We start from the raw sequence: 114,606 nt of genomic DNA on the forward strand, positions 1-114,606 counted from the left end.
TCAGGAAGGAAGGAAGAGAAAATCAAAACAATTCAGGAAGTGGTTTATCACAACTGATTTTTAGTCAGAACTTGTCATTTTCCCACAGTTTTAACTTGAGCTACAGACCAGTATGTTAATGTTAACTCTTGTTTTGAGATTTAACTTAATTACCAAAATGAGACATTATAAATCCCCGCTTATCACAAAGATGCTGAATCTTTTTCATCTAAGATCTTTAAGTGATATGTAAGTCCCAGTCATGTTTCATTATGTACAATCCTATCATTCTTATACATTCTAGTATATATGTGTTGCTATATTCTGTTATGCATCATAAATGTTTTATTGCATTATTGAAACTCGGGGCCATCATTGCAGTTAGGGAAGAGAAAGCTATCAAGGACATACAGATAGGAAAGGAAGAAGTCAAGCTATCACTATTTGCAGACGATATGATGCTATACTTAGAAAACCCTAAAGACTCTACAGAAAAGCTCCTAGAAACAATAGGTCAGTTTAGTTCCCAAAAGGAGAGAAAGAACAAAAGGAAATGCCCTGCCACAGGGGTGGGGTGGAATGGGAGGGAGGGTGAGGGTGTGGGAGGAATGCTGGGAGCACTGGAGGTAGAGAATGGGGACTGGTGGAGGGATGGGTATTCAATCATTTTATAACTGAAAACAAAACACAAAAATTTGTAAGTCTACAACTCTACCTCATGGTGTTTCACTAATAAAAATTAAAGAAAAAAAAAGAAACAATAGGTCAGTTTAGTAAAGTGGCAGACTACAAAATCAACACCCAAAAGTCCATGGCTTTCTTATATACAAATAATGAAAGAGAAGAAATAGACATTTAAAAAAATCTGTTCACAATAGTACCTCAGAAAATCAAATACCTTGGAATCAGTTCACCAAAGAGGTGAAGGACCTATACAAGGAAAATTACAAAACACTACTTCAAGAAATGAAAGAGGACACTAGGAAATGGAGACACATCCCCTGCTCATGGATAGGGAGGATTAACATTATCAAAATGTCAATACTGCCCAAAGTACTATACAAATTCATTTCGGTCCTTAACAGGATATCCATGATATTTTTCAAAGAAATAGACAAAACACTCCTGAAATTCATATGGAACAATAAAACCCCCACGAAAAGCTAAAGCAATCCTTGGGAAAAAGAAGATGGACTGCATCACCCTCATCATCACCCAACTTCAAACTGTCCTACAATTAGGACAGTAGTAATTAAACAGCATGGTATTGGACTGGAAACAGATCTGCAGACCAATGGAACAGAGTTGAATATTCTGTCACAGACCCCCGAATTTATGACCACTTAATCTTTGACAAAGGAGCAAGAAATGTGAAGGTGAAGAAGGAAAGCCTCTTCAACAAGTGGTGCTGGGAAAACTGGATAGCTACCTGCAAAAAAATGAACTCTGACCTCTGTCTAATGCCAGGCACAAAAGTCAGATCAAAGTGGATTAAAGACCTCAATATCAGACATGAATCCACAAGGCACATAGAGGAAAATGTAGGCAGAACTCTCCACGACATTGAAGCTAAAGCATCTTTAAGGATGAAACAGCACTGACCGTGCAAGTGGAAGATAACATAAACAAATGAGACAATATCAAACTAAGAAGCTTCTGCACTTCAAAAGAAACAGTGACCAAAATACAGAAATAACCCACAGAATGGGAAAGAATATTTACCCAATACCCATCTGATAAGGGATTAATATCCAAGATATACAAGACACTAGTAGAATTGTACAAGAAAAAAACCTCCAACCCCATCAAAAAATGGGGAGAAGAAATAAACAGAAGTTTCCTCAAAAAAGAAATACAAATGGCCAAAAGGCACATGAAAAAATGCTCCACATTGCTAGCCATCAGGAAGATGCAAATCAAAACAACAATGAGATATCATCTCACACCACAGAGACTGGCACACATTCAAAAGAACAAAAGCAACCAGTACTGGAGTGGATGTGGGGGAAAAGGAATGCTCTTTCACTGTTGGTGGGAATTCCCACTAGTTCAGCCTTTCTGGAAAGGCAATATAGACAGTCCTTCAAAAACTAGAAATGGAGTTTCCATATGATCCTGCAAAATATTCGATATGCCCCATGCCACATTCGATATGCCAAAACCAGTAAATGCAATAGGTCTCATTCTCCTAACCCTGAAAGAACCACCAATACGGCAGCATTAAGAAGGATGAGGATGGAGAGGCTGATAAAATCTCGAGGCCGAACTAGGCTGTCAAAACGAAGAAGGACAAAAATGACTGTCTGTACTTTCAATGCAAGTATGCTGGCATCAGATGCATCCATTGAGAGCCTGATGGTACATGCACGAAAAATCAACTAAAACATCATTGGTCTGACCGAGATGGGAAGGCATCAATCACATCACGCTGTTTTCAATACTGGAGAAGTATTGAAACATGCGACAAAAGAGGTGTCGGTGGTGTCAGTGTCCTTGTCAACACAAACTTGGCCATGAGCATTGATTCATTCGAATGCCTAACAACCCAAATCGGACAATTACACTTGAATAATGTGGCTCACTGCTGGCAGTTTCTATCTTTGTTATCTACGCACCAACATCCAATTATGATGAAGGAGAAATTGAAAAGTTCTACATGAAGCTGGAGAAGTACTATAAAGAAGACCACACCTTCTACAAGATCATTGTCGGTGATTTTAATGCCAAAATAGGACCAAGAAGATCAGCCGAAGAACGCCATATCAGGAACCATGGCGTAGAATAGAAAGAACAGGGTGAGAAACTGTCTGAGTTCATCATGTCGACCAAGACCATCCATGGTAACTCACAGTTCCAGAAAGCCGAATCTAAATGTTGGACATGGGAGTCTCCCAGTGGACGGTTCCACAACAAAATTGACCACATCGTATTCAACCAACAGTTTTGCCTTATCCATGTCACTGTTGTCCCAAAATTCCAAAATTGCGAATGGGATAGACCACCATCTCCTTCGTGCAAAATTCTACACCATGGAAAGGGGAGAAAGGGCTGCAAAGTTTAAGAAGAGAACTCCCAGAACAACGACCAACTGCAAGCTCTTTGGCACTATTGAAGCAACATGGGAAGATGCCGTCGTTTGACAACATTGTCAAGGAATATGATTGACTAGTTCAGCACCTCCCTGATTGTGCGAGGAATGCTGAGAGAGATAACCACAAAAAGATGCCTGTCTTAGAAAACTCTTGAGCTCATTAGCCAACATGGCTTGGCGCAAGCCTCAGGCAACTGCAATCGAATGTCCTAGCTCAAAAAGCAGTGTAGAGAAGTGATAAAGGAAGACCTCAAAGAGAGAAGAGCATCAATGCTGGAAGATGTGGCAGAAGCCGGGAAAAGCATTCACAACGACCGCCTATCCTTTGCCAACTACAAGACCAAGATGACTGCCCTCCAACTTCCTGATGGATCTATCACATCTTCCAGAAGGGCAATGGAGAATATTATCCATGACTTCTACTCAAATCTCTCAGGACATCCACCTGTCCACATACCAAATTCCGCAGGATGCATATGTTGTTCCCAATGTTCTCCCTTCTGAAATCTGACACACCATTTCATTGGTTCAAGATGCCACTCTGTCAAACATTCATTGATTTAAAGAAGGCCTTTGATTCTGTTAAGACTGAAGTGGTCATCAAAGCCCCAGCCAAACAGGGCATTCAAACTCAGTACATCAGGATCCTCTGTGAGCTGTATTACAGATTCACTACCAGGATCTCACCATTGTACAAGGAAGTGATCATCCATGTCAGGAGGGGGTTTCACGCCTCCAGCGCCATCTTACAGCACACAGCAGCGAAGAAAAAAACCAACTGGAGGGCTCCACAACTCCCGGAGAATTCTCCAGGCCCTGTCCAGAGCTGATATCACCGAGAAGACCCAGATGGGGTAGGTGTTGTCTCCCCGCCTTCTCCAGATGGAATCCCGGTGATCATGAGCTCCTACAAGCATGGCTCTTGCATGCGGATATCAGGACTATTTTCTGAACCGAAATTTCCTGATATGCAAAGTGATCAATAGAAAGTAAATGATCTAGCATTTGTCCCTGGAAAAAAGGCTTGAATTGTGATGGGAAAATCTGAGCAAAATATAATGATCAACCAAAATGCATCTTGACTATGTATTTAACTATGGTGCTATGCCACCCTGTGAGGGGAAGGGTGTCCCTCCGCCTGTCCCCCTTTGTGGCAGCGGCATGGTGGCCTGCATATTATAGAGCCTAATGAACAGCCAGGTATGAGATTGCATTGATGAGGCACGTGGGGCTTCATGGGATGGGGGGTGGAATTGGTCCTTCTCCCCGCCATGACAATGCTCTGGGTTGCCACCCTCAAACGCCTCCTCCGGTTTCTGACCAACCATGAATCCGGAGGCACACATACCAATCTTGGAACCCAGGGGCTTCTGGCAGTAATCCCTCTACATTTACTACTAAAATATCAGAAATCCAAATTCGCGTGGCCGCTATTGTGGCCACACGACATCATATGCTCTTCATAATCAGCAATAGAAAACAAATCATCTAATGATGTCTTTGTGGCAGGTCTGAATGTTGGGGGGAAATTCCAAATAACAATGTTGAGTCTTTTGTCGTAATATTGAATGTGATCAGTGGAGAGAGAGAGAGAGAGAGAGAGAGAGAGAGAGAGAGAGTAAAGTGGAAATCTGCCACACAGGCAGAGGGTGGGTGTGAGTGAGGGTACACTGGGGTTCTTGGTTGTGGAAAATGTGCACTGGTGAAAGGACGGGTGTTTGATCATTGTACGACCGACTCAGACTTGAACTGAAAGGCTTTGTGACTGTTCTCATGGTGATTCAATAAATAAACAAAAAAAGAGAGAGAGGGGTTTGGTAGGGTGATACCATTTCACCAAAACTCTTCAGTGCCACCCTCAAGAACATCATGTGATGACTGGAATGGGAAGGAATGAGAGTGAAGATAGATGGTTGGCAACTACACCACCACCACTTCGCTAATGACATCATTCTAATAACACCAAACATTAGCCAAGTGGCACAAACGCTGGCCGACTTCAACCGTGAGTGTGGACAGGTTGGACTACAGCTGAATATTTATGAGAAAGACAATGTTTATAAGAAACATTCTCGTTCCTGTTGTTCCATTCACTCTTAACCTAACGAACAGCTCCGAATGCAACAGTCATGTGTACCTAGGTCAAGAAGTCAACATGACGAATGACCTGGCACGTGAGTTGCTCAGGAGGAAGAGAGCGGCTTGAAACGCCTTTAAGAGCATTGAAGAAATAACTAAGAGGATGAAAAACCTCCGGCTCCAAGCACATCTCTTTGAACCCACTGTTCTTCCTGCTTTAAGATACGCCTCAGAGACCTGGGCCCTATGAAAACAGGATGAGAATGCTATTTGGGTCTCCCAAAGAGGAATCGAAAGACTATGCTTGGAGTATCATGCTTCACTCAAGTGAGAGAAAGAATCCAGAGTTCTGACCTCCATCGACAATCAAGAACAGATTCGCTGTCTCATTTGCCAAGGCATCGAAATCAGATGGGCTGGATACGTAATGAGATTTGGAGATGACCACTGGATAGAGCCATTACCGACTGTATTCCACAGGTTGTCAAAAGATCGTGTGGCCGCCCACCTATGAGATGGTCAGACTTCTTCATTCAGACCCTGAATGATAGGTTTGAGGCTCTTTGTATTCCTAGAATGAGCAGATGCCATTGGGCTACACTTAGCACGCGACAGGGACAAATGGAGATGTTACTGGCGCCCGCTCAGCAAATTGATGAGTAAACGGGATGTCAAGTGATCAAGTGATGACCCCGCAATACCACTTCTGGGAATATATCCCGAGGATGAAAAAAAGCACAGTAGAAATGACATCTGTAGCACAGTAGAAATGACATCTGTACCTCTATGTTCATTGCAGCACTGCTCACAATAGCCAAAATCTGAAAACAACCCAAGTGCCCTAGAACAGATGACTGGTTCAAGAAACTTTGGTACAACTACACAATGGAATACTATGCAGATGTCAGGAGAGATAAAGTCATGAACTTTGCTTATAAATGGATACATAAATGGAGAGTATCATGCTAAGTGAAATGAGTCAGAAAGAGAGGGACAGTCATAGAAGGAGTGCACTCATTTGTGGAGTATAAAACAACATAACATGAGGCTAACACCTAAGAATAGTAGATATACGGGACAGATAGATTGCTCCACAGCTGGAAGCCTGCCTCATGAGCAAAGGGGAGAAGGCAGCTGGAACAGAGAAGGGATCACTAAGAAAAAGATGACTGGAGGAATTGGTCAGGATGGGAGATGTGTGCAGAAAGTAGATAAAGGAACAAACACGATAACCTCTCAGGGTCTGTATTGCAAACAATAATGCCCAAAAGTAGAGAGAGAGTATGGGGAATGGTGTCTGCCATGGAAGCAGGAAGAGGGTGGGAAAGGGGGTTATACCGGGGATATTGGTGGTGGAGAACGTGCACTGGTGGAGGGATGAGTGTTTTTTGATCATTGTATGATTGTAATCCAAACATGAAATCTTGTAACTATCTCACAGTAATTCAATAAAATTTTAAAAAAAGAAAGAAAAGAAACTTGGGGGCCATTTAGAAAATTTGTAGCCGGAATAAAGAGTGAATCAAAGACACTTGGCTAAATCACCATCTTAAATCTCATGTGGAACTCTTTCCTCTTTTCTGTTTCCTCAATATATACAATGACCCTATTTTTATTTCTGCTTTTTCTGGTCTATTTTTTCTTATATAATTAAAACAAATATTCCTCCATATTTTATAAACTATATGTATATTTTATGAGAGAGGAAATTCATAGTTACAAAATGTATTAACTTATCTTTAAAAAAAATAAAATCTAGCATATTCTTCCTTTCAAATCACAACTAGTTATATCCACAAACTTTTTTTCTTTAGGTATCATTATGAACCTATAAAAACTTGTAAAATTTCATTTATTTTAATTAACTATTATTATGATTGCTCATGTCACAACTAGCCAAATAAAAAGTCCCTTCAATTTACTCATATGTACTGTCTAAATGTTTTCTTATTTGCTGATGACAGCAATATATTTCTGCTTGAATATTAATTTTTCCTCCAACACAAAATCAACTAAACTCCAAAGAGCTTGATATTTTTCTTTATTCCTTTAAAAACTTTTAACGACTCCCCCCTTGAACTAGTCACAAATTTTTTTCATTATCTGGCCTCTGACCATTTTTGTCTCTTCAGTTTCTGCCACTCTCCCCACAAGCCACAATATCCTCTCACACCCAGATTTTTTTGTAAATTCCATACGCAAAAAGAGAAGCAACTGACCATAATTTCCTTCTTTCAGTACAGTAAACAACAAAAACAGAAATAAGTGTGTTCTTAGTATCGCTGGCCCCTGGCAATACCACACCTGGAGGATAGCTGATCTTCTAGAAATAATTTTTAATTAAAGGGAGAGTATATTTGTATGTTAAAGCAGATGGTAGAAATTAATTTATGAGGTGCATTGCAACAGTGGTTCAAAGAAAGAAAATGTTAATTACCCACATCAAAACAAAATTACAGAGGCATAAATTATTAGAGATAGCTGCAATGCAATGTGGAACTCTGCTCAGGAAAAGACACTGAAAGAGATGAGCTGTGGGAGAAAATGAAATCAGACAGTCTTCAGGCTAAAAACTATGGGGTCTTCTTAAAATGAGGATGTACAGTCCCCTCTAAACCCCGCCCCTGATTTCAGAATCCCTGACGGCCACATCCACGGCCCACAACCACCGCCATGTCCATTTATCAGCCCAGTTCTATAGACCTTAAAGCTCTGGACCAGAGCTGGACCAGTCACACTGACTCCTCCATATTCCACAATACTGAAATTCTGGTAGGAGCACACCAAATTAGATGGGAAAGTAACATAGAAGACAGCTAAACCCAGTAAATAAAAGCAATAGCACAGAAGGCTCAGCTACCAACAAACAGCTTAGTAACTCAAGAAGAGGAACTAACAACCCAGTAGTGAGATATAACAATTTTCACAAGTTTTTTTTTTTTTTAGCAAAGGTATTTTTGATCATTTCATTAGCCATTTAGTTGTAACAATTTGCTTGAGCAGGCCCAGTAACGTCTCCATTTTAAGACTTGTTACTATGTTTGGCATATTGAATATGTCATGGGTAGCTTGCCAGGCTTTGCCATGCAGGCGAGATACTCTCGGTAGCTTGCCGGGCTTTCCGAGAGGAGCGGAGGAATTGAACCCGGCTCGGATGGGCTGGCTGTGCGCAAGGCAAAATAAAGTTGATATTCTGTGCCTGCTAGGGGGACAGGCTTTGGGGGTGGTTGGGAAATGGGGACAATGGTGGAGGGAAGATCACTCACCAGTGGGACTGGTGTTGGAAGCAACTGTATTATGAACAATTTTGTAAACCACAGTGTCCACATAAAGTATTATTTTAAAAGTAAAGTCAGTTTGAAAAGAAAGAAAGAAAGAAAGAAAGAAAGAAAGAAAGAAAGAAAGGAAAGGAGGGAGGGAGGGAGGGAAGGAGGGAGGGAGGGAGGGAGGGAGGGAGGGAGGAGAAGAAAGAAAGAAAGAAAGAAAGAAAGAAAGAAAGAAAGAAAGAAAGAAAGAAAGAAAGAAAGAGAGAAAGGAGTCCAAAACATTGCAAAACCTAAATCATCAATAATATCTCTTTGCACACATTTTCTTACACCATCATGAGATTTTCTTGGAAGGACCTTCCCAAAGAAAGTTCATATGGGAATATGTAAGTTCATATTTGTCATCTTCTATAAGCTTGCAGACCCCTGCTGGGCAAGTGATGGACGAAGAAATTGTTCAAGGGAGATGAACAAAATCATAAAGTATCATAACAAAATACTATCATCTTGAAGAACTATTCCTCCTACAACAATAAGTGAAGCATCAACATTTTCAAATATATGTTAAAATATTATATTTTGGGGGCCAAAGCAATAAGTACAGTGGGTAGGGTGTTTGCCTTGCACGTAGCCAACCCGGGTTCCGTCCCCAGCATCCCATATGGTCCCCTGCCAGGAGTAATTCCTGAGTTCAGAACCAGGAGTAACCTCCAGCATCACCAGTGCGAACCAAAAAGTCAAAATAATACCGATGATGATGATGATGTTCTCTGTGGGAATGCAGAAAAAAACAGGCTGAGAAGCTGCAGCTTTGGCTTTAGATTTGTCTTTGGATTTAAGACTTATTTCTAAACCACAAATCACATATTAAAAATTATTACAATGCCATAAAATAATGATAGGCACAGTCAATTTTTAAATTTTTCAAGAGAGGCTCACTAACGCTAACAGGTGAGCAGCAGAGAAAAGACAGTCTCCCTTTGTAATGATGGAGCGAACTTGTGAAACTAGAACCCTCCCTCCCATCCCTTAGAGGAGGAGAGGACGCCGTCTAGTGTGAGGAGTCCACAAGGAAATACCTGTGGATTCCACCCTGATCGCGGCAAACCTGTAGAGTGACCCTGGTCCTACAAAGCACTGGGAGAGACCCCCCTAATACTACATCGGCAAGTGCAAAGGGTCTTCCGCTTCCATGCATCCTTCTCCCAAAGGCAAGACCCTCAGAGGAAGAAGCCTGGGCAGAAGGAAAAGCGGAACTTGGATAATTGTGGGGAGCCCCTTGAGCATCTGCTTCAGGCCCCACCCAGCGAAGGCAAGATCCTGCCCGCTCCAGCTGGCAGCAGCAAAGGGTCCCCACGAGATGGAGGACGAGGAGTAAATCCTTCAAGTCCAGAGTTCTTCTCTCTAACATGGAAGTGGGGAACTGGTGAAGGGTTGGTGTTGGAACACTGTATGCCTGAAACCCAATCATGAGTAACTTTGTAATTCATGATGATCATGGTCCCTTGTCACTTGTCACTTGTCATCTCGTTGCGCATCGATCTGCTCCAGTGGGTGCCATTAATTCATATAATTCAAGTGTAATTCATGGTAAATTATTTTTAAAAGGAGAGGGGGATGGTGGCAAAAGATTGGACAGAAATTTTATTAAGGAATATACTCTAATGGTATATTAAAAAATGAAAATCATTAGTCTCTAGGAAAATGTAAATTCAAAATTAGTCAGGTAATGCACACACGCATACACACACACACACACACACACACACTCACACACACACACACACACACACACACACACCAAAAATGGCTCAAGTTTACAGACTGGCAAATTTAAGTACTGGAATGGTGTGGAGCAACTGGTTACTCCTCATGCTTGCTTCTTGGAAAGCAAGATGATAAAATCACACTGAAAGTCAACCTAGAAGCTAATTATAAAATTTAAATGCACTGTCACAGGACTCAGCAACTCAACTCAAAAGTAAATGTTTAATAAAAAGAAACTAAAATACATGTGGAGACTTGCATAGAAAGGCTCATAGCAGATTTATTCATAATGATTAAAAACTGGGCCCGCCCAAGCAAATTGATGAAAAACGGGAGGACCGTGCTACTGTGCCGATTAAAAACTGGAGATATACCAACTAGCCATAGATGAATGAATGAATTGGGATGTATCAGTCCCACAGGATACGAATATGTTACAACAGGAAAGATGAGCTCAGAGGAAGAGCACTGTAGGGCTCTTGCCTCGAACGAGGCCAATCAGGTTCGATCCACGGCTTCCCATATGGTTCTCCACGACCCACCAGGACTCATCCCCGAGCACAGAACCAGGAATAAGCCCTGAAAGAAAAGAAGAGGGCGGAAATAACAATGAATACATGAAAAAAAACACAGGTGACTTTCACAATCATACTGATCAAAAGCAGCATATAAGTAATAGAAGAAATCCTCTACTACACAAAGCTATGGTGGCAGAAAGCATCACAGTTGTCTGGAGCCAGGTTAGTGAGAGGAGCAGAAAGAAACGTCAGGGACTGCTGGGGACGTCCTAGATTTCGATATGATGGTGCTTTTAATAGGTGACTACGTTTGTGAAAAACGCTTACAACCTTAAGAATTAAGTGGGATACATTTTTTTGCATCCAAAGTATAACTCTATAAGGTTGGGCTTTTTTCTTTTTGTTGTTTGGGTTTGGAAGATATAAAGATTTGAGGCTATAGGCCCTGGATATACTCAGAGCTTACTCCTGGCTCTTAGCTGAGGGATCACTCCTGATGGTGGTCAGGAGACCATATGTGGATGTGGTGATTGAACTGCGGTTCACAGTGTGAACCTTTACTCCACCCCTCTCTCTTTCCTTCTCCCTCTCTTCCTCTTCATCTCCCTCTCTCCCTCTCCCTCTCCCTCTCCCTTTCCCTTTCCCTCTCTCTCTTCCTCCCCTTTTCCCTCTCCCTCTCCCTCTCTCTGTCTCTCTGTCTCTGTCTGTCTCTCTCTGTTTATTCTCTCTCTCTTTCTCTCTCTCAAGAAAAAAAACCTAAATGAGGGGTTGAAAAAATAGTACAGTGGGTAGGGCGCTTGTCTTGCATGCAGCAGATCTAGGTTCCCTGGCATCCCATATGGTCCCCTGAGCTCACCATGAGTGTTCCTGAGCTCAGAGCCAAGTGTAATCCCTGAGCATAGCCAGGTGTGACCCCAGAATAAAACAAAATAAACAAACAACAAAAAAAATAAATAAAACACCTGAATTGTAGTCCAACATTAATGGACATTAAAGAGACCTCACCTAACCACATGCTCCTGAACATGGTGGGAAAATACCTATAAATGACATGATTGATACAGTTGATAACATTTGACTATGGACTAAAAATGAGATTACTGTACCAATTTGGTCCTAGTTCTTTTAATTTCTATCATTGTGCTATGGCTATGCAAGACAAAGTCTTGTTACAATTAGAAAAAAAAACTGAACATAATGGTCCAAATTATTGGAAGGTATCACCAAAGGAAGAGGGATATGATAAAGCACAAATAGAACAAAACACAAATATATGGTAGTTTTGGGAACAGGTTATACAAGAGAGTTTCCCTATTATTGTGTTTCAACTATTCAGCAAATTTGTTATTATAGCAAAACAGATTTTCACCCGGCAGTGCTCAGGGACTATTTCCAGCTCTGTACTCAGGGATCGTGAACCAGGGAGAATGGGACTGAGATTACCTATATGCAAGGCAAGCACCTTAATCCCTGCAACATCTTTCCAGCACTGAAAACATTTTGTTTTAAAGATGTCAGCTTCAGATGGGAAGAACGGATAACTCTGTTTAGTTCTTAATTTTACTAATTGAATTGAAATGATTTCTCCTATTAACCAGGAAAAGATCCAGGTATTTGATCAGAATTCTCAGTATTTCTGTGGATGGTTCCAGGAAAGATAAAGAATCATTCTTCTGGGGATGCAGTGATAGCACAGTGGGTAGGGCATTTGCCTTGCACATGGCTGACCCAGGTTCAATTCCCAGCATCCCATATGGTCCCCCGAGCACCGCCTGGAGTAATTCCTGAGTGCAGAGCCAGAAGTAACCCCTGAGCAACACTGGGTGTGACCCAAAAAGAAAAGAAAAGAATAATTCTTCCTGTTCATTCAAAAGTGGGATGAACTGCTCTGCAAAGTGAAAATCTCTTATTACTCCCAAGATCATAGAAAACATTTGTTCTTCTTAAATTCTGATCTAGAAAACATTTTCTTCCTCTTGGGACTCTTCACTGTTTCCACAATGGACAAGGTCCTGCAGTGAAAAACATTTATTTGCAAGTGACTAAAAATTATTACAGAAAACGAACAAAGATGAAATTCCATTTTCACCTGTCCTTAACTACCAATGCGGATGAAACGTAATTCTCTTCTCACAGACACAATTGTAGGAACTAAAGCAGTCCATAGTTTCTAGTCTTGTTGCAGTTACACAGGCACATTTTCCTCCCGAAGGCAGTGATGTCTTGCCATCTGAATCACTGTAGAAGACAAACATGGTCAAATGTTTAATTCTGGGTCTTGCAATAATATACATGATAACATTTTAAATATGTTGCCTAAACTTCTGGAACATGGAAATAGTAATCATAACCTCATTCCCAAAATATTTTTCTTTCACTCATCTCTTGAAACAGAATCAGGGCTTCTTAACCACACCAATGATCTTCCATATCATTTCACACTGAGAGTTTTGGGCCAGAAAGCAAAATTACTTTGCAACATTGTTGCAAGTTCATAATATAGAAAAACTTCTAATATTATTCTGTATAATAAAAGAGATATTGAAAAAGGAGAACTGAATGTCTGAGAAAGACACCAGGCTGTTGTGCATATTCTTGAGAAAAGAAAAGTAGGACTGGATTAATTTTTTTAATTACTTTTTTTTACCTGCTGTACCCTGTAGCTAATAAGTTACTAAGACATGGTTTCTGTTGAAATTTTTCTAATAGAATAGCTCTATTTCAGCAAAGTAGTAGTTTTGACCCAATCTTCCCATTGAAAACAACTTAAAGTGCTAAATTAAAAAAAGAAAATTTAGGTGCTGGAGCAATAGCACAGTGGGTAGGGCGTTTGCCTTGCACATGGCCAACCCGGGTTTCAATTCCCAGCATGCTAGATGATCCGCTGAGCACCGCCAGGAGTAATTTCTGACTGCAGAGCCAGAAGTAACCCCTGTGCATTGCCAGGTGTGACCCCAAAAAGAAAAAATAAATAAAATAAAATTTAAATATTCTTATAAGCTTATGACTATAAAGAAGTTGATATATATGTTTAGGCCAAAGATTAAGTAAAGATGGGGAAATAAATAAAGGGAAATTAAAGCAGTAAAGTTAGTTTTTTCCTAGATGGGTGCAACAGGATTAAACAGTAAATTCCACCCAAAATGGAGAGTCCACATAGATCATAAGCATAAACCACCCCTTGAAGTCTTGAACCTTGGATCTAAGCAGAAAGAAAGAAAGAAAGAAAGAAAGAAAGAAAGAAAGAAAGAAAGAAAGAAAGAAGGGAGGGAGGGAGGGAGGGAGGGAGGGAGGGAGGGAGGGAAGAAAGAAAGAAAGAAAGAAAGAAAGAAAGAAAGAAAGAAAGAAAGAAAGAAAGAAAGAAAGAAAGAAAGAACAGCCTCTACTAAGAATTCAAAAACACAAAGGCATCCTTTGCTTAATCTTGCATTTTCTGTGTTGTTTAAGAATATTCAAATCTGCTACAGGAAAAGGGGTTAAAAAAATGAAATTAAGCAGTTTGTGAGTCACTGGCTGCTGTCAGGGAGCTAAAATGTGTTAAATATGGATCCATCAATTAGTAACCAATGACAATGACATGACAATGACTTGTGTTGGATGAAAGTACACTAAGCAGAGCATGTGTGTGCTGGATAGGAAAGGAAGAAAGAACCAAGCAAATACTAAGCATCATATATGAGAGGTGATTGATGGAGGGAGATACTAAATATCCTTGAGGTCTACGCAGTGGTGATAATCATTCAACAGAAGAATCACAAATAAGAGCCATAGCTGTTTGTCAGTTTAATTGGAAAAGTGAAGTTTACCTACTCCACATTTCCCAACAGAGAAAATGGGTGTACTGGGCACTGGAACTATCTGTCTGTTGGGCCCCTTACTCGGTGGATACTAAGAACCACACCATCATCAGAGATGACGGGTTATGAGGCAGATGTAACCAAATAACCCAGGACGCAGGTGCTCCCTTTACAACTTGCCCCGTACGAAATTATGACAACATATTCTGTCCCATCCAAGAGGGATAAGTTATCCCATTAATTTCCCCTGGCATCATGCTACATATTTTAATTTTATCTTATAACCATTCAATTTGATCATCTTAATTTTCTTTCTTTTCATGACCTCTGAGCTAGTTTGTGTAGGGGTGCACGAGACATGTCAGGGTAATTTCCTGCATGACATCTTATGTAGCTTAGGTGACCAGAACTTCACTGCCTGCAGACACAAACTTTCAATAAATATGGTCCTATTCACAGTGCCCTGTGGCATCCAACTAAAGTAAATTCTTTCCTAAAGGAAGCACCTGAATCTCAGTCCTTGAATAATTTCCACAACAGCTCAGAGAGAAAAAGAAAAAGAGTTTACACAATGCTACAAATAAAATGACTTCATGAACAAAACTCATCAGAAATCACACTTAAGCCCACAAATATTCAAAGATTAGAAAATTATCATATATAAAATATATTTTAAGATATTTCAAAAAATAAAAGACATCTTGAAAACAGAACTATCAAGAACATTTAAAAGTGTAAAATAGAATTCCTAGAAATAAAAATACAACACTTACATTTTTGTAGTCATTAAACAGTGTAACAGCAGATTAAGATTAAATGTGCAGGGGCTGGACCAATAGCACAGCAGTTAGGGCATTTGCCCTGAACATGGCCAACCCGGGTTTGATTCCCAGCATCCCATATGGTCCCCTGAGCATCGCCAGGGGTGGTTCCTGAGTGCAGAGCCAGGAATAGCCCCTGTGCATTGCCAGGTGTAACCCCCCCCCAAAAAAAAGATTAAATGTGGATCCATGAATCTATAAAAATATAATACTTTGGGGCTGTATTTTATACAGAGAGAGTACTGCTGGCAAGGTGATCGCCTTGCATGTGGCTGACCTGTGTTGGATCCCTGAGCCCTGCCAGGATTGAACCCTGAGTGCAGGGCCAAGAGTAAGCCCTACGTTCTGCTGGGTGTGGCCAAAAACCATAATAAAAATATACAAAAAAGAAAAAAACTTCCCTTCAAAACATAAAGACTATCATGAAAGTATGCCTGTGTGTACACTTAGATCTATATTTATAAATAATATATACTGATTTTATAAAGAAGTGTCAAATGACTTTTCAAACATTCAGAATACTCATTTGGAGAAGGAATCACTAAAACTAGGTCAGAATAGCCCAATCATTTTCCTATCACTTCTGTTCATGACTGTTTGACACATACTTCTGAACAAGTGCTTAACATTATAAGTTTATTACTAATAACTATATACTTAACTTCCTTCTTGACTATTACGCGTTTTTTGCTTTTCACTAAAATTATAATTTTTATTGTAATCAATCAAATGTATTGAAGGGATTAAAACAAACATTAATAGTAATATGAATAACAGGTATCATGCTCCCTAAGTATGAATAACATGATTAGATTTCTATTAGAAACATAAATATCATTATCATGTTTTATTCAGATTAGAAAGTATTGTACTTTCTAAATATGAATAAAACACTTTTTTATTCATTGCTCTTATTCTTTTTTAATATTTTAATTAAATCACCATGAAATACACAGTTAAAAAGCTGTTTGTGATCAGGTTTCAGTCATACAATGGTCCAACACCTATCCCTCCACCAGTGTACATTTCCTAACACAAATGTCCCCAATATCCTTCCTACCACCAACCCCCACACACACAAACACACGTACACACACACAAGCCTGCCTCTATGGCAAGCACTTTTCTTGAGAGATTATCATGTTTGGTTCATTGCGATTTCTCTTACCAATACTTTTCTTGAAAATTATTCAAGCTATGACTGCTCTCACTTGTGGAATATAAAATAACATAATATGAACTGACACCCAAGGATAGTAGAGACAAGGGCCAGAAATATTGTTCCATAGTTGAAAGCCTGCTTCGTGAGCTGAGGGAGAAGGTAGCTGAAATAGAGAATGGATCATTAAGTCAATGATGGTTGGAAGGGTCATTCAGGATGGGAGATATGTGCTGAAAGTAGATAAAGGACCAAATGTGATAGCCTCTCAGTATCTATATTGCAAACCATAATATCTAAAAGTAGAGAGAAAGAGGGAAATTGTCTGCCATAGTGGCAGGGGAGGGTTGGGGCGACGGTGGGAGATGGTTGGGGGTATACTGGGGACATTGGTGATGGAAGGTGTGAACTGGTGGAAGGGTAAGTGTTCAATCATTGCATGACTAAAACTCAAACATGAAAGCTTTATAACTGTTTTCACAGTGATTCAATTTAAAAAAAATAGAAAATGATTCAAATTGCGAAAAAAAATTCTTTTTAGCTACAATCCTTCCACCACCAATACCAATGTTAAGAGGTTCACTGAAGTCCAGAGACTTACATTCCAGAATAATCAGTGTTGTCAAACCACTTCCATTTATTTTTCCTATCATCATATGTTAATCCAATCCAGTAGTACTCTGTAAATACCTGGGCTTGAATAAACCTCTGTAAAAGAAACAAAATGTATGACTGAAATACTATATAATAAATGAAAGAGAGGTAAGGGGCCAGCAGTCTCTACGGCTCTCTGCACCACCCTTTATCCCTCCTCTACAAAATCCTCTCTCCCTAAACTCCTGCATCTTTAATCCTAAAGCAATTTCCTCTTACATTTTGTGCATTAAAAATTGCTACAGTCTCATAGATGATCTAAAACAGAATGATTTTAAAGCCCAAATACCTAAAGACAGATTGGTAAAATAAATTGATACTATGAAAGCATTCCAAACCAAGCACAGAAAAATATTTTAAAAATGTAGAAATATGATCATTCCATATTATTTGTGATTGTAGTCATGTATTGGTAGTATTGCTAAGTTCTATTTCTGTCTCTATGTTAAAGATTCTGGCAAGTGAGGTACACAAGAAAATACATTCTCTAATGATAAGCGGGAGAGACGGACAACACCAGATTGAAGTTAATTCATTTAAAAAACTCAATTTCAATTATTTTAAATTTAATTTATGGAAGATTTATGGGGGGTTGGGGTTTGGGGGGGTTGTTTTTGTTTTTGTTTTATTTTTGATTGTTTATTTTTGGGACCACACCTAGTGGCACTCTGGACTTGACTCACGGCTCTGCACTCAGGGATCACTCCTGGTGGGACTACAGGAACCTTATGTGTTGTTGAGAGATTAAACCTGTGTTAGCCTCATGCAAGTAAGCACCCTAACCTCGTACTCTCCCAAGTCCATTTATTTATGGTTTTACTCACAATTATAGATGTTTTATTTTTATGAGAAAAAATATTTTATGTAGGAGTATTGTTATTTACTGTGTTTGGCATATCGAATACGTCACGGGGAGCTTGCCAGGCTCTCCGAGAGGGGCGGAGGAATCGAACTCGGGTCGGCCATGTTGGTCGCTTGTAAGGCGAACACCGTACCGCTATGCTATCGCTCCAGCGGGTAGGGCGTCTGCCTTGCACGCAGCCAACATGGCCGACCCGAGTTCGATTCCTCCGCCCCTCTCGGAGAGCCTGGCAAGCTACCGAGAGTATTCGATATGCCAGACACAGTAACAACAAAGTCTCCAATGGAGACGTTACTGGGCCCGCTCGAGCAAATCGACGATCAACGGGAGGGCCTTTACTTTACTTTTACTTATTGTTATTTATTCAGCCATTGATTAGGCTGACTGAATTGGGCATGAACTCCACCTTACTTTTTTTTCCTTTTTTATAATTTTATTTATTGAATGACTGTGAGAGCATTTACAAAGCTTTCGGGTTTAAGTCTCGGTCATACAATGAAACATCCGTACCTTCACCAGTGCCCATTTTCCACCACCAAAAAACCCAGTATACCCCCATCCCACACTCTCCCCCCTCAGAAAATCTTTTGAAACAAATTTTTTAGAATAGCAGGTGTTTATGGGAACTGTGCATTGAGACCAGTCTTAAAAGTTCAGTAGTTTAAAGGAATAAAGATAAAATTAGTTAATGCTGTGATTTAAAAGTTATAATAGTTACATAGAATGCTTGCATCCCATAGAGCCCCCATGAGTACCACCAAGAGTAGTTCCTGAGTATCGAGCCAGGAGACTGCACTATTCTCTTCCGGGAGCTGGGTTTTATAGTCTCTGAGTCTTGGCCGTTGATGGGATTACACGGCACCAGGGGGCCAGTTGGTGGGTATGACCCCTGCCTACTGGAATTTGGAGGATCTGCGTGGATGAATTATATTTTCCCTGAGGATCACTTGGTGTGACCGCAAAACCAAAAAACAATTGAAAAGAAAAAGAAAAACTTTAAAGGTAATTTGGGGCCCCAGAGAGATAGTACAGCAGGGAGGGCATTTGTCTTGCATGTGGCTGACTGGGGTTTGATCCCCAGCATCCCATATGGTCCCCTGATCAATGCCAGAAGTGATTCCTGAGTGCAGAACCAGGATTAATCCCTCAGTATTGCTGGATGTGACCCCCAAAAGCCAAAAAGGAGGTGATTTTTCCATATTGTTGTGACTATTCAGAACTTTTTAAATACATATATTTTGAAAAATAAAATAGAATGTTTATATTTTATTTATAATATTGATGAAAATGAATAACATCTTCAGAGGCAATAAAAATCATTATAAAGCTAATATGTAAAGTACATCACTTGTGTGGTCATAGTTACAATAACCATTTAGCAGATGACAAAAACAGACCCTGAAAGGTCAGTAATTTACCCACGAGCACTCAGCCACTTTGTGGCAGAGTTGGACTTGATTCCAGACAAGTAAATCCTGAATTCCTCACAGTGACTCCTAGATATGTAGACACTGGAATTTTATTTGCCTCCTTACCGGATAGGTAAGAACTAGAAATGCCAGTTCTGGGCTGCAATTTACCAGAAACTTAATTAATTGCTTCATCAAAAGAAAGGGAAATTTTCCTGTGACTGCTTCTCCTCCTTAGATGCATGACTGCAAGACCCAAACTGTATCTCCAAGGTTTCCATTTTGGAAATAATCATTATCATGATGGGCTGGAGCGATAGCATAGCGGTACGGTGTTCGCCTTACAAGCGACCAACATGGCTGACCCGAGTTCGATTCCTCCGCCCCTCTCGGAGAGCCTGGCAAGCTCCCCGTGACGTATTCGATATGCCAAACACAGTAACAACAAAAGTCTCCAGTGGAGACGTAACTGGGCCCGCTCGAGCAAATCGATGATCAACGGGAGGGCCTTTACCTTTACCTTTACCATTATCATGATAGATTATGTATTTTTTTATGCTTATTAAGTAGTAAGATCGTGTGCCTATACGCAGACCAGGGAGACTTTGGGAGACTCAGAACTATACAAATTTTGATTGCTCAACAGCCATCATATAAAGGATCACTGATGATCTGTCTCTCTACTACCCCCTGCTCCCATTCCCAATATCTCAGGTCCAAGGGAGAGAACACAGGATAGAAGGGGATAAAGTGAAAGTAAAAGCAAGTGATACCAGTTCGTCTTCACCAGCTATCTTCAAAGGAAATGAATTATATTTTCTACAAATCTCTTCACATCTTCTCCACTTTTCACGTTCTTTGCTGAAATAATAGCACTTCTCACCACAACAAGACCAGAATTCATTTCTGGGTTTGTCTAAAATATATAAAATAAACCATTCTTATCATCTTATATTGTATGAAACAAAGTAATACATTTATTATCCTCCAAAACAAAATAAAATAATAATAGTTATCTATAATGACAGTAGGAAGTCCATCAAGATTCTGGGATGCCAAAGTATTTATACGCTAATACTGACTGTAGTATCTATTTTATAAAAGTGAAAATATAGAAACAACCCAAGTGTGCATCAACAAATGACTGGATTTTTAAAATGTGCCAGATACATATTAAAAAAATTATCTAGTCTTAATACTTCCAGCTCCCGAAACCACACGGCCGCATTCGCGGTCTTGCAACATCTTATTATCTCATTCCTACTTTGGACAAACTGGCAGGCTACCGAATGTAACCTGCCCACACGGCAGAGTCTGGCAAACTCCCTGTGGCGTACCCAACATGCCAAATACCAGTAACAATGATGGGTCTCATTCTCCTAACCCTGAAAGAGCCTTGAATTTGGCACTTTTTAAAAAATCTCAGGGCTAGGATGAAGGAGACATTACTGGGGCCTGCTCAAGGCAACCGACGAACAATAGGATGGTCGTGATGATGATCGAATATTTCCAGGTTTAATAAGTTAAATACCAGAAATCCAAAATCGCTTGGCCGCTATCGCGGCCGTGCGACATCATTTGGTTCTTGTAACCAGCTGTAGAAAACAAATTATTTCACAATGCCTTTTCAGCAGGTCTGATTTGGGGGTGTAAACTCTAAATAATAATGGTGCATCTTATGTCGAAACAATGAATCTAATCAAAGTAGATAGAGTGTTAACTAGAATTCATCTGCCTCACAAGCATTGGGAGGGTTGGGAGGGGGTATGTTGGGATTCTTGGTGGTGAAAAATGGTTGCTGGTGAAGGGAAATGTGTTTGATGATTACATGACCGAGACTTAAACCTGAAAGCTTTGTAACTTTTCCCACAGTGATTCAATAAAAAAAAATTTATCTAGTCTTACAAAGAAAAAAAATCTTGCCATATGCAAAAGTCAGTGAATTTTGAGCTTACAAAGCTAAGGGAAATGTTAGTCACAGGAGAATTTAAAAATACATGATCCCATTTCTAAGGAAAACAATGTTTTTAGTAAGGAAACTTAGAGAAACAGAAGGCAGAACAGCAGCTGCCAAAGAGTTGGTGCTAGTGGTGATTGTCCAATTTTACTTGTGCAAAATTAATGAGTCTGGTGCTGGGCAACCTGCACAAAGAATTGATCTCACATGGTGCTCTTAACACACACACACACACACACACACACACACACACACACACACAAACATACACACGCGCGTGCGTGCAGTGGAAGATAGATAGAGATAGAGAGAGAGAGAGAGAGAGAGAGAGAGAGAGAGAGAGAGAGAAGGAAGACAAACACTGCATGATTTCACTAATACATGATATATAGAGGAAACAAACAGATTCACTACATTAGACAAGACAAACTCTATAGACTATAAAACTGATTAGCTGTTACAAGAAGGAATGAAGGAGAGGATAATAGGTAAATCAGGAAAGAGGAGGAAAAGGAATGAAGTACAGAATTTTGGACTTTCAGTGGGAAATTTAATGTAGTATACACAAGTATTGATTTGTAATGACAGTCACCTGAAGTATATGCTACAATGCAACATTATTTCAATAAAAAGTAAAAAATAAGGGGACCAGGCAAACAGTACAGTGAATAGGGCATTTGCCTTGCATGCAGTTGACCCAGATTCAATCCCCAACATTCCAGATGGTCCCCTAGCTCACCAGGAGCAATCCCTTAGTGCAGAGCCAAGATTAAACTCTGAGCACTGCCAGGTATGGCCCCAACCTAAAAAAGTTAAAACTAAGAAATGAAGAAACTTTAGGAGTTGGTAAATATGTCTACTACCCTAATTATGGATAACATTAAGAATATATACATATGTCAAAAGAGTTTTTTATATTAATATCTCAATGGTGGTATTTTTCAATATAATAAAATAAAAAATTTTAAATGATTCTAAAATACCTCTCAAATGAATACTGCTCTTCAGAAATGTTTCTCTTCCTAACATATTTTTATAAATACCAAGTTGTTAAAATATTATTCATTCTTAGTAATAAAGATAGTAAAGATCTACTTCCTTACCTTACTGATATTACACATGAAAAATCCTTCTGGAAAAACTAATATGTAAATAAGCCTAAATAAGTCAACAATAATACTAAATAAGGCAATATTTAGTAATTGTTAATCATCCAGGTCAATTGATTCCATTTTTATACATGACAAGATAGTTTACTGCACGAGATTTAGTATTCTTATACCTTAGATTTTGTTTTGTTTTGGGGCCACACCTGAAAGTGTTCACTCCAGGCTCTGAGCTCAAGGATCATTCCTAGTGGTGCTCAAGGGACCATATGGAGTACTAGGGATTGAACCCAGGTCAGCCATGAGCAAGGCAAGCATCCCCACCCCGTTATAGTACCTCCCCAGACTACATCTTAGATATTTTTAATGGTGTCCCCTCAAGGAGTCAGAGAAACATCAACACTGTGGCAAATCTTGCACAAACATTGGAGGTAATATATATTGTTCACACAGATCTCAAATATCTGAAAGTCTAAATGGAAATACACGCAATTATCTTTGAATACAGCAACCAATGAAAGCTTGTTTCCATTTTAGCCTCCATATATTTTTACTCAGAGTTTCCATATTTTGTGTCAGAACAAAGTGGAAGTTTCTAATTTTCCCACAGCACCAAAATGGCCCAGACTTTCAAGAGACCTGGCACATTCTTTCACCTTCTGGAGGTAAAGTAAGGCAAGAACTGCCAACGGGAAATCATGGCTCCTGGACTCTCACCTCTGCTTGAAACAAGCAAACCCAAATATCCTCATTACATTTAAGAGACACATACATACTCAGAGTTGTCTAGAAGAGATAGACCGCTAGGACATCTCATAATCCTGTCTATGAGGCTTCAAAGCTTTTGCAGAAGGAACAAATAATCAAACATCATGTAATCATTCATTCATTCAAGATTTTCTCCATACCTTTATTTTGTGAAGTCATTGAAATATTCTTTCTCTGACATATATTTTTTTCATGAATATAATTATATTTGCCTGAGTTCAGTTCTTTTTTCTGCTGCAGGGTTTCATTTTTGAGAAGATCATATTCTAAAGTCTTATTTGTCAAAAGCTGCTCCTTCACATAGCTGTCATTTTTTATCATGTCGCACTTGATACTAAGGCTTTGGAGAATTTCCTCCAGTTGATGTCTTTCTTGAACATGCTGAAAAACTACAATCAATTGTATGGGTATAATAGTTTAAAATGTTTATTGCAACACTATCCACCATTTGCTCGAGCGGGCCCAGTAATGTCTCCATTGGAGACTTTGTTGTTACTGTGTTTGGCACATCGAATATGTCACGGGGAGCTTGCCAGGCCCTGCCGTGCGGGCGAGATACTCTGGGTAGCTTGCCGGGCTCTCCGAGAGGGGCAGAGGAATCGAACTCGGGTCGGCCATGTTGGCTGCGTGCAAGGCAAACGCCCTACCGCTGTGCTATCGCTCCAGCCCATAGCCAAAATCTGGAAACAACCTGAGTGCCCAAGAACACACGAGTAGATAAAGAAACTATGGCATATCTACACAATGGAATACCATGCAGCTGTTAGGAAAAATAAAGTCATGAAATTTGTCTATAAATGGATGGATGTGGAGAGGATCTTGCTGAGTGAAATGGGTCAAAAAGGAGAGGGACAGGTATAGAATGACTGCATTCATTTGTGGTATACAAATATACATATATATACATATATACATATATATATAGTCTGGCATATCGACTATATATATATATGTATATATATGTATATATATGTATATTTGCCAGACACAGTAACAACAAAGTCTCCAATGGAGACGTTACTGGGCCCGCTCGAGCAAATCGACGATCAACGGGAGGGCTCGAGCAATATATATATAGTAGAAGACTAAGAACCATGGCCAGAGAAAACAGGGGCTAGGAGTACTGGTCAGTGGTTGAAACTAACCACAAATGTGTGGGGGGCTGAGGGTAGATATTATAGAGAAGAGACTGGTATGACAATAATAGCTGAGAATGATCATGCTGGACAAGAGCTGAGTGTTAAAAGTAGGAAAATGGATATTCTTTAACTGAAAGAATAACCTTTCGGTATCAATACTGCAAACTATAATGCCCAAAAGGAGAGAGAGAGCAAAGAGAGAAAGATGGAGAAATAGAGAAGAAAAGTACTGATGAGAGGGGACCTGGGGACACTGGTGCTGGGAAATGTACACTGGTGGAGGGATGGGTGTTGGAACACTGTTTGACTAAAATCTAATCATGAACAGCTTTGTAAGGGTCTATCTCATGGCGATTCATAAAAAAAGCAAAAAAAAAAAAAAAAACAAAACCCTAAGCTTATATGTTGACGATCAAGACAAGTAAAAGTATAACCAAGACTACCAACACATATCATTACTTTAATCAGCAATTTGACATTTAGAAAGTAACACTTCAGTAAACAGAGAAGTGGAAACCAAATGTCTCACTATTGTCAACTTGAGTGTAAGACAGGCAAAATAGATATCAGAATAAAGCCATGATGGTAGCATTTTATCATTCCATTTAGTGGTTATTTATAACAGTTGTAGCACAAATAGGTACCATAGTAAAAGTCAATTATACAACATATTTTTCGAAGTTCAAATATGCACTGAGGAACAAGAAGAACTAGCACGATTGTTATAAGAGCAGATGGAATAGTGATACAAAAAAAATAGAAGGAAATCCAAGTATATTATTTTGTACAAGTGACTTTAATTTAGTGATTCTCTAAAGATGTTCAAGGAATTTAAATAAAATCTAAAGGCCAATGGGGCCAGAGGGATAGTACAGCAGGCAGGGCCTTTACTTGCACACAGCTGACTTGGGTTCAATTCCCAGCACCCAATATGGTTCCCTGCATCTGTCAGAAATGATCCCTGAGCCTTGACTATAGAGCCAAGAGTGAGTCCTGAGCATCTCGGAGTAAGCCTCTCAAAAGAAAGAAAGAGTGGGAGGAAGGAAGGAAGGAAGGAAGGAAGGGAGGGAGGGAGGGAGGGAGGGAGGGAGGGAGGGAGGAAGGAAGGAAGGAAGGAAGGAAGGAAGGAAGGAAGGAAGGAAGGAAGGAAGGAAGGAAGGAAGGAAAGAAGGAAGGAGAAGGGAGGAAGGAAGGAAGTAAGGAAGGGAGGAAGGAAGGAAGGAAGGAAGGAAGGAAGGAAGGAAGGAAGGAAGGAGGAAAGGAAGGAAGGAAGAAGGAAAGGAAAGGAAAGGAAAGGAAAGGAAAGGAAAGGAAAGGAAAGGAAAGGAAAGGAAAGGAAAGGAAAGGAAAGGAAAGGAAATAAAGGCTGAATTTGGGCCAGAGCGACAGTAACATGGGTAGGGAGTTTGCCTGACACATGAGCAGCCCTCGTTAGATCCCTGGCACCCAGTATGGTCCCTGGAGCATCACCAGAAGTGATCCTTGAGCACAAAGCCAGGAGTAAGCCCTGTGCACTGCAAGGTGTGACCACAAATCAAAAATAAATAAAAATGAAAAGTAAAGGCTGAATGTAAGGTCACCTAACATTTATGTATAGAATCACTTGTATCTACTAAATCATTTCTCATTCTGTACTTATGAAAAAAATGAAGCACCGGTCATAATTTCACTTGAACAGCTGTATTTCAAAGAAGGTTCACCTATGATTCACAATGGCTTTAATCTATAAGGTAGAATATTCCTAAGTCGTGTATCATAAGGAATGTGTTGCATGTTACTCACCCTTTAGCCCCAAGACTATGACTGTCACCAACAGAAGCAAACAGAGGATCCCGAGAGACGCTGCAAGGAGGTGCCAGGGCAAAGAAAACCCTTTAAATAAAGAAAGAAGAAAATAAGAGAGTCTAAAAGAGCCTAGTTTTACTCTGGGACACCATTTGGGATGCATGTGTATATGTGTGTGTGTGTGTGTGTGTGTGTGTGTGTGTGTGTGTGCATGTTTGAGGTCATAATTTCATTTGAATAGCTGTATTTCAAACAAGGTTAATCTAATATTCACAGTAACTCTAATTTATAAGGCAGAATATTACTAAGTCCTGTATCAAAAGGAATGTGATACATGTTACTCACCCTTTAGCCTCAAGTGTGTGTGTGTGTGTGTGTGTGTGTGTGTGTGTGTGTGGTTTGGGGACCACATCTAGCAGTGCTTCAGGAGTTACTCCTGGTTCTATGCTCAGGAATCACTCCTGCTAGACTCAGGAGACTATATGGGGTGCTGGGGCTAGAACCGGGGTTGTTCACATGGAAGGCAAGAATCCCACCCACTGTACTCTGGCTCCCTGCAATACTATTCAAGTCAAAGGACCAAGCTCTTCTAAAATTAACCCTAAACTATATCACCCAAATTGATTCAAATTTGTGATCTAGCCATTGTCGAGTGATTTTGGTTTGGCCTTGGGGGCCACATCCCACAGTACTCAGGGACTATTCCCAGTTCAGTCGCTCCTGACAATGACCAAGGGACAATATGTAGTGCCAAGGATCCAGCCCAGGTCTCCTGCAAACAGAGCATTCAGCTAGCTCTCTGATCCTGTAACTACAGTTTTAGCTGACAAATCCTACACACAAAAACAGTGTGGCCAGGATTTTAAAAGTTTATCTCTTTCAAAAACACAGAAGGTAGGGCTGGAGAGATAGCACAGCGGGTAGGACGTTTGCCTTGCATGTGGCCGACCCGGGTTTGATTCCCAGCATCCCACATGGTCCCCTGAGCACTGCCAGGAGTAACTCCTGAATGCAGAGCCAGGAGTAGCCCCTGTGCATCACCGGGTGTGACCCAAAAAAAAAACAAAAAAAAAAAACAAAAAAAAAACAAAAAAAAAAACACAGAAGCAATAAGTAAAATAGGCATTTAGGACAATCCTTACAGAAGTGTGCACCCTTATCTGTGACCACAACTAATAATAAAAAAGAAGGAAAAAGCAGTCGGTATTCACAAGAATACCAGCCACTACCATGCTGAGACCACTCTCCGCACACATGAAGGTACCGGTAGAGGAACAAAGGCATGCAGGTCCCGGGACTGAGATCTCCAGCCTACTCGGATAGGGGCTGAGCATCCTCCACCCAGATCCTCTGAATTCCAGTAGGCGGGGGGTCATACCCACAATTGGCCCCCTGGCGCCATGTAATCCCATCAACGGCCAAGACTCAGAGACTATAAAACCCAGCTCCTGGACATCTTATTATCTCATTCCTACTTTAGACAAACTGGCAGGCTACTGAATGTAACCTGCCCACACGGCAGAGTCTGGCAAACTCCCCATGGCGTACCCAATATGCCAAATACCAGTAACAATGATGGGTCTCATTCTTCTAACTCTGAAAGAGTCTTGAATATGGCACTTTTTAAAAAAATCTCAGAGCTAGGATGAAGGATACGTTACTGGGGCCTGTTCGAAGCAATCGACGAATAACAGGATGGTCGTGATCGTGATCGTGTTTCACAAGAAATTGACAAACATTCAAACGCTGCAAAAGTGCTCATGGTTGGGGCCAGAAAAACAGTACAGTGGCTAAGGCACTTGTCCTACACTCGGCCAAGCTGGATTCCACCCTCAGCATCCCTTGCCAGGAGAGATTCCTGAGTACAGAGCCTTAAACATTGCAAACCAAAAACCAAAACAAACCAAAATTGCTCATGGTCTTACCTTAGAGCTGTTTCCAGAAATCAACTTTTTTCTGTCCATTCTCTTTCTCTCCAAACAATGCTATAGTAAATACTGTGCCTTTTGAGGGCATCTGTATCTCTAATTATAACTAAATTAAAATAGCAAAACTTTCTCTTGAGTTAAAGTTTGTGGCAATATTTAAAGGTAAAGAAACAGAAAAAGTAGAATGCCTCTATTAATTTAAACATTTTTATAACTTCATTGCCAATTAAAGCTTATAAAAATTTAAGACTTGTATACCAGAGCAATAGTACAGCCAATAAGGCATTTTCCTTGCACACAGACCACTCGGCCAACTTGGGTTCAATCCCTGGCTCCCTGAAGCAGAACAAGGAGTAAACCCTGAGTTGGTTCAAACAAAAAAAAAAATCCTCAAAGATAATTTATACAAAAAATTAAGACCCAAAAAGTTAAAAAAGGTTTATAAAAATTCAATCTTTTTTCTGAATTTAAAAAAAAATGTGTTTTTGTTTTGGCTCAAGGAAGCATTCGGTGCCAAAGATCAAACATGGGCCTCCTACATGCAAAACATGTGTTCAGCCCCTTGAGCGCTCTCTCTGCCCCTAAGAATGCTGTTCTTAACACAGTTTCTCATTTCTGAAGACATTCTTTAATAAATACAAAACTTTGAGACTTGACTCAGTCCTTTACGTAATAGTCTCACAAATCCCTCTTGGTGAAATGTAAAAGGAAACTATTATCTTTTCAAATTTAAAAGAAATCATTATGGGTCAGCGAGGGTGCCTTGCATATATATAGCTGATCCGGTCTCTAACCTTGGTACCACACATATTCCCTGAGCTCAGTCAGGAACAATGTCTGAGCACAGAGCCGGGTATGGCCCTAAAGACAAAATAAAACAAAACAAATATATATATATATATATGTGTGTGTGTGTGTGTGTGTGTGTGTGTGTATACAATACATGCATACATGCATACATATATAATTTATTAACTTCCCCATTCTCACAAACTTAAGGCTTGTTCTATTATTCTACTCCATTGTAGTTTCATATTAATAACTGAGAAACTAAAGTACAAATAGAACTTATTTTTCCAAATGTCAAAACTGACCATCCACATGAGACAGGCAAATCTAGATACTTAAAGTATATACCTTTTCTCTCTCTCCTTGTGTGTTCTGTGGTTTGCAAGAGAGGCATTGAGTGGCAATCATGTTTGGTCTATAGTCTACTTTCAGCATGCTTCTCCCATCCTGGGAGGATCCTCCCAACAACCTTTATTTGGTGCTCCCTTCTCTATCTGAGCTTCCTTTTCCCCTAGTATGTGTGGCTGGCCTCCAAGTCATGGAGCAAAATTCCTGGTACTAATCTCGGCCACTCCTGGGTGTTAGTCTCCCGTTTTGTTACTTTATGTTCCTCAGATGAATGCAATCTTTCTGTGTCTATCCTGCTCTTTCTGACTCATTTCGCTGCCACAGAGGCAGAGTTGGATGGGGGTGGAGGGGGGGGGGGGATACTGGGACCCGTGGTGGTGGAAAATGGGCACTGCTGGAGGGATGGGTACTTGATCATTGTATAACTGAAACCCAAGCACAAAAATTTGTAAGTCTAAAAAAAAAAAGTCATGTGACTTATATTGCTAATATATTGTTTAAAATTTTTGCATAAATGTGAAGTATATTATTGTGATTCCATTGCAAAATAAATAAATAAATAAAGTATATACCTTTATTATCAGTGTTCTTAGACCTTTGAACACTATCAGCCTTCGGCCTATTCTGTGACTCTGAAGGAGACTGAAGAAATCTCAGGGTTGAGTAAATCACTTCCTGTTCACTCATTTCTAGAGTAAGATGAGAAGTATATTTTGCATTAAAACCTTACCACAAGGCAATTTCAAAACAAGCTTAAGTATCATTCTGTAGAAACATACCAGCACTGGGCAATGTGACTGTGTGTGCCTGTGGCGATGTATTTATTAACACCTTTAAGTATCTGAAACATGTAGAAGAGAACAATTTGCATCAGAAATAGAAAATCTTTCAATATTTATCTAAATTATTAATGCTCAAAATTATGCCTGCCGTTTCGGTCCGCCCTTCACGCCCTACCGAGGCCACCAGTTGCCCCCCACTAGCGGCTCTCCAGCACGGCCACGATTCCAGAGCACAGAAACCAATTTCTTAACTATCTGACTTTCAGTAGAAATACTTCCAGGGTCAATAAGTAAAATAGCAGAAATCCAAAACCAACATTTAATTCTTGAACCCAGCTGTAGAAAGCAAATCACGTCACAATGCTTTTTCAGCATGTCTGATTTGGGGGGGCGGGGGGTAAACTCTAAGTAATAGTGGTGAATCTTTTATTGAAACAATGAATCTAATCAAAGCAGATAGAGTGTTAACTAGAATTCATCTGCCCCACAGGGACTGGGAGGGGTGGGGGGTGGGGTTTTATTGGGGTTCTTCATGGTAAAAAATAAGTATTGGTAAAGGGAAATGTGTTTGATATTTGCATGACTGAGACCTAAACCTGAAAGCTTTGTAACCTTTCCCACGGTGAATCAATCAATAAATTAATTAATTAATTAAAAATAAATAAATAAATAAAATACAGGAGAAAAAATTATGCCTGCTATGATTATTTAAAAAATAGGAGAAGGATATTTTTAAAATCTATCAATTGAAGGAGCTGGATTCCATTCATGAAACAGGTTAGCTCAAATACAGATATGAAAACCTGGCAAAATTGGGACCATTCTAAATAACTGAGACTTATTTAAAACAATACATTTTAAAAAAAAAGAAAAAAAACTAAAATTCTGGGACTGGAGCCATAGTACAGTTGGTAGAGCATTTGCCTTACACATGGTTGACCCGGGTTCGATTCCCAGCATCCCATATAGTCCCCTGAGCACCGCCAGGAGCAATTCCTAAGTGCATGAGCTAGGAGTAATTCCTGTGCATCACTGGGTGTGTCCATAAAAAGCAAAAAAAAAAAAAAACCCCTAAAATTCTAAGCTTTTGAAATTCTAAAAGTAAAAGTATACAACAGCTTAGCTTTTTAAAATTCTACCTGTTAACATCTACATATATTTTTTTTTCTTTTTGGGTCACACCCAACAATGCACAAGGGTTACTTCTGGCTCTGCACTCAGGAATTACTCCTGGCGGTGCTCAGGGGACCATGTGGGAAGCTGGGAATCGAACCTGGGTAGGCTGTGTGCAAGGCAAACGCCTTACCTGCTGTGCTATCACTCCAGCTCCTACAAATATTTTTTAATTCTTGTTTTATACACATACAACATATTCTACATACCATATGCAGGACTATTTGAGGATTCACATTACATAATGGTAGCATTCCAGATCCATTGTATTGTATAAGATATGCTGAATAAAAATCTCTTATATTGGAAACAAAACACAGTTATGTTAATTTTAAATAATCCCATATGTATTATAATTTAAAAGCAGCTTAATCCATTATGTCAGAAGTCTATACAAAAATTTTCACGTACTATAATTTTTTGAAATTTGCCCATGTGAAAACATAGTTTCTAAGTGATTCAACATATCACATCAGAGAATGAAAATATAAAAAAATAAATAAATATTAAAAGATATCTGGCTTCTTTTCTTTGCCAATGTATAAAATTGGCATCCCAGAAATGAAAAGATGGAAAATAAATCGCAAATATAAGTATGCTTTTTCCCATTTTTTTAATTTTATAAAGTGTTCTCAATTCATTCACATTCTCTGTAATGTCTTAAGAAAAATTAGTCTTTCCTATCAAAGTATCTAAGATAAAATAATATGCAAATATTAGGCCTAAATAAGAAGCCATTGTTTTCCCAATCTCTCTTCTCTTTCTTGCTGAAACAATGCAAAAATCATAGCACATTAAAAAAAACTGAATAAAAGAATTGATAAAAGAATTCTGACTAGTTTTAACATGCTTCAAAGTGAATGTGGTTCTAATACAATCAACAGAGAATGCTTTTCTCTCAATGACACATTCATGCCATCATTTGTAATAAAAATCCACATTTATAAAATTGTTTCTTTATAAGTAGGACTAATAGGCCACTCAGGATACAAAGAGTTGAAGAAACAAGTGCAAATGTTACCTAGGTCTGCGCCATCCACTGATGAAAATGAAGAAAGATGATCCAAAAATAAGGGAGAAGAAGGGGCTTTTCGCGAGCCTCTGGGGGTTCTAATATAGGAAGTGGAAGAAGTCTAAGATGTCCTCTGGTGTTGCCACACAAATGTTCTGCCCTTCCTCTGCTAACCAAAGTGAAAAAAGGAAATTGTATGGTAAAAGCTTACGTTAATGTAAAGATAGGGCGATGGATCGTGAGCCGTCTTCCTGCATGTCATCTAACCAATCATTTGCTATGCTGCGAAACAGATGTAAAGAGAATTTTGAGAACTGAAAAAAAACGCAACTGTGGACAGTAACAAAACCTTTTTTTAAAAATGAATCACAGTGAGATATAGAATTACAAAGTTATTTCTGAATGGGTTTCAGTCAATGTTCCAACACCTGCCCCTGCACCAGTGCACATTTCCCACCACCAATCACCAATGTCCCTAGTATCCCTCCCACCCACCACAGCCTCCTTTGTCTCTCTGTGTCTCTCTGTGTCTCTCTGTGTCTCTATCTCCATCTCAGCTCTCTCTCTCTCTCTCTCTCTCTCTCTCTCTCTCTCTCTCTCTCTCTCTCTCTCTCTCTTTCTCTCCTCCCTTTGGGGTATAATGTTTTGCAATACTGTTACTGAAAGGTTATCATGTATCTCCTTTCAGCACTCAGTCTTGTCCAAGATGCACATTTCCAACCATCATTGTCATAGTGGTCCCTCTCTGTCCTAACTGCCTCTTTCTCCCTACTTGTGACAAGCTACTGACGGTGGGCCAGTCATCCTGGGCTTTGAGTATTAGTCTCATACTAGAACAAAAACTATTTTAACAAAAACTAGCCTACTTAAAAGAATCTCTAGTAAAAACAAATGAGCAAATGTGTGTATGTATGTATACATATACACAAAATATATGAAGACAAAATTCTTCAACTGCTAAGTAGCCTAACAGAAACTTCCTTTTCTGTTACTATTTGAGGGAGAAATATTTTCTTATCCATGTTTATAGCAGATAGATGTATTTTAGGTTTATCTTTAAGCACCCATAATTTCACTGTATAAAAATGTGGATGTTATATTGATCCTTGTCTTATATTCATATATTAGACTTTCAATCAAAGTAGACATCATTCTTTACACAATGTTTTTTGATGCACTAATTCTTTTGTTTGGGGCAGCAGAAGGCCACCCATGCAGTGCTCAGGGAACCTGAGCACTATTCACCCAACTGGGCTGACAATTTAGTGCTCGGGCCTGAGGATACACTTATTCACTGTAGTGCCCAGGAGCCTTCAGGACCACACTCCATGTTCAGGAGGCCACATGATGTCAGGGATCAAATGGAGTTGGGCATGCAAGGCACACACCCTAACCCCCTGGCCCTAATGCATCTTTCTCAATTGTTTCCTTTAAAAATACTCATCTTGGGACTGGAGTGATATACCACAGCGTGTAGGGCATTTGCCTTGCACGTGGCCAACTCCCAGCATCCCATATGGTCCCCCAAGTACCCCCAGGAGTAATTCCTGAGTGCAGAGCCGGGAGTAACCTGTGTGTATCGCCTAGTGCGACCCAAAAAGCAAAATAAATAAATGAATGAATAAAAATATTCATCTACAATGTGAGTTTTTTAAAGCATGAATATTCACAAGGTTTATACCCTAACCTAATTAGACAGCTCCTACTGCTAGATATTTATGTTGCTTCCACCTTTTGCTACTGTAAAAATTGTCTGGCTAGTGTTTTTAAACATTTTCTTATGGGAAAAATTTACAATTAATTTATGGAGTGAAGGGATAAATAGAAAAACTAAGAACTTTGATACACATCAGCAAAGACTTTCCATTAGTGTTCTCCTCGTTTTTTGTAGCTCATATCAGCTCATCAGTTGTCCGTGAAAAAATGCTCACATTAAAGAAGATATACTAGGGCCAGAGCAAGAGTACAGTGGGTAGGGCATTAGCCTTGCACACAGTTGACCAGTTTCAATCCGTGGGACTTCATGTGGTCCCCCAATCACCACCAGGAGTGATCCCTGAGCAGAGTCAAGGAACACGCCTTGAGCACTGCTGGGTGAGAATAAAAATTAACCCCCCACCCCTCAAAAAATAAAAATAAATCTATTATTCCTCTCTTTGAGTGTTGCCCACAAATCTCATTTTATGGAGACCTAGAACCTTCTAAATTTATTTCTATAATTCTGCTTTTATAAATGAAATCCCAATAGACAATAACCATCTTTCACAGATGTTTTACGCGATCACTTCCAATCTTCCAATGTATAGTCATTGAAGTCAATTTCAATTGTTTCAAACCAGGGGAGAGTTTCCATGAGACAACGGAAGAAAACTTTGAAGGTTCTCGATCTCTGTTTTCCAAATTCACTGATATGATGGGGCTCAAGTTCTATACATCTCTTACTCTCATATTCACCACAATAAATATTACTGAATTTCCTAGCTATAAAAATTGGTATAATAACCCCCAAATCCTTCATGGTTGACTTCATCACATGTTCAAAGCGAATATCACTCAATTCATAGACATGGAAGAATTTATTTTCACTAGATAAAATTTCTTAGCCATAAAATTGTATGAATATATTTTCACCTCTGTCTCTACCCATGGTTTTAAAGAAATATTAGTATTTATAATAATAATATAATTATTATTATATTATATTAATTCTTATACTATTATTATATTATCTCTATGCCAACATGCTATTGGGACATGCAGATGTTTGTAAAAATGGGGTGATTATGGGAGAATAGAGGAACATTAACACATTTTAAGAATTATGAAAAATGTAGCACCACAGCACTTCCTTTCCAGAAAAATATTAGCAAGTTATTAACATCTGATTGCCATTCATGGAGATACTGGTGATTTTGTTCTCTGATTTATACCCTTCTCATGATGGACGCTAACAAGTGCAGAACGTACTTTACACTAATACGATTATCATCTCCTCTGTATGAGTCCACAAGGTAAGGACATTCTTAGTCATTATTCTGACTCTAGCACACGGAAGAAACCTACACACGCAGTCAGTGGAGCATGGTCCAAGGCAAGAGGAACTGACAACAAAATCTAGACTTTTCAGCTTAGGTAAGCACAATGACATAAATCACTAGAAAGCCAAATTGTGACTGCTCCTTCTCTCTACACTCTAGCTTTATTTTGCTGCCTAGCTTTCAGGTTCTAGGAAAGGTTTAAATGGCAAGACAACCAGCATCACCAGCAGCAGCAATGCAAATAATTATAATCTTGGTGTGCCCTCTGATCAAAGAATAACCAAGTTAAATCAGTCACAAGTACTGTTATTAAGAAGACAAAGATGAGAACATGAAGAATATATTGAATGCCCTAAAACTTTGGCTTCCAAATCCACTTTAGTGTGAGACACCCGGAAACTATACTCAAAACAAGGCCTTTATTTTACTTTTTGCTATAACTGCATGTCCTTTTTTTTTTCATTTGGGAAATCACACATTTCACCCATTCCTTCCTGATGTTATTTATGTGGTCTTGGTCTTGCTTAGCACCTTCAAGTTTTCCATTCACATCGGCAACCTCAATGGCTCATCATCTCATGGCAGCACTCGCCTCCTGTCCCAGGGGATAGATGTTGGGGTGACCACCAGCTTTCAGAAGAGATGTTCTGTCACCTCACTGACGAAGGTTCCTACATCTCAGCAGGTCCCCAGGCACAAGCTTATGTGTGTTATCCAACGCCTGAGCATCACTAAGTTTTCTGGTTCAAACTTCTTGACTCAAAAAACTTCTTGAGGTTTCTGTTCTCCTAATTACTCCCTTTTTGTCCTCATCTTTACAAATGCAAGCTATTGTTAGATTCTAGAGTTATAAATCCTCCATCTTATCCTACTCAGTTCCTAGTAGTAGAATGGTAACTATCCTCCCTCCAATTTACAAGTACCTAAATGAGATTTCCAAGTAGCTAAAATATGATTCTCTCCACTGTATTACAGACATCAGTCTCTAAGCTCACCCCCACACCACTTATCTACCTTTTTTGTTTATTTTTAATTTTTCTTTCCTATGAGAGTATCTATTAATATGCAAACTTAGGTCCAAATAAGAAGTCATTCATTCCCCAATCTCCTTCTCTTTCTTGCTGAAACAATGCAAAAGTCATAGCACATTAAAAAAGAATAAGAATTCTGACTAGATTTAACGTCTTTCAACATTATTACAGTTCTAATACAATCAATAGAGAATGCTTTTCTCTCAATGACACGTCGATTTCATCATTTGTAATAAAAATCCACATTCCTAAAAATCATTTCCTTACGAGTAGGACTAATGTAACAGGCCACTCAGGATACAAAGAGTTGAAGAAACAAGAGCAAATGTTACCTAGGTCTGCGCCATCCACTGATGAAAATGGAGAAAAATGATCCAAAAATAAGGGAGCAGAGGGGGCTTCTCTCGAGCCTCTGCGGGGCTCTGAGATGGGAAGTGGAAGAAGTCTAAGATGGCCTCTGGTGTTGCCACACAAACGTTCTGCCCTTCCTCTGCTAACCAAAGTGAAAAAGGAAATTGCATAGTAAAAGCTGACGTTAATGAAGAGGAAGAACAATCGATCATTAGGTGTCTTCCTCCATGTCATCTAACCAATCACGTGGTACACTGCAAAACAGATGTGGAGATAATTTTGAGAACTGAAAAAAAAAGCGTAACTGTGGAGAGGAACAAAAACTTTTTTTTTAAATGAATCACAAAAGGTATTGGTGATTGGATTTCAGTCATACAATGTTCCAAAGCCCATCCCTCCACCAGTGCACATTTCCTACCACCAATGCCCCTAGTCTCCCTCCCACCCACCACAACCTCCTCTTTCTCTCTCCCTCTCCCTCTTCCTCTCTCTCTCTCTCTTTCTCTCATTTTTCCCTTTTGAGTATGTTTTGCAATACTGTTACTGAAAGGTTATTATGTATCTCCTTTCAGCACTCAGTCTTGTCCAAGATGCACATTTCCAACTATCATTATCATAGTGGTCCCTCTCTGTCCTAAGTGCCTCCTCCTCCCTACGTGTGACAAGCTACTGACCATGGGTCAGTCCTCCTGGGCTTTGAGTATTAGTCTCATACTAGAATGAAAACTATTTTAACAAAAACTAGCCTACTTAAAAGAATCTCTAGTAAAAACAAATGAGTAAATGTGTGTATATACGTATACATATACACAAAATATAAGAAGACAAAATTCTTCAACTACTAAGTAGCCTAACAGAAACTTCCTTTTCTGTTACTATTTGAGGGAGAAATATTTTCTCATCCATGTTTACGGCAGATAGATGTATTTTAGGTTTATCTTTAAGCACCCTTTGTTGTTACTGTGTTTGGCATATCGAATACGTCACAGGGAGCTTGCCAGGCTCTGCCCTGCGGGCGAGATACTCTCGGTCGCTTGCCAGGCTCTCCAAGAGGGGCGGAGGAATCGAACTCGGGTCGGCCATGTTGGCTGCGTGCAAGGCAAACGCCCTACCGCTGTGCACATAACAACAAAGTCTCCAATGGAGACGTTACTGGGCCCGCTCGAGCAAATCGATGATCAACGGGAGGGCCTTTACTTTACTTTACTTACTTTAAGCACCCATAATTTCACTGTATAAAAATGTGGGTGTTATGATTGCCACCCATTGCCTCTTTTGCAAACCACAACACCCAATAGGAGAGAGAACAAAAGGGAGTGCCTTGCCACAGAGGCAGGGTGAGATGGGAGAATAGGGTGGGAGGGATACTGGGATCCGTGGTGGTGGGAAATGGGAACTGGTGGAGGGATGGGTATTTGATCATTGTATAATTGAAACCCAAGCACAAAAATCTGTAAGTCTACAACGGTACCTCATGGTGTCTCACTAATAAAAATTACTTAATCACTTAATAAAAATTAAAAAATTAGAAATTTTTTTAAAATGTGCATGTTATATTGACCTTGTCTTATATTCATATATTAGACTTTCAATCAAAGTAGATATCATTCTTTACACTATGTTGTTTTTTTTTTTTTTTTTTGCTTTTTGGGTCACACCCGGCGATGCTCAGGGGTTACTCCTGGCTCATGCACTCAGGAATTACTCCTGGCGGTGCTCAGGGGACCATATGGGATGCTGGGAATCGAACCTGGGTCGGCCATGTTGGCTGCGTGCAAGGCAAACGCTCTACCTGCTGTGCTATTGCTCCAGCCCCAACACTATGTTTTTTTGATGCACTAATTCTTTTGTTTGGGGCAGCAGAAGGCCACCCATGCAGTGCTCAGGGAGCCTGAGCAGTATTCACCCAACTGGGCTGACAATTCATTGCTCAGGCCTGAGGATACACTTATTCACTGTAGTGCCCAGGAGCCTTCAGGACCACACTCCATGTTCAGGAGGCCACATGGTGTCAGAGATCAAATGGAGTTGGGCATGCAAGGCACACACCCTAACCCCCGGACTAGCTCCCTGGCCCTAATGCATCTTTCTCAAGTGCTTCCTTTAAAAATATTCATATTTAATTTGAGTCTTTTAAAGCATGAATCCTTATTAGTCACAAGGCTTATATCTTAACTAGGCAGCTCCTACTGCTAGATACTTACATTGCTTTCACTCTTTGCTAGTATAATAATTGTCTGGATAGTGTTTTTAAACATTTTCTTAGGGGAAAAAATAGCATTAACATATGGAGTGAAGCGATAAATGGAAAAAATTAAGAATTTTGATACACATTACCAAAGACTCTTCATTAGTGTTCTCCTCATTTAAATCTACTCATTTATACGTGAAAAATACTGAAATAAAAGAATATATACTAGGACCAGAGGAAGATTACAGTGGCTAGGGTATTTACGTTTTACACAGCTGACCAGGTTCAATCTTTGGGACCTCATGTTGTCCTCCAGTCACCACCAGGAGTGATCCCTGAGTATAGAGTTAAGGAACAAGCCCGGAGCACTGCTGGGTGAAGACCAAAATAAGACTCTGCCCCCCAAAAATTAAGATAAACCTATTATTCCTCTCTTTGAGTTTTGCTCACAAATCTTTATGGAGATATAGAACCTTCTAAATTCATTTCTATAATTCTTCTTTATAAACAAAATCCCAAGAGAATATACCCATCTTTCACTGATATTTTACTTGATCATTTCGAATCTTCTAATGTACAATTTTTGAAGTCAATGTCAATAGTTCTTCAAACCAGGGGCTAGTTTCCATGGGACAATGGAAGAATACTTTGAAGGTTCTCAATCTCTGTTTTCACTGATATGATGGAGGGCAGGATGGAGAGGACAGAAGAAGAGTGAGATACAGAAACACACAGGGACATTATTACATATCCATTGTTCTTCCACCAGGCTCTGACCAAATTCCTTACTTCTTGCTTTATTCCCTTGCCATGGTCAGCCACTAATTCTTCATCCTCTGGAAGACGTCTCATTCCTCAGTTTGCTCATAGCCCAACCTCCTCTTCAAACTGCTTTTACAACAGTCTCCTGAACATCGTGGCAACTTGAACGTCTTCTAGGTGATGCTTCCATTGGGCCTTCTGCCGGCCGACTTTCATCCAGTGCTTTCCTTGATCTCTGAACCACCACTAAGGTCTGCCACTAGTTATGGTGCAGTCAGCAGAAATACCTCCCAGAAACTAACTGAATTCTGTCAAGTTTGATGGATGGAAGTTCTTCTGGAATAAATGCTGCCAAGTATTTTCTTTTCTTGACTCTAACATTTGACTGGGTCTGTCAATTTTAGAACATAGAAAGAAAATCCCAAGCCCTCTATTCCAAGGGAAGAAAGAAAGGGGTGGGGGGGAGACAGAGAGAAACAGAAAGCATAAAAGGTTCATTCAGAAAAAAAAAATGAGTGGGCTAACAGAATAAAGAATGATTGGAGGGGAGGGCCGGAGCAATAATACAGCAGGTAGGGTGTTTGCCCAGAGTCGACCCAGGTTTAATTCCCAGCATCCAATATGGTCCCCCAAACACCGCCAGGAGTAATTCCTGAGTGCAGAGCCAGAAGTAACCCCTGAGCATCGCTGGGTGTGACCCAAAAAGCAAAGTACAATAAAATAAAATAAACGTAAGAATGATTGTGGGAAAGTGGACGGCATGCTCATTTATTGAGTATCTCATTCACAGCCTTGAAACCTCTGACATTGACCATCATCAAATGAGGAAATGAATATCAAGAATTTACTTGCTAAAAAAAATGTAATAATTCCTGGCCTATGCTTAAAATCAGATCAATCTGAATACTCAAGGTACAGATAGACTGTGGATTCCAGTTGACCTGGGTTTTTAACAAACTTCTTGTCACAAAGCTTGAAATGAACTCTGAAGCCAGGCCGAATGGATCTGAAATAGAAGGTCAGGCTCTATATGTCTCTTCCCCTCAGATTCACCACAGTAAATATTATTTAGACTTTCCTAGCTGTAAAAATTAGTATAATCACCCCCAAGTCCTTCATGGTTGAGTTCTCCAAATTTCAATGAGAGTATCACTCATTTCATAGACTTGGAAGAATTTACTTTCACTAGATAAAATTTCTTAGCCATAAAATTGTCTGAATATTTTTTTTTTCCCTCTGTCTCCACCCAAAGTTTTAAAGAAATAATAGATGATCTCGTTTCTCTATTCCAACATGCCAGTTGGGACATGCAAGTGCTTGGAGAAAATAGGGTGAGGGTGGGAGGTTAGAGAAACATTAACACATTTTAAGAGTTATGGAAAATGTGACACCATACCACTTTCTCTCTAGAAAAATATTAGCAAGTTATTAGGAGAGCCTGGCAAGCTACCGAGAGTATCTCGCCCACATGGCAAAGCCTGGCAAGCTACCTGTGGCGTATTCGATATGCCAAACACATTAACAAGTCTCACAATGTTACTTGGCATGCTCAAGCAAATCGATGAACAACTGGAGGACAGTGACAGTGACAGTTATTAACATCTGATTGCCATTCATGGAGATACTGGTGATTTTGTTCTCTGATTTATACCCTTCTCATGATGGACGCTAACAAGTGCAGAACGTACTTTACACTAATACGATTATCATCTCCTCTGTATGAGTCCACAAGGTAAGGACATTCTTAGTCATTATTCTGACTCTAGCACACGGAAGAAACCTACACACGCAGTCAGTGGAGCATGGTCCAAGGCAAGAGGAACTGACAACAAAATCTAGAGTATTCAGCTTAGATAAGCACAATGAAATGAATCACTAGAAAGCCAAATTGTGACTGCTCCTTCTACACTCTACACTCTTTACAGCTTTATTTTGCTGCCTAGCTTTCGGGTTCTAGGAAAGGCTTAAATGGCAAGACAACCAGCATCACCAGCGGCAGCAATGCAAATAATTATAATCTTGGTGTGCCCTCTGATCAAAGAATAACCAAGTTAAATCAGTCGCAAATACTGTTATTAAGAAGACAAAGATGAGAACATGAAGAATATATTGAATGCTCTAAATCTTTGGCTTCCAAATCCACTTTAGTGTGAGACACCCGGAAACTATACTCATAACAAGGCCTTTATTTTACTTTTTGCTATAACTGCATGTCCTTTTTTTTTTCATTTGGGAAATCACACATTTCACCCATTCCTTCCTGATGTTATTTATGTGGTCTTGGTCTTGCTTAGCACCTTCAAGTTTTCCATTCACATCGGCAACCTCAATGGCTCATCATCTCATGGCAGCACTCGCCTCCTGTCCCAGGGGATAGATGTTGGGGTGACCACCAGCTTTCAGAAGAGATGTTCTGTTACCTCACTGACGAAGGTTCCTACATCTCAGCAGGTCCCCAGCCACAAGCTTATGTGTGTTATCCAACGTCTGAGCATCACTAAGTTTTCTGGTTCAAACTTCTTGGCTGAAAAAACTTCTTGAGGTTTCTGTTCTCCTAATTACTCCCTTTTTGTCCTCATCTTTACAAATAAAAGCTATTGTTAGATCCTAGAGTTATAAATCCTCCATCTTGACCTATCCATTTCCTAGTAGTAGAATGGAAACTATCCTCCCTCCAATTTATAAGTACCTAAATGAAATTTCTAAGTAGCTAAAATATGATTCTCTCCACTGTATTACAGACATCAGTCTCTAAGTTCATCCCCATACCACATATTTACCTTTGTTGTCTATTTTTAATTTTTTAGACTATTCAGTTCATTAGCCACAAGTGGTAGGAATTCAATTATTAGCCAATAAGAACCATACAAAAATGTGCACACTTATAAAAATCTTTATTTGTAATTGACAAAAATTAGAATTCTCTAGTGAGTGAATAAATACAGTGTGATATACCCAATAATATAGCCAATATTAGCCCACACTACAAAAAGAAAAGGCTTATTAAGCCATGGAAAGACTGGAAATTTAAAGTCTTAAGTGAAAATAAATCTGAGGCTATCTGATTTCATATACAAAGTTCCAGATTATATATGCGTATATACAATCACATATGTATAAATCTAACTGTGTAACATTATAGTATAGTCAAGAAAGAGCCCATTTAAATAATGTGTAAGGGACTCATAGATACCTCTTCTTGGTATCTACATTCAAAGCACAAAAACATTAATCTGAAAAGACATGCACACCCACATTCACTGCAGCATTTAGTATGATCGACAAGATGTGGAAACAACCCAAAAGACTGATGAATGGATCAAGAAACTGGTGAGGTCAGAGTACAGTGCTTGCCTTGGATATGGCCAACCTGGGTTCAATCCCGAGCATCCCATATGGGTCCCCAAGCCCTGCCAGGAATGAACCCTGAGTGCAGCCAGGAGTAAGACGAGAGCACCACAGGGTGTGACCCCAAAACAAAAGTTGTGAGATATATGTATACACACACACACACACACATATATATATACATATATATATATATATATATATAGGAATACTATGCATCCCTAAAAAAGAAAAAAAAGCACACAATTAGCCATAACATGGATGGAACAAAAGGGTATCAGGCTGAGTGAAGTCAGAAGGAAGGAGGCAGGTACAGAATGATCTCTCTTATACATGGAATTTAAAGATACACAGTAACAATGGCCAAAGGCAACAGAACTAAAGAGTTAGCCCACAGAATTGAGTTTATGGGAGAGTGGAATGGGTGAGGCAGTTGATACCCCAATGGAGGGAAGTGGATACCCTGGTGATGAGTCTGGTTTTCAAATGAGGTATGCATGAATCTCTTATTAACAGTGCGGCAGCTCACAGTACCTCAGCCAATATTAGCTCACACCACTACTACCTCAGGGAAGAATAAAACAAAAACAAGTTTTAAGAAAGTCAGAGACAAAACATTTGTCTTAATAACCATCCTCCAACCTAGGCTTACAGTAGTGGAGACATAGCAAAAAAAAAAAAAAAAATATATATATATATATATATATATATATATATATCAGTTTCAGAGGGAAGAGAAGGGAGACAATTTCTGGAAGTATATCTCAAGGGTGCAAAAAAAAAAAAAAAAAGCACAATAGAAATGACATCTGCACCTGTATGTTCACTGCAGCACTGTTCACAATAGCCAGAATCTGGAAACCACCCAAGTGCCCAAGAACAGACAACTGGTTAAAGAAACTTTGGCACATCTACACGTGCCCAAGAACAGATAACTGGTTAAAGAAACTTTGGCACATCTACACAATGGAATACTATGCAGCTGTTGGAAGAGATGAAGTCATGAAATTTGCTTATAAGTGGATGGTTATGGAGAGTATCACGCTAAGTGAAACGAGTCAGAAAGAGATGGACAGACATAGAAGGACTGTACTCATTTGAAGAATATAAAATAACATGAGACTGACACCCAAGGACAGTAGAGGCAAGGGCCAGGAATATTGTTCCATGGTTGGAAGCCTGTCTCATGAGCTGAGGGAGAAGGCAGCTGGAATAGAAAAGGGATCACTTAAGTCAATGATGGTTGGAGGGATCGCTCAGGATGGGAGTTGTGTGCTGAAAGTAGATAAAGGACCAAACGTGAAAGCTTCTCAGTATCTGTACTGCAAACCATAATGCCCAAAAGTAGAGAATATGGGGGAAATTATCTGCCATAGAGGCAGGGGGAGAGGTGGGATGGGGGTGGTGGGAGGGCTACTGAGGACATTGGTGGTAGAAAATATGCGCTGGTGGAGGGATGGGTGTCCATCACTATATGTCACGGTCACGATCCTCCCGTTGTTCATCGATTTGCTCTAGCGGGCCCAGTAACGTCTCCATCATGAGACCTGTTGTTACTGTGTTTGGCATATCGAATACATCACGGGTAGCTTGCCAGGCTCTGCCATGCAGGCGAGATACTCTCGGTAGCTTGCCGGGCTCTCCGAGAGGAGAGAGGAGTCGAACTCGGGTTGGCCATGTTTGTAAGGCAAACGCACTGAAACTCAAACATGAAAGCTTTATAACTGTATCTCAGTGATTCAAAAAAAAAAAAAAATTAAAAAAGAAGAGAGGGGCTGGAGCAATAGCACAGTGCGTAGGCATTTGCCTTGCATGCGGCCAACCCGGGTTCAATTCCCTGCATCCTATACGGTCCCCTGAGCACCGCCAGGAGTAATTCCTGAGTGCAGAGCCAAGAGTAACCCTTGAGCATCGCTGGGTATGACCCAAATAGCAAAATAATAATAAAATAAAGTAAAAGTAAAGTAAAGGCCCTCCCGTTGATCATTGATTTGCTCGAGCGGGCCCAGTAACGTCTCCATTGGAGACTTTGTTGTTACTGTGGCATATCGAATACTCTCGGTAGCTTGCCGGGCTCTCCAAGAAATAATAAAATAATAATAATAATAATAATAATAATAATGGAGAGTAAAGAGTTACGTTTAAAAAACCATTGAGGGTGAAAGAGGAAGAAGACAAGGAAGGGAAGCAACACAGGAGCAGGGGCTAAAGGCCTGCATATGTCAGCAATGTGCGAGAGCGGGCAAGCAGTGTATCCAAACCGGAGTCGACATTGAAAGCACGAGAGCCAAATCACAACCAACTTTACAATGTGCCTGTCAAGGTGGCAGTTTGGCACACAGGGACCAAGGGGAGAGAGGAAACTTGGGAACACCAGGGCAGGGAGGTAGACACTGGTGGTGCCATTGATGCTACAACGTGAAAGGTCTGAAACTCAACTACCAAGAATTTTGCAAATCATGGTTCTTCCATTTTATTCTTTCTGGTCATGAGGTGCCGCAGGAGGGGTGAGTAGTTTGCCAAGATCAGTCCCAGGGCCTGAGCAAGCAAGGCATGTGCTCTGCCACCAAGTCACATCTGCGGTGGCCATAGTCCTTAATCTAAGGACCATTTTTTCCCACAAAGTTGCTCTTGAGTGAATTCGCTGACTCCATAGGAGCCACAGTTAACTCTGAGCACGAAACTATTTTTTTTTCTTTTTGGGTCACACACAGCAATGCACAGGGATTACTTCTGGCTCATGCACTCAGGAATTACTCCTGGCGGTGCTCGGGGGACCATATGGGATGGTCGGAATCGAACCCGGGTCAGCCACGTACAAGGCAAATGCCCCACTCACTGTGCTATGGCTACTGCCCCTCTGAGGAGTAAACTTTATGGAAGCTGCTCAAAGAAGTTCCAAGAGCAACTTTTTCTTCTTTTCTCCAGAACATGTGGATGCTGGCATCTCAACTGTGTTAATGAAGCCACAGTCGCAACTGAGCCACCAGGAGTAGAGACCCAACTCAGTGTTGGTGGATTTTTTTCTTTTGGTATCTGGTATGTACCCATTTGTATTGCACAAAGCTCAGGGCTTATTCCTGGCTCTGAGCTCAGGGATCACTCCTGGTGGGCTTGTGGTACCAAGGACCAAAGGCAGGTGAGGTGCACGTGAGACGAGCACCTCACATGCTGTTCTCTCTCTCTACCCCAGTGGTTGACTTTTAAGTGTAACTATAAGATGACTTTGCAATGAACGTTCATACATCTACAACTTGATCAGAACTGTCTATAAGAACTGAAGGCAACTTGCCCCGTAAAGATCAGGTGGATTTCCATAACAAATCCATGTTAACTATAGCGTGAAGCAGCGGTTTTCAACGCCTGGTCTATAAGCCCAGGCAGATCTGCTTAAAAAAGTTACTGCCATTTAACTGATATTGATTTTCAATCAACAGTGCATGTTCTGTTGCCAGTCCACCGTTTAAGGAACCAGATGACACTCTAAGGCAAAGAAGTGGCCAAATCATGCCCCAAAACTATACTGCTCAAAGGCGGCCCAAGGCACATGAGGCTATCTAGATTCAGACCAAATTAAGCAGTATTGGGGGGGGGGGGGGGGGAAGGGGTCACACAGCACCAATTACACTATTTATTTCACACTTAAGTATAAAGTCACAATTGGACATGATTTATTATCACAAACTTACTACAGTAAACAGAAGTATGTTGAGCTGCACTGCAAAGCAGGTAAGGCGCTTGTCTTCTATGTAGCCAAGCTGGGTTCGATCCCCAGCACCCCACCAGGTCCCTGGTGCCCCATCAGGACAAGTCCTGAGCACTACTGGGTGTAGCCCAAAAACAAAAACAAAAAATGTTTCAACCTAAATTGGCATATTAATTGACCTAAGTGTCCACTTTATTAATTTGTCTAAGCTTTCTATGTTTGAATTTTTTCATACATTTGGGAAGGTTTTTTTTAATTAAATTTGGGCTACAAATTGAATTAAATTCATCTCTAGTGTTCAGTAACCACAAGTAGCAGCTCATGGCGACCCTACTGGAAAGCACAGATAGAAAACACTTCTACTAATGCCCATGTTACTGGACTATATCACCCTGGAGTTTTTGTCTTCCGAGATAAAATCAGTCCTGACTGGTTCCTGGTGAAGGCGGACCTTTAAGTGTACAGCTTCTGTTCCAGAGCAACAGCACTGTGGGCAAGGCATTTGTTTTGCACAAAGCCTACCCAGGTTTCATCCCTGGTATCCCATATAGTCCCCCAAGCAGTGCCAGGAGTGATCACCGAGTACTGAGCCAGGAGTAAGCCCTGAGCACAGCCAGGTGTGACCCAAAAACAAATGAACAACAACAAAAAGAAAAAATCTGTGAGTTCAGACAGAGGGGGAAAAAATACTAGCAAAATGACGTAAGTACTGAAAAACCAAAACAATATGTGTGTGTGTACAGTTACATACACACACATATAAAAACACAACATATCACACATCTATGTTTGCATAAATTTTAAGTAATTAGTAAAGCTGAGAACTCATTAATTCACACAGATACTATTAGATAAAAGGACCAATAGCACAGCGGGTAGGGCGTTTGCCTTACACGTGACTGACCCGGGTTCAATTCTTCCGTCCCTCTCAGAGAGCCCGGCAAGCTACCAAGAGTATCTCACACACACGGCAATGCCTGGCAAGCTCCCCGTGATGTATTCGATATGCCAAAAACAGTAACAACAAGTCTCACAATTGTTGTGAGATGCTACTGGTACCCACTTGAGCAAATCGATTAACAACAGGAGGACAGTGCTACAGTGCAACTAACTACTCTTATAATCTTTTAGGAAATCACAGTCCAGACTAAACAATATTCAAAAGTAAATGAATCCTCAAGGGTCTATGGTTAATGTAAAAGCAAACAATTTAGAATCTTTCAATCTCAGCAGGCATAGAAAAAATAAGAAAAAATCTGTAACCGTCTTTAATGGATAGAAATTTGACTATATAATTCTAGCTGAAGGAAAACCTGTCAGACGCTGCAGCTGCTAAAACAATTTTTAATTACCTTTAAGTGAATCACAGAAAGGATGGATAGTGTGGCGAGCAGGACTCTTGCCTTGCAACACCACATATGGGCCCTTCATTCCCTGGCACTATATGGTCCCTTGAGCACCACCAAGAGTGATCCCTATGCACAGCCAGGTGTGGCTCCAAAACCAAGAACATTTGTAAAATAAATGAATCACAAAATTGTTCCTTGAAAAACAAAGCACTCAATTCAATTCAGTTCAGCAACTGATGTGCTTTATTGGAATAAAATTTCAACAAAAGCTGACTTTTATTTACAGAATCCGACACACATGGGAACCATCAAACTCAACTGGACCCAAATGAAGGTAACCATGAAATTCCCCTACGAGGTTCCTTAGTTGCAGTTTGCATACAAAAGAAGGTGTGTGTTTTACTTTCACAAAAATCTGACGACTGTAAAAGACATACCCCTTCTTACCCACCCCGAAGTTAAATACAAAAATTTCCAAAAACATACAGTTTAGATAGGCTTGATCTTGAAATGTAATCCAATAAGACTAAAAACTAAACATTTCAGGTCCTGTACCAAATAGTAAAATACTCGAAGACCTTCAGGATCCCTGTAATTCAAAAAAGAAAAAGTTAATGTTAAGAAAACTGAAACAACATTAATAATTTCTTGCAAGCTATTTCTTACATAAACCTGAAATAATTAAAGGAACTCAACAGAAAGGAAGAATTTTCTGGTAATAGCAAAGCATATTGTTATTTCTGTATAGAACAAAAACTCAAACTTCACCAGCACTCATGTCATAGTTCGAATTTTTAAAGAAAAACAGTACCTGTTCTGTCATATAATGTTTTCATCGATTAACAATGATTATATTTTTTCCACAAATGAAATAATTCTGTGTTCTTTTTAACATTAGCTTTTCCATTACATTTAAAAAAAAAAGGTACTAATACTTTTAACAATTCTGTTAACATTGGGATATTTATTGAATGACAGAAAAGACTTCAATGTCCTTTTCTGTAAATAAAACTTTTTGAGACTACTTCCCCAGAATAAATGTTTGGAAATGAACTAACCCAAACAAAGAAGAATGAAGAATGAAAACTATTAACGGCTTTTGATGCATATTATCAAGTTATTTTCTAGAAAACAATGGACCATTTTACAACTCTAGTGGAGTATGAAGTCATATCCTCACCAGTTACTTTTCAGAAGCCTTTCTAAATACGGTCACGGTCATGGTCCTCCCGTTGTTCATCAATTTGCTCGAGCGGGCCCAGTAACGTCTCCATCATGAGACCTGTTGTTACTGTGTTTGGCATATTGAATACATCACGGGTAGCTTGCCAGGCTCTGCCTTTCTAAATACGGTCCTTTATAATCAACGAGCCATTATGCATTCTTTCTTTCCCCCTTGCCTCTAATAAATATTCGTAAGACCCCTATTATATGGTAGGCACAATACTAACTTTAGCCCTTAGGGCCAGGCACTCACGGAGAACATTCAGACAGCCCAGGGACAAGAAAGGCACTACATTTTAGGGTAACATGAGGAAGAGCACTATGAGAACATTCTGAAGGAAGCCAGTACAAAGAAATTCCAGGTGGCAGAGAAATTTCCCAGACCAAGACCAAAGAATGTGCTACAGACATTTAAAGCCTGAAAGACATAGCACTGAAGTTCACATTTCAATCCTGGATTTTCCCCCATTTCTTTCAAGTATGAAACCCAAATATAAGAGTAATGTGATGTGGAAGAAATAAGATCGGCCTATCCATATTTTTGCAAAAAAAAAAAAAAAAGGTAATAAAATGTGGACCGATCATGAACGATCGGTTTGAGGCTCTTTGTGTTCCTAGAATGAACAGACGCCATTGGGCTACACTAGCACGCAACAGGGACAAATGGACACGTTACTGGCGCCTGCTCGAGCACATCGACGATTAACGGGAAGTCAAGTGATCAAGTGAAAATGTGGACACTGTTTTACATAATTGTCAGATGAAGAATTTTTTTCTTATTTTGGTAATTGGTAAACTACGCTGTTTTTCTGGTAACAAATCTTTTTTTTTTTTTACTATCTCTCTCTTTTTTTATTTTTTTTTTATAATTTATTTATTTATTGAATCACTGTGGGAAAAGTTACAGAGCTTTCGGGTTTAGGTCTCAGTCATGTAAATATCAAACACATTTCCCTTTACCAATACTTATTTTTAACCCCGAACCCCAATAGACCCCCGCCTCCCACCCCTCCCAATTCTTGTGAGGCAGATGAGTTCTAGTTAATACTCTATCTACTTTGACTAGATAGATTGTTTCGATAGAAGATGCACCATTATTGTTTAGAGTTTACGACCCACCCCCCACAATCAGACATGCTGAAACAGCGTTGTGAAATGATTTGCTTTCTACAACTTGGTTTAAGAATAAAATGATGTTTTGAATTTCTGCTATTTTACTTATTGACCCTGGAAGAATTTCTATTAAAAGTTAGATAGGAGATTGGTTTCTGTGCCCTGGAGTCGTGGCCGTGCCGGGGAGCCACTCGTGGGGGGCAGCTGGCGACCTCGGTGGGGCGTGGGGGACGGCCCACAAAGCCCCCCTTCCCATGAGGTCCCTGCCGCTCTCGCCCACCCCGGCTCAAACCGGCTGTCCACAAGGCTCCCGTGCGGCCGCCATCTTTCTTTCCAGAGCTGGTAACAAATCTTTAGAAACTGAAAAGTCAAGGCGAGGTAGTCGCCACGCACAGGGCTCAGCACTGCCCCAGTTTGTGTCTCCTGAGCACAGCCACGGGCAGTATCTGTCCCCAGCACTTCCCCAGCAGTATCACACTGCCAGGCCCCATCACCACACTGCCCAGTCTGGTGAGCCAATGTGGCTGGAGGTCCCCTGAACATCACTGGGAGGTTGCCCCGACCCCCACTTAAAAGCGCCAGAGACAGTACAGGGGTAAGGTGCTTGCCTTGTACCCAGTCACCCTTGGTTAGAGACCCCAAGTACCACCAGGAATGATTCCTGAGCACAGAGCCAGGTGCCAGCCCTAAGCACCACAAGGTGTGGCCCAGTCCACCTCCCCCCTACAAAAAAATCAGTTACATCTGCTTAATAAACAGGATGATACCGAAATAATGATAATAAACTGATGGTGGTTCTGAAACGAGTCCTTCCAACACAGTAAATCAAATAAGTTCGAATATTTTAACAGACTTACTTAGACTGATTTACATCAATAAGAGATCCTATTTTTGATGTGGTAAAAGAAATGTGTTCATCTCCAATTACAATTTCAAGCTCCTGAAAAAAAATAAGAGAAACACAGTTATATAAAGGTCCATTCCAGCAGACTTGCTTTCCAAATATCCCAATATCTAAGTTTTCCAGCAGTCACAGAGAAGGAAAATAGAAACATAATCTGTCGAGACATCAACTACATTTAGAAAAGAAAAATTTCCGAGTGCTGAGTGGTCCCCGGTATTGGAACCAGTCAAGAGGTGCTTTGGAGCATTCTCATATGGGCACCATGCAGTGCATGACGGACGCAGGAGGGACACAGGAAAACTTAATAGGGTCAGTAAAAATGAAAGTAGCTTTGAAGCACGATGCTGTACAAATAACTTGGATATAAGATGGATTTTAACGTAAGACAAGCACATCTGTCATTTCTAACAGGCTCTCATTACAGCACCCCTTTAGCACCTGCTGGTGTCAGTTCCTGAAGTCAGGGGAGTTTTAGTCTCCATAATCTCTGCAGTATCTTTATCACAAAGCTTAAGACAGTCCTAACTTTGCTAGAAATAAAGTCCATGGCCCATAAAACACTACGAAAAGTTTGTGGATACTTATGCCACTAACCCCAGGGGGCACTGCTATAAAAATCTGAGCGTGAAACTCCTACTCTTTTTTATCTTCACAAAGCAATTAAGTTGAAAAACTAGTAAAAGAAATATAGCATAACAAAGAGGTTCCTAGTTGCACGATTATCGAACAAACTGTTAACTGTATTCTTATCTGCAATATAAAATTAATGACTAATAAAATTCTTGACATGTGTTAAAAAAAATAATAAAAATGAAGCCAATGACTAGAATGTCATGTTGTAAGGAGTTTTCACACTTAATTAACAGGAGCTAGAAATGTGTTTATGTGATTTGTGGCATACGGAAAACAGAACTAACTGAGGCACTCAGTCATGAAAATTTTGACGTAGAGATCCAATCGACAATTTTTCATATGCCTAATCCTCCCCCATTAACTAGGACACATAAACATGTCAAAGTGAGCAGATAAAAACCTGGACTTTGAGTCTAAAGGGAAAAAAAGAAGGCATGTTACTATTGATTGCTTTTTAGTACTTGGTATATTTGCACATATGTATTAAACAAGATCAAAATCAACTTTTCAAAAGTGCTTATAATGCATAAAAAAATACTGTTAACTATTACCTTTGCTTTCCGAAATAATGTTTCTTTAAATAGAAGAGTTAAGTTAATTAATACAGAGCGTCAGCATCTGTTAGATTTCTCCACATTTTCTTCTAGTCAAAGAAAGTGATAGAAAGTACAATCCTCAGGAATACACAAAAGTGAAATTTAACGTTTCTTCCACCAGGGGTCATATCTCATTTCTCCAAGAGTTGAAGGACCCAATTCAGAACTCAACTGTCTCTCTAGAGTGAACTAGGCCTTCAGAGCTCTTCAGAAGCCTTTTGGGAAACACCAATTATTCTGAAGGGAACATGAGAAGCAAAGGCACTTGTCAGTTTGAACAAAGAAACCCATGAAATCCTCTCTAGGGCATAAAGATGCAAATAAGAATCTTCAATTACAAATTTGAAGAGAGTAAATTTTACACAATCATTTAGCACCTTGAACTCTTGAGCTTAACACTTGTATTTATTCCTTACAAAGAGTGATTAATAGACCACCCAAATTACTCATTAACAGAGTCAAAAACACACAAACTTTGGCTTGGGGTGAGGCACTCAGAAAGACATTTGGGTTAGGTTCCGACTTCTTCAGTACTGGGGAGTAACAGAAAGAGGCCAAGGGAAATAAAATTGATGGATTATTTAATCAGTGGGAATGGCATCCAAAGAAATCGGTAAAGACCTATTCTAAATGAGACCCTTAACAACGGCAGTACCAATTTTTAGTATTTTTGCATTTAAAGAATCACTAAGTACAAACCTGCCGGCCAACCCTGTCAGGGGGAGGCCACAAGGCATCGTCTTCCTTCGTAATTTCACTGTCATCAATGATTCTCTTCAGTTCTTCCATTACACTCTTGTGTACATAAGCCTGAAACGTTTTCACAATTTCACTTACGTTATAAACATAGTTCATGTAAAAAACATAGAAATGCCCCTCTTTCTTCCTACAATGGAGACATGATAAAACAGAAGTACAAACCCTGAATATTCAGACTTGCATAGAAAAATTTAATTCTGATTCCAAAAGCATAAAACTGGAATCACTGACTCTTATTTTTGTTCCATGTCTTGCTTTTTCCTTCAAGATATATCTCTCTCTTCACATTACTAATCCCCCTTTATAAAGTTTTTATAACAGGAGGCTCAAACATCCCATGGTTAATGGGACAAGGCAAAAATCTACAAGGTGACAAGCGCACATCACAGTTATTATTCTGAACTTCTCCTCATCCCTACTTTCATGTCTTTCTTTTAAAATTCATAACATGTTTAAATCACGAAGTTTTAAGTAGTGACTAAAGGCTAAATTATAAAATGAATTAAATTATTACGCTCAAATGTGAATCTGTAACAGTACATTGAGATTACATCTTTGATTGTTATACTACAATTATACCTAAAATTTAAATTAAAACCCTTTCAATCATAAGTTGGCTGCTTTACAAAATAATTGCTTTAGATGTGCTTTTGTACATCTAATAGCACTGTAGCACTGTCCTCCCGTTGTTCATCAATTTGCTCAAGCAGGCCCAGTAATGTTTCCATTGTGAGACTTGTTGTTACTGTGTTTGGCATATCCAATATGTCATGGGTAGCTTGCCAGGCTCTGCCGTGCGGGCGAGATACTCTCGGTAGCTTGCCAGGCTCTCAGAGAGGGGCGGAGGAATCAAACTCAGGTCAGCCTAGTTGGCTGCGTACAAGGCAAACGCCCTACCCACTGTGCGATCGCTCCAGCCCTAATCTAATAATGTAACATCTAATAATAACATTATTAGAAGTTAAATGCTATTATTAGATGTTAAATGTTAGATGCTAACATCTATAATAATATAATATAATATAATATCTAATAATATGAAATATTAAACGTTTTTAAAACTCACCTCTTTTCTGATCATGACATCATTTTTGTAATTGCTGTTGTTGGCATATCTAAGTTTTCCTGTGGGGAGTGGAAAAAAAATCGATCTATAACAGCAAAAAATGTTTTTTAAAAATAAAGAAATAACATCATAAGCAATTATGATATGATTTTACTGATACTTCCTCTTCTTCCTAATATAAGATCAATGCTAGACAATGAGACATTCAAAATTTTGCTAAGTTGGCTAAAGATGAATAAATTTTTTAAAATATTGCATGCCTTCAATATAATTCACTATATATAGGAGAATTCCTTTTAAGGTCCATTTCTTTACGCAATGTCAAGAATTAGACAAGGAATTTGAAAAAGGAATTAGTACTTATTTTGTAGTTTGTTATGTCTGAACTAGTTCTAAGTTATTTACCCAGAATATTGACCTAAGATGTAAGTTTTTATTCTCCACCTATTCACAGTTGAGAAAGCTCACATAAGTGGGCTGGTAAGAGACCAGAGTCACTAAGGTAAATTGCCTCGCCCACAGCAGACACCTTGCAGCAGCAGGAATGATCCCTAAGCACAGGGGCAGGATGATGATCCCTAAGCACAGCCCGCCAGGTGTGGTGCAAACTCACTGCACAATTCCCAATCACCACCCCACAGAGTTAATCTGACACACAAGATGCAAGTCTAGACTACCAAGACCTACTTTCTTCTAAGACTCACATTTCCCGCTGATGTTCTCTTTTCACTATTTCCCTCCACATGAAAGTGTGAATCTAATACGGCCACACAAATATTGTAGAATTGTTACTAGGAAGCAGAGCAATGTTGGTCCTGGATGAGCCTGTCTGTCTAGACTTAAATTTAATCCTCCAGTGAGTTTGTATCATCTTTGATGGGCTGCTCCTCCTTATATTCGGTTTCCAGCCAGTGATTTCCTAGGTGATGATGGAGAATTTCATTGTCTTTCCTTATCCTCCCAAATTAAGCCACTCTGGAGCACTCGCTTACTCTTCCCAGCTTAATTTTATCTGATTGGTGAGCAATGTGGGCTAAACCCATTTAAACAGACACCTGAGATGGAAAGCGCTTTACAGGCCAACACAAATGTCTCGTAAGGACCAAACGGAGAAGCGCAGTAAATTTGATTCGTTAACTACATCTAGAAGACTCTGTAGGAGGGATACAGCTTGATAGTTGCCAGGAGGCAGTCACCCTGTGCTGTGCCTAAAACGTTAGAAACTCTTCCCCGTTTCTAAAATGTGACCTTCCCTACCTTTGTTATTTCGTGTTCTCTCAGAACCTGTCGGAAGCAGGTACACTGCATTTAATGTTTTCGTTTCTTCTCCATCACTTATCAAGCAAGAACCACTTGAAAGAAACTTAAAGAGACTCACAGCTCACTAATGCAGTCTCCGTATCAGTATTCACACGCTGCCTGAGCAAACAATGCGCATTGAAAACGCGGAAAGTCTAGGCCATTGGACAGGATACTTCTTCTGGCAATGAAATAAATCCGCTGCACAGGACCTGGGCCCTGGCAAGTTCCCCCCTCACCCTCTTCAGACCCCTGCAACCTCGCTCCTTTGCTTCCTCGGAAGTGAAAAAAGCGGCTCCCCTCCGTGCAAGACGCGACCCAGGAGCATAACTGGCACGTTCCCACGGGGATGCTCTGCCCGGATTCCCGCGTGCAGAACTAACCACTCCCCCTTGCGACGAGCATCAACGAGCATCCCAAAGATCCGGAAGCGCGGACGCCCATCACTCATTGTTCTGCACGCCGCCGGGAGCCTTCCCCGCAGAAAGGGGTCGCTTTCTGGGGTCGCTTTCTGCTTTTTTCTGGACGCGCACCCCGCATGAGTGAGGCGCAGGCCGAAGGCTCCCGAAGCAGCCGCGGGACTCACGCGTGTGTTTGCAAAATTTCGAGTATTAGCCTCAACAAACGAGACAGCCTCGGAGGGTTCCCCCCCACCCCAAGCCGGGATTCCGATCCCCGTGGGTACCAATTTCTCAGCATCCGGCCTGAGGACACGCACTCGTCCTCCCGCCCCGACTCCCACATCCCCGAGTTCCCGCGCGCGCGCACCCTGGGCCCCTGCCCTGCTCACCGTCCGGCCGAAACTCGAACTCCAAGAACTCGTGTCCGAATTTGCCCTTGTGCCCCACGTAGTAGCGCAGGTAGAAGTCACTGGCCATAGCCATGGTGGCCCCCCGGAAAGCCCGCCCAAGGCCCGGCCAACGTGCGCGCGGCGCCGGGCAGTGACGTCACGGCGCAGGAGAAATGCGTCAGCGCGGGTGTTTGGGCGTTGGGTTTTTTTTTTCCCTTGCCACCCAGTGCCCCGAGGAAGCCGGAAGCGGAAGTCCCGAGAGCGAGAGAAGGACCGCGGCGGAGGTGTAAGCGCGGTCTTAGTGCGATCTGGGGCGAAGTGCGTTTTTTTCAAGCCGCAAAGCACGGAAGTGTGAAACGACGATCGCTTATGGGTTTAGGTTTGCGAGCCGCTTTGAATCTTTGGGGCTTGTAAATATCGCGAGATCCCGTGGGCTGGGTGTGGCCTAGATAGAGAGACACACAGGCAGTTGTGCTATGGATTTCCCTCTGGTGCACACGCTTGTGCGCTGCTGCATTCATTCCCCAAAAGTTAACCACACACACACACATATCCTTGGCAATCGTGCTATGGATTTCCCTTTGGTACACATGCTGGTACGCTGCTTCATTCATTCCTCAAGAGTTAACCTTTCCCACCTATTCAAACTGCTAACCTAGGGTTTAAATGGGTTTAGCCCACATTGCTCACCAACCAGATAAAATTAAGCCGGGGAGAGTAAGCGAGTACTCCAGAGTGGCATAATTTGGGAGGATATGGCAAGACAAGTTGAGTTTTTGACCAATACAATAATATGAGATGATCTTTAACCCTCAGTGGATTTAGTAGAAAGCCAAGACCCAGAGACTATAAAACCCAGCTCCCGGAAGCCCGCGCAGCCGCATTTGCAGCAGTGCAACGTCTTATTATCTCATTCTTACTTTGGACAACCTGGCAGGCTACCAAATGTAACCTGACCACACGGCAGAGTCTGGCAAACTCCCCGTGGCGTACCCTATATGCCAAATACCAGTAATAATGATGGGCCTCATTCTCCTAACCCTGAAAGAGCCTTGAATATGGCACTTTTTAAAATCTCAGGGCTAGGACGAAGGAGATGTTACTGGGGCCTGCTGGAGGCAATCGACAAACAACAGGATGATCGTGATCGTGATGCCCAGTCTGAAGACCTGGGATTCATTCCCAGCAACTTCTCTTTAATCACACCACTCTAACCTAGTCTGTTCAACAACCATATTGGGTGTACTAAATCAGCTTTATCATCGCACAGGATTGCTGAGATCAAATGAGATTTGTAGGATGACATTGCTATGTCCTTCCTCCACAAGGAGCTTAGGTTTATCTGGTTACACCCATTACAGTGCTCCTGAGGCACTTCCATTCCATTGTGTTTATCTGTAAACATTCTTCCCTATGCTCTACTCCCCAACCAGTTAATCAGCTTTCCCCCTCATCAGACTCTGTTAACTTGTAAGGTTAGATTCCTCAGAAATCTATGATTTTATATGTATCAGTGAAATACTGCCTTTCTCCTCCCCTTATGCCTTATGAACAGTTTACTTTAAAGCAATGCCCTTTTTGTATAGATACAGGAAGAGCGTTAACATTATGCTTTGTAACTTAGGATTTAATTGGCTTTGAATATTATTCACTCCCGGGCATCTGCTTTCTCAACTTAAGCCTCAGTTGCCCTTAGTTCCTAACACCCCAAAAGCAGGGTCCCAACGAGGGACTGAATGAACCCAGGGCAAGTGGTGAGCTACCCTGACATCGAAATGGGCCAGGCCAAAGTGCCACGATTCTTAACTATAAGTTAAGAGCTTGATCATAGACAAATGCTGTCATGATCCAAAAGTAACGACGAGACTAGGATCCTGCTAGGGGTGGGAAAGACTATCTGGCCTGAGTACTATAGTCTGAGATTGAGATGGCCCTAGGAGGGCAATTCTGTAAGTTTAAGATATTTCTTACTGTATTCATACAAAATGATTTATATATGCTTATATGCTTGTCGGACAAGGAGAGGAGAAACACACCCATGGGATTCTGCTCTAGGGTGGGTCATCCTACTGAGAGAGGATCTGTCCTAAGAGCAGCTTTTCCTGAGGGAAATAATTCTACCCCTAGTGATTGTGACCACACCTATGTGTAATTGTTACCCCAACCCCTAGGCTTTGGGATTTAACTGTACTATAAGAGTGGGCTGGGGGATCAGAAGGAGGAGAAAGGAGATCAGGATCAGAATCCAGACTTCAGAGAAGGAGGATGAAGGGGGATGAAATAGGAGAATGAAGTAGCATGGGGGAGGAAGAGGCAGGAGGCAAAGGCAGAGGAGAGAGACTGGAGTGGATGGAGAGAGGATTGGAATAAACTGCGACTAAGACCAACCAGCCTGGCCCTCGTTCCTTCCCTTGCCTGCCCATCGCTATCGACCTCCCCGGGGTGGGGGAAGAAGGGTAAGACTACTGAACGCGGGTGGTGGGAGAGATAGAGCCACCGCCACTGTGCTGTGCCCCCTTTTTTGAGTTTACACAGAGATTCACTGTCACTGTCACTGTCCTCCCATTGTTTATCGATTTGCTCGAGCAGGCCCAGTAACGTCTCCATTTTGAGACTTGTTGTTATTGTGTTTGGCATATCGAATACGTCACGGGGAGCTTGCCAATCTTTGCTGTGCGGGTGAGATACTCCCGGTAGCTTGCTGGGCTCTCCAAGAGGGGTGGGAGAATCGAACCCAGCTCGGCCGGGCTGGCTGAGTGCAAGGCAAACGCCTCACCGCTGTGCTATCACTCCAGCCCCAAATGAGATTATGCCTGTTAAATTTTCTAATGTATAAAGCATTATATAGTGAGTTTTCTTACGCACTTTCCATATGCCTGATATAATTAAACTGTGGCAATAAAAGCCCTTTGCTCTTAGGTCAAGTTTGCAAAGAAAGTAATGGTAGATAAATATTAACTCAGGCAGAGACAGGGAAGGCACGAGGCAGGGGGAGCAATTACTATGTTTCCTTTCATGCTGATAGAACATGTACAGGAAGCAAGTCACTTTGTGGGGCAACGGAGGGTACCGGAAGAAAGCTGATGAAAAACTATGAGGGAAGGCTTATGACATTGCATTGGACGTTATGTATGCTCTTTGCATTGGACCTTGTACTTCAGTATATGTTGTAGCAATGGAAAAGCAGTTAAGGCAGAAAATGCCCGAAGAAAGGCAGTTTAGTGGAATAATCCATATTTGGGAAAAGCCAAGTAATTGAGTATAGTTAGAACATAAGGGAGTGATATGATTAGAAAAATCAAGTCATGGTGACTTTATATTAGCAACTGTATAACTTAGAAATTTGTGTTAATATTTGTTTAACCTTAGTCCCTATTATAGACAGCCATATGAGCAGTATGTAAGAAACATGAAGCTCCCTTACCACCAGCTGAGGAAACATTCCTGTTTGCTAGCATGAGACGTTTCCTAGGATGTGGGACTTTTGAACCTAGAAAGTCGCCAACAAACTGGAATGAGATAGACACTAAAAAGAATAACCTACAAAAATATAACCCCATTAGTCCATAATATGTCTAAAAATATAGGCAACAGATTATTTGTTTGTTGTAAGGATACCCCATTTAATGTCTTTACATCCTTAAATGTCTCATTTCTTCTTTCAGATTTGGGGTACATATGACAGTTTCATCTTGCTTATGTAAAAAGACATGAAAGTAACAGAACTGTGACTGTATAGTTTATGGAATGCAGTGTTCAGATCTTTACCTGTGGGCCTGTTAACTATATAAAGATTTCTAAGCTGAAGATTAATCCTCTTGGGGACGGGAACAATGTATGGTGGGAGGATGTTTGCCTTGCACATGGCCAGTCTGGGTTCAATCTGCGACATCCCTTATAGTTCCCCTGAGCACTGCCAGTGTAGAGCCAGGAGTAACCCTTGAGCATTCCCAAGTGTGACCCCCCCCAAAAGAAATTAGTCCTCTCCCAGTCTGTTTTTCATATGAAATATCAAAATATTTCTTACTTAATCCTTCATCTATTTTGCACCCCTGAAATGTCAAATTGGGCATTTTATCACTTTATACCCAAGTGATAAAACATTTGTGTCTTGAAGTCTTCTAACCAAGAGGTGTGGAAATGTTCTGAATGGCTACTGAGCACCTTAAGCGTTGCTGATACAACAGAAGAACTGACTTTTGTTTCCATGAAAAAATAATGTTTTATGTTGAATAGAGATGTTAAGTTGAATGGAGAGGTTATGTTAAAAAGAATCTTCTTGTAGGCCTTTACTTGGGCTGGAAATAACGTAAATATTATTATGAAAGCACTAAAAATGTCCCTCTCCATTACTGTAAGTTGCAGATTAGGGCACATTTATTGGTATGACCACAATTTATTTATAAAGATAAGCCTTTCAGCAGTTTAAATAAGTGAAGCCAAATAAAGAACTCATTCTACTTTTGCTAATGCAAAACACCTCCTTTGTGAAACATAAAAGAAATAACCATTTTAGGAGGCTGGAGTAATAGTACAGAGGGTAGGGCATTTGCCTCGCACACGGCTGACCTGGGTTCTATTCCCAGCATCCCGTATGGTCCCCCGAACACCACCAGGAGTAATTCCTGAGTGCAGAGCCAGGATAACCCCTGAGCATAGCCGGGTGTGACCCAAAAGAGCAAAAACAAATAAATAAAAGAAAAAAGAAATAACCATTTTATTCCAAATTACAGCCAAAATTATGACTTAAGAGTTTTACTCAAATGCACAATATCCGTTTAGTGGGAAAATAACTTTTGACTGAAGTTTTGTAAAGATTATTGCTTTCATCTTTCTGTTTATGAATTGAGCTACAGGGTTGTGCTCAGACATGATCTTTCTTAGAGTTGTGAGGGGTTTTGGAATGTTCTGCTATTTTTTCTCACATCTACAGTTTTTTCTTCTTTTGATCTCTTGTGCCTTTCCTGTCCTCACACCTCTTTTTGCCTTTTGCTTTCCTGTTTTAAAATCATCAAATATTCCTACTTCCTACTTAGAGCATATTTTCAAAAATATATTCTTAACTTCTCTGATGAATACTAGAGAAAATACTTTTTGTTTCATCTTTAAAGTAGTATTTGAATAATTTCGAGTTTACATTTACCTAATAAAAACTCAGGAGCAATTAATTACATTAAACGGGTCAGACTAATGAATCAAAAACATATCTATATTATAAAACATCAAAGGTAATTTAAATTTGTAATTTATTTTATTCACCCACTATTTTCTTCTTTAGACTTCTTTGTGGAATTTTAGCTGTGTATATGTTTTGTTTTGTTTTTCCTCCTTCTTTTATTGAATCACTGTGAGGTACACAGTTTCAAAGTACGTCATGATTGAAACTGTATCCAACACCCATTCCTTCACCAATGTGCATTTCCCACCACTATTTTCTTCCATGGACTCTGGAATTTTAGCTATGTATATATTTTTTAATTACCAGTGCACTTATATTTTTAATAAACGTCACCGATATGCAGAAACACCAAAATATTTATACATTTGTTCCTCAAATATTTTCCTTTAGAAGATATATTCCTTGAGCATACATTCATGTAGGGAGCTATGGCTAGACATATTATAATATGATGATATATTTTATTCCATGTTCAAACTGGTCATCTTAACAACACGTAAACAGTCACCTAGACTGTGCAAAATAAACTATCTTCCCACTCTTACACTGTATTTACACATACTTACTTATGTGAGTTATGGTAAGGCAAGAAAACTAATAAAAACCATTACAGCAAAGTAAGATTAAGATTATATTCACTTGCTTACATTTCACTCTATAAGCTTGAAAATAGTGAGAAATTTTTAAGTATTCCATTCTAAAGTTTAGTATTCCATTCTAATAGTATTGCATTCTAAATCTACTCGAACCCAACTAGTGCTGTGTGTCAGCATTATTTGAGAACCCTAGTTCATACTATTCTCAAGCCGCACTGGCAAGTTTCAGGCAGACACTGTATCCAGGTACGTTTGCTCAGTTTGTAACTGCATTGGAACCTTTTGTTTAACAAAAGCACAGATTGGAAAAATTTGATTGCGGAAGAGATCAAAGCATTAAATTAGACCTACCTTGGATTAAGTTGATAAAATAGTAAGTTTGTTCTCATTTCCATTTATTAGTTTTGAAATACCTGATTTCCTTGATAGATTAGAATCTAGAAATATTTGAGAAAAGCTTGGCAACATCCAAGAAAGACCCAGTTCCCTAATCAACGACTGCACCATTTTCTTTATCCAGAAAAATAAATAAAATGATGGATAAAAAATTTATGTTGTGGTTGTTTTATGTGTGGTATAGGTGTTACTACATTCACAATCAAAAGATCGTTCTCATATGAGGGATCCAAAGAATCTTCGTAAAGAAACAGGGCCTGAGTGATAGTACAGTGGGGAGGGCGTTTGCCTTGCATGCAGCTGATCTGGGTTCAATCCCCAGCATCCAATATGATCCCCCAATCAATACCAGAAGTAATCTGAGTGCAGAGCCAAGAGTAACCCTTGAGCATTACCAGGTGTGATCCCAAAAGTAAAAAATATATATATGTATATATATATATATTAAAGGAACAACTAAAGGTCAAAGACATCAGAACTGGAATTTCATCTACAGAACTGAGCTCATTTAGGTGGGTGGGATAGTGGAAGGGGTCCTTGGGACAGAGAAGGGGGAAATCTGGGACTCTGGTGCTGAGTGTGGTATTGGGATGATGTATGTGCAGAAGTTTCATTTGCAGTAAAAATCACAGTAACCAATGAAAACTGTAAACAATCAATAGTAACTACTTACTTCTTCCCCTACTACTAAATACAAAGGTACAGCCTGAAAAAGCAGTGTTTCTCATTGTGTGCCAGCTCCCTCTCAACTCAGTTCCTCCCTTACTCTTGCATGCTTGCAGTTCCTCAAACTGCTTTCTTTTGTCTCCGAATTTTCCTTTATAAAGTCTCTTGGAAGGCTCGTATTTTGTAAAATTTTGATCCATCCCTCTGGTTTTCACTTAAATGCCTCCTCCCTCCCACCTTCCCCCCCACTGTCCCTCCTTCCCAGTAGAGGTCCTTATTTGATACTCTCTTCTGTCATCCTATAGGCTTTTCTCTGTACGTTTGAAAAAAATTTGTATTTAATGAAATCCTCCCCTACACAAAGTTCCTTACTTTCTAGACTATAAGCCAAAGCTCCGGGTGGTTTTGGTTTTGAACTGTGCCTAACAGAATATCTGACATATCCAACCTGAACACTCCCATTTTTCCTAATGTTTGAATAAATAAATGTTTTGTAACAGTTTGTGCCAGCCCGCATTCCCTCCCTTCTCCACACAACACTGAGACCCAGTTAAGCTCTGGTTAGTCACTGTGGTCCTCCACAGGGGCCTGAGTCATTTGGTGGGTGACTCATGACTCCATCAGGAGTCTGTTCTGGATGGAGTTTCAATTTTCCAATCCTCTCCTATCGCAGAGAGCTCAGACTAAGCGCTGCTTAAAATCCTAGATCACCATGCTCCACCACATCCTCATCAATATTTTTGATATTTGGGAAACACAGAGGAATTAGTAGTATCAGCCCACACAAAAATGCTGCCTCCCCCAAGTGATAATCACTGTCCCATAGCATCGTCTTTAGGGTGGGCCAGCTTTGCAGTGTCTGCCATATCCAGCTCCCTTCGGGGCTCAGATTTTAAATGAGACACATGAAGCATTCTAGGCCAGAGAGGGGGGAAAACAATCATTTATTGAGCACATACTGAGCTGCATTTGTCAAGTAGTGTACCAGTACTTTCTCATTCAACCCTCACTCCACCCATGAAGTGGGCATCACCCCATTTTACCCATGAGGAATCCCTTTTCTGACCAAGTAGATTGCCACCAGAATTTTTTTTACTGACATTAACTTGCATTTTTTCACTTCTGTCCTCCCTCAGGCTTGAGAGCTGTATACCAGAAAGTCCTGCTTTCACTCAATAAATATTAATTTAATGGGATATTTCAGAGTACCTCAATAAGAATTGGAACGACCCATCCAGTCCAGCTGAGAATCCATCGTCCTCTCCCCCTTGCTAAGCACTCTGGATCATTTTTTATATTTTCTACTTACTCAGCATCCATATTCATCAACCTCACTGACTACAGGCTCAGTCTCCTACTCTGACAAGGATCAGGGAAATTACCTGATGAATAAATAATAATGTTGCATGTTCCTTACCATAAAATGACCCCTCCAACTTCTAGGTAAGACTAGTACCAACAGGGCTGACGCATCTCAGAATTAGATCAACGGAAACCATATTTCTCTTGCTGAGTTTTCCCTCCTAGTTCTCTTCCAGCTCTGAGTGAAGGGACCAGGGCTAAAGAACTTTATATCTTTCCTCCACCATCTCATTGCGTGATGGACCTTATCCACAACAGTCTTTCTTTGTCTTTCTCGCCAGCTCTTTTCCTGCCTTCTTTTTCCCACCATGGGTTGTAATTTCTCTAGATCTTGGACAGCGGGTCATAGCAGGACTCCCAGTATTGGGTATCCAGCATTTTCTAAGGTCACCTGGGAAGTCTGTAGGGAAAGGTCAGGCTCCCTGTCCCACTTCTCTCTTTCTGTGCCACGAGAAAGTCTAGTCTCTGTTCCTGGAAGAATTGATTCCAAGAGTGTCCGGCCCCCGGGAGTGTTAGTCTTTTCTACTGCTCAGAGGACGCTGTAGGTGTAGGAGAGGCTCTCCAGACTGATACCCGCCACCGCTGCGTACAGCTCGGGCACCACCAACTCCGGCACCTGGAGCACAGCCTTGTCATCTGCATTTCGGGCCACTGCTTCTAGGCGCGTGCGGAGCTCTCTAGGAAAGGGTCGGCTGCCCTCACTCCAGCGCCAGCAGGACTTCATGAGACCGTACCTGAAAGGGAAACGAAGAATCGGATTTCCTAGGTGAGACAAAAACCCTGCCTTATTTTCTTCTCATCTTCATCTCTACTTATTCCCAGAGAAGAATGTTCTTTCTCCTCTTTTTAATGCTCAATCATAATATATTATCTTCTCTATGAGGCATTCTTATCATCAGAATGACGCTTTCTCAAACTCTGATCAGCACTACCAGTTTTTTCCACTCGAATGCCAAACAGTCTTTCAGAAGTTAAGTGTTCTCTCTTTGGATGTTACCAACTTGTAGCAAGTTAAGACCACTACAAAACGGTCTATTACTAGTTCAAGCCATTGATTTAACTTATCTATCAGTATACCTGTATAAACAAATTGCACTTAGAATCTCCTGATATAAAGTATACAAAAAGAAATTAAAAGAAAGAATCTTCTTAATCAAGTAACTTTATGGTAGAGAAACCTACGTGCTGGAAATTTACCCTTTTAGTGTTGAGTTTATAAAATCATAGTACTTTGGGCAGGGGGTGGGGGGCAGGGCTCCACACCCGGCAGTGCTCAGGGCTTACTCCTGGTTCTGTGCATAAGAATTATTCCTGGCAGGCTTGGGGGACCATAGGGAAGCTGGGGGTCAAACCCAGATCGGCTGCATGTAGGCAAACTCCCTATTCACTGTGCTATCTCTCTGGCCCCAATAAGCTGTGATTTTAATCAATATATGTATTAATATATTTCTTCTACATTTTCTTATGTAGGAGTATTGCTATTTATTCAACCATTAATTAGGCTGACTGAATCGGGCATGAACTCCACTCTTCTACATTTTAATAAACCACTGTCACTGTCCTCCCATTGTTCATCGATTTGCTCAAGCGGGCCCAGTAACGTCTCCATTGGAGACTTTGTTGTTACTGTGTTTGGCATATCGAATACGTCAAGGGGAGCTTGCCAGGCTCTGCCGTGCGGGCGAGATACTCTCGGTAGCTTGCCGGGCTCTCCGAGAGGGGCGGAGGAATCGAACCCGGCTTGGCCGGGCTGGCTGCGGGCAAGGCAAACGCCCTTCCACTGTGCTATCACTCCAGCCCACATTTTAATAAGTAATCTGACCTATTCTTATGTCCCATAACAATTCCTTTTGATATTTTATTGGTTCTTACATTCTTTACATAACTTTTTTTTTCCTTTATTTTATTTTATTTTTTTTAAAGTTGTAGATTTACAATTTTTTATGCTTTGGTTTCAATTATACAATGATCAGATACCCATCCCTCCACCAGTGCCCATTTTCCACCACCATGGATAATATCCCCCCACCCCCATCCCCCCATCCCCCCCTGCCTCTGTGGCAGGGCAATCCCCTGTGATCTCTCTCTCCTTTTGGGTGTTGTGGTCTGCAAAAGAGGAATTGAGTGGCAAACATGTTCAGTCCATAGTCTACTTTCGACATGCATCTCCCGTCCTGGGAGGATCCTCTAAACATCCTTTATTTGGTGCTCCCTTCTCTATCTGAACTGCCCTTTCCTCTAGGATACCCGGCTGGCCTCTAAGTTATGGAGTAATCCTCCTGGTGCTGATCTCAGCTATTCTTGGGTATTAATCTCATACTTTGTTACTTTATATCCCCCAGATGAATGCAATTTTTCTATGTCTAGCCCTCTCTTTCTGACTCATTTCGCTTAGCATGATACTTTCCATATTGTACCACTTGTATGTAAATTTCATGACTTCATCTTTTCTAAGAGCTACATAGTACTCCATTGTGTAGATGTACCAAAGTTTCTTTAACCAGTCATCTGTTCTTCGGCATTCAGGTTTCTTCTAGTTTCTGGCTATTGTAAAGAGTGCTGCAATGAACAAACAAGTGCAGATGTCACTTCGACTATACATTTTTGCCTCTCTGGGATATATTCCCAGGAGTGGTATTGCTGGGTCAAATGGGAGCTCAATTTCTAATTTTTTGAGAATCGTCCATACTGTTTTCCAGAAGGGCTGAACCAGTGGACATTCCCACCAACAGTGAAGGAGTGTCCCTTTCTCGCCACATCCACGCCAGCATTGGTTGCTTTTGTTCTTTTGAATGTGGGCCAGTCTCTGAGGTGTGAGATGGTATCTCATTGTGGTTTTGATCTGCATCTCCCTGATGATTAATGATGTAGAGCATTTTCTCATGTGCTTTTTTGCCATTCGGATTTCTTCTTTGAGAAAGTTTCTGTTCATTTCATTGCCCCATTTTTGGATGGGGTTGGATGTTTTCTTCTTGTGGAGTTTAACCAGTATTTTGTATATCCTGGATATCAACCCCTTGTCAGAACTTTACATAACTTTTAAGTTTTCTATTTTGTCCCTACATCTGTTCACCAGCTGTCTCCTTCTGCTAAGAGTATTGGCTACTATTTCAATCCTGCTTTCTTCTTATCCCCTTCTTGAGCTTGACTTTTTACAAGCTCAGAGGTAGGAAAGAAATGTGCTTTTAAAGTTAAATAAACACCAGTGTGGATAGCACTCGAGTAATGGATTTTCTGGCAGCTATCCTAGAACAGGTGCTAACAGAAGACTGACATTTAGACAAATAAAGCCCTACTCTATTTGCATTGGACTTGGTCTGCTTCTTCCCTATTTCAGAGCTTCTGGAGGAACTGAACTTCTGTCAAACTTAAGAGTCCTGGTACAATTCTCAATTCTCATGTCTCAATGATGTGTATAAGGAAATATATGTACAAATTTGTAGTTTTTAAAAAAGCAGGTGTGTTTTAATGCCTATGTTCGGCACAAGTGTGTCTGTGAGCACATGAAAGGATGACACTTTGAAAGGAACAGGGTTAATGAAGAGCCAGAAGGGTTTGGCGTGGGAGAAGAGGAGATTTTTAGCAACCACTTACATGGTATTTGTGCAGCTACTGGGTCGCTTCATGATTTTCTGTCTTTGAAGATGCTGTATGATGCTGTTAGGGGGAACTTCAGGGTACGGTGGTGCTCCTGTTGGTATGGGGAAAATGAAAGTAGCAAGAGAAAGTTAGGATCCTCTAGGATGTTACCTATGACAAACACTACTCTCCATCCACATGGGCTAAATGCCTGCAAAAGCAATAAATAAGATAGATTATATACAATAAGAGTTGCTCTCTGATAATGGAGTAAGTATAGACCTTAGAGAATGGGCATGGAGGGGGAACATATTTTGGTAGGGGAAACCCACCAATCACTTGGGAGAATGTTGAGTCTAATGATGGAGAAACAAAATAAAAGAAGAAACAGGATCTGTTCTCCTCTCCCCATTACTGGGAATGTGTTGAAGATCCTCAGTCAAATGGATCAATGAGTCCCAAGGCAACATATTTATGGTTATACAAGATACTCTTGGAATGATTTTTTTGTGTTTTTAAATATCCCTGGGAATTGGCAGGAGGTTGGGGGTGGGGGGGATGAGAGCATCGAAGAAAAGGTGAAAGAGACAGGAAGGCAAGGAGGAAGAGAGGAAAAGGAGGAAGCAGGTTTGGGGAGAAATCACTGCTATTTACAAGGCTCTCTTATATTCCACATCAGCTGGTGCTATCATCAGAGGTTTACAAAAAGCCCCCTCTCAAAGCATCATCCACATAAACAAGCTTCCATATTTGCATAGAGGTACACTCTGGAGATTTTTCTCACCTAGAGTCACCATCTCATAGAGTAGTATTCCAAAGGACCAGCTGTAAAAGAAACAAAGCCATTTACTTCATTCCTATCTCTGCCTTCCCTCTAGAGATCTCACTTAACTATCAGAGGCCTTTAGTAAGAACCCCCTAAAGAAGGCAGTGAAGAATCAAGGATACCAGACAAAAATAGACAAATAGTACCTGATAGTATTTCCGGCCAGTGACTCTTTCAGAATTGAATTTTGTTGAGCCCTGGATTTATGTCTTTTATATTTCACACGAATAGCTGTTATCTCTTATTTACTATGTTATATTTGTTCCTGAGAGCATATTAAACCAAAGTCAAAGAAATCCCCTCATTCTGCTGAAATTCCAGTCTGTTTTTAGCACAAGACTAAGCAAACTTTATCACTTATCTGCTATTGCCTCAGTGGACGTAACTACCCAAACCTAGGAAGTTTTATTAACAGATCAAGCCTCATACATATGTTAAATATGTATTTGCCTAAGCAAATTCTTAAGAAATGCATAGGTATGGAATGAAATGCAGGTGTGAGTGAAACAGCAATGGAAATGCTCAAATTGACTCAGCACATTAACTGATACTCTAAATTTTCTCTTCTGCTCATGTTTATGGCACGTCATTGTGCCTTATCTCTACACGCCTCCCCAAGCAATTGAGTTTTATAGTTTTAGAAGTCAAGTACAATTCTTTATGATTCTATTCATGCTAAACATACATCTGCCATTATGTAATTCATTAAATACTACACAAACTGATTGAACACAAATGCAAAACAAGGTTTTTTCTCTTGTAAAATTAAGTTGGAAATTGTGAAAATATTCTCTAAAAATAAGTCACTGAAAAGAAATTAGCATTAAATTTTGTAGGTGAGACTGCCAAAGAAAAATGGGGAAAATTACAATAAAACTCTGAAAATGTTTAGGCATCATAATTGTTTTCAAGTCTCTCTCTCTCTATTGAGGGGGGCATTTTAAGCTGAAATTCACAATAATTCATATGACTGCTATTTATCCAAGAAACATAATGTGTAAGTTCATGTAGCAGCTCTATACTCATAAGAGAGAATGGCCCTGTTCTGAAAGAATAAGCAATATGCACTTTATGTTTGGAGTTAAATAAGCTATTCACCATGTATATATTTCTACTTATTCTAATAATCTCTGGTTTAACTGAACTCTTGATTACTAGAGCCACCTCCTCCAGATAAAAGGAATTAAACTAGATCAAGTCCTCAGTTACAGGTGTGGATAATCTTTAACATTTTTTCCCCAGGTTGGAGGAACACAGCCTGGACCATTCTTAACAGAGCTGTTAGGGCTGAATTGCATACATCGCATGCAGGAAGCCCAGGTTTGATTCCTGGCTCTATGTGGTCCCCAAGCACCCTGGGTATGTTCCAAAATAAATCTTCAATTATTTTTTTCTCTACTAAAGCTGCACAAAAGTAATACTTCAAAAGACACTTAAAAATAAAAATCATTTGAAAGTATTGCAGTCTAAGAGCCAATATAATCTCTGTCAGATGACATACATTTCTTCTGGAGGTTCAGTCTTGACTTCTGAGTAGAGATAGCACTCATAGATACCATTGACAATATACCAGGTCACAGCCAGGGACTAGGGGACAGCCGGGTCAAGAAGGGTAGAAGTTCAAAGGGTGGGGACAAACCATACATGTCTGCTCTGATCCCAGCTGGTCTCTGCAGGAGCCGTTCTGGAGCGAGCCACTTGAGAGGTACTTTGCGGGTAGGTGGGATGGACCCACGGGCATGAACTTCGTAAGCCAAGCCCAGTCCACAGAGCTTAGCGGTGAGATCACTCTGGATCAGGATATTCCTAGCGGCCACATCCCCGTGAAACAAGTGCTTATCCTGGAGAAATTCCTGTCACCATAGATCAAAAGTGGATCAAGGTCACATACAGACAAGGAGAAGCAGCTCTAGCTATCCTCAAAAAGAGAATTTCAATTTATTTTGCTTTGTTTCATTTTTGTTTGGGGGCCACACTTGGCGATGTTGAGGGGTTCCTCCTGATTCTGTACTCAGGAATTACTCCTGGCAGTGCTCGTGGACTATATGGGATGTTCAGGAATCAAACCCTGGTCAGCCACATGCAAGGCAAGCTATACTGAAGCCCTGGCCTCCAAAAGAGAATTTTTCCTTGCCAAACAATTTTCTCTAATAAGGAAGGAGATTTCTCTTCCAACTCATGATTGTGAATGAGACATTTTTATGTTGTGTTTAGGATGAGAAAAGAATGGAGCAAAGAATCCAAATAAAATTAATTCTAGTTTGGGAAAGTGTTTATCAAGCCCACATTCATATCTAGGTTTGATTTCCTCCCAGACAAGATTCAGCTAGAAATGGGAATGCGAGAAGACTTTGCAAGTTTCAGCAACAGGGAACAAATTTTTTAGTATTGAATGAACAACTTTACATCAAATTTTAGGTAATTTTGTCCATTTTGTCCCAAAAATAATTAAAGAGGTGAGTTTGGAAAGTAACTTTTAGATGAATTTAAGTGATGATCAATAAGGCCCCAGAGTGATAAGAACTAAATGTCCTATTGCGTAGAAATTACATATTTTTCTGATAATTCTCAAACTAGGATAAAAATCCAGCCCGATTTTTATCTGGAGCGCTGGAGTGATAGCACAGTGGTAGGGCGTTTGCCTTGCATGCAGCCAACATGGTCGACCCGAGTTCGATTCCTCCGCCCCTCTCGGAGAGCCTGGCAAGCTACCGAGAGTATGTCGCCCACTCGGCAGAGCCTGGCAAGCTCCCCGTGACGTATTCGATATGCCAGACACAGTAACAACAAAGTCTCCAATGGAGACGTTACTGGGCCCGCTCGAGCAAATCGATGAACAACGGGAGGACCTTTACCTTTACCTTTACCTTTACCTTTACCTTTACCTTTACCTAGGATAAAAATCAGCATTGCCTGAAAGCTTTCTCCTAATTTTCCTGATTGATTTTGTTGTTGTTGTTGTTGTTGTTGTTGGTGGTGGTGGTGGTGGTGGTGGTGGTGGTGTTCTGTTAGTGAGGATATGGAGCCACCTTCAGCAGTGCATTCAAGGGGCAATACAGTGTCAGGGACTAAACCCAGGGCCCAGGCATGCATAATACACACTCTAGCCCCTTGAGTGATCTTCCTAGCTGCTAACTGCATTTTGATCCCTAATACATTTTATATCTCAAGGTGGCAAGACTTATCAAATACTTAAAATAGTAACTTCACTGATCTCTGATTTACAGCAGCAAATGCTGGGCTAATTTTAAGTACAATTATTGAAATAATGTCATAGAAATAGTCACTAAATTTCCTGAGTAATTTTGGTAAAAATTCACTTTTTTCTCTTTAAATCCTGAGTTTTTTTTTATCCTTTAAGTTGATTTAAAATAAGCAACTATCTCTTGATTACCCATTCCCTTCCTTCTTTTTCCTTTGTTCCTTATTGACTCTTTTTTTTTAAAAAAGTAAACATGTTTCCTATCACATTCAGTATCAAAGTAATTCTCCAACGAGTCATGGTCTGAACTAGTTCTTCTTGTTTTTCAGGTATAAAATTGTATGCCTCCTTCTGGTTCTTATAACCTTTCACCAATTCAGTTTCTTTTCCCATATTTCCTCTCAACTTGCTTTTCTTTTTGCCACTTTTACATCAACTATATTAGTATATATGGGGGAAAAATAATCAAGGAAACAAGCATAGAGCTCTTGGTTTTTTATCTTTAACCTTAAGTTGAATTATTTTCTACCTACAATTATTGACGACATAATATAACATTAAAATAATTTCATGATTAGGACTGGAGTGATAGCACAGTGGGTAGGGTGTTTGCCTTGCACGCGGCCGACCCAGGTTCGATTCCCAGCACCCCCTATGGTCCCCTGAGCACCGCCAGGAGTAATTCCTGAGTGCAGAGCCAGGAGTAACCCCTGTGCATTGCCGGGTCCAAAAAGCAAAAATAAATAAATAAATAATTTAATGACTAAGAAACTGACCATTAAAGCTTGAGTTCTGACATGCTTAGAATTAAAATACCACTTAACTTACAGCCTATATTCCTTATACTGTGTGCTCTATTGAGAAATCAAAATATGAGAGACAGGACCTCAAACACCTGAGTAGCAATAAAAGCCCCCCACCATCTGCTGTCATCTTACCAGAGCCAGAAGCACCTGCTTTCCGATGTGATAGACTTGTTTTTCTGTGAGATCATAAAGAAGGCCTTCCATGGTCATTACATCCTAAAGAGAAAGAGGAAGTAGAATTATAACAAAATCACTCAAGCAGGTGGTGGGGGAGGGATAAAGGGTATGAATATTATTAAATGTAAATATTCAAGCTAAGGAAATGAAACAAAAAACATGTACTCGGAGTCAATAAAGACTATTACAACAGATTCCCAGATATGCAGAGAAGTACAATGATTTATTAGGCTGTAAAAAGAAATAGTGTAGATGTAAAGCAAAAGCAAAGAAGAGTAAAAGTTAGGGAAAAAATAATTATATGTAAGGCTCCTCAATGAGTACAGCAGCAATTTTACCCAAGGCAGTGTGTGTGTGGTATGTGTGTGTGGTTGTGCGTGTGTGTATGTGTGTATGTGAAGCACACCAACCCAACACATTTTTTTTTTGCTTTTTGTCTCACACCTGGCGATGTTCAGGGGTTACTCCGGGCTCTGTACTCAGGCAGTGCTCAGGAGACCATATGGATGCCAGGGACCAAGCCTGGGTCAGACTCATGCAAGGCAAATACCCTACCCACTGTACTATTGCCCCAGTCCCAACTCAACACATCTTGATTAAACACCTACAGTGTGCCAGATTCCATCTTAGGAACTCAGAATGTAATAGTCATCAAAATAAACGTGTCTAGTTCCTTCCGTTGATTATAGTATGCCAAACACGTGTGGCTCTGGATCATTAATATGCTTATGAATTTATGGTCACATATCTATATAGCACTATCAGTATCTCATTCTACGTCATATAGTCATGAAGGAAATGCAGTAGGGAAGAATATCTGCTGATGGAGCACAGATGATTGTGTGCAGAAAATCAAAAAGCTTTTGATTAACTCTGAAGGAAGAGTGGGTTGATTATGAAAAACAAAAAGAAAAAAGTTGGTGTACTGAGAAAAGCATGTGGAGATAGAGAGAAGCTGATGAGATTAGTGCACACAACAAGCACAGATAGAAAACCTTCCAGAAGACTTAAATACTTCCTATGGCCATCACTGGAAGACATTAACAGGATGTCCTTTCCACAGATGTTAGGTAGCGTGATTACCAACAAATCGAGGTGGCTCTAGTGATTTTGCCCTGTCTCACTGGTAACTGAGAGACTAATTAGAGAAACATAAGAGAGATGTATCGAGAATCAGGGAAATTGTATGGAATAAGATTTACATTAGCATTTTAATGTATTTTCCAGTATGTGTTTTATGTGAAAAATATTTACCAGCTGGATTTTTCCGTGAGTCAGCCCTCACACACTAGTACAGAATAAAACAGGGAAATTGCATGTAATAAGATTTACACTAGTATTTTAATGCATTTTCCAATATGCATTTGATATACAAAAATTTTCAAGCTAGATTTTTTTTCCTTGAGTCAGCTCTCACACACTAGAACAGTATAAAAACAGATTTTATACTAAAAGCATAAATTTACCATCATTACTAACAACAATAATGTGGCTGTGTAAATTATCATCATGACCACTCTTTTGGGTGCTTGCTGTCTCCCAATCACCACTGTTATGTTTTACATGAAGCATTCATTTGAAGTTTAATAATGAGTTATTGCCAACTTTTTTTAGATTAAAATTACTCAGGCTCAGATCAGTAGCAGGAGAATTACTCCATGGCTTAGAGGCCAGCCGGGCATTCTAGGGGAAAGGGCAGCTCAGATAGAGAAGGGAGCACCAAATAAAGGGTGTTTGGAGGATCCTCCCAGGATGGGACATGCATGTTGAAAGTAGACTATGGACCGAACATGATTGCCACTCAATGCCTCTTTTGCAGTCCACAACACCCAAAAGGAGAGAGAGAACAAAAGGGAATGCCCTGCCACAGAGGCAGGGTGGAATGGGGGGGATGGGAGTGGGAGGGATACTGGGATCCATGGTGGTGGAAAATGGGCACTGGTGGAGGGATGGGTGTTTGATCACTGTATAATTGAAACCCAAGCACAAAAGTTTGTAAGTCTACAACTGTACCTCATGGTGTTTCACTAATAAAAATTAATAAAAAAAAAAAAGAAATACTCAGGCTCAAAGAGGTGATTGATTGACTCAAAGCTAGTCAGAGGGGTCGGAGTGCTAGTACAGTGGGTAGGGCATTTGCCTTGCACACAGCTGACCTGGGGTTCAATCCCCGGCAACCCATATGGTTCCTCCAGCACCGTCAGGAGTAATTCCTGAGTAAAGAGCCAGGAGTAACCCCTGAACATCATTAGGTATAACCCAAAAAGAAGGAAAGAAAAAGCTCGTCAGAGTAGTAACTTAAAACCCATGAAATTTGCACTGGCCCTTATGCATCTCTTAGGCACAGGGAGTTACTTAAACAGACTTTACTCACAGGTAAATGCAGTTTAAGTTTCAGTTTCTCCATCACCTTCTCCATCAAGCACTCCATTAGCGACCTGCAATCGCTAGCTGCCTTATTGGACAGAGCTGACTTAGAACGTTTCTTTCATCACACAAAGTTCTGTTGTACGATGATACTCAGTGGCACTCTTGAATGCTTTAATGTTAGAGCATGCAAAGACTGCTTTTTCATGTGTCTGGCTAATAGACAGCAGGGAGCTAATTAGTCCGGCAAACCTTACCCTCCTCACATCCCGGCCCTGCTGCTTACCCGGCGACAGGTCCAGAGGAAGCTGAGCAGGTCCCCATGGACCACGTCCTCCAGCACCATGTAGAGTGGCAGCCTTTCTGTGCAGCAGCCCTCCAGCTGTACCAGATTTGAGTGCTTCCCTAGGTACTGAGAGAAGTGGATTCGCCCTATGAAATCCTGCACCTCTCGGAGCCCAGCGGGTTCTGTGGAAGGCAGGAAAGTCATAGGCAACAGCAGTCACCATCAGGAATCAAATGAAGGAAGGAGACGGGAAGTAACCCCTAGTGATTATTCTCAAGGCTCCTGGAGCATAGACGAAAGGAACTAGAATGAGATCTCAGTGTTCCTGAACTTGTATCAATGATGGCAATGCTTCAGAAACCTTTACTGGTTGGGTCAGAGAGATAGTACAGCAGCTAGGGCATTTGCCTTAGATGCAGCTGACCTGGGTTCAATTCCCAGCATCCCATATGGTCCCCCAAGCACTGCCAGGAATAATTCCTGAGTGCAGAGCCAGGACTAACCCCTGAGCATCACTGGGTGTCACCCAAAGAGAAAAAAAAAGAAAACCTATACTGGTTTACTGCCACCTAAATAAACAAGAGTGTCAGTCATATTGAGATAGTATCAGTTATCTAGGTCTCTTGATTGATAGTCTTGCTTCTCCCATCCTTATTCTTTTTATGCATCTACAATTACTAGGAAAATCATGAGTGTCAAAAGGAAAAAAGGGGGGGCTGGAGTGATAGCACAGCGGGTCGGGCATTTGCCTTGCACACGGCCGACTCGGGTTCGATTCCCAGCGTCCCATATGGTCCCCTGAGCACCTCCAGGAGTAATTCCTCAGTGCATGAGCCAGAAATAACCCCTGTGCAATGCTGGGTGTGACCCAAAAAAGAACAAAAGAACCTGAGGAATGTACTATCAGGGAGAGATAGAATATAGTGAAGGAAAATGAAGAAACAATCGGAGTTACAGTCATAGCTCCACACAGAAACATCAGTTCTAACAGCCTCTCTAGATAAACCTGAGCTAGAGAAAGTCCCCAGGAGGAGCATCTCTGCCTCCAGCTTCCGTTGTCCTTTCCTGATTATTCTGCCCAGAACTGTGATCACAGAACTGTGATCACATCTATCTGCTGGTTAAACTCTGCACAGGTGATGCCTATTAGTGTTCAATGCCAGAGGTGTACGGTGGAGTGTCTAGCGCTTCTCCTTGTACCTTTTAGAGCTCTGAGGATGACACTCTTGGGTTTAGCAGGGTCCCCGGTGTGCATCTGTGTTCGATAGATGAACCCACATGTCCCACTGGCGATCTTCTCCAGGACATCTGAGATTCGCTCCCGGGGCACCTGGAGCTGAGCCAAGGCTTGCGTGCTGCTTTCTAGAAGACTTTCCACCGAAGTCGCCTTAAGTGGCATCTGCACATTTCCTCCAGGTCCTGCGGCTTCCCTGAGAAAATCCGTCGATGGAGGCACAGGGGCAGGGTCTAGAAAAAGAGAAGACACCAGACAGCTCTTCCAAAATGACCCTGGAAACTCCAGGAAAGCAGAGCCTGGGACAAATTGGCGAGCAAGTTCCTCTTGCCATTTAGTCTCTGGCCAACACAGGGCTTTCTCCTAATGCTTTCCTATGAACCAACATCAGTATCAATCTTGCTAAAATTTTATAATGATCCCACTACATCTAAGACAACTTGAGATGGACCTCTTGGAAGTGGAAGAGACATCTCCTTTTCATCTTCATTGATATTAGTACAATTAGGAAGTTTTTGCATAGGTAGCTAAACCACAAATGGTAGTATCCGAAACTATGGTTGGTTTTTCTTCCTTTTTTTTTTTTTTTTTTGCTTTTGGGTCACACCCAGCGATGCTCAGCGATTACTCTTGGCTTTGCACTCAGGAATCACTCCCGGTGGTGCTCAGGGGACCATATGGGATGCTGGGAATTGAACCTGGGTTGGCCACATTCAGGCAAACACCCTACCTACTGTGCTATCGCCCCAGTCCCGGTTCCTGGTTCTTTTTTCTTAATGTTGGCCTAAAACTACACAAATAAAAGACAACTTCCACCCAAACACTAACCATATAGATCTGATCATGCTTACTTCCAAGATCAGACAAGGTGAGATATGTTCAGGGTAGTTCGACTGTAGGTAAAGAGAGATTTGAAGTCACATATGGACAGTGGTAGAAAGTCTTGGACACCTTTTGGTGGTGAAACTGCAGTATAACTGTACACCAAAACACTATTTTAACGATGTTATCCAATCTAAAATATTAAAAAAAATCTGGGGGGCAAAGAGATAAGGTGGGTAAGGTATTTGCCTTGCACACAGCCAAATAAGCTTCAATTCCTAGCATCTCATATGGCTCCTGAGCACCACAACGGGTGATCTCTGAGTGCAGAGTCAGGAATAACCTCTGAACACCCCTGGGTGTGATCCAAAAAGAGAAAGTGATTCTTTCACTTTTTCTTAACCAATTTATCTCCACTGGAGAAGAGAACTTTTGCTTATAATATCTTGATTCATTATTTTATTCACTTGTTCAACAAATATCACCTCCTACCTATCAATCACTGTTCTGAATATTGGAAATTGGCAAGGTCCATATTGCAAGAAGATTAGTGACAGGAGAGAAGAATCAGTTAATAATACACAGAGTGATGAGAGTTACAGAGGAAAATTGGACAATATGTATCCTCAGTAATGCTGTTTTATGTTTGAAGGGCATGAAAGTCTGGTCTTCTGAAGAATACCTTGCAATTATGGAACTAACCAGGTTGGTCTGATATCCAAAGGGCATTACAGGCAAAGGGAACAAAAGGCTCAAAGAATTTAGGGAGGGGCAGTGTTATGTGAACTGACCACAGCTGGAACCAAATGGGATTGTAACCTGGGAAACTCTCAGGCGGGTGGAGAAGAGTTAAGTAGAGAACTGACAGGACTGACTTAATGCCTTCAAAAAATTATTCTGGCTGCTTTGAAAATGGACCACAAAGGAGTATGAGCAAAGCAAAGGACACTAGTCTGGAGCATATGTAATAATCTGTGAACTGATGGTCGTTTCCCGAGATCCAGAAGTCTATTGAGAAAGGGCATTAGCAAGGGGGTTTGAGGAACTTTGTTTGGGACCTATTACCTAGGAGATTGTACTAGGTCAACGTAGGTGGTTTACTATAATAATCTGGAATTCAACAGGTCTATTCTCAAGATAGAGAGAATGTTTTTGAATCCTCAGAAGACTGAAAATGAGGTCATTTCAGCAGTGGTTGCAAACTGAAAAGTCAAAAAATTTTCTTTTGGTTAATCAGCTAATCAGTGGCTGAATAAATAGCAGTAGGGCTGGAGCGATAGCACACCGGTAGGGCATTTGCCTTGCATGCAGCCATCATGGCCGACCCGAGTTCGATTCCTCCGCCCCTCTCGGAGAGCCCGGCAAGCTACCGAGAGTATCTCGTCCGCACGGCAGAGCCTGGCAAGCTCCCCATGACGTATTCGATATGCCAAACACAGTAACAACAAAGTCTCCAATGGAGACGTTACTGGGCCCGCTTGAGCAAATCGATGAACAACGGGAGGACCGTGTCCATGTCCTACATTAAAACAAAAAATTTTCTTTTGGGTGGGGGAGGCACACCCATGCCCTGGCTCTGAGCTCAGGGGATGGGATCATGCTTGGCAGGGATTAGGGGACCATATGGGATGTTGGGGGATTAAACCTGGGTCAGGTGCATACAAACAAGCACCCTAACTGCTGCACCATCTCTCCAGCCCAAAAGTCAAAGGCTTTTCCAGAAAGCTTAAGTGCCAAACCTTTGCAAATAATTTTAACATGTAAGACCAAAGATTTGCCATTTCTGGAGTGATCTTGGAAAGTCTGTAGAATAGTGTGACTAAAAGCATTATTTCAGTAGAACCAGAAGCAAAAGTGATCAACAGAAGTAGCAAAACACAACTCTAGAAGTCACTCCTGTAAAAGTAAATTATTTCAAAAATTGGGGTAAATTTGAGCAAAGGACTAGAAATCAGTACCTATGGAATTTCATATCACTGTCAGAGTTTTTTTTTTAACCTTCTTTTTACTCTAAAGTTTCCTCTATGTTCTGATTTTATTATGGGCTCAATGATATTTTTAAAGAGCATGTTATAATCCTCTCCAAACCCTTCAAAGACTAATACCCTTTGCAGACCCCTCCCCAAGCATCTCCAGGTATGTCCCAGTGGCCCCTGTGTTCACAAGGCGTGGCCTCAATGGAAAAAAAAAACACCCTTTCATCATACATCCCAGGATGGCAGAATAAAGCTGATAGCAGTGACAGGGTAAAATATCATCCTTCAAGGCTAGTGAGAAAGCTATCCATTTGACCCAGCGAGTCTTCCTCTGCAATTCTCAGTCACGTGGCCAGAGGTTGGATACAAGCAGTAGGGCAGAGAAAACACAAACAGGACACTCCCACCTACTCTCCTCGCCAGCCCAGAAGCACCTACACAGGATTTCCTGGGAAAGGGCTCACCCCCTTTCCACAACGCAGAGGCGACCCAGGCTGCTTCCACTGAAGAGACACAAATCCCTTGACTGAGGCCATCTTCTGCTCAATCAGCATCTTCCCCGAGCCTCCGCCCGACCCATCTTGAACTTTACCTTGGGGTCCAGGAGACTGACACTGGACTCTGTGTCCTCTGATAAACAGCCACAGGATGATGGCAACAGTGATAATGAAGACAGCAATAAAGAAGGTCGGGACCACAATGATTTCATACTGCTGCTCCTGGAGCACTGGGCAGGAAGAGAAGAGGATGAAGCAGCAGCCCCACCTGACTGCCAGGCCTCAGTTCACTGTCATCAAAATACTATCTCTCTTCCTTCTTCCCCCCTACTTCCATTCCGTGTAATCACTATTGCACACAAGTCTCCACTGAGAACCCAGTATCCTGTTCCTTAGTCCCCCGCCTGTGCTCTGTACCTCCTGGAGGAGGCACATTGGGACTTCTGATTGGAGGAGGTGGCACATTGGGACATCTGGTTGGTCCGTTCCCCCTTCAAGACAATGGCCTGATTACCTTTTCCTTGATCAGTTACTGTTTCCGTTTCTACTGGAAATCAAAAGAGCCCCTCTTCTTTTTCTTTTGTTTTTGCTTTTTTTGGGTCACAAGCAGTAATTCTCAGGGGTTACTCCTTGCTATGCACTCAGGAAATACTCCTGGCGGTGCATGGGAGGACCATACAGGATGCTGAGGATCAAACTTATGATGACTGTGTGGGAGGCAAAAAGCCCTCCCCACTGTAATATCGCTCTAGCCCGAGCCCCCTGTTCTTATCATGAACAGCTGGGCAGCCAGGGAAGTAAAAGCTGCCAAAGAGAGACTGCTGCACCTGATTTTTTTTTTTCATTTTGCCTTTGGGTCACACCCAGCGATGCACAGGGGTTATTCCTGGCTCATGCACTCAGGAATTACTCCTGATGGTGCTCGGAGGGCTGGAGCGATAGCACAGCGGGTAGGGCATTTGCTTTGCACAAGGCCCACACGGCCGACCTGAGTTCAATTCCTCAGCCCCTCTCGGAGAGCCCGGCAAGCTGCTGAGAGTATCTCACCTGCACAGCAAAACCTGGCAAGCTACCCGTGATGTATTGCTACCCATGATGTATTCCATATGACAAACACAGTAACAAGTCTCACGATGGAGACGTTACTGGGCCTGCTCGAGCAAATCGATGAACAACGGAGGACAATGCAGTTCAATCACTTTCTCTTTGGGTCACACCCAGTGATGCACAGGGGTTATTCCTGGCTCATGCACTCAGGTATTACTACTGACGGTGCTCGGGGGACCATACGGGATGCTGGGAATTGAACCCGGGTCCACCGCATGCAAAGCAAACGCCCTACCTACTGTGCTATCTCTCCAGACCCTGCACCTGATTTCTTCCTCCTGACTTCCATTCCATGAAATCGCTATTGGCACAAGTCTCCAATAACCAACCCAGGGTCCTTGCTCCTTAACCTACCGCCTGTGCTCCGAATCTTCAAAAGGAGGTGGAACATTGGGTTTTCTGATTGGCCAGTTCCCCCTTCAAGACAATGGCCTCATTACCTTTTCCTTGATCACTGTTTTCATTTCTACTGGAAACCAAGTCATTTTCCCTCCAGTGATGAGGGAAACAGTCCCCTGTCCTCATCATAAACGGAAATAAAAGCTGCCAAAGACAGTCTGTCGCACCCGCCTACAGGCTGTGCTGGGGACACTGTCGAGACAGTCCTCCTTGCTCAGTGACTGCAGAACGTGCTCAGAGCAGGAGGTCCTGAGCCTGCTTTGAAAGGAATAAGTTTGAGACTTTCTGCATCTGTCCTCTCCTGCCTGTGTGAGGGCGAAACTGATGCCATGACAAGCTGCAGCCAACATTAAGTCTCAACTAGGTCTCAGTTTCTGTTTCCCCAAAGTATGACATGCAGTTGCTGGTAAACTCCCAGTTGAATAATTTTCCCAAAATAAGGAATTGGGCAGTTGGGTCTGGCCAATCATGAGGGGTCACTGTACCCTCCTTAGAAACTGTTGCTAACCATTGCCTAATTGCTGACCACCATTGTAATAGGGTCATTGCTAAAAATAGACCAGTATATTAATTGCTTCTTAACTCTGAACCCTATACAAACTGCTTGTGATTTGGAGTCGGGGTCCTTGTCAAGACTCCCCTGTGTTAGATGAGACTTGGGCCCTAGCTCAGGCTAGCGCTGGCTCCGGCTAGTAATAAAGTTCCTTTGTGTTTGCATTTTCATGTATGGACTTGGTCTCTCCGCAATTGGGGATCTGAAACTAGGTCACAACACCTGATTCCTGCAGATGCCCCTCTTCCCCCATCAGACACAGTAAAATCAAACTCCTGATCTTGTTCAGTTTTTCTGAGCAGGGGCTCAGCAGGGTACCCTGTGAGTGAGAAACCCGAGTCCTCCTCTGGCTCTCGGCTGAATCTTCCACAACACTAGAACCCATCCAGATCTTCATCTGTCATCTTCCCATCAGCAGAGAGGCATCAGTGGTGCCTGGACCTACCACACAGCTTGTCGCTGAGGCTGCACCCCAGGAGCACCCGCATGGCGCCCCTCTCCTTGCCCATCGCCACACGGCTGGCCACTGCTAGGCTTCACTGGCACGGGATGTGCTGAGTATAGCTGATGGTAACTCCCAAGGACTGAGACGTTCTGGAAAAAAATGATAAAGGAGCACAGAAAAGAAAATTTTTACTTTTTTATTCCATACTAATGAAAGTTTATGTAATCAGAGCAACATCATAAATGACAAGCAGGGAAATACAGCCATAGCATATTAATCTGAGTGGATATATAACTCCACATCAATTAATATAAATTAGTATTACTATTTATAATACATAGTACTCTATACAGATAATCAGATAATAATCCTTAGTAGGTATAATCTATTGTTGTGAATCACTGATTTTTTTCTTTTTGCTTTTTGGGTCACACCTGGCGATGCACAGGGGTTAGTCCTGGCTCTGCACTCAGGAATTACCCCTGGCTGTGCTCAGGGGACCATATGGGATGCTGGAAATCGAACCCGGGTTGGCTGCATGCAAGGCAAATGCCCTACCCGCTGTGCTATCACTCCAGCCCATGAATCACTTATTTTTAAGACAAAACATATCATTGCATTTAGTTGTTAATTCAGAAAATGAATAGTTAGTGGACAGATAAGTTATACATTTGTTTTCTTTCTCTGAGGGAGCCTTTCCTTCCTACAGCCTCACAATGATCTATGATTTGTTAAGACTGTTCATAAAACTACCAGAGGAGCATCTAGTTAAAAGGTCAGTTATTACCACAACAAAAACTGTACATTAAAATAGAATCTAATCTTTTTTCTGATCACAACCTGGTGAAAGTTTTAGGAATATCGGCTCAACTACACTAAAGATAGCTATTACAGCCCTTCTGAAATGTAGTTTGACCTTATAAATTAGTTCACTGTTTAAGAGAAATTTGTTTAGTGCCCATAAAAGTCAGATTCTCTGGCAGATAGCTGGTTGAGCAGGCTGGAGTGCATGCTTGGCTTCCAGAGAGCCCCTGGTTCCCATTCTTGATGTCGCATGGTCCCCCAAGCATGATCAGAAGAGACTCCACCCCAAGCACTGAGCCGCAGAGGAGGCAAGGGGGGAACAGCCCCTGTATGGCTGGAGAAACAAAAGCATCAGAGACAGAGAAATAGTACATCACCTAAGATGCTTGCCTTCCACCCCTTCCCAAGGGTTTAACCCTTGGCACAACATATGGTCCCCTGAGAACCATCAGAAATAATCCTGAGCACAGAGCCAAGAGTAAGCCCTGAGCACTGCCAGGTGTAGTCCCCAAACCAAATAATAAGTCAAATACTCTGCCACAGACTAAAATGAGAACAAGCAATTCCCTACCACCAAATATGATGAGGAAAATAAACAATAAGTTATATTTACAGGAAGTATAGTACTACAATAGTCTGGAGCAAAGACTAAAAGACTGGAAATGAACTTGAGATCTATTCTGGATACAGAATCCACAGAACTTTCTGGGAGGATATTCTATCACAAGCAAGTTTCTATCAAGTGCGCATAAGCCCATCAACTAAGAGATTGGCAGACAATGGCTCATCCACTGTTATAGGTGAACCAGCTGGGAAGAGAAGGTCTGAAGCATTCAAAATGAGTATTCCAGGACAGAAATTTGTGTGGGAGACAGAAATTAGTGACATGGCCACAGAGAGGTTATATTTAAAGGTAGGCAAGTAAACAAGCTAAGAAGAAGAGAGGAGAAAACAGATGCTGAGATTGTGCTGTGGTGTGGGTTCAACAATTGTGAATAGACAAAAACAAAAATGAAAAGTGCCCTTGGGATCATGCAACTGGAGGTTATTGAGCCACAATTCTAGAACCCTCTACAGATCACTAATTACTAAGTGCATGGTTCCCTGGAATTCTTGGAGCCATTCATTCACCACTACCCATGGACTAGATCTTCAGGCTAGGAAAAACTTCACTTCCTCACCCCACCCTCCCCACTCTGGCATTTTTCTCTTTTCTGTTATACAGTAAGAAAAACTTGGTCTGCTTTATACTTTCATGTCATTATTGCTCAAATTGTTTTTATTTTATTTACTTATTTTTGAATCACAGTGAGATACACAGTTTATGCAGTTACAATTGTTCATGATTGGCTTTCAGTCATATAATGAATGTTTCAACACCAACGCCCGTGTACATTTCCCACCACCAATGTTCCCAGTTTCTCTCCCCTCCCCACCCCTACACCCCACCAACTCTCACCTGCCTCTATGACAGGAACTTCTTTCTCTTTCTCTGCCCAAATTGTTTTTATTTTATTTATTTATTTAGCTTTTGGGGTCACATCCGGCGATGCTCAGGGGTTACTCCTGGCTCATGCACTCAGGAATTACTTCTGGTGGTGCTAGGGGGACCATATGGGATGCTGGGAATCAAACCCGGGTCATTCACGTGCAAGACTATTGCCCTACCCACTGTGCTATTGCTCTAGCCCCCCAAATTGTTTTTAAAGACCCCTTCCTGTCCAGATTCCTACTTCAGAGCATAATAGTGTTCACAAGCATTGTCTGAGAATGTGGCCCACAGTACTAGTGGGGAAAAAATATCTATCTCCCCTGCATTCCTTAGTAGATACAATCTTTTGCTGTGAATCACTTATTTTTAAAACAAAACATTTAATTGCATTAGTTGTTAATTCATAAAATGAATAGCTGGCAGACAGATAAATTATATATTTGGTCTATTTCTCTCAGGCATCCTCTCCTTCCTACAGCTTCACAGCCAATGAAAAACTGCACTGGCTCTCAGAGCTCTAAGCAGCTTCCCTGGCCATTATATTAAAATCGAACAATCATCATCACCAATCTATAGAAAAGAAGTTTGTCAGTACCAGAATATCTTTCTTCTCTTCCTCTTTCAAACAGAAGGAAAATATACACATGTACTATATATATACATATATATATGTGTGTGTGTGTGTGTGTGTATTTTATAACTATAAAATTCGATAAAAAAATTTTTCCCATTCACTCTTTTTCATTTTTCTAGTATCCAATTTTCCTCCAAGTAGACTCTAGGCTCTAGGTACTAATTTGTTTCCTGGCCAGAAAACCTTCATATGCACTACTTATAATTCTTTAAATCAGCATATATTCAAAATGATATCTCCAAAACCTAGGTACTGAAGAGAAGAGGTGCTCACCACTCCATATATCTAAAAACTTTGTCTTATTTTTGATTCTGTGGGCAATAAGGCTTTATTCTTTCTGATTGATCCAGAATCAAACCAGTGATTATCCACTGTCTAAACAACTCCAATGACAGTATATGACCTAGTTTTTCTGTTGAGTTGATAGAAAGGCGAAACATGGAATATCAGAATACGTATGACATTACCTACATTATGCATATAAACTACTTTGTGTTGTTTCTATTATCGAGACGAATAGCCACCGTGTTATGTATTGAGGCAGAGTCTCTTGGGAATTCAGCCATTACATAAAGAAACAAGCAGCTCCCCCCACCCCTCACCTGACCAGGCAGCTGACAGTCAGGCAGTTTCCATACAACCCCAAAGAGACAGGGTGTTCTTGGCTAATAGAAGTCCCAGTCAACAGAGGAATAGCCAGGAGGAAAACTGCAGGGGATGGGAGGAATATTCTTATCTGTGCATTTGCGCATAGCAAGAAAGCTATGAAGTCGATGAAGAGTGAGACCACAAACTCACACAGTTCCATAAGAGCATGTGGAAAGAAACGGACAGGTAAAGGCAAGAAGCAGGGGTTAAGACACTTGCCTTGCCAGCAGCCAGCCCAGTTTGACTCTCTGATGACACTGCATGGTCCCCTGAGCACCAGCAGCAGCGACTTCCAAGCACAGAGCCTGGAGGAGCCCCCAGAGCACCATTAGATGGGGCCCCCAAACCAAACCAAACCAAAAAAGGGCCCAGGTAGACAGACAGCCTGAGAGTGTGAAGCCACAGGGGTCTGGAACACAGTAGGGCAGCTCAGAAGCTGCTCTTGCTCTTCATCCTCCCCTTTCCACCGACTTCACTGCTAGGCTGTCTCGGATGCAGTTCTTTCATCAAGGGCGGCCCGTTTAACTAGCGGGGCTCCAGCACCATGTGGAAGAAAGGGTCAGTCGGCAGCTCCAACTTGAGCTGTGCCCAGGAACCAAGCCCCTGGCCCACTAATATACACGGAAGGAAGGACTCTAGCCGTGGTATGTGCGCGTACCCCCCACCCCCCCCCCACACACACAGAGCTGCCCAATAGGCCCCAGTTCACTAGCTGCACAGGTCAAACCACACCCTCTGCCCAGCCCCGCGCCCAGCAACACTTATCCCAGACCTATGTTTGTCCTCACACCTGATTCCTGGACTCACGCTGATGGCGCAGCAGTCACTGTGAACTTCTGCATTTCCTGAATAAGGTTGTTTTGTGCATAGTTTTTTTTTTTTCACATGCGATAGCACAGCGGAAGGGCGTTTGCCTTGCGTGTGGCCGGCCTGGCCAAGCCAGGTTCAATTCCTCCGCCCCTCTCGGAGAGCCCGGCAAGCTACTGAGAGTATCTCACCCGCACAGCAGAGCCTGGCAAGCTACCCATGACGCATTCGATGTGCCAAACACAGTAACAACAAGTCTCACAATGGAGACGTTACTGGGCCCACTAGAGCACATCGATGAACAACGGGAGGACAGTGCTACAGTGCTACTGTGCTTAGTTTAAAAAGTGAAGGTGGATTAGCTACATGGAGCAGAGCAAGGAAATAGACATCTAGTGGCATAAGATCCACTGCATAAGTTGGTTTCCAGATGTTTGCAAGGTAACCTTTTCCCCAGTGATTACAGTTGGGCTGGACGATTATGAAATCAGCCACCAAAGCATGTATCCAGAAGGCGTGTGGGCTGGAGAGATAAGGCAAAGGGCTGGAGCACATGGTTGGCCTACCAGAGACCCAGCACCCAGATCCACAGCAATGAGTCATGATTGACCACTGAGCACCAGAGGGTGTGGCCCAAACACAAAACCACAAAGGATGCTTGTGTTCACTCCGCAAACATTCACCATGAGACTTGGTCTCCCCACCCGATGGCAAGCTGAGGAATAGATTTGACTCTATCTGACTATAAAAAGAATGTTCCTGATCAACATTTACCTACAATACAACCAATACTCTGTCCCCTTCAATCATGCCTACACTGTTTTCTCAAAGCATTAAGTATATATATTAGTTCCCCAGTCTCCTCTCTTAATTAGGCTGTGAAATTAAACATATGAAGCATTATCCCACAGTTCATGGATGACTGAAATTCAGAGCACCAGAATATTACTAGCTCCCATGCAGTTGTGAAATTGTTTATTCTGATAATGATAGTTAGTGTTGGTAAGCCAGATATATAGTAATTGCCTCAAGCATCCACAAACTTCTGCTCTGTGCTGAGCTCTCCAGTCAGTACCCGAATTCAAACAATACCATTGCTCTTGTAGTTATCATGCCTTTTTTTCCTGCTTTTTGGCTCACACCCAGCAATGCTCAGGGGTTATTCCTGGCTCTGCGTTCAGGAATTACTCCTGGCGATGCTTGGGAGATCATATGGGATGCCAGGGATTGAACCTGGGTCAGCCGCGTACAAGGCAAATGCTCTACCTGCCTGTAATATTGCTCCAGCCCCATCATACCCTTTTTTTTTAAGAAAAAAAGTTGTTTCTGAATTTATTGTAGCATAGAAAAGACGTTTAGTTCCCCTTTTGAATGAAGAGTGTAGAGGTGGGGCTGGAAAGATAGTACAGAAAGTAAGGTGCTTGCCTTGCTTTGGATTCCTCTATAGCCCCAAGATCAAATAAAATAAATGAAAACTCAAGAATCTAGATGGGTTTTTGTACAATGTGCAATTGTACAATGAAGAAGGACATACCCTTAGGAGGAGAGTGAGATTGAGGAGGAAATAGCCCTTCCCCTGAATATTTGTAAGATTATTTGCTCAGGGAACTAGATTAGAACTAGAATTGGACTGCATCCTAGCATCAGCTCCCCAGATTTTATACATATTTGCAAGCCTAACGCCCAGTTGAATCTTTGCATGTGTTTCATTTCACACAGAGAGTTCTGGCCTCTGCAGCTCTTGGCAGCGGCATCTATTCAGTCTCCCCAATGCCAGCAGCATTTCACCCCGGAGTTTTAGAAGAAACGCTTATTACCAAAATATATCTACAAGCAGAACTTTGAGATTAGGGAGGTAGGTCAGTGGGAGGGCACATATGCTGCCTATCTGAGCCCTGAGCTCAATCTCCAGAGTCATAATAAAAACAACAATAGCAAAATTGGTCCATTGGTACAACTGCATAGTCTGCCTGTATGATAGGAGAGGTTCCTGGACTGAATTCCATACAACTGTTCCCATTTTAAAATGGTGTATTTTGATCTACCAGCCACACCCTCTCTCACTACCTGCTTATCAGCACAACTGGATCTGCCCCATGTTTGGCTTACATTGCCCAGCAGGTAGGCATTTACCTTGCACGTGGGCGACCCAGGCAACCCAGGCGACTCAGGTTCTATTCCTACGCCCCTCTCAGAGAGCTTGGCAAGCTACCAAGAGTATCTCGCCCGCACAGCAAAGCCTGGCAAGCTACCTGTGACATATTCGATATGCAAACACAGTAACAACAAGTCTCACAATGGAGACATTACTGGGTACGCTTGAGCAAAATTGATGAACAACGGGAGTACAGTGACAGTGACAGTGCCCAACACTCACCCCCAAATGGAGAGAACTGAGGGATATATTCCTCCCTCTAGGCGCTAGGAACATCACTCAAGGACAGAGAAGGAGGGGCTGGAGCAATAGCAGAGCAGGTAGGGCCTTTGCCTTTCAAGCGGCCGACCAGGGTTCAATACCCAGCATCCCATATGGTCCCCCGAGCACCGCCAGGAGAAATTCCTGAGTGCAGAGCCAGGAGTAACCCCTGAGTTTCACTAGGTTGTGACCCAAAAGGCAGAATTTAAAAAAAAAAAAAAGAAAGAAAGAATAGAAGGAGAAGGATAAACATATGGAGGGAGCAGTTCTTTCCCCCACCCCCTGGAAAGATGAATCCACCCTTCTCCTGCCCTTTCATCCTCATCCTTGGAGCTGCAATAACAACATGAACATGATACTTTGGATGTAAGATAAAGAAGAACTAGCCAGATCTAGAATCTTTGGGAATTACTTACTCACCAACATTCTGAAAAACAAACCTTTCTTCCTGCTTTTAGTTTCAATAAATAAAGGCTCGGCAACCGCACTGTGCCAGGTGTCAGGCTGGGCCATTCTACACAGAGAAGGGCACCAAGGTTCAAAGAGAGTCCACTCTGGCCTGGCCAGGGTTAAACCTTCCATTTGGTTGTTGGGGCCACATCTGTCTACTAGTAGCTCAGGGATGGGGTGGGGCCTCTGGCATGCAAAATACCTCAGTCCAGCCCACAGAGCTATCTTTCCAGCTCCCAGGGTTAAACAGTTTGAAAGCAGTGGAGTGAGAAATATCCACTTTTTATACCCCAAGCTTTTCCTCATGAAGTCAATGTTCCTGAAACTCTTGCTGAAGGATGTGTTCCTTACTCGACTGGACAAGAACAATAGCATTGGCAAGGAACTGCATCGGGATCTTAGAATAAGTCCAAATTTCACCAACAAATCCACCATAGGGGAAAGCCGGGCTGTGTAGACTTTGCCCTCTGGTTTCCAATGCTTGCCTGAAGAGCTGTCTTCAGAATGCATAAAGTCCCCGCAGAATCCAAACAAGGCAGAATCCTTGTATTCACATAGTCCTAGACCTGACACTCTCCCCTCCCTCAACCCCAGCCGCATCCTGTTTCTATCATTTGCTTCTTGTGGTGGAGAAACTTGTTCCCAGGCCTCACTTTTTCCAGGGAAGCATGAGGATCAGGAAGGGCCCAAGCCCCCAGGAGACAGTGCTCCGGCCAGAGAAGAAGGATGAACTCCCAGTTGATCTCAGCGCCCTGGAGCTGCCTTGCAAAGAGACGATCAAGAGGTTGATAACTGAAACCCAAGCACAGAAATTTGTAAGTCTACAACTGTACCTTATGGTGTTTCACTAAGAAAAATGTAAAAAAATAAAAAATAAAATAAAAGATTGCATTTAGATGTAAAAAAAAAGGAAATATACAACACTGAAATAAAAAAAAAATAAAAGAGGCTGAGGAGCTAGCCTGCTGAATCTGGAGTCGGATTTGTGTAGGTGAAGTAAATGCCTTCGAGCTGATCCTTCTGGCTCACCTGAGATGTGCCAGAGGGAATACCACGCCCTCCTCTTTGCTGACACTGACAAATGGGGAGTGATGTGACCTACACCTTCCCAGACTCCAGGGACTGGAACACACTTTGAAACTTGGAAAGAGAAACACCCGGAAGTGTGGAGTATCAACCCTGCCCAAAAATTCTTTGACAGGCTGAGTGCTCTCAGAAAGCTGTGCTTTGTTGTAACTTGTCAGCAGAGACTCCTGAACATGCAACAGAGCTGCGAAGCTTCGTCTGTAGCTGGGTCCTTCCGCCGTTTGCTTTTAAAGCCAATGTGTACCCCGAATACAAACGTTCCAAACCCCCGGGCAAGATGTATGGGGCTCACAATTGCCAAAAATCGGATCTGATTCGAAGTACGATTCCTCAGATGAGCACCTTTGATTTCCTTGGAGGTGTTAGATGAAGTCGATATTTTCATTTTTATTGCGACTATTATTCTACTTGGCAGGGTCCCAATTCCCAGAGACCCCCCTCTGTTATATTCAAGTCCCACAAGTCCAGAGAAAAACAAATCTCAAACCAGATATTCTGTCAGTGGTTATTTTCTCTTCCTGGAATAATGACTCATCAACAGCAACTTCTCCAGCCCAGGGTCTGAGAACCATAATCAGAAAGAACCAGAACATTCCTTTACCCACAGGTTAGCCGTGGATCCCTCCCGGGGTGTCCCTTCTCTTCCCCAAGAGGCGCCTGCACTTCCAATCGTGGTGGGCCTGTCACTTCTTTGTCTTATGACTATCAGCCAAGTGGCATTTTCAAGGCCCTGTCCCCCTCTTGACTGTTTATCCCACTTGGCTTTTTCTTGCAAGAGGGTTGTGGGAACAGGTTCTGCTTTTTCAAAATCTTTGAGAAGTTCTCTCTTCTCAGTGAGTGAGGCAAGGATCTGGGTTGTTTTCTGCCCAATCTTTTCCAGGACACTGACTTCTGGCAAAGAGGAGGGTCCCAAGTGAGGAGGACAGGTGGATGGCAGTCTGCAAAAGTGTGCAGAAGCAGCGGGAGAGATAGTATAGTGGGTAGCGCCTTGCACACAGTCTACCCAGATTCGATCAGAAGCATCCCATATGGCCCCCTGAGCACAACCAGGAGTGATTCCTGAGTGCCTGACCACAAAAAAAAAAAAAATAAAGACAGAGACAGACAGACAGACAGACAGACAGAGTCTGGGAAATAAACCCCAGCTCCCAGACAGAGAGAGGCAAATGGGTAGGAGATTTCACAATCAGGAAACCAGTTCCTCTGCCCTTTTCCTCCTCTGCTGCCTCACGCAGGGCGGGTCCCTGCGTGGATTCTATACACAGGATGTCACCACTGGCAAACTGCTGGTGACATGAAAGGCGCAGCCTGCTATGGGGACACACAACGGGGCTGAGAGACAGGGATGGAAGGCGGATGGGAGCATCTCAGCGCTGGCCTTGCAGAGTGAGGGGTGGAAGCCCCAGGGCGGCCTCATTGGCCAGGTGAGCCCAGCGGAGAGGGCCCTGGCTGCTCTTCCTAGCCTGGAGGCCTGCAACGGGCTCTGCTCCCACAGGGGAGGAAGTGTACGGGTCCAGCAGAAGGTTACATCAAACAAGTCGCCCCATTGTTGTCCTTCTCCCACTCTTACATCTCCTCTTCCTCTTTCTCTTGAAAGACCAAATGGAATTTATCAGGGCAAGGAGATTGTGGGGTGTGTGTGTGTGTGTGTGTGTGTGTGTGTGTGTGTGTGTGTGTGTGTATGCTCACACGGAGTGAGGGGAGGACTTAGAGATGCTGAAGGAGTAAATCCCAGACAAGGGTGGAGGGGAAGGGGCATTGTGATGGAGTCCTACTGTTGGAATCTTGTCTGAGTAAAACCTACCATTGAATGTTGAAAAACTGTAAATCACAGTGGCCGAAATAAAATTTTTGAAAGAGAGATGTATAAGCCCCCCAAAAGGTATTTTGTTGTTATTTAAAATGGAGTGTTAAAGTACTACCTCGATTTCTACATCTTTCCTGTGACTTCACCAGGCTTCAAAATTTGTTAAACATTTTGGTGTGGTACATTTGGGATTTCTTCTGTGTTTGTTTGTTTTCCTTTCCTGGATTGTTTTGAAACCTCTTGGTAATTTTTTATTCATTATAACGCTTGTGTTTTTGTTTGTTTTTTAATCTTTTTTTTTTCTTTTGGAATAAATTCTTTTTTTAAACTCTGAAGGATGGGGTGAAGGGGAAACACTACAAAGTAATTATTATCTGTAATAAGCCTGGCACTGTTCTAGGAAATTTACATGAATTATCCCCTGGAACATTCAACAATCTTAGGAGGCAGATGATATTATTACCAATTTACAGATGAAAGTAACAGCAGACTAGAAAGTTAAATTCATTTATACAAAGTCATAATGAGTGGTGAAAGTAAGATTTGAATGAACTTCAACTCCTTCTCTCACCTCCAACGCAGAGAAAGTTAAGAATCCAGGGGGCTGGAAAGATAGTGCAGTGGGTAGGGCACTAGCCTTACAGTCGCTGACCCAGTTCGATCCCTGACATCCCATAGGGTCACCTGAGCATCACTAGGAGTAACCCCTGGACATCACCAGTTAATGGCCCAAAAACCAATAAGAAAGAAAGTCAAGAGTCTAGAGAATAAAAGAAATGAAAACCCAAGATATTCTGTATGGCAGGCTGGCCTCTCTGAGAGATCAGACTTAGCCTGATCTCTCAGATGGGGTAGTGGGAAGGAAAGAGAGAAAGAAAGAAGAGAGGGAAAGGAGAGAATGGAGAGGGAAAGGAGAAAGAGAAAGAAAGGAAGGGAGAGAGGGAGAAAAATGAAGACGTTAGGTTTGCCAGTTTCCACAAATTCTTTTAAAATAAATCCATATACATGTAGACACACATTACACACTGTAGCACTGTCCTCCCGTTGTACATCGATTTGCTTGAGCGGGCACCAGTAACGTCTCCATTATGAGACTTGTTGTTACTGTTTTTAGCATATTGAATATGCCATGGGGAGCTTGCCAGGCTCTGCCATGCAGGTGGGATACTCTCGGTAGCTTGCCAGGCTCTCCGAGAGGGACAGAGGAATCGAACTCGGGTCAGCAGCATGCAAGGCAAATGCCCTATTCGCTGTGCTATTTCTCCAGCCCTGCTACTGCCCACATATTACACACAAGTATGTTTATACATACATATACGAATCACGACAATGACAAATCACGACCATCCTGTTATTCGTCAATTGCCTCGAGCAGGCCCCAGTAACATCTCCTTCATCCTAGCCCTGAGATTTTTTAAAAAGTGCCATATTCAAGACTCTTTCAGAGTTAGGAGAATGAGACCCATCATTGTTACTGGTATTTGGCATATTGGGTACGCCCCGGGGAGTTTGCCAGACTCTGCCGTGTGGGCAGGTTACATTCGGTAGCCTGCCAGTTTGTCCAAAGTAGGAATGAAATAATAAGATGTCACAATAAGATGTTGCTCAGCCGCATTTGCGGCCACGCGCTTCCAGAAGCTGGGTTTTATAGTCTCATACATATACATACACAGATATATGTATTGCTTCTTCTGAAGATCCCTGATGATAAGAGAGAGGTGTCAGACTTTTATTTAACAGTACAGTGGAATACTAAAATTGGTTAGATTTATGGTCACAAACATTTTAATAGAGGAACTTTTATGTCAGTCACTTCAATGATAAGGTAAAGGTAAAGGTAAAGGCCCTCCCGTTGATGTCGATTTGTTCGAGCGGGTCCGGTAACGTCTCCATTGGAGACTGTTGTTACTGTGTCTGGCATATCGAATACTCTCGGTAGCTTGCCGGGCTCTCCGAGAGGGGCGGAGGAATCGAACTCAGGTCGGCCATGTTGGCCACTTGTAAGGCGAATGCCCTACCACTGTGCTATCGCTCCAGCCCTCACTTCAATGATAAACACAGATTTTAAGTTATGCGTGTGTAGTAAGGACAGAATTCGCGGGTTAGGAGGAAACAGCAGTGGAGGAGAACCCAAAGAAAAGTATATCCAAGCGTTGCAGAAACCTTGGTCACATATCAAGAGTTTCCTCCTCTGACTGCTTTCTGTTTCACAGCCTTTCGGAATTAGGCTGTGATTACCCGATACAAAGAAACTGGAAAGGAAGGAAAAGTGAAAGCAGAAAACGTTGAAAGCAGAAACATTGAGAGAAGCAAATGGACAAGACAAAGAGGAAGGGAAAGTCATTGCATGAAGAGCCGGTGATCAGAGTGAAAGGCGGGCAAATCACCTCATCCAGATTTATCCCTTCAAAGAGGAATCTCTCAGCTGAACGTCAAGATTAAGCTCCAGGGTTTGATAAGTACTTTCCTCGTGCTTACTCTAGTCATTAGTTTTCATGGGAGAGCACCAGGGAGAAGTGCCTGGAAGGAGGGTAACATGCCGTCACGATCAGACTGTGTTGAGCAGACAGCAGGGGCCAGAGTCAGGGAAGGACGTGGGTTTGTCTCAGCCTTGCCAACGGGCTTCCTGGTCTTATCAGCTCAGGCTGGCAGCCCACTCTCCCGAAAGGGATCCCGAGAGAATGAGCGAGAATGAACCAGCCTGTGTAGCGGGTGAGCTACCAGCTCCTGCTCTGCCAGCTGCCCCACCGGGTGGGGGACTCCTGCCCACACCCAGGCTCTGACTCCGTGCCCTAAAGAGGCCTTTGACTTGGGCTTCTCTTGCTCGGGTTGTGATCTCCGTCACGGTCTCTCAGTCGAGGGTGACTTTCCTTCCCAGCCTGGGCTCAACACCCACAATTTCCCTTCCTTCACAAAGACGCTGAAAGAAAAAAGAAAGAAAAGAAAGGCACCCAAAGGCTTGTGGAGGGTGAAGAGAACCCAGAGAGTGAGCAGAGCAGGAGGACGTGCGGATGTGGATGAGAGGGGTCTATCAGGCATGGGCATAGTTTTTTCTTTCTTTTTTCTTTCTTTCTTTCTTTCTTTCTTTCTTTCTTTCTTTCTTTCTTTCTTTCTTTCTTTCTTTCTTGTTCTTTCTTCTCTTTCATTCCTTTTCTCTTTCCTTCCTTTTTTCCTTTCTTTCTCTTTTTCTCTTTCTCTCTTTCTTTCTTTCAGTTAGATCCACAGTTACAAAGTTGTTCATGATTGGGGTTTCAAGAGCTGTCCCATCACCAATGCACATTTCCTACCAAAAATTCCTCAGTTTCCTTCCTGTGCCCCTCCCAACCTGCCACTATGGCAGACTCTCTCTCTCTCTCTCTCTCTCTCTCTCTCTCTCTCTCTCTCTCTCTCCCTCATTCTCTCTCTCTCATTTTCCTTTAGATACTATGGATCGCAGTACAGGTACTGAAAGGTTATCATGCATCTCATTTTATCTCCTTTTAGTACTCAGTGAGTGATCAATTCCAGTGATCATTGTCATAGTGGTCCCTTCTCTGTCCTAACTGCACCCCACCCCACCTGACTTTCCAGCAAGCTTTCAACCAAGGACCAGTCCTCCTAGCCCTCATTTCTACTGTCTCATAGTATTAGTCTCATACTATATTTTTTAATATCCCATGAATGAGTGCAGTCATTCTACCTCTGTCCTTCTCCCTCTGACTCATTTCACTCAGCATGATACTTTCCATGTCCATCCATTTACAAGAAAATTCCACAACTTCATTTTTCCAAGCAGCTGCATAGTATTCCATTATGTAGACGTCCCATAATTTATGTATCTAGTCATCTGCTCTTGGCCACTTAGAGGGTGGGGAGGTGTGAGGGGAGAGGGGGTAGGAGGGGTGTGTATATGCTAGTAAGCTGGCAACTCTCCTAGAACTGGCCTGGCTGTTTCAAGACACTCTCCATCACAGTCACAGCCCGTTCAGTCCCCACACAGCCCTTGACTTCCCTGCCCTGAGCCTCTATGCCTGAGAAAGAGATTGTCTCCACCTCTCCGTAGGCCATTTCCTCTCTCCCACTCTAAAAGCCAAAAAGGCGCATTCCTAAACTCTGGCTCTCAGTTTAATCAAAATTATAATCAGTAAGTCTCAGTAGCATAGCCAGCCCATTTCTTCCCTGCTGCTATTTAGTTATGCATCTGAATATATTTTCTAATCTCTCCTACACCTTGATGTTCTCATCTGTTAAAGTGGGTTCAACTCAGAAACGTGATAAGAATGAAATGACTCAGAAAAAAAAATGTCCAGCACAAAGTAAGCAGTAGTTACCATGAATTATTCCCAGGATTAGAGCAATAAACATATTCCTATATCTCAGCTCTTCAAATCATGATCCTTTCAATGACCTGCCCTGGATCAGATTGCACTTCATGATTGCACTCATTTGTGAGATATTAAAAATCATACCATGAAACTAAAACCCAAGGACAGTAGAAACAAGGGCCAGGAGGACTGGTCCCTGTTGGAAGCCTGCCACAAGTGCTGGGAGAGAGGGCAGTTGGGATAGAGAAGGGACCACTACGACAATGATGGTTGGAACTGATTACTCTGGATGGAAACTGCATGCTAAAAGTAGGTTAAGGACCAAACAAACTTGATGGCCTCTCAGTATCTTATTACGAACCATAATGCACAAAAGGAAAAAGAGAGAGACAGAGACAGATAGAGAGAGAGGGAGAGATAGACAGAGACAGAGACAGAGAACTGTCTGCCCTAAAGACAGACTGGGGTGGGAGTGGGGTGGCAGGAGGGAAACTGAGGACATTGGTGGTAGAAAATGTGCACTGGTGAAGGAACAAGTAATGGAACATTATATGACTAAAACCTGATCATGTTGTAACTGTGTCTCTCAAGGTGATTCAAGAAGAAAAAAATAAAATCTTTTTAAGACATGAAATGTGTATGCGCCCCCCCAAAGCACCTGATCTGCATTTGCAAAGTCCATTTTTCCACAAAGATGTCACAGTGAGTCACAGTCACAGTCCTCCCGTTGTTCATTGATTTGCTCGAGCGTCTCCATCATGAGACTTGTTGTTACTGTGTTTGGCATATCGAATACGTCACGGGTAGCTTGCCAGGCTCTGCTGTGCGGGCGAGATACTCTCAGTAGCTTGCCGGGCTCTCTGAGAGGGGCAGAGGAATCGAACTCAGGTCGGCCATGTTGGCCGCTTGTAAGGCAAATGCCCTACCGCTGTGCTATCAGAAAATAAAATGTGACCATGACATGAACCTTGTGTGCTTTCACTTTTTGAAATAAAAGAGGTGACCAAGATCTCGCTAAAGATAAGATAAAATAAGAGGCTAAAGATCAGGAGCTTAGTATCTAAATCCCAGAAGGAAAACTCCCAATGTTCTTTTCCTAATATTTACTTAAATAGAACAACAAAACTTTGTCAAACATAGTTCCTGGTTCCTTGCTCTGGCCCCCTCCACTACATAATTTTGGACCTTCATCCAGGTCCTGAGTAAGGGGTTGCATCTAGGTACTGTATCCTCCATATGAAATGATCTCTCTTCCATTTCCCGTTGAACCCCACCTCTCTCTGTGAATCAGCATGAATATCAGACAATAAATCAAATGAAACAATCTTCTCTGGGCTCAGCCCTACTCTTGCTCCTCCTGAACTAACACCAACCTCCTGGATAAAGGATTTTTGCTTTCTAAGACTTCCAACACTTTATTGCATAAAGTTAAAAACAGCAAATATTGATGTACCACTTAGTGTGTATTCGGCACTGTTCTAAGTCCTGAATGTGTAGTAGGTCATTTAATACAGATGACAAAATTTGAGCACAAAATGTTTAAGTACTTTCATACAGTTATGAGATAGTGACTTTGGAGTCCCCAAATTCACAAGACTTTGAAACTGTGTTCTTGTGGTGTACTATACTCCCTCTCTGATAGAATCTTTTTGGGGACAGGCGGTTAGTTTGGGGATCACAACCAGTAGTGCTCAGAGCTTATTCCTGGCTTTGTGCTCAGAGATCACTCCTGGCAAGACTCAGGGAACCATATGGGTTGCCAGAAATCGGACCCAAATCAGGTATGTGCAAAGTAAACATCTTACCCACTGTACTAATTCTCCAGGACCCCTAGTAGATTTTTGATGAAAAAAATTATTTACCTAGAAAAATCAGAATTACCTATAATATTGCTTTATTCAATCAAGATATAAATCTCACAACATAAAATTCACCTTTTTATAGTAGACATAAATGATATTTAGTACTTTTATGTATAACCATCATTACTAAATTGAGAGTATTTTCATCACCCAGCAAAGAAAGTGGTACCAATAGATATTATTCCCCATCGCCCATCCCTGGAAATCAATCATTAGTCTACTTCCTGTTCTTTCAGATTTAGCTGTTCTGGATATTTCAGGAAACTGAATCAGACCGTTGGTTGTCTTTTCTTTCAGACTACTTATATTTGGGCTGGAGTGATAGCACAGTGGGTAGGGCATTTGCCTTGCACGCAGCCGACCAGGCCAACCCGGGTTCAATTCCTCTGCCCCTCTCGGAGAGACCAGCAAGCTACTGAGAGTATCTCACCCACACGGCAAAGCCTGGCAAGCTACCCGTGATGTATTCAATATGCCAAACACAGTAACAAGTCTCACAATGTTACTGGGCCCGCTGGAGCAAATCAATGAACAACGGGAGGACAGTGACATACATTGCATTAATCAGGGTTCTCTGGAGCAACAGAACCAAGGTACAGATCCAGGCGCAGACAACAGAAAAGATCATGGAATTACTTCACCAGTACAGACAATCCCAACACAATCTACCATCTGCAGGTAGAGAACTAGGAAAGCCAGTTACCTTATTCAGTCTCTAGCTGAGAACTGGAGGACCTCCGGTGTAAATCTCAGGAACCAAAGAACAGAGACCAGGAGCTCCCAGGAAGAAGCAGAAGAGAAAGTCACACATACCTGCCACACCTGCTCAAGAAGAGAGTGACTTCAGTGTTTCTTTGCCTTTCTGTTTCTTGTAGCCTCAGATAACCCGTGATGTTCCCCAGCGGATCTTCCCTCAGCCACCTGATTAAATGCTAATCTCCTCCAGAAACAACCTCATGGACACACCCAGAAATGTTTTCTCCACTCTCTGGACATCCCATAATCCACTCAAGCTAAGAATCAAATGAGCCATCACACTCCGTACAGTGGCACACAATAGCTTTTCATTCTTCTTGTGCCTTAACCATATTTTACAGTGTGGTAGAGTCACATGTTTATTTTTTTTTTGTCCATGAAGAGCATTTGAACATTTCTTTGTTTCACTCATGAGTACTGAATACTATGAACAGTCACAAATAAATTTTTGTGAGGACACTGATGTGTTATAATTTTTCTTGGGTGTTCCAAGCCTAGGAATGGAATGACTGGAAGCATGGTAACTGCTTCAGAGGAACTGCTCTCTAGAGCCACTGCGTTTTGACTCTCCAAGGAATCTAAATGGTATCTCTTTGTGGTTTTGATTTGCACTTTCCTGGTGCCTCATAATACTGATGACTTTTCGTTTGCCATTTGTCTGACTTCTTTTAGTTTAAAAGGATATTTTTGTCACCCTGCTTAACAATGTTACAGTGCTGTTAACAGGAGGGCTTCGTGCACACAACATCCCCACACCGCATCCCCCACTGAAGTCGGCTTCCCCACACCATTGGATTCCTCTTTCTTAGTCACCCTGCCCCCACCCACTACCATGATAAGCTCTATTCTGTAGACCAGTTCTTAGATCTGTTGTTTCTAGTCATCTACCTTTTGGATAACATCTTCAAAAAGTGTCTATTCAAATCTTTTCTCCATTTTTTAAACTGGATTATTTGGGTTTTTTTTTTTTCATTCAGTCTTGAGTTGTGTCTTTTTTGTGGAGGGAGTTGGGAACACTTCCACCTGTGCTCAGGGGTTACTCCTGGCTCTATGTTCAGGAATCACTCATGGCCATGATCAGGGGACCATATGGGATGCCAGAGATTGAGACCAGGTCTATCATGTGCAAGGCAAATACCTTACCCACTGTACAATTGCTCCAGCCCTGAAAGTGTCATTTATTTATTTATGAAGCTCTCATTTGAAATGTGGGATTTTTTCCCCATTGTATGTGTTATCTTTTCATTTTTAATGAAGTCCTTAGAGAAGTCACTTCTAATTTTAATCAATTCTAATCAAGCCAATTTTTTTATGGTTGTTTGTACTTTTATTGTCAGAGTTAAAAAGATTGCCTAATTCAAAATCACAAAGACTTATGCCTATTTTTCTAAGAATTTTATAGTTTTAGTTCTTATGTTTGGACACTGATCCATTTTGGGTGGATTTCTAAGGTATGAGATAGAGGTTCAAACTCATTCTTTTGTATGCGAATATTCAATTGTCCCAGAAAGATAATAATTGTTGCATCTTTTTTTTTACTATATATTTTATTTTTATTTTATTTTGCTTTTTGGGTCACACCCGGCGATGCTCAGGGTTACTCCTGGCTCATGCACTCAGGAATTGCTCCTGGCAGTGCTCGAGGGACCATATGGGATGCTGGGAATCGAACCTGTGTCGGCCATGTTGGCTGCATGCAAGGCAAACGCCTTACTCGCTGTGCTATTGCTCCAGCCCCAATTGTTGCATCTTTTAAAGATCCTTTGTTGCTCTGAGCACTCTGTTGAAAGTCAAATATACATGGGTACACGGATTTATTTTGTATTTTCAAATCCATTACATTTCAAATTATGACTATCTATATGCCGATCTATATGCCGATAGCATAGTCTTGATTACTAATGCTTTAAAAATCATCAAGTGTAAGTCCCCCAACTTTATTTCTTTCTTGAAGACTTTCTGTTTGCGTGTTTTACATTCTGAGTTCTGTCTGCTCCTGTGACTTTTACTTATTTGATTAATTTGTTACTATTGGTCATGCTGTGTATTAAACTCAGATCTTTGAACATCTAAAACGCAGTCTACCACTGAGTCATACCCCATCCCACTTATCTATATGAATTTTAGAATCAGCCTGATCATTTCTGAAAAGGATGGGAGCAATCCAGAATGTTGGTAGAGACGATATTTAACATATAGATCCATTTGGAAGAATGCTGCCATCTTAATATTAAGTCTTTTGATCAAAGGACATGGGGTGTAATTTCATTTATTTACATCATCCAAAGTTTCTTTTCATGACATCTGGTATAAGACTCATTTGAGGGCTGGAGTGATAGCACAGTGGGTAGGGCATTTGCCTTGCACGTGGCCGACCCGGGTTCGATTCCCAGCATCCCATATGGTCCCCCGAGCACCGCCAGGAGTAATTCCTGAGTGCAGAGCCAGGAGTAACCCCTGTGCATCTCCAGGTGTGAACCAAAAAGCAAAAAATAAATAAATAAATAAATAAAAAGAAAGGCTCATTTGTTGTTGATGATAAATGTATAGTTCTATCACCTTTCAAGTTTAAATTCATCATTTGGTAATACAACAAGCCGTTCTGTCTCTGAGAGACTCTGTTCTCAAATAGATTGGACATCACATCTCTCCCAGAAGCTGGGCAGACATGCTTGTCTGCACCATGTACCATAGCAAAATGTAAGACCACTCCCAGTCCTTCCATGTCTGCATAAATACACAGAATAAATAGCATTACATTCTGTAATTCTAAGTCCACATTCAGTTTATTTATTTCTTGACAACCCTGAGTTGGCTTAAAAGTCCCTAATTGTCATGAATTAATGGTACAAGAGTAGTGTCCAAAGAATCACATCTCTACATTCTGAGCACTAGAGATGTCATTATATAACTAGCCTACAGAGACCATTGCTCTCTGGGTACCCCAAATAAGTGTTAGTTTAATCTGTTAATGTACTTAACTCAAAGCAATGAGGTGCAGTACAGATATCTCATAATATGTATTATTTTAATCAGCTTATAAATTTAAATCAAAGCAACAAGGTGCAGTAGTGATATTGCTGCTAAGAACTAGAACTGGAGTATAAAAACATGAGGATTAAAAGTAGAGAGAGAGGGGCTGGAGTGATAGCACAGCGGGTAGAGTGTTTGCCTTGCACACGGCCAACCAGGGTTCAATTCCCAGCATCCCATATGGTCCTCCGATAACCGCCAGTAGTGATTCCTGAGTGCATGAGCCAGGAGTAACCCCTGTGCATTGCCGGGTGTGACCCAAAAGCAAAAAAAAAAAAAGTAGAGAGAGAGTATGGGGGAAATTGTCTGCCACAGAGGCAGAGGGAGGGTTGGGAAGGAGGATACTGGGGATATTGGTTGTGGAAAATGTGCATTGGTGGAGGGATGGGTGTTCAATCATTGTATGCTGATACTCAAACATGAAAACTTTGTAGCTGTATCTCACAGTGATTCAATTTGAAAAAAAAAAGTGAATTTCCTTCTAGCACAGGGTTCTGCTCCAGGAGTCAGTGACCTTCTTACTGTGAACCATTTATCTCACACACGAGTCTATTAACCCACAGTCTATCATGAGTGATGACCTTCAGGCAGTATTGCATCTTTATTGCCCATCTGTTTGTAGATAACTTAAGATCAGATTTGTTTATTTGTTTATCTACTTGGAGGTCCTCCCAAGCTGTGGCAGAGGCTAAGAACCACTCCCGTGATAACTCACCTGACTGACTTGGGTAGTTCGAAGCTTGGACCCAAGGATGTGGTGCTGCCAGGGCTGAGCAGGAGACCACTGGGACCACCTTCCTGGGAGAAGGGGCCTAAGGCTTATACTCGGGACCACGAGGTCCTGGGAATTAAAGTCCCTAGCTCTCATGTTATCAACCCATTCTTCATCATTTTATTTATCCATCAGGCTACTTCTATTTCCCAGTTAATGTTAATTTAGCAAGTTTTTAAAAATATATTTTAATATCAATGCAAGTGGAGTAGATTTAGAGAGATAAATAGGGTTGTGATAAAAAAAAGATGACTCACGGGCTATTATAAAGACACATTGGTTTATATATTTGTTCTGTGCCCTGCAGAACTGAGATTTTCATTTTTGATTTTTTTTTTTTTGCTTTTGGGGTCACACCTAGCAATGCTCAGGGGTTATGCCTGGCTCTGTACTCAGGAATTACTCCTGGCGGTGCTCATGAGACCATATGGGATGGTGGGAATTGAACCTGGGTTGGCAGGGTGCAAGGCAAACTCCCTACCTGCTGTGTTATCGCTCCAGCCCCAAGTTTTGATATTTTTTTTTAAATAGAAATAAGCCATGGCAGTTTTACCAACTTCAAATCACATGTGGACACTAATCTCCGAGAGAAAAGGATGCTTGCCTATGGTTGAAAAATAAGCCAGTTACCCAAGCAGATGGGGGACCTTCTGATCCATGGTAACACCATCCCAGGAGGGAGTCTGAGTGAGACACTGTGTCCAAGGAGGGGCAACTAAGCTCGAGCACAGATGCCTAGCACACTCTGCAGGACTGAGCCGGTGTGCCCTGTCTCTGTGCCCTGCTGCCCCTGAGTCTTGGTCTTCCCTGCAGAGAGCAATCTGGCAGAGGGCAGAGCCAACTGCCTCAGTTGACCTAGTCCAGGAGTAGGGACAGAACTGGTAGTACATCGAGGAAGAAAGCATGTTGGGACGGAGACCCACTAACACCAGGCTGAGAGTGGGGATGAAAATAAAGTGACAGAATCAGACCAAAAAAGCATGAAAACTTTTGTGAGAACAAAAATTGAGAGACTAAGTATTTTCATCAGCACCCACCGCACTCCTATCACTGACAGCAGCACCTGGTACTTCTCAGGGCATATGCGTTTGTTCCAGAAACAAGTAGATAAATTCACCTATGAGAGTTACATTGCATGCATTTTTGGAGGAAAAAAAAAAACTATGACAATGATTAGGTATAAAGGCTAAACTAGAATGCTTCGAAGTGCAGTGGAGGATGGGAGCAGTTTTTTGGTTTTTTTGTTTTGTTTTGTTTTGTTTTTTGTTTTGTTTTTTTTTTCTTTTTGGGTCACACCCAGCGATGGTCAACGGTTCTTCCTGGCTCTGCACTCAGGAATCACTCCTGGCAGTGCTCGGGGGACCGTATGGGATGCTGGGAATCGAACCTGGGTTGGCCCAATGCAAGGCAAACGCCCGCTGTGCTATTGTTCCAGCCCCTGGAGCGGTTTTTAACAGTGAGGAATAGCAGGGGATGGGGTGGTGGGGGTAGGGAGAGCCAGGTCTCTACCTAAGAGACCTCACAAGGCAGAATTCTGGTTTTCCTAGTAAAGGGACTTAAGGTCTTTGCTTACATAGAACAAGCAAAAAGCTGATCCTGCAGTTAAACTAGGACAATAAACCAAATAAAAAAAGGACCTCAGGAAAGCTAGGTTTGCACCCTGAGCCCCCAACAAAAAGATCTCCAACTCTGAACCTGCAGGTATTTAGCATTAAAATAACAAAAAGGCATAAGATTGCTGATAGAAATGATGAACTCCCATTTAAATGGAGAGACCAGACTGGGTTATCCTGTGAACCCGACATAGTCACAAGGATTCTGGAACATAGGTGAGGACTGAGAAGTCAGAAATGTCAGAGTGAGCAGATGGGGGAGGAGAGGCCCTGAAGGTAAGAGTAAAACCAACATGATTGCCACTCAATGCCTCTTTTGCAAACCACAGCACCCAAAAGGAGAGAGAGAACAAAAGGGAATGCCCTGCCACAGAGACAGGGTGGGATGGGGGGGGATGGGGGGTGGGAGGGATACTGGGATCTGTGATGGTGGGAAATAGGCACTGGTGGAGGGATGGGTATTTGATTATTGTATAATTGAAACTCAAGCACAAAATTTGTAAGTCTGTAACTGTACCTCATGGTGTCTCACTAATAAAAATTTTAAAAAAAAATCGAAGCCAAGGAGTGTGGCAGACATTAAAGCTGGAGAAGACAAATGGATTCTTCACGGGAGCCCCCAGAAATAACACAGACAGCCCGCCCCACATGAGGAGCCCTCACCTCTAGGACTGTAAGATTAAAGACTGTGCTGATGAAATGGAGAGACAAGGAGTTAGGGCACTTGTCTTGCATGCAACTAACAGCACCTCATACAATCCACTGAGCGCAGTCAGACGTGATCCCTGGGTGCAGCCCCAAAACAATAACAAATGATTGCCAGTGGGTTCACAAGATGATTCAGCAGGGGCCACGAGAGAGTAAGGCTCTTGCCTTGCACACAGCTGACTAGGGTTCGATCCCCAGCATCCCCTAATGATTCCTGAGCACCACCAGGAGTGATTCCTGAACACTGAGTCAGGAGTAAGGCTTGAGCATCACCAGGTTTGGCCCAAATTTAAATAAATAAATAAATAAATAAACTAATAAACAAAAATTCAAGCTGGCTCAGTAGCGAACAGCAGCTGCCTTGCAAGCATGACTCCCTGAGTTGGATACCTAGGACCATCCTGATGTGCCTATCACACCACTAACCTGGCAGCTTTACTCTCTGGAGCCCCCAATGCTGCCCCAGAATATGCAATCCCTGGAACGCAGCCAGGCATTCACAGAAAGTGTGTGACCCTCAATGAGCACAGCTACCTATGTACAGTGCATGACATATGATAACGATGTATGATGCTAGGATGCACCCCCATGCCAACCAGATTGTGAGCAAGCACCACCTTAAGCTGCCACGTTTACGGTGACTGAGGCCAAATGACATTAAAAACAGGCAGACACAAACCAAAGAAAGCTGCAGAATCCTAACTCCTCGGAGAAGATGGGAGAGACGCTGAGCATTGGGGTTGTCCTCGAGGGGCTGGAGAAAGAATTTCTGCAGAAGGCAGCAGAAACAGATTGACATTTGCCTCCCCCAGAATGTGCACCTAGGGACCTAGACCTTGTTCTAAGTTGGGTAGTGCCAACCCTAAATACCTAGGTTAACTCTGTAAATTCAAGTCCCAGCATCCAACTTTGAGCTTCCCATACCTCCGTTTACTGGGGAAAAGAATCTTCGCGGAGGTAATCAAGACAAAGCAAGTTTACCAAAAGTTTACCCCAGCGTCATGGGTTAGGTAAATTGCCAAAGGAGCAATTTGAAGGCAGCCGCATCCAATGACAACAACGCTACCCGCAAGGCACAAACAGAGGCTGGAGCAGACCCATCCCTCATGGTGCCCGGGGGGAAGCTTGCCAGCACCTGATAGATACACTGAGCTTACTGCTACCGTCCTTGGGACTATGTTGGGGGCCCCCTTTACAGCCCTCTTAGGGCGCTGAGGATGGAGCTGTGCTTCTCAGCAAGCAGCCGCTGAGGGATCAAGCTGGTCCTCCACCCTGGGAGCCGCAGCCTGGCTGCGGGGCAGGGACCGCAGGTGGACGGACACTCAGAGCTCTCCTGCGGGGCTGCTCTGCTCTCGCAGCACCTACTCTGGAGCTCCCGGAGTGGCGGGGGACGGGCTGGGATGGTCTGAAGTGCAGGAGAACCTGACATGGAGAATCCCTTCCAGCCGGAAACGGGCAAGAACGGAGGCTCTAAGGCGGGCGACGACGAAGGATCCGGAGTGAGAAGGAGGCGCTCAAGAAAAGACGGGTTCGGACGGGCACACAGCGGGTGCCGGGGCCAGGCTGGGAAGCGCGGTTGCAGGCGGAGCATCCTTTCCGTAACGCACCCACCACCACCCAGGCGCCTTCTTTTATGATTTGCAACGACGGGGAGCAGAGGTTCAGAGCCCACACGCCCGAATCCACTTACACGGTCCAGTTTCCCCGGGACAAGTGGTTCCTGCGTCCGCTTGCTCGGTCCCGGGGTTCCCCGAGGAGCACCCGCCGCCCCTCCTCCACCCGGCACCCAACGAAACGCACAAGATGCAGCTTCCCAGCAAAGAACAGTGCAAACGGAAAGCAAACCACCAACCCCTGCAGCGGTCCCGCTCCCAGCCTCGGGGCTCCCGGGAGCCTCCACCTGCCTCCCCCTCGCCTCCCACCTGAGCAGAACCCCCCAGACCACCAGTTCACTACCGTGTCCTGCTTCCGGTCGGTCTGGTTCCAGATGCATCTGGCTCTGCCAAAGGTGGGTTTCTTTCTTTTTTTTTTTTTTTCTGTTTTAAAAGGGAACGAAAGGAAAAGACCAGTTGGTGTAGGGCAGGGTGTGCCAGCCTCAAGGAAATGTTTTTCCAGTCCCTCCTTCCCACTGGGGCGTGGCTGCCAGCAAAGGATGGAGTTTGGGCGGGACCCCCACAAAGGCAAGTCTGCGGGCGCACCGGCTTCCGGGACTCGCCGCCGACCAGCCAGCTGGGAGCCCGTGCCAGGACTGTCCCGGCTGGACGAGTGACAGATGTCCCCACTTCTTTCCTTCTCTGACGCTTGGCAGGTGCGCGACGCTGGGGGAGACGCTGGTCCCGGCGAGCGAGAAACGGCGCGGAGACGGGCAACAGCGCCTCCTAGTGTCCGGTCCCGCCGCTGCTGCCCTCGCGGAGCCCTGCCTGGGACGGTCGCCTGCGAATTGATTGACATTCGACCGGAGGAGTCCCAGGCACCCGCAGGAAGTTTTTGCAAGGATGAATGCAAATGAAACTCCCACGGGGGCACTTAAAACGCGTCCTCCCCCCCCCCCCATCCCGGTGGCACATCTAGGGGGAGAAGAAGAAACAAGGACCTGGGTTAGCTACCCCCGGGGATTCACAATTGCCCAGTGTCCATCGGGTTGGCACCTTTGAGCTCGGGGCTGGGGTCGGTGGCAGAGAAAGAGAAAGACAAAACATACGTGGACGGTCCAAGCTGTCGGGTCGTCTAGGCAGTCGTCGGTGATCTCCGGGGGCATTTATGCAGTGTAATGTTGCTCCCGCGTTGTTTCCGTTCACAGGCACCAACGACAGACCTTGGGGACAGCCCATCAACAGTCCTTGGGGACTGGAGGAGCAGAGGGGTTCGGTGCCAGTCTGCGGGCTTCTCAAAGACCCCAAACGCTTTCTACTATTCTCTTAAAATAATTTTTTTTTTTTTTTTGCTTTTTGGGTCACACCCAGCGATGCACAGGAATTACCCCTGGCGGTGCTCGGGGGACCATATGGGATGCTGGGAACGGAACCCAGGTCGGCCGTGTGCAAGGCAAACGCCCTACCCGCTGTGCTATCACTCCAGCCCCTTAAAATAAAAATTTTAAGAGATTCTATTTTTTTTCCTGGGTAAATCAAAATTTTTAGAGACTGTTTTTTTCAAGGGTAAATTAAAATCAATGAACCTCAATCAACTCATCAGTTACTCATTAGCAAATCCTTTACATTCTAAGTCCTAAACTATTTCAACCAGGGGAAAATTCCAACCTTAGGGGTTTTATTGTTTGGTTTGGTTTGGTTTGGTTTTGTTAAAGGACCGTTTTCCCCATATCTTCCCCCTTTTTATATTTTAAATGAGGACTATTAGTCAGAGGACTATTAGAATGGGAGTGTTGCCACTTCAACTTCTGGGAGGGGTCCATCTGGTAAGTGGGGTTGGGGGGGGAGGACCAATCTGAAGGGTTTTCTTGTTGTTGTTGTTGTTGTTGTTGTTGTTGTTGTTGGAAGGATTTTGCGCAATCACTGGAAACAGCAGGAAAAATTAACTGCTAGAAGCAATCCGAATCAGATGTTGGCACCTACCACTAGTTTTTGTAAGGAAATGTGGGCTGTGGGTAATTTGACTTAGTTCACATGCAGAAGATCCTGCACCAACAGACACTCAATGGGGAACAGGGGGGCAGAGGAACTAGAGACTGGGGTACCTTGGGGTACCTTGCATTTGAGTCTTCTCTATTTCGAGTTTTCTTCAGAATGCTTTTAAAATTGAGTGACTTATGCTTTGTGAATGTTAATGGCTCATGTGGCTAGAAGAATTTTAGCTCATTGTAAAACACGAAGTTTCATCAGTTACTTATTCTTTTATTTTCTGTTTTAAGGGACTACATAAAACCAAATGAACTTCTCTGAGGCTACTAAGTATGTAACCTTGCCTCTTTGGGAGTTACTTGATTTTCCTAATTCCTGAAGAACCCTGGCATATGCTAGATAAACACTCTAATATGTAAAATTTCGTTTTTTTTTTTTATAATTTATTTCTTTATTGAATCACTGTGGGAAAAGTTACAGAGCTTTCGGGTTTAGGTCTCAGTCATGTAAATATCAAACACATTTCCCTTTACAAATACTTATTTTTAACTGCGAACCCCAATAGAACCCCACCTCCCACCCCTCCCAATTCCTGTGAGGCAGATTAGTTCTAGTTAATACTCTATCTACTTTGGCTAGATACATTGTTTCGATAGAAGATGCACAATTATTGTTTAGAGTTTACGACCCCCCCCCCCCCATCAGACATGCTGAAACAGCGTTGTGAAATGATTTGCTTTCTACAACTTGGTTTAAGAATAAAATGATGTTTTGGATTTCTGCTACTTTACTTATTAACCCTGGAAGAATTTCTATTAAAAGTTAGATAGTTAAGAGATTGGTTTCTGTGCTCTGGAGTCGTGGCCGTGCCGGAGAGCCGCTCGTGGGGGGCAGCTGGCGACCTCAGTCGGGCGTGAAGGATGGCCCATTACACCCCCCTTCCCATGAGCTCCCTGCCGCTCCCACCACCCCCGGCTCAAACCTGCTGTCCACAAGGCTCCTGTGCGAGTGGGTCAACACCCTTTCCCCTCCGGGCAGGCACGCTGGCGGGGTTTAACACATAGTCCATTTGCTTTTCTGCTCCAAGCGGGTGGCTCTCTGTGCTAAGTCCTTGTGCCTCTGGGGCCGTGGCCGTGCCGGAGAGCCGCTCGTGGGGGGCAGCTGGCGACCTCAGTCGGGCGTGAAGGATGGCCCATTACGCCCCCCTTCACGTAAAATTTCGTTTTAAAATCTAGTTCTTGTTCATGCCAGAGAGATAGTACAGTGGGCAGGGCAATTGCTTTTTTCACCCAGTTATGCCGAGTTCGATCCCCACCAACCCTTATCATTCCCCAAGCCCCACAGATATTAATCCCTGAGCTCATCCAGGAGTAAGCCCTGAGCACTGCCATGTGTGACCTTAAAACAAAAACAAAGAAAATCTAGTTAGTGTCAAAGGCGAGAGTTCTCCATGATCTAGAAATTTTAAAAGATGATAATACAAAAACAATGAAGTTGCAAACATTTGAAAGGAAGGATGCTTTAATTAAATTCTCTGTATAGTTTTTAATTCCTGAGACAAAGAAAAGACCAGAAATTGTAATGTCTCAACACAGCTGGAGACAAACATAAGTTAGACTGGCGATTTACATTCATGGGAGGTCACTTCCATACATGTAGGTATGAGTAGAGCATGTAGGTATCTGTGACTTCTCTTTCCTCTCCAAGGGCTTATCATTGGGGGAGGGTGCAGGGGGCTTTTTGAGTCACATCCAGCAGTGTTCCTGGTTCTGCACTCAGGAATTACTCCTGGTGGTGCTGGAGAGACCATATGGAATGCCGGATATCAAGTGGGTCGCATGCAAAGCAAGCAACGCCCTACCCACCATACAAAAACTCCAACCCCAGCTTATCATTTTAATTAGTACTGCTACCTCAAATTTCTGAGTCTTGGACTTGTTTTAACAATGCTTCAGTTCCCTCCTCCCTCCCAGATGAGGTTATTTAGTCTCACTATTAGTTCCAAAAGTGTTTAATGATTACCCATTATCCACTCTGGCCACATTAGGTACTGAACAGCAGGAAGTTGGGCCGAAATGTACATGGACTAACTCTGCCTGAGCTTCTGTGGGATTCTGCTGGCTACTTAATGCTCATCAGTCTTCCTGCCACATGTTATTATCTGATGCCTCCTCTCTGGATGATCAATCCCAGACTGTGAGAAGGAATCCCAGCTTAAAGTCTGGGGGGAGAGGATATCTCTGGACCAATTGACACAAGACTTGGCAAAATCCCCCCGGAAATCTCCTAAGGAAAAGGTGACTCAAAGCATAAAGTCTTCAAAGCCCCAAGAATAGCTTGGTGTTCAGCACTTTATCTTTTAATTCATTTGTTTATTCTGTTTTGGGGACCACAGTTTACTCCAGGCTTTGCTCAGGAATCACTTCTGGCAGGCTTTGGGGATCATGTGGGATGACACGTGGCCAGGTCAAGCACATTCAAGGCAAGCAAGCACCCTACCTGCTGTACTATTGCTCCAGCCTCTGTATCTCAAAAAAGGAAATTATGAGTAAAATTGAGAGTAATGAGAGAGGCAGACAAGACATACATACATTATATTAAACCTTAAACAGGACACTGTAGCACTGTCCTCCCGTTGCTCAAGCGGGCCCAGTAACGTCTCTGTTGTGAGACTTGTTACTGTGTTTGGCATATCGAATATGTCATGGGGAGCTTGCCAGGCTTTGCTGTGCGTGCGAGATACTCTCGGTAGCTTGCCGGGCTCTCTGAGAGGGGCGGAGGAATCAAACTCAGGTTGGCCCAGTTGGCCGTGTGCAAGGCAAACGCCCTACCACTGTGCAATCACTCTAGGGCTTTCTATCACAGATGGACACTGCTTTGTCTAAATGCATAGCCCCACATTGCCAGGAGAGGGCAGCAGGAGACACCAATGAAAGCCCAGTCCACAGACTCCCAGGGCAACCTAAAAGGCTTGGCGCAGGGAAACAGCATCTCTGCTGGGGACTTGGAAACACAGTTCCTGGGGCATCAGCTGGCACTGGCGTGGGACTTTTCAGGTACTCGGAGAGCCAGAGACATCAGCCCAGAGAATCTGGATTCCCTTTTCAGAGAAGGAAGAGGGGCTCTGGGCTAGAGCTGGAAAACCCTTGGGAAATATTCCACTGTGCTGAGACCTTTTTAGGAACCAGAAAGAGAGGCTTGTCAAATCAGCCAGCGGTTCTGCAACAGATAAGACAGGGACAAGAGAACAAAGGCGGGTTCTATTGGAAGAGCTCCATGTTTATCCCAGGCAATGTGATTATGTATGTATAACTTTCCATGGGCAGGTGTTGTTCTTTTGTTTTTCTGGGGATCCACAGCCAGTGGTACTCTGGGCTTACTCCTGTCTCTGTGCTCAGCAATTACTCCTGTCAGGGATCCGGAATCCATACGGGATGCTGAGGATAGAACCTGATTGTCTATTTGCAAGGTGATAACCCTATCTACTATACTATCTCTATAGTCCTAGGCTGTTGCTTTATTCATCATGTCTTGGTTTACTGTTAATGATATAACAAATGATCTACATACATACATACACACACAATGTGGATTAGTCTCTGTGGCAAACAATATGGAGACCTCTCAAAAATTAAGAACTTATTTCTCACATGACCCACTGATTCAAGTTCTTGGCGCCTACCCGGAAAGACTGAAAATGGTCATTTAAAAAGAAAAACATTTGCACTCCTTTGTTCATTGCAGCACTATTCACAATAGTTAGGATCTGGACACAGCCCAAGCGCCCAAGAACAGATGAGCAGATTAAGAAACTGGTACATATACACAATAGTACTCAGTTATAAGGAAAAATGAGGGGGCTGGAATGACAATCCAGGGGGTAGGGAAGTAAGGTTGGAAGGCGAACACAGTCATATAAAGATGAGGAAACACTGGCTTAGGTTATTAAAATGTCCTTTTAGATGTGTTAGAAAATAGCTGGAGGGATAGCACAGCGGGTAGGGCGTTTGCCTTGCATGCGGCCAACCCAGCCGACCCGAGTTCGATTCCTCCGCCCCTCTCGGAGAGCCCGGCAAGCTACCGAGAGTATCTCGCCTGCACAGCAAAGCCTGGCAAGTTACCTGTGATGTATTTGATATGTCAAACGCAGTAACAAGTCTCACAATGGAGACGTTACTGGGCCCGCTCGAGCAATTTGATGAACAACAGGAGGACAGTGCTACAGTGCTACAGAAAATAGCATCAAGCCATTCCAGTGAACTGACAAAACAGTCAAGGTTATGAATGAGTAGGCTGGGAACAGTCCTAAGGGAACACTAATCCTGGCCTCCTCCCTCGTGCCAGCCTGCCCCCTGCTGTCCTTCCTTCTGGCTTGCAGTGCCATGGGTGAGAAGCAGAGACACTGCAGTCAGGCACAGCCAAAGCCTATGCAGGGGGTCATGCTTGGGGATGGTGACAAAGACTGTGGCCGGCTCTGCCCCCTCCATTCTTCTCTCTCCAGGAAGAAAACTAGCTGTTCTCTAAGCGCTCTCGTATCTGGGTCTCAGAGCAGTCGTGGCACTGGTTCTTTGATCAACCGTGATGAGGCATGATTGACTCAGTTCCCCCATCTGCTGGCTGGAAACAGCAGGACAGGATGGAACAGTGGTCAAAGACCATAACCTGGGAGAACTGGTTCCGGAGTAGCCACTGCCTCAAGAAGTTGACCCACCGAATATGTGAGCAGGGGAATAAATGCAATACAGTATGCCACTGAAATGGCAGCTCATTCGAGTAGCAATATTCATTACTCTGGGAAATGTAGGCATATTGATTTTTCAAACTGTTCTCAACAGCTGCGAAAGGACTTCACATGCCTTGCATAAAGGTAAAGAGAATATATTTGCAATACTTGGTAATTAGGCTGTGAGATTCCATGAAGCCATGAATGGGGCTGGTTTTATAAAAATCAAAGTCATTAGATAGGATAGTTTACCAATGCCTTGAAATAAGGGGAGTAAACATGAAAA

General features: G+C 42.1%; 3 protein-coding genes across 3 annotated transcripts; all 3 read right to left on the reverse strand.

Moving 5' to 3' along the window:
• Nucleotides 1-10,541: 10,541 nt before the first annotated feature.
• On the reverse strand, nucleotides 10,542-29,909 carry LOC130027352 (killer cell lectin-like receptor 2). Its single transcript, XM_056118051.1, has 7 exons — nucleotides 29,795-29,909; nucleotides 26,155-26,244; nucleotides 23,374-23,622; nucleotides 20,176-20,318; nucleotides 17,079-17,185; nucleotides 12,790-12,938; nucleotides 10,542-10,761 (listed from the first exon to the last, which is right to left on the reverse strand). The coding sequence occupies exons 1-6, from the start codon at nucleotides 29,907-29,909 to the stop codon at nucleotides 12,800-12,802; spliced, it is 843 nt and encodes a 280-aa protein (XP_055974026.1). The 3' UTR covers nucleotides 10,542-10,761; nucleotides 12,790-12,799.
• Nucleotides 29,910-48,185: 18,276 nt separating this feature from the next.
• Nucleotides 48,186-56,525, reverse strand: MAGOHB (mago homolog B, exon junction complex subunit). Its single transcript, XM_056115982.1, has 5 exons — nucleotides 56,350-56,525; nucleotides 54,261-54,319; nucleotides 53,135-53,245; nucleotides 51,160-51,242; nucleotides 48,186-48,554 (listed from the first exon to the last, which is right to left on the reverse strand). The coding sequence occupies exons 1-5, from the start codon at nucleotides 56,441-56,443 to the stop codon at nucleotides 48,455-48,457; spliced, it is 447 nt and encodes a 148-aa protein (XP_055971957.1). The 5' UTR covers nucleotides 56,444-56,525; the 3' UTR covers nucleotides 48,186-48,454.
• Nucleotides 56,526-64,990: 8,465 nt separating this feature from the next.
• STYK1 (serine/threonine/tyrosine kinase 1) lies at nucleotides 64,991-108,025 on the reverse strand. Its single transcript, XM_056115931.1, has 10 exons — nucleotides 107,973-108,025; nucleotides 82,825-82,973; nucleotides 80,416-80,550; nucleotides 76,992-77,258; nucleotides 75,792-75,973; nucleotides 73,094-73,177; nucleotides 70,598-70,806; nucleotides 68,912-68,952; nucleotides 68,143-68,239; nucleotides 64,991-65,282 (listed from the first exon to the last, which is right to left on the reverse strand). The coding sequence occupies exons 2-10, from the start codon at nucleotides 82,886-82,888 to the stop codon at nucleotides 65,078-65,080; spliced, it is 1,284 nt and encodes a 427-aa protein (XP_055971906.1). The 5' UTR covers nucleotides 82,889-82,973; nucleotides 107,973-108,025; the 3' UTR covers nucleotides 64,991-65,077.
• Nucleotides 108,026-114,606: the final 6,581 nt, after the last annotated feature.

This window comes from Sorex fumeus, unplaced genomic scaffold, assembly GCF_029834395.1.
Source record: "Sorex fumeus unplaced genomic scaffold, SorFum_2.1 ptg000003l, whole genome shotgun sequence".
NCBI classification, from domain to species: Eukaryota; Metazoa; Chordata; class Mammalia; order Eulipotyphla; family Soricidae; genus Sorex; species Sorex fumeus.

Coding starts and splice junctions, on each gene's coding strand:
- LOC130027352 (XM_056118051.1), bottom strand. CDS start 29,909: ATGAGTGAACAGGAAGTGATTTACTCAACCCTGAGATTTCTTCAGTCT. Junction 26,245..29,794: donor TAAGAACACTGATAATAAAG/GTATATACTTTA, acceptor CTTTATTTAAAG/GGTTTTCTTTGCCCTGGCAC. Junction 20,319..23,373: donor AATGACTTCACAAAATAAAG/GTATGGAGAAAA, acceptor TATATATTTTAG/ACAAACCCAGAAATGAATTC.
- STYK1 (XM_056115931.1), bottom strand. CDS start 82,888: ATGGGCAAGGAGAGGGGCGCCATGCGGGTGCTCCTGGGGTGCAGCCTC. Junction 80,551..82,824: donor CCTCAGCGACAAGCTGTGTG/GTAGGTCCAGGC, acceptor CTTCCTGCCCAG/TGCTCCAGGAGCAGCAGTAT. Junction 68,953..70,597: donor GCTGGGATCAGAGCAGACAT/GTATGGTTTGTC, acceptor TTTCTTTTACAG/CTGGTCCTTTGGAATACTAC.
- MAGOHB (XM_056115982.1), bottom strand. CDS start 56,443: ATGGCTATGGCCAGTGACTTCTACCTGCGCTACTACGTGGGGCACAAG. Junction 54,320..56,349: donor GTTCGAGTTTCGGCCGGACG/GTGAGCAGGGCA, acceptor CACTCCCCACAG/GAAAACTTAGATATGCCAAC. Junction 51,243..53,134: donor CTGACAGGGTTGGCCGGCAG/GTTTGTACTTAG, acceptor ATTTTTTTTCAG/GAGCTTGAAATTGTAATTGG.